The sequence below is a fragment of the Sparus aurata genome, chromosome 14 (genome assembly GCF_900880675.1).
Source record: "Sparus aurata chromosome 14, fSpaAur1.1, whole genome shotgun sequence".
NCBI classification, from domain to species: Eukaryota; Metazoa; Chordata; class Actinopteri; order Spariformes; family Sparidae; genus Sparus; species Sparus aurata.
Genome location: NC_044200.1, coordinates 17,059,411 through 17,202,597, shown reverse-complemented (window position 1 = coordinate 17,202,597; position 143,187 = coordinate 17,059,411). Strand labels below are relative to the sequence as shown.

The 143,187-nt window shown below is 42.8% G+C and overlaps 5 protein-coding genes and 1 long non-coding RNA gene across 22 annotated transcripts; 2 read left to right on the top strand and 4 right to left on the bottom strand.

The window, feature by feature from the left end:
• Nucleotides 1-41,949: 41,949 nt before the first annotated feature.
• On the bottom strand, nucleotides 41,950-49,051 carry fam3c (FAM3 metabolism regulating signaling molecule C). Of its 2 annotated transcripts, none has more exons than XM_030440702.1 (10): nucleotides 48,929-49,051; nucleotides 48,486-48,540; nucleotides 48,275-48,379; nucleotides 47,977-48,003; nucleotides 47,550-47,673; nucleotides 46,016-46,074; nucleotides 45,587-45,637; nucleotides 45,417-45,501; nucleotides 45,153-45,279; nucleotides 41,950-43,838 (listed from the first exon to the last, which is right to left on the bottom strand). In XM_030440702.1, exons 2-10 carry the CDS (start codon nucleotides 48,502-48,504, stop codon nucleotides 43,749-43,751), a joined length of 687 nt encoding a protein of 228 aa, XP_030296562.1. In that variant the 5' UTR covers nucleotides 48,505-48,540; nucleotides 48,929-49,051; the 3' UTR covers nucleotides 41,950-43,748. The 2 variants fall into 2 exon arrangements, with proteins under 2 accessions (XP_030296562.1, XP_030296563.1); XM_030440703.1 differs by lacking the exon at nucleotides 48,929-49,051 and adding an exon at nucleotides 48,683-48,819.
• Nucleotides 49,052-49,299: 248 nt separating this feature from the next.
• On the bottom strand, nucleotides 49,300-61,472 carry LOC115595197 (sortilin). Its single transcript, XM_030439361.1, has 21 exons — nucleotides 61,191-61,472; nucleotides 60,496-60,558; nucleotides 60,068-60,144; nucleotides 59,875-59,971; nucleotides 58,664-58,831; nucleotides 58,413-58,486; nucleotides 58,161-58,207; nucleotides 57,030-57,166; nucleotides 56,834-56,917; nucleotides 55,401-55,461; nucleotides 53,804-53,956; nucleotides 53,414-53,511; nucleotides 53,224-53,323; nucleotides 52,945-53,119; nucleotides 52,658-52,851; nucleotides 51,283-51,475; nucleotides 51,081-51,194; nucleotides 50,858-51,002; nucleotides 50,672-50,778; nucleotides 50,469-50,586; nucleotides 49,300-50,360 (listed from the first exon to the last, which is right to left on the bottom strand). The coding sequence occupies exons 1-21, from the start codon at nucleotides 61,437-61,439 to the stop codon at nucleotides 50,346-50,348; spliced, it is 2,469 nt and encodes an 822-aa protein (XP_030295221.1). The 5' UTR covers nucleotides 61,440-61,472; the 3' UTR covers nucleotides 49,300-50,345.
• Nucleotides 61,473-71,199: 9,727 nt separating this feature from the next.
• Nucleotides 71,200-85,119, bottom strand: LOC115595129 (uncharacterized). Of its 2 annotated transcripts, XR_003986648.1 has the most exons (4): nucleotides 84,981-85,119; nucleotides 78,623-78,675; nucleotides 72,746-72,950; nucleotides 71,200-71,855 (listed from the first exon to the last, which is right to left on the bottom strand). It is a non-coding gene; the product is annotated as an uncharacterized LOC115595129 (long non-coding RNA). The 2 variants fall into 2 exon arrangements; XR_003986647.1 differs by lacking the exons at nucleotides 78,623-78,675; nucleotides 84,981-85,119 and having other exon boundaries at nucleotides 72,746-73,026.
• impdh1b (IMP (inosine 5'-monophosphate) dehydrogenase 1b) lies at nucleotides 80,990-99,902 on the top strand. Of its 14 annotated transcripts, none has more exons than XM_030439244.1 (17): nucleotides 80,990-81,184; nucleotides 87,083-87,181; nucleotides 87,331-87,411; nucleotides 91,193-91,241; nucleotides 92,914-93,015; nucleotides 93,110-93,184; nucleotides 93,336-93,341; nucleotides 93,590-93,796; nucleotides 93,882-93,969; nucleotides 94,054-94,253; nucleotides 94,524-94,614; nucleotides 94,762-94,857; nucleotides 96,095-96,238; nucleotides 96,576-96,720; nucleotides 96,806-96,949; nucleotides 97,049-97,132; nucleotides 97,705-99,902. In XM_030439244.1, exons 1-17 carry the CDS (start codon nucleotides 81,012-81,014, stop codon nucleotides 97,724-97,726), a joined length of 1,806 nt encoding a protein of 601 aa, XP_030295104.1. In that variant the 5' UTR covers nucleotides 80,990-81,011; the 3' UTR covers nucleotides 97,727-99,902. The 14 variants fall into 14 exon arrangements, with proteins under 14 accessions (XP_030295104.1, XP_030295105.1, XP_030295106.1 ...); XM_030439245.1 differs by having other exon boundaries at nucleotides 80,991-81,184; nucleotides 87,334-87,411; XM_030439255.1 differs by lacking the exon at nucleotides 80,990-81,184 and adding an exon at nucleotides 84,799-84,956 and having other exon boundaries at nucleotides 87,334-87,411.
• A 52-nt stretch (nucleotides 99,903-99,954) lies between these two features.
• On the bottom strand, nucleotides 99,955-125,530 carry prrt4b (proline rich transmembrane protein 4b). Of its 2 annotated transcripts, XM_030439241.1 has the most exons (4): nucleotides 125,378-125,530; nucleotides 117,778-118,909; nucleotides 109,730-109,867; nucleotides 99,955-102,721 (listed from the first exon to the last, which is right to left on the bottom strand). In XM_030439241.1, exons 2-4 carry the CDS (start codon nucleotides 118,814-118,816, stop codon nucleotides 100,653-100,655), a joined length of 3,246 nt encoding a protein of 1,081 aa, XP_030295101.1. In that variant the 5' UTR covers nucleotides 118,817-118,909; nucleotides 125,378-125,530; the 3' UTR covers nucleotides 99,955-100,652. The 2 variants fall into 2 exon arrangements, with proteins under 2 accessions (XP_030295101.1, XP_030295102.1); XM_030439242.1 differs by lacking the exon at nucleotides 109,730-109,867.
• Nucleotides 125,531-135,293: 9,763 nt separating this feature from the next.
• On the top strand, nucleotides 135,294-139,429 carry LOC115595127 (uncharacterized). Its single transcript, XM_030439258.1, has 3 exons — nucleotides 135,294-135,453; nucleotides 137,386-138,032; nucleotides 138,738-139,429. The coding sequence occupies exons 1-3, from the start codon at nucleotides 135,428-135,430 to the stop codon at nucleotides 139,097-139,099; spliced, it is 1,035 nt and encodes a 344-aa protein (XP_030295118.1). The 5' UTR covers nucleotides 135,294-135,427; the 3' UTR covers nucleotides 139,100-139,429.
• Nucleotides 139,430-143,187: the final 3,758 nt, after the last annotated feature.

The following is a 143,187-nucleotide window of genomic DNA, read 5'->3' as shown; positions in this document are numbered from 1 at the left end:
TGTCGGATGATTAAAGCGGAGAAAAAAAGAGCGGCGGCTGATTGTAATTGGCCGAGGCAGCGGCATTCCACTGGCCTCGGCTCAAGAAGCTCTTTGATTGTGGGAAATCAAGTGTGTTTAAATATTTCCACTCAGGCAAACACTCACTCTCACTTTCACTGGAGAGATAGTATCCAATATGGCTGTGCTTTCCCACAAGGCGAGGTTAAACTGTAACCTGCATGAAGAATCCCTTGAGGCTTATAAAAGTAATGTCTTAAAATTGACAGCTAATCAACCGAGAGCAGAACTGCCTCCGACCACACAGGAAAGCAAAGGAAGAATTAGCGTTTGGCTGTAGGACACTGTATAATACATAAGAACACATTAAATAATCATTCTCATCAAATTCTCTGAGGTTGTGTTGGCAATGCAGCTGCATCTATTGGCACTCCTTAATGCATTATACAGGTCTGCAAATTTTATGGTAAGCAGGTGGTAAGTTATGTGAAATTAATAATATTCACCTCAAAATGTATTGAAAATTACCTGTTAGTTAGTTGGTTGAACAATTTTTGATTTTGTTTAATGTAAACCATCGAAACTTGCTCATTACCCACAAATACAACTTCATAATCGAGAATCCACTAACCGATTTCCAATTTCACCAGGGCAATGTGTACAAATTTGAGTTTGAAACATAAAAAAAATAAATGAAAGTAACAGACAATGCAAAGAAATAATAGTTTTGACATTATTCCACATGAATCTAATGTAGTCCATCAACTAGTTACACTCCGGCAGTCAATAAGCTTGCACACCTGTCAGTTTGTTTCCTCGCCAATCAACACCTTCCCATAACACTTGGAGAAATAGGTTATCAGGCCCGGGGCTAGCTGGTTAGCATGCTAACACAGATAACCCTTCAGCACAATACATGGATGTCAAAACTGTTGTTTCTTTTCATTCTCTTTATAATTATGGTTCAATTTTTTAATCTTTTAACATATAGCAGCTTTAAGCAATTAAAAAATAATTTAGTGTCACTAGAAGGAGCAGAAAAACACAACTAAGCATGAGTTTATGTTCACGGTATCATTTTACAGCACGTACGAGGTGCTACATAAGACAGACTCCTCAAATTGCAGAATGAAATTACAGGCGCAGTGCAGTCTGGGAGGGATACCTGCTCTTTTATGGATCATATAATAAAAGGAGCATGATGCTACCTGTGCACACACACAATGCGACACAACCCGTCATTAGAAGCAGCCGGTTCACCCGTCTGGCTGGCCCAGGAAACGTAACCATATATGGGGCAAAGGGCGAGAGAAGAAAACGACGGCATGTGTTTGCAGAAGATAAAGCTTATAGTTTCGTAGCGCTGCCGCTGCCTTCAGGGAACACGCTGCAATTGGTGCCCACCATCAAAGAGAGGGCTGTCAAGAAAAGAAAGGAAAAAAAAATCACATTAACAACGGAGCAAATGCATTTTTAATTCTTTGCAGATGTTTGAACGCTGAAGTGTGTCTGTTTCTAGCTGTGAGTTGAATATTGCATTTCCTCGAGTATAACTTCTCGAGCGTCGGATCACTTATGCCTCGATCCGTTGCTTTTTTTAACCCGCAAAGGTCGATGGCATCTATGACTCTCTGAGGCGTTCCTGTGATCAAGACGGAGGCTCGACATGCACACGGGGGGTCTGTCTGGCCCGAACATATTTCCATAGCGACAGGCCCTTCGAAGAGCGTCCCTGCGTCACCTTCAAGTGACTTCGTCTTCGCTTTTTTGTTCTTGTTAATTAAAATGGATTATCAGGTCCCCACCCATCCACCCCCCTGTAACATTTCTCCACATACATTCTCCTTCTCCAGTGTTTACGAAGGGTTGGTTTGAATTGGTTGAAACAATTGAAGCAGCGGTGAAAGAGACAGACAGACAATAAGAAGGCTAATTGATTACTAAAAGGGGGAGAGTCATCTGCATAATCCCCCGTAACCTTAAAGTACAAGTACAGGCTTTGTGGATACAGAGTACACCAAAACGGTCAACGCATCTCTTGTATGAAGTAGGCTTCAAGGAGTAGTTTGATACCACATAATAGCTACAGCCAGTTAGCTTAGCTTTGCGCTAGCCTGGCTGTCCTCGCGTTGTCTCACAATGATGACTTCAGAGACTCACTGTAGAAATAGACAACGTGACATCATGGTTTCAAACACAGCCGGCGTACAGTTTGGACATACATTTTTCAGCAGCAGCTAGCTTAGCATCAACCACAGAAGCCGTACAGTTCACATACACACACACTAGCTTTATACTAAAACAGCTAATTCTTGAAAATAGACCAAAAGTGAAAGGTAAGCTACTGTTAGCAAGCTAGCTGATAGTGGACATGTAAATTACACAACTTTGGAGCTAGCGACAGCAACAGCTCTCATTAGCAGTACATTCCTCGTCATTTGGTGAAGACTAGCTGCCTTGTCGCACCTCCAAACTACAGGTGAGACAGCAAACAGCCACAAAAAGGCCAAGTAATCGATGCAAGAGTAACTGAGGGTTTAATACTGAATTCAGTGTGTAGAAAGTACCCAAAACTCAAGAGGTAACTTGAGTAAAAGTAAAGATATCGTGCAAAAATATCATGCACATAAAGTTGGGCATCTAAATGTCTTTTAGCTTTTGAATAAAAGTCTTAAAGTTTTTGATATTATGCCTTAATGTACTCAATCAAAAGAACCCTAATTATATATATTCACATGTATACAGGGTCAGTTTACATTAATCAACATTCAAAGAAATGTAAATGCATCCAAGCTAAACACCTAGTTTTCCTCAGCAGGACATTTACCTGAGGATAATGGGCTTCCTAGAATAAATTTTAAAAATACATGCGCAATGATAAGATGGCGAGGTAGCGCACCATTACAAACTAAATGGAGCGCATCAAAACAGACCAAGTTCGACAGATGCGCGATACAAAGTCCAACTCGTTTTATCAGTTTAGCTCTCTCAGACGGACAGAATCATCAAACTGCTCCTCTTTCCGATGATCAGATTTAGTGTTTCTATCCGATTGCTGATGAAACAAGTTAATTTAAAAATGCGCTACTTTGCCTTTGATGCAGCATGCAAGAGACTAAAGCTATTGAAACAAACGCAGCGGAGTTAAAGTACAACATTTGCCTCCAAAGTGCTGGCAAGTGGAAGTATAAAGTATCAGAAAATGGGAATACGTGGTGGGACTCGTCTGATCGTGCACACTATGGAGCCGTATTTAGGATTACAAGAATCATGTCCACTGACTGAATGATCTTTCAATCATCCAATCACTTTCAATCATCTGCCCTTTTTTTCAAAATGTCCTTCAGAGCCCACTGTTGAACATGAAACATTAGCTAAGCTGTCTGAACCGCTGCGTGGGAGCTATCACAGAGATGTAGGCTGGGGGTCGACCTTCATGTATAATTTCAGCCGCTCTTGGAAGAAAAAAAAAAGGAGGGCAGTGACAATGATGGATAGCCCACGGAGAGGAGAAAAAGACGGACGGAGGGGGAGAAAGAGGGGGAAGGATTGAGGCAGGTATGAAAAAAAAAGCAAAAGCGAACATCAAGAGGAGGACCGAGGAGGAAAAAAGCCACAAAGGGGAATAGAAAGAAATTAGCTTGAAGCGCAGTAAGTAGAATGAAAGCGGCGGAGTCTCAATCTCCAGCTTCTTCTCTTTTCTTTTCTTTCTCTGGATGGGGATTACATGGGGAACAGTGCCAGGGAGACAGAGAGAGGTAGAGAGAGAATGGAGGCAGCGGAAGGAGAGAGAGGGGGCGCTGACCTACTTCGAATGGGAAATTCTAATTCGGCATCTGAATCAGCGATGAGGCTTTTTAATGGAAACAACCAATACTACAAGGCCCATTTGTCTTGTGTCACGTCGCCCTCCATTTATTTCAGTTCCCTCCGTCGTCCGAACCCTGAATTCTTAATCCATTTATAATTAGACGTCGGGCATTGCAAAGGACGGGGAGATTAATAAATGGAAAGGTGAGAAATGGTGGGCAGAGAAAACAAATATTGACCGTGAGGAACGTAAGCGGACATGTGGGAGCGCCTCTGGGATTGAGGAGGAGGACGGGGGGGTTTGTGCGTGTCTTTGTTGGATTTGATAGATATGACAAGGAGACGAATGGTCAGAGCGTTTTAATCCAACTGGTTTAGCACGAGTCGAAACACACAGACAGACACACACAAAGATGCGCACACAGATCGAAAATGTTTCGTGCAGTTTTTCCTACTTTGGTGTCAGAGTCGTCTTCTGAGCGGCATTTAAACCAAAAGCGGCACTAAAGAAACACACAAGCAGCCGCTCAGGTGTTCCTGTGTGGCTGCAAGTACCGACAAGAAGAGTCTCCGCCAGGTGTGTCAGGCTGGAACAAAGGAAGGTTGAAAAGGTCGGTGAGGCACGTCAGGTGACTGTGGAGGGAAGTCCTTGACAGTCTTCAGTCTTCTTTGGTCTTCAAGTTGTCCTTGCAAAGCTTTTGAGGTGTGTGTTGGGGTACCGTTGATGTTCTTTATAAAGTGTTTTTGCTTAGTATATGCATAGAAAAGTCCCAAGGTATTGTAGTGTCAGAGGCCCGCCTCACTGTATTAAAGTGATAGTGGGGGTATTTTAAAGTGGGGTTGTGTGAGTTGTTTATCCCGAGTCAGTAGATGACCGTCAGCTCTGCGCCTGTGTGGAGAAGCAGGGTGTAGCACTCAAAAAGGAAGCGGAGCATTGTTCTGCTAAACTGGGCCGGCAGCAGGAAGTGTTTTAGCCAACAAAACACAAATATATCCGTTTTGAACACTTTTGGCGCTTTACGTTGCCATCAGACAGCCGCGTAGTACAGGGCGAGGTAGGCGCAGCGCTGCTTCGTATGGTTGAGGGAAAGTAGTCCCACAAACCTTCTCTTGCATCGTTTGATCTACATTATTGATATCATTGATTATGTAGCATTTAAAGGTCCAGTTTTTAGGATAAGTGGGGGTTCTATTGGTAGAAATGTAATACTGTATTCATAACTGTGTTTAATTTGTGCATAATAACCCTGACACTAGGAATTATTGCCTATCTGTTAACTCAGAATGAGCCTTTTAAATCTACAGAGGGAGGAGGACCTCTTCCTTGGAGGCCGCCATGTTGCACCACCGTCATGTTCCTACAGTAGCCGAAAAGCGATAAAAAAATGCTAATCTGCCTTATTGCAGATAGTTGCTTGATTGATACCACACTCATATTTGTCTCGTAAACATACAGCTCCAGGCAGCTGCCGATTAGCTTAGCATAAAGACTTGAAATGGGTGGAAACAGCTAGCCTGAGTCTTTCCACGGGCACCCCTAGTGCCAATGCTAATGTTGTTGCTTGTTTTTCAGACTGTGAGTGCGTAGAGATGAAACAACCCAGATATATCATGTTAATTAGAGCATCTGGAGCCCCGCTGTGCCGACAATTGAAATGAATGAGGAGGCGGCGTGTCTTTGATGCTAATGTCAGTCTAAGCGCAGCCTGAGGGTACCATTTTCATGCCCCCATTAACAGGTAGGTCAGAGGTCGGGATCATCCCAGCACCATTCCTTCAAAGCAAAGGTTTTAAAGGTTTCCACACATTAAAGGAGACTATGATGATGTGATGTCCAGCCAATCAGAATGCAGCTCCGCGCTGGTGTTTACACACACCTCTAAACGATAAACCCCGAGGTGGTGTGGTGAGCAGGTCCGCGGAATCGAGGCCTTTGATGAGTATCTGCGAGTGCAGGTGGTCGAGTCCACTCTGGCAGAACATCTCATCTCATCAGCTCCCCCCGGGCACGGAGAAGTGGATGAGCCCGGGATTGATGGGAACAGAACAGGGCGTCCTCACCCTGGATGAGTCACCCATCGCTCTGAACACACACACAGACACACTCAGCACAGAGAATACAGCGGTAACACAATCTGTAAAAATCACAGGCTGGAAAATTCTCACTTGCGCACAAACACTCTCTTTATTCAGCTTGTGTCTTGTATTATGTAAGTGTAAGTCTTTCTGTCTAACAGAAGCCCGACATGTGATTCAATATTTCATGACTGCTTCTCTTCATTCTCCATTCACTTTAACCGCCGCAGCCTGTATTAAACATGGACTTGGACTCCGTGACGTCAGCGCGATAGATTTTAAATAGAGCTAGATAGTGAAGCCTATCAGGTCCAATGAGAATTGCTTCGCCTGGCAAACACATGCCAAAAATAGTTTTATCTGGCTTCTGGGTTTACTTTACGCGGTTGTGCAGAAAATAACTTACAAAAAAGAAGGAAAGGGTCATTGTGTCACCGAATCTCGCTTCGGGGCCGGACTGTGGTGCCAGCTGGATTGAAGTCAATGGGAGACCCAACATATCTACATCGCAGGACTTCTGGTGAAGAAATACCTCGCGAAAACAAAAGAACACACTTCAGAGAGCAGGTTAATCACAGAGTCTCCCAAATGATTGACAGGGCTAATCATGATAGTGATCAAATGAGGCAGGTCCGACTGATTTACGCTGACGAGGCTGCACTTAGACCCTGAAAACAACGCGAACAGAATTCCTTTTCCTACACGAACCTGAGGAAAGGAACAACGTCTTGTGTGTTCTTTCATTTTCTGGAGGCGTCTCTTCAACAAAGGTCAAACAAGGTAGATATGTCAGGTTGACGATGTTTCTCCGAGCGTCTCCCATTGACCTCGATACAACCCGCACCGCAGTCTGGCCTCAAAGTGATGACCCTCCCTTCGTTTTTTAGGTTCCTTGGTTATGCACAGTGGTCTTTAGCTTTGAAACTGCTTTTCTTGGCTCAAGCTAAGATGAACGAATATTAAAAATCTCCCTGGATCAAAAGATCCTAACAGAAGGAGTCATAATTGACCTTGTTTGCAGTTCTGTGAGTGGCCACTGGGCAACATTGTAGGCATCCGATAGTAGCCCGGCCTTCAGTACAGTCAGGCTTTGGCCATCTTGTCACTGAAAAAATGGGTGAATTTGGGAGCGTGGACAAGCTGGGGCAGCTTGTAGGGCCTGATTATGGGCAACTAGCTAAACAGCTAACGGCTATCTATGCCTGCCATCTTTCTAGCTTCAGACATTTATCTGCAGACCTCATTTTCCTCTGAGAACAGCTCGTTTATTCAGTTCAGGATTAAAAAACGAATCAATTAAACTTCTGAGTTTGACTTTCTTCTCCTAGACGACATAGGAAAGCATCAATGGCGTCTTCACCCTACGCCCAATAATAACGCAATGAAAATATTTTATGCCTCCAAGCAGCCGGAGAACCCCCCCCCACACACACACACACCCTTGTTTTCATTAGCGCTCCCAACCAATTAGCTCTAAAGGTCCATATGTTGCCGGGCTTCATATGGAACAAGAACATTTACAAGGCTGAAAATAAGCACAGCTGCACAGTCGCTCACCCCCGGTACGTCGCCAACCTCTTCCCAACACACAACCCGCCGGCTCATATTCATTAGCTCGCCCTAAGTGTGTGAGAGGCTTTTCCAAGCGGCTCTCTCTGCGCTCTAATGTAATTGTCTCATAGATTGTCTTTCCCCGTCTCTCGCAGGCTTATATGGAAACTTCGATGCCGGGCGCTTAAATCGCCCCGTTAGCGCGGCTGCTCGCGTTGTGTGATGGGAGGAAAAAAACGAACACAGGTGAAAATGAGCATTGACCAACACTCCCTCCCCCCTTTGAAAGAGGATCTCTCCGGATTAAAGATCCTCTCCTCTGCTGGAGGGGGGAGTAAAAAGCCTTAGAGGAAGAGGGGGGGATGATGTCATCCTCCCAATCGATGTTGCAGCGAGCCGACTTGATGTGATTTCGGCTAAATTTATTAGCATCATACGCCACAGGGAGCCTCAGGGGTGAAACCGAGTGGCTGCAGCGGGGGCCGAGTGGGGGATGGAGGGGGGAGGTTAGCATGACCGAATCCCTTCCCCATACACACACACACACACACACACACACACACACTACCTCTGACAGAGGACACGGCACGCCAGCCAAAAGCCAATACACTGATGGATTGTCGTACTGAGGAAATCACGTAAGCCAATCACTTATTGTAGCAGCGAAAAAGGTCATCGGAATAAAATGTAAAACACAGGAAAGTAAAGGATGCTCTGTCAATCAGCGGGGGGGGGGGGGGACTCAAAGGGTTAAGGGGGTCCATGTGTGTCTCACCGGTGCTGACCTCCAAAGTCTTATAAATAAGAGATAAACCTCAGCAGATACTTCAGAGTCAGGCAGGAGGTGGGGCAGCTTTCATCAGCCCGGGCACCAGAGGGAGGGATAGGATCCATGTGAGCTCATTGTTTGCCTCCCTCTCGCCTTTCTACCCCGTGCCAGAAAAAGGCTGAATGAATCGACGGCGTGTAAAGCTCTGCGAGCATATGGCCGCGTGTCGGCGTGAGACCCGGCACGTGTTGAAGTTTTGGGTTATCGTCATCGCTGTGCGTCGCAGGGAACAGCGTGTTTACGGTGTGGGCGTTCGATCTAGACCGCGTCGCTATTTATTCTTGGGTTGAACACATTTTCCCTCCCGTTGTGTTCCCTGTGCTTTCGACTTCAACTCACACAGCACCAGATCGTTGGTTTATGCGTATCGGTTGCTTCGAATTGTGCATTTCAGTAGTTTTTGTTTCCCCCTTGTGTCCTTGGATCACCATTCTAGATGACTCGTCTCTGCCCTGCTCACGCCCAACTCTCCCCCTCTGCATCATCGCTGGACTCCCCCGTCTCATCATCTCCAGTATCAGTTTTTATTTTTGGTTTTGTTTTTTTCTTTCATTTTTGTTGATGTTTTGCTTCAGTCCAGTTTACTTGTACTTAGTTTTCAGAGTGACCTTGCTCATTTCATTTCAGTTTTTGCTGTTTAAAGTATTTAGTTTTGGTTTTGTTTTAGTGGGAGTGTTTGTCACGGGCAAGATTTATTAAGAATAGGTCCAGTGTCACAATAGAAACCAGGGCTGTCACGATATCAGATATTCACTACACGATTATTGAGGCAAAACGTATTCACAATTCGTTATTAAATCTATAGAACATCTAAAAAAGTGCCATCAGTTGGATTTATCTTTAACCTCGGAAGAAACATTTACAAACATTTAAAAACAATTAAGCTGAAAAGAGTACTGAATAAACAAACTGTATTTCATACTAGTGTACTCTGTTTACATGTGGCGGACCCTGCCACCTTTCTAGCTCCAACCAGTGTTCCGGGGCCTTATTGTCCTCTGAGAACAGCTTGTTTACTCACTTATGGTAACAATAAATATTTCTTAGTTTGTGTTACTTAATATTTAGTATTGTAAATATTAGAACTCTGAGTTTGGATTTCTTCTCCAAAACTACATAGTGCCCCTTTAATGAGTAGTGAAAAGCAACCAGATGAACCGATATACAAAAGATCAACAAAAGGCCCAACATCCAAATATATATACTGTATATAGATATAGATATATGTTATTTGTGAGGGCCTTTGAGTGCACCAGTGTCTCCTCTTGCTTGTTGTTTTGACAGATTGGACCACAACATTGTTCTTCTGACTCTTGACCTTTTTTTTCAGAAACACGGAAGTAAAAGAACTGGGACGCTGAAAAACATCAACAAAACAGAATATGATCATTCGTCCCAGTTGTTCACAAGCAAGCACGCTGCCGCCACTGGAATCGGCCAAACAAAAGCCTACCTGATGAAGGTTTGACGACCAGAACGTTGTGTTCAATGTCGCCGTTGGTAGATGAAGACAGGACAGGACTCAGTTAATCACTGAGGAGTTCTTACAGTCAGAGAAGTGAAGCTGGACGTGTTTCTGTGTCAGCTGATTCCATCCTGTGACTTTGTAGAAAGATGTCATAAACTGCAACTGAAGCTGAAAAGACACCTGTGAGGGCGTCAATCATGAACTTTTTAAAAAGACGCCTAGAAACTTTCATTCCGGCTTCTTAATGGACGCCGTCTGAACGTCTTACGGATGTGTTGTGCTCAGTGGAAATGCTTTCACGAAAACACAACGTAAAGAGCTCGTAAATAAGCGGAGAAAAGTGCGCACGCGGCCGTTACGTTGAATATTTGATGGGCTGGCCTGAAAAAGAAAAAGAGGGAGAGAGAGAGAGAGAGAGAGAGAGTCAGTGGGAGGAATGTTATGATGATTAAATTGCCTCATAAAATGACCCCGCCACAAAAACTGGAAGGAAAAAGTATCCATTAAAAAGTGCGTGCAGGTGTCGTCAGTGTTTCGACTCACAACAGCCCGCACGTGCAGCTCATGTTAAACGTGCAACAGCGTACATGGGGGAGGATAGGAGAGGATAAAGCGAAACTAAAGGGGGGGATTTTTGATGATTAAGTCATGACGAGGGGGGTAAGGATGCCCAGAGATTACCGGGATCCCGCTGCCTCCCAGTGTGTCTCAGCCACAGGGACAGCAGGGGGTCCGGTTCAGGGAACGTGGGATTTACACCGACGGGAACAGAGAAGCGGCGGCCGCGACCTGCCTCGAAAGACCAGCCGAGGACTTTTCCCCTGCATGTTTTTACGCCCCGTGTACAAGTGTATCCCCTCTGCGTGCCGTTATTCCCCTGATGCAGAGGTCATCGAGGTTCTCCGCTTCACCTCGGCACACATGACCTTTCACGGCATCATGCAGAATGTGTCACACTTCATCAGGCCTAATTTCATGCGGGAGTGCAGTTTAGAAGCAAAAACGACCTTCACGGCGGGTAACAAGTTCCAGTCTCCTTGACCACGCACCACCTTCACGCGCATGGAGCAGCATACATAAACACACATACCTGATTTATGCTCGCCGTTGTGTGCACACAAGTGGCCACTATGCTACAGTCCATAAATTAGTTTAGAGCTACGAGCAACATCTTGATGGTAAAAGATTAGCTTTCGGTGTGTTATCACGGGGTAGTCGGGGGCAAACGGCCCCCCAGGCTTCACCCCGGGCTGCTCTCATTCGACTGTGTGCTTAAAGCATCACAGGACACACATGCTGGGAGCCGACGGCTGTGAAACGAAGTCACGTCAGGTTGTTCTGTGTTTGCGAAGGGGGTTGAACAACCTTTTCTGGGCCGGGCGTCACTGCAGTTCATTTTAAAGAGTTATATTTTACAGCAGCTTCTTGTAGATATTATCTTATTTTTACTCTATTTTATTGTTGTAATGAATTGCTAGATGTTTTAAACTCACTTTATCATAGTTGTAAACAGATACAGTCTCAGTTCATTCATGTATTTGTCAACAACCAACTTCTCATATGAGACATTAATGTATAAAAAGTTATGAATGCTTCAATATAACATTTTTTTAAATTATAATAATAGTTTTAGCCTTGTTGATGCTTTATAACATAATGTAAGGAGGCCTTTAGCATACATTAATGATTATTGACTGTTGAGACCAGTTATATTATAAATGATGAAACATAACTAAATAATAATACAGCTTACATTTCCTTACATTGACAAGATTAAAATAAGCATGTTAGCAACATAATCAACAGGTGGTAAACTTGTAGCAATGCTAACAATTGGCATGTTGGGGTTATAAAAATAAAAACTAACAACATTATGGGAAGAAATATGATACAGTATCTATGACAGGACCACTAGCTGCATGGCTAACTGAGCTAACTAGCTAACCACTGCCCCGATATATCTTCAGTATGAAATTAACAGGCGACCACTTGTTGCACTTCAACCATGCTTAAACTGAGCAAGCAACACTTCAGATCCTTTTATTTGCTTACCAACCTCTTTATTTACTGCAAAAATAAATGGTAATTAGATGTTATACATTCTTATTTCTGACTTCCACTCAAGGATATCAGATTAATTATACTCTAAAGCAGCGGGGGGTCACCAAACGCAGTGGTAAATCTGACTAGCCTTGATAACATGAAAGGGATATAAAAGGAAAATAATATAAAACAATACATTTGTACGTATTCTTGACTCTAAACATCCCTCAATTCATTCAGTTTGCGTAGGAAACATTTTTTTTGTCCCCACTATGTATATTATAGACGGACATAAATGTAATTGACTTTTAAGAAGTCACCAAGAAATGTTAGGAACATGTGCTCTACACTGTCAAATCTGACAAAGTGACTTAAAATAATCTAAGAAACCACTTAAAGTAGTTAGGTAAATTTGTTACAGCTTTTTAGCTCATGCAACTTAAATGTAACTTCCCTCAATATTTCTGAGATAGTCTGTTTCCTGACTTTTTAAAAGTAAAAGTCAACAACTTCATGGTCGAGTTTGAGGGAAAAACAATCTTGTTTCTCTTCCCTCTCATTTCAAAATGTATCCCTAAATGACACTTTCAGCAGGATCACTGGTAAACTAACTAAACACCAGATTTAACTCATATTATAACTCACATGGGGACAAAATGTCTGAAGATGAAGTATAATCAGTTCTGAGTTCGGTTCTCGTGCAGCGTTACTCAATACGACTAGTTCCTCCTCTGAGGTACCAGCAGCTGATTTACTCTGTTGACTCACTGTACCACTTGCTCTACCAGCCCATTAAGGGATCATATTCCTTTAAGGTTAATTCGCCATTGTCTGCTGCTATAAAGAGATAAGTACAGCTTGTAGTGTATCTTAATCCTGGGTGGTGACCAGCGTGGTCAATAACAGTGTAGTGTAGCCACAGGGCGGGACAATGAACACAGCCTTTCTTTTCAGTCTGCCAGGAGACATCAACAGGGCCGATTGTACTACGGGGATCGGTGACATCATTCATTCTCTCAGCAGGGTAACACACAACACGCACACACACGAACACACACGAACACACAACCCCCTCCTGGGCCGCCCTCTCCACAGGCCAGTGGCTCTAAAAGGAGCCTCTCACAAAGCGCGAGGTCAAAAAGTCCGGAGAGAAGGGGGGCGGGCGGAGAACTCCATTGACCTACACGGTAGACATAATCAACAATGGTCATTTTGATGAGACTCCACAACAACACACACACACACACACACACACACACTTTCCAGCAAACATACTACAACCACAACCTGCATCTGTCTCGGGAGTCATAATGGTCGGCCTGTCGTCAGCGAGCCACCGCCGACCCCGCAGAAACCGTCTGCCACGTCCCCCCCTCTCCAGTTCAATAGGGCCTCTTATATCCGCGGAGAGAGAAAACAGCCAGCGCCAAACAAGACTGGCACAGAGAGGGGGAACAGTGTGGGCACGTGGGAAAAGCATGGGCGATCCGCGGCTCGTCTCGTGATCCAGCACAATGCGTTTTATCAACGGGGGATGTTGGCAGACGGAAAACAAAACCGATAGATGAAAGTCTGGAGCGAGAGCCCGTAGACGCGCTTGTGGTGGTTCCATGTGATGTGATGCTGTTTTTTATACCAGAGAACAGCTCAGCTTTTACAGCCAGTGAGGACGAAAGCCAATAAAAACAACCAAGATGACATAAAGACTAGATTTGTCCTCGGGGTGGCCAAAGAGAAAAGGTCAATTTAGTTTTCTCCTCTGTACGGTGGACATTCTAGGATGTATAAAGGTGTTAGTATGCGTCAGCTGAGCTTGTATGATGGCCGAAAAGTTTCCAAAACCCGACCCAGTCATTAGAATTATGGTTACAAATGTACACTTCTGCAAACATGGATATGTTGAGACTGTTCTTAGGTTCATATCTGAATTTTATGACCTGCTTCTGGACGTTGGACTGCAAATGTTTTGGCTTTTAATACTTGCTTTGGTCGCCAAACACACGACGAAGATGTCATGACGTTCATATTTTGTTGAAACCCAGACTCGAGCTATGGTCACTGGCTTGGTGTCCTTCCTTCTTAACTTCACCACCATAAAATATGGTAATAAATATGTAGTGGATCACCACAGTCGTTATAATTCAGGACAGGTAGTTCTTAATTTCATGATCCAACTCTTTTGCACAACCAGCTGACCAAACAACATCCCTAAACTGTGCTGGTAGTGTTGGCAATGAGAGAAAAACCTCGTCATGACTAATTTTTCCGACACCGACAATGAATGTTTGCACCATATCTCATGGTGAATCCACCCAATGGAAGTGGCGGACCACAGACTGACTAATGGTGTCTTCCTCAGAGCTACAACACTAATGTGGCTACAAAGAGTTTTCCTCAGTTCCTTTCATAAAACCATTTAAACCACAAAAAACACGTGAGACAAATCGTTAAAGGTCACGCATAAGAAAACAGAGCGCCGAATGGACGAGATTCGGAAAAAACATCCACTTGCAATCCAGTGAATTGCCGCCTGTCTGGGATGCAAATCTCTGGGGCGTCGTGAGGATCCACGGTGGGGATCGCCCTGAGTGTGTGGGGCGGGGGGGGGAGATGGTATCTGCCGTATTTGCATGTCCAGTGGAACAAAACATCCCGGGGACGAGCGCACAGTTGATGGCATCACCTTGTCTCTGAATTATACAAAGGCGGGCTAATGGCGGCGGACGACATGCAAATATCAGTTTGTTATCTGTCAAACTGCTCGTCTGTGCGCCACAACAACAAGTTGTTTGCCCCATAATCCCCCACGCTGCTCGGGACCGGGTGTGTGCTTTAGAGCGGAGGGTAACCGCGACTGCATGGGTGTGTGCTGACTGGGTCGTGTATTCGTGTGTGTGTGTGTGTGTGGCTGATAAGCGTAAACAGCCCTCTCAGACTGTAGCATTTGCCCACGCTGATTACATCTCCTCTTGCCTTCTCCTTCCAAATCGGTCGTGCCCCTTCTTGCTGCGACACATAAACACCCAGATTAGACGCTGCTGCAGCCCCTTCACAGGCATGTGATATGTAAACACTTCAAAAAAACGCAGCAGCGGATCTGAACCGACCCAAACTCTCCCCCCCCCCCCCTTTTTTTTCTTCTTTTTTTCGGGCTGCGCTGTCAACAAACAGGCCGTTTTGCCCTTGCAAATTTGTAAAAAAAAAAAAAGACCTCGGGGGCGGTTAGATGGAAATCTCGGACAATGATGGAGTCATACTTTCCTGTGCTCCTGTATGCTAATGAGAGGCTTTATGTGGACGGGCTGTCAGGGGATTTATAATTACAGGGCTGTGGAGGAGGGCTAAGGAGCTGTAATGAGCCGTGCAGCCCGGTAGGTCCTCCGACTGGCGAGCTGGAGGCTGAATGCCTCCTGTGGATCCTGATCCAGTGCCGGCGTCTGTGCGCGCAGATATGTCAGCAAAATGTGCCGAGATATTTTTGGGGGATGCTTGTTTCAGTGTTATCGAGTCGGCTCACATTCCCCGGCCGCCTCGCAGGCACGAATACTGTCCTTGACTTGATCGATGTGATGGAGATTTTGAGCGCTTTCGACGTGACGGCGAAGTAAACGTCCCAAATCCTGAAAAGTACAAGCTGCTGGTGAACGCAACCACAAGATGAAGGTTTATCAGACGAGGGGGGAAGCTGAGTGTTTCACCCTGTCCTTAAAGGGGAAGTTCGCCCAAAATGTAAATTCAGTCAGTGTTTACTCACCCTGGTGCTGACGGGAAAGGCGGCTGAGGTTTTCGTCGTCCACAAAACATTTCTGCAGCTTCCCGGCTAAACATTGTTGCAGCGTTCTGCTACACTACTGAAGTCAATGGGGACTTGTTTTGAAGCGTAAAAAAAAAATCCCCCTAAAACATGCAGATTTGTTCTGTACAGCTCATCCTGCATATTTCAAGTCTGCGGAGGCCCTGAGATCCCAAATTGATTTGAAAAGACGTCATTTGACGCCCTTAAAGCCGAAATCTTCACTGGAGCTGCTGAGTCTGGAGCCAGGCTAAAGAGTTAGCATGCACCACACGTTAAAGAACAACCAGAAGAAAATATAAAATGGCTCCATGCAGCTCGTCCTGCACAATCCAAGCATCTGGAAGCCAGCAGAACCCAAAATTGATTTGAAAAGATGTTATCTACACCTGCAGTCGAGCTTCAGACGGGGTGCATGCTAACGCTTTAGCTCAGCTCCAGACTCGACTTCCGCCGGCTTTCCATCGGCATTATACATGCACACGACTTGGCTTGAATTTTTTTTTGCGTGAACTCATCCTGCAAGTAAAAGGCCTCGTGGAAAACTAATGTGATGTTGACGAAACCCGCTGACAGAGCTCCAAACGCAGCCCCCTCCGAGTTATAAATCAGTCGAACTTCTTAACTCGCTCTTGCAGCATGAGAAGCTGTAGCGCTGCCAGATTTTGATTCACAGGGTGCCAAACATAACTGCTCCCTGTTTTTTTCCTCCCATGTGATGAAATCATTGTTTATGAAGCTCAGAAAATATGGGTGAGTAAGTGTCTTCTGGCAGCCAGGCATCTGCAGAGTAGCAGCTGTTAGCCTGGAAGCCATGTTGCTGCTTCTCTCTTTGTGCTCACCTGACCTTTGAGCCCTTTAGAGCCGTAAAAGAAACAGCTCACCAGCAGCAGACACGCCGGCTTCGGCCATTTGGTCTGCCCCAAAACACATAAAAACCAGCGAGGCCACTTGTGTTGGTGATTTCCAAAGCCTTTATCTCGCTTTAGTGCTGTATTTTGACCTTAATGTGAGGACAGAGGAAAACAAGGCCGTTCTTTACTGCAGGTAATCATCTTAGCTGCTGAGGGAAAGCCAAGAGAGGGAAGTTATGTAGGTCTAGAAATCCCCCGAAAACTGACAGCTGGAGAAGCAGGCGACAAACTTTTGGCACTCGACATCCCGACTTTGACATCATACATGCAGGAACATGACGGTAAATGTTTGGTCGATGGTGAGAATCTTTTAAATTCTTCGCTCGCTTCTAATTTTAGACACGGTGTGAGGCTGCAAACACTCGTTGCTGTCCAGGTGATTAGTGAGAAAAGGTTTAAACGAGTCAGGAAGAGCGACACATCTTAATTTTTACGTTTTATTACGTCTCCAAAGCTCGCGAACACACAGAAAGGACAGGAAGTGGAAGTGGGACCGATCCGACTAGTACATAACACGCTCAAAGATCCCACCAGAAACAGTTTTTTTCTCTGTATCTCTTCATTGTTTCTTCTTATTTCTTCATGTTTGAGTTTGAGTGGTGAGTTGACATTTCTGCCCAGCCGAACCGCCGCAAAAATTCACTTTGCATTCTGTCTGAACACACAAAAAGAAGGACAGGAATCTTTGTCGGTCTGGCGTTTTCCCTCTGAAAAAACAAGGCAGCTCCAGGCGGCCGACATGGAAGCAGGAACACTGGAGCGTATTCAGAGCCGGGGACGCTCGCAGCGGCCTGTGATTTGGCCTTTTAACATCTGCTGCCGACTGGCCGACCTTTGCACCGCAGAGAGAGAGAGATCTGCAGAATGCTGAGTGTTGCTGTTTGTCTGCCAGAACTGAAAGAAAAAAAAATAAAAATCTTCCACGAGCTTACTGTCAGGAAGGAGGAAAAAAAAAACACATCTTAGCCGACGGCGATATTGTGTAATTTCGAGTATTGTTGATTTGAAAGTACCCGATTCTCCACATCCATTTCTGTCTTTACGCTTCCCTCTCTGCCTCTCAAAGTCCCCTCTTCGTTCTGGAAATGTATTTACGCCACAAACCGAAGCTGGATCACTGAAAAACAACAACAAGAAAAAATCCCTGCTCTTCCCTGAAAGAGGAAACTATAGCTTTTCGCCACCAGGCAGAGAAAGACTACGATCGCTCCGGAGATGAAAACAACTAGGCCGAGTCGTTTTTTTTCTCTTTCTGCTTACCAAAGGGGAAAAGCGTATATTTTTGATAAGTGTGCGACCGTCCCCTCGTTCTTCAGATAGACTCTGCGAGTGGCTCCTCGAGGGCCTCTTAGGGTGAGAAATGACAACACAGGAGCTTTACCTCACATGCACAGGGGTGGCTGATCGGTGAATAGGTCCCTCAGATGGTACTTTACTACTTCTATCACCCACACTATCAATCTGACCAGCAATTAAGGAGAGACGGGGTTAATGTACAGGGCGATGACAACAAGAGAAGAGGGTTCCCTTCCTTTTTCTGCCTTCTGACCCTTAAAAAGAGGAAGCGTATGTTTATGTACATGTTGCATATGTCAGTACGCTGTGAAATGTTCCATCAGAGGGATTTCCCCGTCACACGTGTTATTTTTCTCACATGGTTTCTGTCAAGTAAAGCGAAAAAGTCAAGGAAGGGGAGGATTTGTCCTCTTTCGTGTCGTGACCCACTCCTCTAAAGGTCATTTCCTCAAGAGAGTTAGAAATATGTGGCACTTAGGGAGAGACATTATTCATAATTATTAAGAGAGTTTGGCCTCTTTGCCTAAATTCAACCCAGTCACCAACATGTTGCGACTTTACATTTCTTTAGGTTAAATTTGATATTTTATCCTGTGACAATGCCGCGCTTTGGCTCTGGTCAAGTTTAGGCACAGAACCGCTTGGTTACGTTGATTAAAAATATCATATTTTGGCTTAAAATACCCGTTTTGGTGTCTACAGACAGCTGCAGATGTCCCGAAGTCTCAATAAAATGAGCTCCTGTCGAATTTATCAAACCTTTGTGAACACAAATTTTACTGGGAATGTCCCAAGACCTCCGTAAAAACACAAAGTAGGCAAACGTTGAGACACAGTCCTGAACTGTGGTCACTGGCTTGACAGCCTTCTTCTTCTCAAAGAAATAAATATAGTAGACGGTCAATATTGATACCGTGCTATTGTGAAAACGTGCTGCCACATTTTGATGTATTTATTGCTTTGTAATATTTGATTTTTATCAGTTTAATGGTTTACTGTGCAATAAATCAGAAAGATGAAATAAATCAGATTTTCATACTTAGTTTTTTCATAGTTTTTGTTGTTGTTCTCCGAGATCGATCCAAGATTTTCATGTTACAGTCGACCTCTTCACCCGTGTCAACATTAAGCCTCCGGACAATTTCCGAGTCCAGCCAGGAGAGGGGGTGTTTCCGTGAGTGTTTTGACCTTTACCTCTACACTCACAACACTACACACTGCATAATTATCACCAGATTGGACCTAAGATTCTGGTAGAAGTTGTCGATTACCACCGAAGAAGAAACGCAGGCCGTGTGCTGTCCTGTAATGTTAAAAAAAAACATCAATTTGAGCAACAGAACCAGGACGGAAAAATGTTACTCCTCTTCTTGACATTTGCATCCTCTGATTGTATCTCGTGTGGCTGATTGGGCTTAAAGGGGAACAGAGAGAGCACTCGAGCTTTTCTAGCACCTTTCTCCATGCCACAAATAATGACATGTTGAAACAGGAAATTGAACTGACACACACACTCACACACACACAAACCACATAAGCGCTCACACACTAAAATCACACTTGCACATGGAGAAATGAAAGCCGGCGGGGTCAACGTAACGTGATTTGAGATATTCAGATCAGACTCACGTGTGTCGTCAAAATTACATTTCGTGATCAATCTCCACTCATCGTCACTCCTTGCACTTGGCAATCAGCTCCATGATTGAACCCCCCCAACACCACCCACACCCCGCCAATCTCAATAATATCCTGATTTCATACAGACACACCGAAACACAATTTACACATCTTCACCTTGGTGCAAGGACGCTCTCCGGGAGAAAGGTTTTACATACATTAGAATACGGGACGCCTCTTGGCTTAACGTCTTTATTTACGAAAGCGGGCGGAAATGTGATCCTGCGAGAGCGCCGTGTCAGCTGGGTGCGTTGTCTATGATTGGGTGTGTTGCGTCTCTCTCTGCAAGACAATGCCTCGTGGATTAGATTTGCATTTGCCCCCTTAAGATATCATTCGCTGCCCCCCCCCCCAAAAGAAAATCATTTTTCAGGGGGATGGGAAACATCTTCCAAGAAAATGTGTGTGCATATAAAACACCACGTGGTTTCGTGTGCGGATGCTCTTTTTTTAATTATAAGAGGATTTTTCTTGTGAATAAGCAGTCAATTGAATTTCTCATGAGGTCCTGATGCCTAAACAAACCCATAAGAACCATTTTGTGTTATTATCTCCGCAACTACGAGGTCTACTTGAATAATCTAGGTGTCATAATAAAGGGAACGCTTGAAATATTTGTTCAGATGTGTCAGTGTAAGTATTCATCTCACTGGGTCCGAGAAAATTATGGCATAAATGAAAGATTTTAGGATGAATATCTGTGAGGAATGATGGACGCAGCTGCAGCTCCAAATCTCGAGCAAACCATCTGAACGTTACTTCTGCTACACGCTCCTCCCTTTCTGACCACATGACGCCCTGATGTCACTCACTCGTCGTCTGTTTTTCTTCCTCCCTCCTGGTGAGCCTGCTCGGGCTGATTGAGGCGTCGATAAAGAGGGGGAGGGGGGCGCAAGTCTGGACTCTTTCTCCGTTCCTGGCCTGAAAGCAGCAGCAGCAGTTCAGATTGGCCACATGTAGTTTTGGTTGTTGCTGTTCTTTTGCCTTTTCTGGTGGTTCAGTTTTGTGGGAATGTTTGGGTAGATGGAAGAGACTGGTGTCGGCGGCCCTGTAAGAGTCGGACCGAGGTGGCTTCCCTTCTTTTGTCGGCCCATCAGTTTGTAGTTAGTCAGGGAGATTTTGGGGGTTGCTTGAGTTTAACTTTTGATTGATCATCTTCTGTTCGTTTCAATAAAATCCTTCTGTTTTGGACCTGTTGACTTGTGTAATTATGTTGGACCTCTTTGGGCCACGAGTTTTCTTTCAGGGTCGCAACACCTCTGCCAAATTTTTGTGCTAACAAAGTGAATCAGAACAAAATGACAGAGGTTTTAGTACAGAGCACTCTGCGATTCTGGCATCACCTGTGCCACTTAAAATATCATGTATCAGACTATATTAGAACTATAAAATTCTGACAAAACTACACAGTGTACCTTTAAGCTAAAATATGTGATTTCTCTTTTATATTGGAAAAACTATATATATTTTCATCATGGAACAACATGTCAGCCAAATATCTTGATGCAGCTGGATCCAACATGAACATCTATAAAAGCCCTTTTGTGTTTCTGTGTTAACTCTGGGCGTATAAAAGTCAGTGCATTGAGCACGAGGCTCAGTGTTTTCCTCGAAGCCTCTTTTTCTTTCTTTTTTTTGGACCAGGCAAACGCCTGCCATCGAAGTAGTGTGACTCGTAGTCGGAGCACACAGTCATTTCGCAGCCAGTAGCAGTTGTTCTCTTTCTCGTCCCTGCCAAGGAAAACATCCAGGCCGCACTTAGCGTTGCTTCATAAAAACTAATGCCACGCTGCCTCGTCCAGAATCTAAATGTTACAGCTGTTAACTACACACAGACGCATCCAGAATTCTTACAATGCTTGCTTTCTTCATTCCTCGCCGTGTCCTCAGTGACACATGTGTTCCCGCTGTGAGTGAGAGTTGCAGATGATCAAAACGAAAAAAAAAACTTCTCTTGACGTTTGTTTGTTTGTTGGTTTGTCAGCAGGATTACACAAAAACTACTGAATGGATTTCCTTTAAACTTGGGTGGAGGATGGATCTCCACTCAGAATAAACCCTGTTAACTTTTGGTGTGGATCCAGGACATTTTTCCCACTTTCTTTAGCATTGGAAGGTGGAAGGGCGTTTTTCCACATTTACTGTACCTTTTTCATTGAACTCTGTTGGACCTGGCGGAGGTATGCACTCTCATGAGTGCCATTCTAGCTTTTTCCAGTGTAATTGAATGCAGAAGGACTTTGCCAACATTTCGTCAGTGAAAAAGGTGCACATATTTTGTAATATTCTAATGACTTTTTTCAAGGCTATAGATTCTGCCTTGATTTTTTTTTTTTGGCAGCTTCTTCAGCTGCACTTATCGTATTTAATAACGGAGCTGTTGTTACAGTGCGACTGGAATTCAAAAGAAGAAGCACAAACGGCGATAAAAATCAACATTGTACATTAAAATGTGTGAGGTGGAGGGAAAAAGGTAATTAACAACCCCGAGATTCACTCCATTAAAGAGGCAGTGACTGGTGCGTTAGAGACGGGTGGGAGGAGGAAGATGGATAACGGGGCGAGTGTCGGGAAAGGCAACGGAAGGAGAAGCAGACATCACCCATTACCTCATTACCATTACTCTTAGGGACTCTGGAGTTGATGAATGAATGGGTATGAGAGCAATTTCATTACGGGGAATGGGAGCTGGCTGCGAAGGGAGGAAGATAAAAAGCATTGTATCAACAGCAAGCAAAAAGCTATTATTTTTGTCAAGCCGTTTCTTCTTTTTCAATTTCTTCCCACACACCGGTTCGATAACACGGCGGGGTAAAAGTCACCATCTTGTCCTTCATACGGCTTAATCCTCATACGATGTGACTTATTAACCCCTTGCTGTCAGCGTGTTGCATATTTTATATCGTCTCTCACGTTCAATCCATGTGCGGCGAAGTGTGACCGCTCGCGTCTAGACTCGGATCAAACAGTGAGAATAAGCCACCTGGAGTTCCTGTGTTTTTTTTTCCACATCTCGCACAATACAAACATTCTCCAGTCGCTTTCCAGTCGACCGGGCATTTCCCCCCCAAGCAAATTAGATACATTGTTTGTTCAACCAACATAATCACTGGGGACCAACTCCACCTGTTATATAATGTGTGAACTGGAGCGGTTGCAGGTGAAAGGAGAAAAAAAAAAGAAGCTAATATGACGTGCGGAAACTTGGTGTATTTTAGGAAATAATTAACCGTAACCAGCATAATCTACTTTAGTGCGGCACAGCTGCGATGGCCCTCGCAACATGTACAAAAGCTATTAAGGTGAATTTATAAAGGGTTGGTTGTGAATGGCTGTGTCATGGTTTTGTTTTTATTTGTGGTTTCCTGTTATATTTTGTGGTTATATCCTCTTGCCGTCACTTTTTACTTCCTTCTCACCGGTGCTCTGTTTCCCTCGAGTGTTCCTGTGCTCCTCCCCTGGCCTGATTTTCCCAGCACACCTGTCTCACATTAGCGTTTTGTTAGCGCCTGCACCTTATCCCCTCATTAGTTTAGCTTGTATTTAAGCCTGCGTTTGTTCCCTCGCTCTTTGTTTTCGTGCTTGCGTCGGTCCTGCTTCTCCTGTGCTACTTTCCGGTCCTCGTGTGTTCCCTGTGTTCCTGCGCTCCTCCCCTCACGCCTGACGCACATCCGCCTTGTTGGCACTGCCCTGTTCCCAGTGTCTCTCTACCTGCACCTCGTCCCCCTCGTTGGATTAGCTTGTATTTAAACCTGCGTTGTTCCCTCATTCTTTGTTGGTTCGTCTGTTTGTAATCATCGCATCATCGCCTGTGCTCCTGTGCCTGTTCCCTGGTCCTCACGTGTTCCCTGTGTTCCTGGTTTTGTCCTATATCATCTGCCACTTCATTGTTCACACTTTTTGGATTTTGGAGCTCATTAAAGATGCCTTTTGTTTTCCACCTGGCTGCCTCTGTGTGTGTTCTGTAAATTGTGACGATACGAGGAGGTGTGTAATGTTTTGGAAAGTGTCACTGGGATAAAAAGATGATCAGCAATAGAGCTGGATTAGCGAGAGGCCGCCTGAGTCTCCAAGCAGACGCACTCTGACCGCAGCTGTGACAGCAGCAGGGTTTCAAATAATGTGGGTGTTGCCTGAGTGATAGACAGAGGATTTGTGTTTAAGGCTCTTGGATGAGCCTAAGTAGCCTGATAGTACAGCCGTATCTCTTTGGAAATGGAAACACGGGTCGGAAAGTGCTGATAAACAAACATGACCTTTTGTGGTCTTGCACACTAAAGGGCCATCAAGAGGACAAAATTAGAAACCACACTGAAGCGGGCGAAGCAGCTGCTCAGCCACGGTGATTTTTCCGTGCGTGCATCACCTGTTTATAGTGATTCTGGTCTTTACAGTGTCACCTTCTCTGGTATGTCAATTCAAATGAATTGCTGTAATTGGCTCTTCTAATATGTTCAGCATGCTATGACTCACTTGTGCCGCTGTTTAATGTTTCCAGGAAATCGGCAATAATGTGACGAGGGTTTCTTTACAGTACACGGCACAGATACAGATGTTGACCTTTGCTGAAACAAATATGAAATTATAATGACAGGAACAGGAAGTAGATGCAGTTTACAGGGAGAAAACAACTTATTGATCGTGGGGTAGCTTTCCACATGTATGCAGAAAAACATTGTTTTCCCAATACAACCACTTTTTTGGCAACCAAGTCTGCTAGAAATTACATTTATGGTGCTAATTTACAGCAGCAAATACATTTTATAGGAAACAAACTGCTGCCCAGGATATATTTTCTGTCTACATATTGAGGAAATGTTTTTCTATTAACATGCCTGGCAGTCAAAAGTGACTTTGAGTAGGAGATATAACGTGTACTTTGTGAATAATTTACCAAAACCGTCATCTTTCCTTGAAGCTAGGGTTGGTAATTTATTTAAGAAGCAATTTTGTTTTATTAGTAGGAAAACCTCTTAACATCCTGTTAGCAATCAATAAATCAAATGTGTCCTTTTTTGGTGGGCCTTTTAAAAGCCTATTCAATCATTTCATTCAACCGAAGACATCATTGTGCAGTCTTCCTCAAGGCTATACACTGCTAAATCTTTTAGCATTGTACTTGCACAAGAATGTAAGAGAAAGGGAAGCACATTTCTCAATGCTTTGGAACGCTATTTCTTGGAAGGGGGTGGAATATTTTTTATATTTATATTATTATTATATCCTTCTATACTTGTAATCTCAGTTTTAAAGGTGTTACTTGTTAATATATGACCAGAATTCGTAGCTCCAACAATATAGGGGTAACTGAGAACTGCTGCTATTTGCTAGCTATCCCTGTCTAGCTTGCCTTCGTTAGCTGTTTAGCTCAGTTAGCCATGGAGGCTGAGAGGTGTCAGCCTGGACCGCTCAGCTCAACCGGGCCCTGGGACACCAGCCTTGGACCAGGCACAACCTCAAAGACCGACGGAGGTCAGTTTGAAGGCAGTGGAAACAGTATGGAGGCGATTTACAACAGCAACATGCCGCCTCATAAATCATCACGTATATATTTATATACATATTTACAAACACAACTGTAGTGTATATATAGAGAGCCCTACACGTGGAGTTCAGCTTGGTATTTGTTCAAAATATCCCAGTAAAAGCAGATTTTGAATATAGTGCCTGACTTAGTTCTTATATGTCGTCCAGAAATGAGTGATGTAATCCCTTCTGTTAACCTTTTGGACTTTTTTGTTTTAATAGCTACAGTATCTAGATTCAGTTTGTACATGACTGCATGTAGTCATTAGAGCATATAAAAGCTGTCTGGGAGAACATTGTAAACGTGACCACGAAGTCTGCTTCATTCATTATGCAACAGTGTGTCTACAGTCCAGACAACCCTCTCCTCCACTTTCCCTGATTGAGCACTATCACTCTGCAAGCTGCTATGCCTTAGCTGAGTAATGCACAGCGCTTCAGGGCATCAGTGCACTTGACACTCCATTTACTATCTTGTTTTGCATTATCACTATTAGGTGGTTCAAATGATCTGAACATTCATTTTGACCAGCTTAGTCATAGAGGCTATAAAGAAACGCAGGGGGGAGATTCACGTCCCTTTGAGTAAAAGTACCAACATGACATTTTACAAATGTGCAAATAAAAGTACTGAATTGAAAATGTTGCTTCAGTAAACTTACATCAGTATCAAAAGAAAAAGTACTCAATGTAGAAAAATCAAACAGGGGGCAGTTTATGACAAGAGTGACTGCTAATAGCAACCGTTAGCTAATTAGCAGAATTAGCCATGTAGCTAGCAGTCCAGACAGTGACTTCGGAGAACCAGGGGAGTGTTGGTGCTTGCGCCGACTGAGGCTAGCTGGTTAGCATGCTAACTTGGGTATCTCTTCAACATAATATATAGTTTTAACATAAAAACTGTTACTCTTTCAAAATCTGTAGATAATTTAAGTTTTAATTTCAATATTTAAATACAATTCAAAAATACTGTGTCTTTAAACACTGGAAGTTTTATGTATTGTTAGTTTTATTTCACTATTCATCATCTTTTAAAGGTACTTCTTATGTTTTGTGTATAAAAAAATCGCAAACTGGTCAGTAACACTAGCTGTCAGATAAATGTAGTGGAGTAAAAGTATGAGGTGTCATGAACTGGAAACACTCGAGCAAAAGTACTTTGTAAATGCACTTTATTTCCCACCAGTGTATATGTGTATCATATGAGAGGATTATTGTTCTGACCAAATCAATTATTCTGACATGAATTATATATAGCATTTGGCATAACGAGCATCAGGATGATTACATGTTTACTCACAGAGCCATAACCATGCCAGCTGCTATTGAACAGAAAATCACAGTATATTTTTTCTGGCGAGCCGGCACCGCCCGCCTTCTCCCATAAATACGGCCACCTCATAAATTTCACTGCATCAATTTGCATCTTTCATGCCCTTCGCTTCACAACACATACTTAAGCACAGCATACCATGAAAACAAATTGAAGCAGAACTATAAATGGTGCTACTCTGAGCTGCTTGAATGTCATTCCAATGAGTTCATGTCATCTCACACCGATAGTGTTCGGAGCCAAGAAATGGATTTCTGTAGCAGGGCTGAACGTATCGCTGCAGGAATGTTTTTGGCCCCTTTCAGTTTATCTTAACCCAAACATTACATCAAATGAAAGAGCTTGAATTTTAAGCGTTGATGATCCCTGACTAATTTCACCACTGATTGATCTGCCAGTTATTTCCACGGTCAATCACATAATCAGAGTGAAACATTTTTTTTGAAAAAATGCTTCTATTGATTTCCCAGACGTCTTTAAATCGCTTCTTCTGTCCAACTTACAGTCCAAAACTCAAAGACTCTTCATTTATTATCATGAATGTCAAACAAAAGCAGAGAATCCTCCCATTTTGAGACGGTTGACCCACCAAATGTCTGTCATTTGTGCTTGAAAAATGACAGAATTGATTAACTGATAATTATAAATGGTCTTTCAATCAACTGATCAATTAGTCGTTGCAGCTATCGCCTCGCCTACTTTGCAGTGCCTGCCCAGAGATGAGTTTGTGTCTTTCCACATGCCCAACGGGAACAAAAACATAAAAAACAGCACAAAACACAATGATTACAATTTAAAATGTTCACAGTTATTAGTAAATGAAATTACCAAAATAGAAAATTAGGGAAAATAAGGATGTAGATACAGTTGAGTTAATTTCAATGTATGTTTTCTATAAGACACATTTCCACACTATTTTCTCGATTTTCCCTTTATTACAATGGACTCCAAACCTTTTTTCTGTGTTGGCATTCTTTGCACAAACTATAGAAAGTCTACGTTAAAAAAACATATTTTTGTCATCACGAGTGGCAGAATTACAGTGTCTCCCCGCCTCATAAAAAGGCCTTTGTATGTTAACTATCGTGACAGAAAATAAGATGAAAGCTTGAAAAACACGCAAGCATGCAGTATACGGCCATTGTTTGACTTTGAACCGGGTTTTCTGCACCAGCGGCCTTGCATGCAACCTCAGAGACATAATCATGTAGGATGTGAAAATACATGTGTGCAGGGGAGCCCCCAGACAAGGGTGGGGTCCTCCACCTCGGGGCCGGCCTGCCTTGTGGTTTGGCTGTAGGCAATGTGTTAGATGATGTCCATATGTGGAGGAAGAGGGACTCTGCCTGGGTATATAATCCATTTGCGAGTTCATAGAAACATTATCAGTATATTTTTAAATTTAATTTATAATCATTATTTATTACGTGCTCTATTATAGGTCACGTTGTTAGTTTGAACAACCACAGAAAATACAAACTATGACCAAAATGAGAAGTTAAACAAGAAACTGCTAAAACCTCCAGTAACATGCCTCTTGTTTTCTCTTACAGCGCAGAAAAAAAATACAATTAAAGTTATTTTACACTGATATTTCTGCTCAGTATAGTAAAATTCAGGTTTCTATTACGACCACGGGAAATGACTTTAGCTGCAGGCGTGTTAAACAGTCTGAATCTCACATTTTTCACATTCTGCTTTCTCTACATTTAACTTTATAGAGGCGGCCGTAATTCACAGGATATATGAGAATCAGAGCCGGGAGGGAGCGTGATTCATAATGACGATATCCTCTTATTGTGCCCAACCTCTGAGTGACAGGCAGGCTGTTTTTGTCCTCCTTCCTATATTACATCTGGGTGGAGGCGCGAGGATCCGATTTCCATAAAAGGTGTTAAAAGTAACAGCATGTGGCTATTTGAGAAGCTCCTCTTTGCGCCTCAAGCATTGAAAGATGCAGTGCGATAAATGTACATACCGCAGTGTAATATGGAATAATACATGTGCGCGCTATACATATATTTAATGTGGTGTTTCTTCCATGGCGGTTTCATTTGGTGGGGAAACAATTTTCTAGCAGACGACGTTAAACGACCTCCATAAAAGAGCTGTTTTGACTGGAGGGACCTCAGAGTCGGGAGCAGGCCGAGCAAACAAAGTCCTCTAATGGCAGCCATGTTGCTTTACCATTTGGGCGTGCGTACTTTGAGACCCTGCCAAGCCAACTGTATACGCTGTAGGTGACGGTATTTCACAGTTCCATCCCCCTCGTGCGCTTGTACAAACGCAGGACTGTCCTGCCGTGTGTTTTTGCTTCTATAAAAAGGATGCAGGTGTGTAGGTTTAACCTGCACCTACGCCTCACGGTATGCCCCAACACACACACACACATAGATCCTGTGACAGCTGCCTCACACTCCCAGGTGAATCCTGGTAAAAAATAACTCCAGGCAGCTCTCAACCCTGAGGGCCCTCAAGTGTCAACAGAGCCTCACGCCTCTGCGGCCTGCAGCTGTTTTGATTGAATGCGGGCAGGCGTTGGTGTCCGAGTGTACGCGCATGCAAAAAAAACACAGCACTTCTTCAAGCTTTGTTTTTCAAAAGTGTTATTTACATGACACGGCTCACGGGCTGGAAGTCAAATATGTTGTAGAATATGCAGCGTAATACGAAAAGAGGGCGAGCTGCACGACTGCTGTCGACTGCATTATATTTGTACATAACACCCACTGAAGCCCCAGGTGTCACAGCAACGTTAAAAAAAATTTGTTTGTATGTGTGTATAAGCCTTATGACAAACTGAAGTGGAGCACCTTCTCATGCTGTTACCATAGTTACTGTGACTGACTGGCTCCTCAGATTGAGACCTACGAAAAACACGATGCGTTAAAATCCCAGAGGACACAGTGAAGTCGCTACCGACAGGGTACGGACTCTATTTTTTCCCTGACACTATATTGTAAACAACGAGTCATTGATGAAATTAGCAAAAGAGCTAGTTAATTGTTAGCTGTTAGCAGCCATTGGGCTAAGAAAGCTAACAGAGCTAGTAGAGTTATCTGTGCAAACAAGAACCAGAGCTGATAGCACTAACTGGGATAAAGGCTAACACAACTAATAGTTTACAGCTAATAACAGCTAATAAAACTATAAAGCTAACTGATCTAAAAGCTAACAGAACTAGTTTTTAGGAGCTAGCAGAGCTCAAGGAGCTTGTAGAGTTACAAGCTAACAGAACTAATATGTAACAGCTAACAAAGCTAAAAGAGATAACAGAGCTAACAGTTAGCAGTGCTAAAAGAGCTAACTGAGCTAAAAGCTAACAGAATTAATTGTTAAGAGTGAACAGAGCTAACAGCTAATAGGGCTAACTGTGCTAAAAGTTAACAGACCTCAACAGCTAACAGAACTGATTCTGCTCACAGTTAACAAAGCTAATCAAGCTAACAGTCTATGGAGCTCATAGAGCCAATACGGCTTACGGCTACTAGTGCTAATAGAGTTAACTGTGCCAGCTGGGCTAAAAGCTAACAGGACTACTAATTTATAGCTAACAGAGCTCATAGAGCTAACAGCTAATGGGGCTAAACACACAGCAGGACTAACAGTTTTGTGTTAACAGGAAAATGAAGTGTTGCGTGACAACACAAGTTCACAAGCCTAAATAAATGTACAGAAGCAGCCTGAAGCGTGAAGTTTGGAAGTGAAAGTACTTTGAATGATGATACTTGACATCCACACAGTAAACATTATGTGTCTCTGTGCATGTACGCTCCAGCCGAAGCTTGACTAAACAGCCCTTTGTCTAAAAACAGTACTAGTCACTGCAGATGACTTCCCTGTGAATCACTTTTCTTATGTTTATGTTTCGTATTGAGGTCGCTGAACCTGCAGAGGGTGTTGCAAATCTCTCCCCTCAGGTGGCCAATGGGAGCCCAGAAATACCTGCTGATTGGAGGGCAGGGAGGGGCCGCGACGCCTGCTCTGGCAAAACATCTTGTTATTATGTGTGTGTGTGTGTGTGTGTGACAGAATGTGTGTCAGGAGGCGTGGTAGGGGAGCGGGGGTTGGTAGCTAACAGGATTGATAAGGTGATGGAGGAAAAACACACTCTGAAGGTGATTGGACACCTGGGGGGGCGTTGTCATCCCAAACTGGTTCCAAATGTTGTTGTGGCATGAGCTGTACGTGTGTGTGTGTGTGCGTGTGTGTGTGTGTGTTTGGGTTTCATTGTCTGCACGGTCGCCTGTGTGTGTGAGAGCCATGTGTGCTGCATTTCAGAACCGGCACATCCCCCCTCAGATCATTTTTCATAACATCTCTGATCTCTGGCCCTCACAGCAAACGGCCTCCCCATGTCACACGAGCCGCGTGGAAACACAACACCATTTTGGCCCAAAGCTTTCAAAATATGGCCCGCGGCCCGCTCGCCCACGCCTGGAGGGCCCGCACAAGAAATCGTTCATCATATTCCCTAATTCAATCAGCGGCAATTTCATTACTAGAGGCACAACAGAGACAGATAACGATGGCTCTCATTTTCTCTGCTCCGTCTTTTTTCAAAAACCATTCAAGTGTTTTTCAGTGGCGAATGTAATTGGCGGCAGCACATCTTGTGCAAAATGCTAATGGCAGCCAAGGACAAAACCCCCCTCTGTCTACATTGGCCGGGCACGGGCGAACGTTTTGTGCGCCATAGAATCAACTCATTTAGGCTCTATTTGCCTTTATTATGTGACCTCAATATCAAGCCTATCATTTTCTCAACCATTGTTCGAAACCCCCTCCTCACTGCTGTTCCTCTCGCTCTCCCCCTCCTCCGGTAATCTGCGTCAGTTTGCCGATAATTATAGCTTGCTGGAAGAGATGCGGCTGGCAGCGAGCGGGGCCTCTCGGGTAGGAAAAACAGCAGGAACAATGAGCAGACTTTAATTTTTCTTGCGTCCTTTGGGAGACAGGACTGTGTGGGTGACTTTGGGGTATGAACAACATCGCTGCTGCTCTTCTGCGCCCTTTACGTGTTAACTTGCGTGTTAAAAGTGAGCTGCGGGGGGTGGATGCTCGCTGCTGTCATGACTTTATCCCCCTTGTCCCTCAATCAAGCTTTAATATACTCAGATTCAATGGAGCTAATTGAACTGAGAGCTAGCAGAATGGATAGTTTACAGCTAACAGAGCTAATAGAGTCAACAGAGCTAACAGCTAAGAAAGTTAGGAGAGCTAATACCGCTAAAAGCTGGAATTGTTAATTAGGGCTATCAGAGCTAAAAGCAAACAGAGCTAATAGAACTAAATGCGCTAACTCAACTGATTGAGATAAAAGCTAACAGAATTGATCATTTACAGTGGACAGAGCAAATAGACAACAGAGCCAACAGCTAACAAAGTTAATAGAGCTAACTGAGCTAAAAGCCAACAGAACTTGTAGATTACAGCTAAAAAGGCTAACACAGCTAACAGCTAGCAGAACTAATAGAGTTCATAAGGTGAACTGAGCTTAAAGTGTACAGAATACTTACAATACTTTACAGCTAACGGCGCTGATAGCACTAACATGGCTAAAAGCTAACATAATTAATAGTTTGCAGCGAACGGAGCTAATACAGCCAACAGAGCTAACAGCTGACAAAGCTGACTTAGCTTACTGAGCTAAAAGCCAACATAGCTTGTAGATTACAGCTAACAAAGCTAACAGAACTAATAGAGCCAGCAGAATTGATACAGCTAATGAAGCTAACTGAGCTTAAAGTGTACAGACCTAATAGTTTTCAGCTAACAATGCTAAAAGCCAACAGAGCTTGTAAATTACAGCTAACAAAGCTAACAGAACTTATAGAGCTAACACAACTAATAGAGCTAATGAAGCTAACTGAGCTTATAGTGTACAGTTTGTAACTAATAGTTTTCAGCTAACAGAGCTAAGAGCTATCAGACCTAGCAGAGCTAACTGACCTAACTGAGCATACAGAATTATAACTTTAAAGCTCACAGAACTAATAGAGTTAAGAACTAATGGAGCTAAACACACAGCAGGACTGACAGTGTCTGGCGATAATTATAGCTCACTGGAGGAGATGTGGCTGCAAGCGGGGCCTCTCGGGTAGGAAAAAAACAGCAGGACAAGCAAGGAGACTTCCATTTTCCTTGTGTCCCTCAGGAGACGGGACTGTGTGGGCGCTCTTCTGTACCAGTTGTTGGGGTGCTAACTTCCTGCCAAAAAGTGAGCTGCAGGGTTGGATGCCTGCTGCTGTCCCAATTTTATCCCCCTTTCTCCCTCAATCATGGATTCATACTCTCAGACACATGAGTGCTGCGAGCGGAACAGCGGTATTGGTTTCCAGCACAACTTCAGTGTGTGTGTGTGTGTGTGTGTGCAAGTCTTAATACTGACTGAAAGTGTCCAGCACATACATGCATGTGTGCAGACAGTCTCTGAGGGTCTCGGTGGTCTGATCCTGTTACACTAATGGCTGCGGTCTTGCCCTCCTTTAATGGCATCCAGAGCTCACCAGGGACGGATGGATGACACGAGAAAGACACACACGGACACACACACACCCCCACACACACACTCGGCAAACTCGCATGTCGAGTGCATGCTCGCAGTGTTTACGTACGTGAATTGTATGAAAGAAACAAAGGAGCGCACATCTCCATTACTGGGGGACTGTTACTTAGAGGGGGCATTTAATCACAGAGATAACATGTCTTTCACCTAACAAGGCCTGACAGTTTAAAATCCCATACAGCCTTTTTCTTCCTCTTCATATCTCCCTCATATACGAAGACCACTTTATCAATTACGGACAGTTTGTGTGTGGATTTCTATGTGATATCTCCTTTGTGTACCGTCTACGCCTCGGTACAATTCCTGATTATAATATATTAGACTCGCCTTTTTATTTAGAAGTCCCCGATGCAGGAAATAAGAAATATATTTTCCATTTATTTAGTTCTAAAATTAAACTTTCTAGTGTTTTTTTAATTCATTACATCAGGCAGTGTCACTTACAGTGAGGTAAAAAGCTGACACAGGCTTATATTTGTTATTTTCATCGTTATATGTACTGAAATACGGTATATATAATTATTTAATTATGATGTATTATTGAATATATTCTAACATAATTTGGAAATTGACAAATATAGCAATTACTGACGTTAAATATATTTCAATTAATAGACTTTTAAACACATATCAGGATCAATAATTACATTTTGTAATATATTCCTGAAGAAAATGGAAAATATATTGGCATGTATTTTCAAATCAACTGTATGAGGATCGCTTCCATATGTTAAAATGTATATTTTGTATGTTAGATCAATTTTTTTAGTATATGTCAGTATATGCTTGTTCTGTTAGGGATGTGTTCTATGGTGGCCCCGAAGGTCGAAACACAACAACATCTCAGAAAAACACGACATTTCATAAAACACATGAACGAAATGTTGTGTTATCTGAATTGTTGTTGTGTTTTCTGAAGAAATAATGTTGTTTCATCTATGAGATCCACCTCGGGTCCTGAGCAGCAGATGCACATGATGTGGAGGATTGTGCTCCTCATATATAGGAGTGTTTGTTTCCAGAATGTTTGGCGCAGCATGTTTTCTTCTGCTGCAGGTTTTTTTTTTTTTTTTTTTTGCACGCTTCCCCCTATATTCCTATTTATATCCTTCCGACTCCCCGTGCCTTAGAGGAAGAGAAGTACATTGTTGTTGTTTATTTGCACAAGAGGAAAACTCTCGCATACAGCGCTCCTCTGTCTCTGAGGGAGCGGCTGTAAAGCCTCGAGGTTAAGGGGGATTATGGTTGAAAAATGTGCTGGCTGGTGTCCCAGTGAAGGCTGGGAAAGATGTCGGGTGTTGGGGGGGGGAGAAAGTGTAACGCTGTGCTGTCCTTTAGCAAACAATTTTAAGATCCACTTGAATACAGTACTTGCTGCTTGACTGGTTGATTGCAGATGTAACCATCCAGCTTTTTCTTCCTGAAGCATGAAGAAATAAACCTTCCCGAAGGTGCAGGTGAGCTCAAAAACAACTTTTATCTCAGGGATCGGCTGCCAAACCCTGTCCAAATAACTGCTGACCTCTGACCTGTGTCGTTGGTTACGAAGAGCTCCTCCCTTGGTGATAGAGATAAAAAACCATCGCCTTGTGTTCTGCTAATGTTGACACAGTTAACCGTTTTACCAGAGGACCCTGCAGAGAGGGGGAGAGGCTTAGACAGAAGAGAGGATAATAAAAGTGGGTGTTTGGTTCGTGGTTCTGTGCTCGGTTTTCTCGATATTCTGCAGGATACACACAAACGCACAAACAAAGAGTCGCTCCAGCCTCGTATCACGTCCACGTTCTCCGAGAGAGTCAAGTTTATCAGGTGTCAGCGAGCCAGAACCGCGTCGTTACAGGCCATTAAAAAAAAGCCAGGCTCGGCTTCCTCAGCAGGGGGCTCCCTCTTACCACCCTCAGATCCTGGCTCATAACATCGCAGCAGACTTCACAGGAACAACTCGGAGACGGAAAACAAGAGGAAAACAACAGAGTACGACACGATGTACCACCTAGAAATTACATTCACATATAACTGATTTGTTTTCCAAGTTTATGCTTCGTCGAGTCAAGTGATTGTTGCCTGAATTATGTTCAAAGGGAAGTGTTGAGCACTGCGTGTGATTGAGTTCAGACAAGAGAATAAATTGAGGTATAGCTGCTAGGGTTAGGGTTAAGCTAACTTCCTGTCCGCTTTGCAGTGAGCAATCCCCTCGATCGCCTCGCGAAGTCGCAGCGGTAATCCCCAGACATAGCAGCAAACAATCTTATGTTAATGTCACGATCAGATTGTTCATGTTACCACAGAGCAATCACCATTTCCCATCATGACATTGTTTTTTTGTGTAGATGGGGGGAAAGTGTCCAAAGAGCAGGGGTGCCCCTAGAAATGTTTCATAGCGGGGGGGCCACTGAAAATCTTGGGGTGGCCACCAAAACATGGCGCCAGAGAGGGGGAGGGAGTGTCGATGGAATGGTCCAAGGCCCAAAGCGACTGGCTGGCGAAGCGTTTCTTAATTTCATCTTAGGTTAGTTGTTAGTTGGACAGGAAACAACACAATAGTTTATGGGATAGGTAGTTCTTCAGTCATTAGATTATTATGTACACAGTCACTGTACCTGTCCTTAGTTTATCTTGTTTCATTTTGTTTATTGTACTGAAATTGCGCGTCAGAAAAAGTTTTATCTGATTCTGAGAACGCACAGCCCCATTTTTTTAAGCACTGCTAAAGAAACAAGATAGAAAAAAGAAAAAGCATTCAGTAGAAACCTCCACATCCGCATGTGCTATATTCATATTGTGGTCACAGCACTGTGCAGCCGAGGCACATAAATAGCATCCAGCTGTTTGGAGACATAATATTCACATATCTGACATGTGATTCTACACAATACAGCAAAGCCACTACAGTTATGATGCCACAAATGATCCTCTGAAGCAGAAGAGTTTGCAAAAGACACAGAAAAAAGTAACAATTACAGGGAATTCTCTGTTATTACACGCTCCACTGGTCCAGCTGAAAGTGTGTCAGAAAAAAAAGACGTGTGTTCGACCTGATCCACCTCAACTTTGTGACCCTGTGGTGGAGGAAGAAGAAAGTCAAGCTGACGGCAATGAATGAGAGCTTTGTTTTACAGACAAGACCAGAGGGGGCTGTGTGTGTGTGTGTGTGTGAGCCATGTCAGCCATTAGCGAGGGTGAAAAGGTCAGCGCTGTTTCACATGTCACAGTGTAAAAACTTGATTAAGATTTCAGATTTCACCGAAAAAAAAAAAAAAAACAAGAAGTCTCGGTGGGATCAAGTGAGGGAAAAACAACACGCCCAGTTGTCAGAACGTCCCACAAAGATATTGAACACTTAGGGGAGACTCGGCCATGCAAAAGAGTTTTCTGTCTTGGTTCTTTGTGCGGATCGACCCGTGCGAGTCTGGTCCGTCTGATTCTGCGCGTGTCCATTCAGAAATACACAGATTTTTGTGAGAAGCAATCCACGTGATCAGCTATCGATCCGGTTGAGTGTCCGGCGGCCTTGCGTGGTGTTTGTGTGTCTGTGCTGAGGTCAGCATTAAGTTCCCACAGACCCACAGAGTGTAAACACAGCTGTCTGGATCAGTGTGTGTGTGTGTGTGTGTGTGTGTGCTGGAGAGGCAATTATAGGATTGGAGCTTGGGCGGAAAGCAAGGGCAGTGAGGTCATAGCTGAGATTGAGGGGGAAGGGGATGCTGCACCCCTGCAGAGCTGCTTCGATGTCGTGACGCAGGCTGCCGGATCAATACCCGCTGTCTGTCTCCATTCTTGATTTGATCCTCTCTTTCGGTAATGCTTCACGGTAAAGTCTGTTACTATAAAAAGCTCAAAAGTTCATTGTTACTAGGTGACTTGCACAAGATTTAATAACCCTAATAAGACATTGTTTTCAGTTTGGAAAGCAGTTTTCTGTACAGTATTTATTTATCTTAATAAAGTTAGCCAAAATCAATAAATGTGTTTGTAATTATATTATAAACAATATAAAAACTCAAGGTTTTTATTAACATTCTCAATCATCTATATTCTGTTAACAAGTGCTTATAAATGTCTTATAATTAACAATAAGCCTGTTTATCATGCTATTATCACACATAATAAAGTTAATTAGCATTTTATAATGTCCAGTAAGGGTCTTAGGGTTATTCTTAATAACTTATATTAAAAGCACCTTTATAGAAAACGTTACTGCACTTAATCTAAATCATATTAGACTGTTTAGCATTACTGGTTAGCCTCTGTCGCTGCCCTGTTAGCTTAGCTACAGCCCTAGCCTAGACTACTAGCTTAACCTCTAGTCTCGCACCCTTGCTAACTGTGTCACGTTGGTTTGTGTCGGCTGTTAACATCATTAGCACTCTCTTAAGCCACAGGCATTATAGCAGGCTTGTTTGTGTTAGCATTAGCGTAGCCCCATCGGCTAGTTAGCCTGTGTGCCTCCTGTAGCCCCATCGATAGGGTAAACAACACGTGCTAATGGGCTAATAGAAGAACATTATTGTACCTGTGACAAGAAATTAGCATCACCAGACACTGTTTACCATCTACCATGAGGCCTATGTACATAATGGTGCGTTCAAGTGGCTTACGGATAATTGGAAAAACGAGTTCTGTTGCTGACTTTAACCTCATACATTGAAATATGGTGAATAACACCAAATATTTAGTTGATGTTTATAAACTTATAAGTAATTCATCTATTGTATATTATTTTAATATACTTGATAATACTGACAACATAGAGTGACAAAGATTACCTAAAAAGGCTATTTATTAGCATTTAACCCAATAACAAGTCAGGTAAAGCAATGTTTTACTGTTTTTAGGGCAACAAGCCTGGGACAAAATCACTCTTCAGAAAGCTATCATTAACGAGCATAAAATACAGCACATCTTATTTGTAGCATCCATGTTTCCACATAACAAATTAAAAGCTCGTGTACACACCGAGCTCGGGAAATGGGACCATATGAGGGGTGAAACCGACTTAAACTGAGCTTCAGGGGAGCCGAGGAACCTGAAAGAAACGGTTGTGGAGAAAAGGCTTGGGGGTTAAATGTGCTGAGCTGGGCGTAAACAAGAGGGCTGGGCTGTGTTTGGGGTTCAGTTTCAGATAAGGGACCGATTAGAGGAGTGGTCACAGCCTGCAGACAATACAGGAACTCACAAATAACTGTTTATGTCGGGGGAAAGAAGCTGCACTGTTCCAGGAACCTCATACAATGTATTATTATCAACACGGCCATCAGAGGCTACCTGTAGATGTCGACAACATGTCTTTACAGCGAGGAGTGTAGAAAATACAGAATTATGAGAGAGAAAGTATTTTTAGTTTTAGTCGAATTTTGCCACAGGCTGTTTGTGATCGCTGAGGCTGAATCCAGGACTGTTGTTCAGGATCGACGACCGCAGATTTCACAATGTTTCTTTCACAACTGTCAACTTTCACAACGACATAAATTTCACACTGGAAAAAAGTCTCTTTGGGGGACTCGACCAGAAGAGAAAAACATCCAACGTCAGCAGCCTGGAAAAACAACACAACTTACTCTAAGGGTTAGGGCGCTGAAGGAGAACTTCACTGTTTCAGTATCGAGCCTCGTTGAAGTCAGGGGGAATAAAAAAATCTGTATAAAATAAGATTAAATAAAAAAACTGGACACATTCTATATTCCTGGATCCCACAATACCCAAAATGCATCTCAAGAGCATCAGACTTCCTGTTATAAATGTGCCAACATCCGAGATAACCCCGCTGATAACCACCATGGCTGTTTACATGTCAACTGTAGAGCAGGTTGTCCCTCAAACACAAGGATTGACCGTTTGATACCAGTACTGAAGTGCTGTTGGGCAAGACGCCGCACCCCAGATTTCTCCTAATATTTGCATGTGGTGTGGGGAAAAAAAAAAGCCCCCCCCTCCCCCACCAACACGGAGGACAATTAAAAACTGTTAGGGAGCACTTTGCATAACAAGCTTGCTGATTTCCACGTGTAAAACGAGTGGATGTCACCTTTAAAGCCTGTGCAGCAACATGAGAAAGCTGCAGGAGCTCCTTCTCTCTCTCGGTGAGGGTGCTGCTCGGTGCTGCCGCCGCTGGCCAGAAGCTGCATTGCAAAAACACTCATGCAGAAGCACAGACTTCCGTCTCGGGGCCTCCGCTGGGCATTTTACGTCCACCGGCTGATGTTGCTGAGTTCGAAGTGTCGTGTGAATGCAGATCTTTGCGTGCAGAGACGAACAAAGTGTCTCTCTGAGTTGGCTTTGTGAGGATACGTGCGGAGACAGGAGAGTTAAAGGGATTGAGGGATTTTTGATCAGCTGACTCAGAGAAAAAGCGTAAGGGGGGGAGGTTTAGGAGAGGAGACGGAGGCAGGTGTTTGGACTGTGTTTTTCTGTCTGTGGTCAGCAGCGAGGGTAATAGCGCCCGCTTTTCACAGTCAGCCGTGACAGAATCGGTTCGCCGCGCTGTGTAATTAAGACCATGAGTGTGTTTCAGTCGCAGGAGCCGAGAAGAACGGGGAGAAAAAAAGCATTTCTTCATCATGAGATTCACGGTGAGCCGGAGGAGCGAAGCTGTTGTGGAGCTCAGTTCGGAGCAAACACAAGAAGCACTTAGAGTGGACTTGGTCACGGGGTTAAAAAGGTCAGGGGTCAGAGGTCACAGCGAGGCGACAGGGAATTGGAAAGTTGAGCTCCTCTGTGGTTCTTTGAGAGGCAGCCACCTTTGTTCGGTGGGCAGATTTATTTTTGGGAGGCAGGAAAAAAAGGAGAAAGAGAGACGAGGACAAAAAAACAAAAAAACCCGTCTCTTGTTTCGCGAGAGCACGTTGATCTCCCGTGTTTATACAGCTTCGCCCTCGGGCTCCCACGGGACGCCTCATCATTAGAAGTTTATGCGATGGGAGACATTCTATGTTCATGCATAATACATCATATAGCGTTGCCTTATATAAGGCGAGCTGGAGACGAGCTCCACTCCCACAGCTCATCCCTCAGAGCAGGGAGCGCTCAGAGGAGGGTTTCGGCCTACACGAACGCCGACAAACACGCCAATTGAAGGCATCACAGGCACATACCTCTCTGACTGCACGCACACAATCACATGTTGATGCGCAGCGCCCACGAGAATCTATAATGTGAGGCGCAGGAAACATATACAGTGGGAACAGCTGCCAAACAAACGCCGTCCGTTTATATAAAAGCACACGGGGGGGCTGAAATGTCAAAGGGATGTCGTGCATGGAGTTCAGAGGAGCTCAGAGGGAGAGCACCACGGTGTTTTCTCATTTACTGGGAATAAGGAAGGGCTCTGCGTTGAGGGAGAAACTCAAAAGGTCACCGGCGGCGGAGGGACAAACCTTGATGCGACACACAGGCTCGAGTGTTTGTGCTCAAGTGAGCAGACGTGCACAAACGATAGTGAAAGCGCAGGTCCGAGATGTCGGATTACAGCGCTGGGGGTAAATATAGACCGAGGCATCGAGATGTCAACATGTTTCAGTAGGAGGAAGAAAAAAAATCCCCCTTGCGAGACGGAGCACGTCTTGTAATTTTGCAGCAGAACACCAGTGATCCGCAGTCAGATGTCCAAACTGTGTATACACAAACAGCAGAAGCACATGTACAGGATGATGTGGACGACTGAAGCAGCCAGAATCAGCTATAAATACACAAGTGCATGACTCAATGAATGTTTATTTCCTCCATTATTTCTGTATTCTTTGTCCAGTGATGTTTTATTGTGCACATAAGGATGCTGCAAGGAAAAGTGTGACTGATAAATCCAGTTCCTCCCCGGACAAAGTAATAGACAGTGAAAAAATAGAGAAATTAAAGCTGCAATATGTAAGAATCGTCCAGCTTTGAAACCATAATGAAAACAAACAAGGGACATCTTATCAACAGAGTGACCGCTAACTGCTGCAAACCGTAGCTGGCTAGTTGGCTCAGTTAATCGTGTAGCTAGCAGTCTGGACTGGGAGTACCGGTGTTTACACAGCTAGCACCAGAACTCTGGACCAGAATGGACTCAGGCTAACCGGTTAGCATGCAACTTTAATGAGTTTGTGGAAATAAAAAGGTTGAGAAGTGCACAGAGAGAAGAATACAAGTGAAAAATATTTATATTAGAGCTGTCACGATATAAAATTTACCCGATTATCGTGGCCAAACAAATTCACGATAACTGTATCATCGCAGATGTCTATAGAAATTTGAAAAAATGCTAACAATCAAATCTATCTTCGGCTATCTTAGCTAGTAAATCAGCCTTAAAATGTCAGGAACAGTGTACAAAAACAATAATTACATTACCGTCTACTCAATTACTTGTGAAAAGACAATCATAGACAAAAGACGCTCATGGACGAGATGTTCAGACGAAATTATCACGTGTTATGATCATGATATCAATAAAAAAAGTTTGATAACTCAATTATTGTGAATATCATGACATCTCTAATGCAAATACACAATTACATTTAGAATCATTCCAAAGGTAAATGGATGCAGAAATATCTATAAATGTCACATCATGTAAATGAATGAATGCCTACATGTATCTCAATATCAACAGCTGTGTGTCTGTTTGATTATAGGCCTGTAGAAAAGCTGCATAACGCACCCTTGATTCATTTATTGAGGCATTTTCTTGCCTTATTTATTTACATATTTCCATTTTTGACAGTTTCGGTACTCAAACAGAACACAAAACAAACTCTCAGCCCGTGTCTTGGATCGTTTTCTCATATCTGCCGTATTAATTATGCAATAAGAAGATACCAAATTTTTATTTAAATCTGACCTAATTCACATCAGAAATAGGCCACACTCATGCTGCTTTCATACTCAAAAGATGATGTAAATACTGCTAATAAAAGCTCTAACAGAAGTGATCGCGATGTAGATGAACATGTGAACAGACGGAGACGGACCGCTGATGTTTATTCAATCTACTGTGTAACTGAGGAACGGCTGCCAACACAACACATACTGCACATACTGTACTGCAGCTCACAGGGTGAGTTAAATGAGACAATGGCGCCCCCTGCCTGTAAAACCCAAAGACAGTTTATTACAGTGCATTCAAATGAGGAAACATTGATCGTTGAGATTTTCTCTTAAAGCATATTAACACAAGCAGAGAGAGAATGAGATGGTGAGAGTAAGAAAGGAGAAGGCTGGTAGGAGGCACTTATTATGAAACGTTGCTTTAAATGTGCATGAGAACAGCCCATTCGTTAATTTTAGATCGGTGATCTGACGTGTAAAATGTTAAAAGTTTGGCGAAATATTGGTAAAAAATTATGTAGCACACAAGGAATATCTAATCGGATGTTTTATGGACTCATTTTTGAATTATTTGTTTTAACAGGAGACATTATTGCAAAACAACAAACTTTTTCTTGCTAAAATCTAAATCCTCAAAAGGCAGAGCGCTGGGTCTCTCACTTAAAAAGCAGACACAAGGACAGACTCAAATAAAGATGCAATAACACAAAAAAGTAGTAGTAGTAGTGTCAGTGTTGCACACACTTTAGCGAGATGGGGACTTGTTTTAAAACCTAAAAAAAAAGACCAAACACAAAAAACCCTCCACATAAAATGGCTCCCTACAGCTTTTCTGGTGCAATCCATGACTCCCGAAGCCCAGAGAGACTAAAATTGATTTGAAAATGTTATTTATAACCTTTATCAAAAGCTGAAATCAAGCATGCATGCACTCTGTCTGAAGTGGGTCAGCTTCACGTCAATGGACTTCTTAAATCAATTTGGGATCTTTGGGGCTTCTGAAATCTTGAATTACGCCTGGAGCCATTTTACGTATTACTTCAGTTCTCGGGTGAACTGCCACTTTAACCCAACCTGAAAGTAACATACTATAGTGTGTGTCAATAAGTCATTTCCTTTCCACCTGCTTAAAGTAAAGAAGTACAGCCATTAGCTTATTTGGTTGTGAAACAGAAAGATAACAAGTCATTATTAATAGCACCGTCGTTAATACTGAATGTTCTGTAGATCTGCAGCTGTTCACTGTTCAGAATGGACATGAAACTACGTACGACAAAACATATTTAATCCACACACTGATTCTCATTCAGTCTCATTTATTTTAAGAAATTATATTATCATCATCACAATGTTCATTAAATTAGGATCTTTGAGAGCCTCTAAAACACGTATTTACAAAAGAATTTCACAGTGAATCTGGTACGTTTTGGTTATCATATCATGGTAAGAATCGTCTTTATAACCCTGTTAATAATAATAACAACAATAATTATTTTTCTCAAAATAAACTCTGGAAGGAAACAAAAAAAAAGTTGTAAGAAAAAGTAGAAAAACACAACATGAGCAGGTTAATTAAGGAGATTAAGGCAGGGGGAACGGGTTCATGGCAATCAGCCTCACCCCCCCCCCCAAAAAAAAAAAAGATCTGGAGCTTTTGACGTTCACTTTCCAGCAACAGCAGTGCAACATGCGACGCTGTCACAGCTTCATCCTTCGCCGTTACAGGTGCAGAGTGTCATAGCGTGGCAGTAAGTCCCTTCTAATCAGTGCGCTCTACCTACTTATTCCAGTTGCGAGGCCAAAGCTACGTTAACGGTAACCGAACAGAGTGAGAAACACGACTCTGGTTTTCCCATCCTCCTTTCCCTGCGAACATCTTCTGGTTCTGGTGGGTGAATCGGAATAAAAAGGCTTAGAGGTGAGAGCTGACCTTTTCTCAGCGCAGAGAAGCGTGACCACTACAGAGTCTCATTAGGACAGGAATGTCGGGAGGACAAGCTGAAGGAAAAGGAAAAAAAAAAAAAAAAAGGGCAGACGGTGACGTCAAGAGCTCCGGTCACTCCTGTCTCTGAGGCACGCAGCCCTCCATCTCCAGCACTTCGGGCCATCCCTCGAACTTGTTGGTGTCTGCGCTGTTCTTTATGTGCTGGAGGAGAGAAAAAAAAAAAAAAAAAACACAAGTCAGGCTTTGTTTTTCTGATCCTGTTGGACAAGCCCGAGCTGAAAAGGACGGACAGTTTGCTTTTCACTGCTCCGACGAGTGACACAAAACAGGGTTGGGCTGATAAGAACATGCAGAGACCAGGAACCAACAAGAGCTGGTGAATCACACAGATTACACGAGGTTAGTCATCGCTTTACTGCCAGAAAGTCATATTTACAGCCTGGATGGCGTTGGCACCAAAGAATTCCAACATTGTCACCTCTAAACTTTTACTAGTGGAAGGAAAAGGGTGCGTACGCGTTCACTCATTCAGGAGCATGAAACATAAGAAGGCTTGGCAGCACATGGGGAGAGGGCGGGTTGCTTTTTTAAGAGAGAATCCAGACCATCTCAGCCCCTTTGTCAAGAGTTAGTCTGAACGCATCAAACAGGTTTGATGCCAGTGAAGCTGAACCACACTGGATTTCAGTTACTCTGAGAGCTCTGCAGGACATTTGATCTGGAGCTCTGACGTGCTGGGGATTTGTTGCTCGTACAAACCTGATGTGATGTGGATTTCTGGGCGATGCAGCCATATTTCTATCATCATCGTGATGTGCGACCAGAGATTTGAGAAACCGACCTCCGCAACAACCCGAATTTCTGTCTTTTGTTGTTTATTTTTTCCTATTTGAGTTGACAGCAGACCGCTGCCGGGGCATAAAACCTCTAACAACAAATCCAGACGTGAGCAAACCGACTATCAAAACAATTTAACTAGAAAATTGAATTAAATCGTGACACTGAAATCAAGTCAAATCACAACATGGACGTGGACGTGACACCCCTACACAAGACTACATACATGTTATCTTAAATGTTGGATATAGCAAGTGTCGTCTTGTCCATTCCCTTTCAAATGCTGTAATTATTAAGAGCTGGGTAAGAGGGAAAAACTTGAATTCAGATGATGTATTAAGTCTGGAAAGCAGAAGCAAAAAAAATCCTTTTCTTGACATTTTGGTAGTTTATTTTGTTTACTGACAAGACTGCGAACTGCCACTTGCACACATCTATCTCCTGTCAGACTATCACCTCTTAATGTACAAATTATTTTACATATATCAGACATATTAGACGTCTTCGACATGACATCACAACTGTTGTTTCTTCAGGTTTTGTTGATACTTCCAACATATTCTCCTTTTAAATTTAAAAATGTAGAGTTGTATAAAAACAAGGATACTGTATGATTCAGCGGAGCGTGTAATTCTTTGTTTCAATATGTAAACGTGGGGATTTTTGGGGTGATGTTACCTGCTCAAACGGACTCTTGGTCTTGATGCCTTTCCCTCCTACGAAGATCCAGTTATCCCTGAAGCCCAAATTACTGATAACCGAGCTGCCCAGATCAGCTACGAGCTTCCTGGCTTCATCGTTGAGCCTGCAGAACAAAAGAGGACAGATATTATTACCCGGGCCAATACTGGAGATAACTGAAGCAATTTACATTAATCGTGTCGATCTAAATTATAGCAGCAAAGCGAGGCGGACGGTTGTGTTGTTGGAGAAAGTCCTTACTTCGTTGAGGGATCGTCGTATGAGGCCATCATCACCACCGTCCCGTCCTCAATTTCCTTCAGGAATTTAATAAAGGGAGCCACATCTACGCAAAGTTATACAAGATTAAAACGAGGTATGTGTGTTTTTAAGCGTGCAAAAAGGAAAAAAAGGTTGTGAAAAACACTCACCTCCTGCCCACATATCAAAGAAGTCTGTCTTGATAAGTTCCCCTGATTTCCCTGCCAAGGGGAAAAGAACCTAGTTAGACACTTTTAAATCCAATTTTCTCGACATGATTTATAGTTTCTATTAGCATTTATTAATAAGTAACCGCATACACGACTTTTATGACACACAATTGCACAATCCTGGCAGTGGTAGAGCTTTTGTATCTGATATAACCTGACATGATTAACAGGCTGAAGAGCAAAATGTAAATCTATAACCAGAACCAAAACCCTGTGCAGTGCCAGAGGCTTGTCACTGCTTTTTAAATGGCTCTATTCATCGTTGCCCTTCTAGTGGAACAGTGCTGGGAGGATTATATTACTGTCAGCAGTGGCCTGTTTATTGAGCACATTGCCTGTAGAGTACGGAACATTGGCTCATAACGTTACCATTAACCAGGGCGATGTTGATTCCTCTCCCCACGTTGTTCTTTACACTGCTCATCAGTCTGAAACATGGAAAAGGAGGACGGTAAGATCACAAATAACACAAGACACTTCCTGATGATGTAGCCTCAGATAACAACACTTTAATTTAAGCTTTTATCACAACTATATAGATGTTTCATACATGATAAATGTGGCTGTAAGATGTAAGTATTAACAACTACATTTCTTTCTGTGGGTTCCTTTTATGAGAAGGAAGTGTAATAATACAAGATATGTCTTCACAGGTGAAGACAATGAGCACATTAACATGCCCTTGTGTACTTATTAAATGTTTACATAATTTAAAAAAAATGTTGAACAGGAGTGTAAACCGCATGTTTGACATGACAGCAGTTCCTGGACTTTGTGTGCTTTTGCTGTCATCTTTCCCACGTTTGTCAAACATCATGACCGCACGGACCAGTTTCAGCACCGTCGACATGACATCTGCTCACAATTCATCACCCAAGGCTGCAAATAATGACTATTGTTATCACCTCCAGCAGGGAGGTTACTATATGTTTTTGCCTGTTGCAGTTAACTATTGGTTCAATCCAGAGAAACAGATCCAGGAATTGTTTCCTTTCTTTAACGCTGGGAGAGAGGACGTTTTAAAGCATTTTCCTTAATTTCTCCGGATGTAATGCACAGATGTTGATTAAAAAAAAAAGGTCAAGCATATTTAGGTGGCTGGTATATATGAGTGAGAACAACCTGTGGCAAATCCAAATACATTTAAATATGTTTTAATTTGATATTGGATTCGGCTTGTTTGTAAAAAAGGGGACTGCTGAGCCTTGGTGAGGGTATACGCTCTACTGAGCACCACTCTAGTTATCCACTATATTATTACGTATTTTTTTTGTCAGTGTTGTCGTTGTTGTTGGTGGTCCTGGTGTTTTGCTCTCTTTAAAAAAAAAAAGTCTTGCTGTCTCTGACAAATCAGATATACATTTTCGAATGATCTAAAAATAAGAACAGTAGTCCATCATTCAAGTTGACAAGCTGGAGGCAGTTAATGTTTCACATATTCGCTTGATAAATAACTTCAGTTATTTAAAAAGATGTTTAATCTTCTGCTTAAATCACTTTCAGCACTATAATCAGTACAACGCATTTTAAACCAAAGGCAACTCCTGATCAGCTGTTAACTACGGAGTCGTTACTTTAACAACAAGCAACACAGGAAAGCCGCAGCATTTTGTTATGTTACTCTACACCTAACTCAACATATTCAAGTTTAATTAGACCCCAGCTGACAAAGGCAACTAATGACTTCCAACGCTCCCGATGACTCAGTGAACACAACATGTTTACAGCCGAGTGGCGCTCAGTAGAACGTCCACCAAGGCCAAACAGTCCCCTTTTGTACTCACTCATACATATCAGCTACGCACACAACATCCGCCTGATCACTTTCAGCAGGATCCATGCATTATTCCCTGTGACATCAACTAAAATATGTGTGGGGGAAACGCCCTTTCACTTCACTTACAGTTTGTCCTCCAGGCAGATTTTCGGCCCGACCACACTGGCCGCTCCACTCGCCATCTTGAAGGCAAAGTGTCCGGGCGGACACGGCTTGGAAAGCCCGCACTTGTACCTGACCGGCTTTGTTGCTGTGAACACAAAATCTCAAATTTAAAAACACCAATGAAAGGGTGGGAATATACAGTAACAAGAGGTCCAATCACAAACAGGTCGAGACACACAACAAAAGGCAACTCTAGATTATTGATTATCAGCCCTGGTTGATTATGGGGGCTGAGATTCATGTGCCATTATCTAGCTGTATACTGCAGGATTTAACCATAATTATAAGCACTCTTGTCGACGGGTATGGACAGATTTCCTCTGGCATGCATCAGTCTTTAATAAAGCAAATCCATTAGAGGAAATTGTTAGAATAGAAGCATACTTACGGGCTTCATTCACAGGCACCGATCTGGCTGAAAAGCAAAAGAAATACATGCATCTTTGAGAACACTTTCATCTGAAATGGACACATAAAAAGGGCAGCTCCGTGGGAAAATCCAGCACGAAACCCTCATAACATAGAACAACAATGAACCATATTTGGTTTCTGAGCCTCCAGGCGACACTGCCACAAAACAACCCCTCACAATGAATGGATTAAAAAGACCTCAGGTTTCCTTTACAACAAGACAAATCTTAAATGGCCGCTTGGTTTCGTTTTTTGAGAAAACACTTGGTACTCACACATCACACTGCCCAGTTTAAAATCCGTGTTGATCTCCAGCAGCTGGAAAGCCAGAAAGACAGCCAGGAGGAACGCAAAGATGAGCGCTGCCAACTTCAAAATACCTGAAGAGAGAAGAGAGGTAGATGAAGCTGTCAGGCGCCATTTATCATATTGTAAACAGCACATTCGCACAATAATTGCTCGGTATCTTAAGGAACATGTGCTTACCGCCGGCCCGAAGCATCATTGCGAGCCTCCAGCCCCTTCTCTCCAAGCTAACACCCTGTCAGGACAAAACAAAACAAACAAATGCTAGCAGCCAGCTCAGGTTGACTTTCGGTGACGACGCGTTAGCTTGCTAATAACGGTTTACATGGCGCTAAAAGCTAACACCACAGAAAGTTAGTCAAGTGTTTTAACCTCACTTTAGCTTTCGCTGAATTAGCTGTCACAGGGAATTCAACTGTTATAATGCATTTATTCTCAGTTAAGTGCCGGTATTACTGCCTGGAGGCGACGTTTTGGCAAGCTAACTGGCGTCAAGTGTGAAAACTGACGTTGACTCGTACACCGTTACTTCCTCTTCTCTGCCTATCTTTGCTCCGGGAATTCAGTGATAGAAATAACGGGGAAGAAGTTGAAGAAGGATGTAAAGACCTTGTTTAACTTACCCGTTCAGTCGCTATGATAACCACCTGCACCGGCTGTGGCCGACGGTGTCCCGGACTGGAGAGATCTGTGGGATGACAGCTGAAATAGACTGTTAAACGGGGGAGGTGGGCAGGAGGTGAGATGCTCCACTCTGTCGGAGAAATCGAAGACGAACGAGTGGGGGGAATTATTATTTCTTCTTTCAATAAATATTTATTTTCAGCCGAGGTTGTCCGCCATTAAAAGATAAAATCCCCATGTTCTCAGTTGAAATCAACAAGAATATATTCAACATTTGCAAAAACATTAATAAATACAATGACAGTAACACAAAGATGATGAAAACAACACTTCCTTGACAGCAATATCTCATTCATTAAACAGGAGGGGAAAGGGGTGATTTCAGCTTTTATTTAATTAGTTTTGTAGTTTGTATCACTAATACAACAAAAAATCACAGTTCACAGTGTAAAATGTTGCAATGTAGGCTCTCAAAATTATAAATACATGACCACATATTATACAAATTAACATGTTTCAAAAGCAGATTCACAGAAAACAGTTATTATAAACAACAATTTCATTATTATTATTATTATCAATACAACATACATTTTAACTCTGTGTCATCACTGTGTCATCCAAAATAATCCCATGAAATGCTTCTGAAATGTAAAATTTTCTTACACTCTTACACTCTAAAAATGACAATGAAGGAAAAGGTTATTACTAATATTTGGTTCTTAAAACAATGATCTCTACATGTTTAAGCCCATTTAATTTCTTTTTTTAACCTGAGACTCAAGTGCCATGTCATATTCAACCATATAACACAGTTCTGATACGACCATTGTGGTGGTGGTAGTAGTAGTAGTGGTGGTGATTTTTTTTTTCAGGAGTAATACATCTTCTCAATAACATATCTTCGTTACACTCGCACCGACTTCCTCATTTTTCTTCTTCTCTGTTTAAATCGAGGCAGATTAGACACGTGACAGCACCGCCAGCGCCCTCTGGTGGACAGATGCTATAAAACGTTTATTGTGCATTTAACTTAACCCGAACACACACAGTACAAAGAACACGTGAGAATAAAATGCTGTATTTTGTTTTTTGTTGTTTTTAAAAATGCACATTTTCTGAATTTGTCTCGTTTGTTTTTCACATTGGACAGAGAGTAAAAAAAAGTGCTGCAACACAGAGTAAAACTAAAATAACAATAATTCAAAAAAAATAAAAAAAAAATACTGTACACATAAAAGCAAAGCAAAGCAATGAAATGACAGTCAGCTCAATAAATTAATACATTTTCATGCTTGTCGTTCAGATCCTCGTGAGTGCTCCGGTCCAAACATCAGAGATAAGTCCAACAAAGTCTTTTTTCAGGGCTGCTTCCGACCATGAATCTTTATTACATCCATTAAAATGTGTCATGTGTCATTCAATAAGATCCTGCAGAAAAAAAAAAGAAGAAAACGTGTCAGCGAGCGTGCAGAAATCACAGTTTTCATGGGCTCAAAACAAGATAAATATAGTGAAATAGTTGAGAATGTGTCTCACGTCATCTGAGTCCTGCTGGCAGGCCGTGCCGTTGCTGCTGGTGGCGCTTTCGAGATCGGGTGTGACGCCATTCTCATCATCCTGGATCCGGAGGTTGGAGAAGCGGTACACTGGTGTCCTGCAGAGGGCGACGTTACACCACAGAGATCAGCTGCACGTGTGTGTGAGAGATGTGTGCAGGTGTGCATGTGTGTCCGGCTCACCTGTTCCTGTACACCACCCTCCTGACGGCAAAGATGGCGGAAATGACGGCTATCAGGACGACGACGCCTGCCCCCGCGCACACCAGGATCAGCACCAGCCTCTCGCGCTGGGAAACACACAGAGCCGCCGTTATAAAGCCAAAATCTAAACGCAAACGATTAAAGGGGCGCGACAAATCTGCTCACCGGTGTGTCGAAGTCTGTGATCGGAGACAAGGACCTGGCAGATGGAGCGGGGCTGGTGTTCACGCCGCAGGGCCTGATGACGGTCTGCACCGCCAGCTGAGGGCTGAACCCCCCCTCACACCTGTCGCTGGCGACCTTCCGGTACCTGCAGATGCAGTCAGAAGTGTGTGAGCGTCTAAAAGAGGTGTGTTTTCATTATTAAAGAAGGAGCGACTGTTATTACCCCGCTGTGAGCAGCTCGTCCTCCTCTCCCTCCAGACAGGGCTCCAGGGTTTTGTTGGCGCTCGGTTCCCTCACACACTCCGAGGTGTTCACGTGAGGATAGTAACCGTAGTCGCTGTTGGAGAGGAAAAAAGGTCAGGGCTTTTCACCGACACGCTCCCACACAAGCTCAACCTACAATAAAAACAAACTGAGCGACGTACCATAAGTAGTCGTCTCTGGTGCACAGGCAGGGGCTTTGCTTCTTGCTCACCACGAAGCTCTTCCCATTCCTGCACACGGATTGTTTCTTCAGCCTCCGGTACGTCTCTTTGAGGCCCAGGACGCAGCCGTTTCTCTCCGAGCCTCCTCCGTCTGTGGAGTGAGCCAGCCACTGTTCATAGTCCTGCTCGTCACCTGAGGAAGGAGATGATGCCGACACAGGATGCAGCCGTCAGTGACACTCATTTCGAAAATGGCAGATAAAATGAAACCAAAAGTTTTAGTCCACTGAGAAACATCATCAAATGGGTTTAATGGACATTTTTCATAGAGAGATGCAACCAAAATCCATTTCCATTTACTTCCAGGTGTAGTCAAGGCTGCCGCCAATCGGATAGTTGAGGCAAATGTGCCGTCACATCACAACAAACATTAGTACTGCAAACACAAAACATCAACCGTCATTTTACATCCAAACCGAGCAGAAAGAATATTAAAAGTCCCAGAAGCACTGGGTTTAAATGTTAGATGTTTCTCTGTATCAGGGCTGCCCAAAGTGGGGGCTGAAGTCGAGCCGCCATTTGGTGCCGAAACCAGATGTTTTCAAGCAAAATGCATAAAAATGGATCTGTTTGTTGTAAGGTAAAAGTATATATTTAAAGAATCACTTGTTATTTGTCACGTTCCATTATCAGAGGGGTATTTTTTATCAGTCAACTAAGGGAATTTGGGACTTTAGTTCCGTTTTTCATTCTCACAATATGATACAACGGGTGTTTGCTTCATTCTCGTGGCCCTCAATTAGGCTTCAAGGAAAAAAGTCTGGGCTCTGTGTAATTAAATACGGCAAAATGAAATGATATAACCTGTTTTTAACCTCCTCTAACCAACCGACTGTTAAATCCTGACATCACTTTTTCAAGCCGAGTCCCCCTTTCAGACGTGGCTGTATGGGATTGTCCAAAAGTCGTATTTAAAAAAGACAGATCTAATTATTCCTAAAATCCACGACATGATTTTTTTATCCAAGGGAATGTTCTGCTTTAATCCACATTTGCTGGCATTAAGCCTTAAAGAAACAACATGTTTACTGCGGTCGAAAAAAAAGTTTATTTTGTATTAACGGGGCGTCCAGCAGCAGTCTAGCAAAGAAAAGCGCCGGATGCTGTCTACGTGAGCTGGTTTGTAACATGTCATTGAAATTAGAAAAGAGGAACATGGTGCCAAAGAATAATTATAGGTGGTTAACAGCAATGGAAAGTCCCGGTTAACGCTTGTTCAAGTTTCTGCAAGGCGTAACTGCCGTAGGGTTACAACCTATCGCACCAGGTGGCAACATGTCACATTAAGGCGTAGTTTCATATCGTCTCGACTCACACTCTCTTGTAATGAGGCTCTGGAAGTCGATAGTGACAGCCACCCACATGGGCTGGCCGTCTTCTTCGGGCCGGAAGCCCCACACGCTGACGTTCATGGCCTTGGTCCCCGGCTCGGACGCCAGGCCCGCGAAGAAGAAGGGCTGCTCGGTGAAGTTGTACGACTTCCAGCACCGGCCCTCGTCTGTGGAGAACCTGGGGACAGGAAGTTTGCAGCAGGAGCGTGAAGGAAGTTGGTGCAAAGGAGAGAAAAAATACAAAGTATATACAAAGATATCCACTCAGTACTTGATGGTCTTGACTTGTCCCTCACGCTGGGCTTCCACGGCCACGATCAGACCCCCAGAGTCCAGTATGCTGTAGTGGTGAGGGCCCCTCAGTGTCCCCCTCCAGTTATAACCCCCGTCTGAGGAGACAAACACGTCTGGGTGCTGCGACGACGACAGGGAGTCACCCACAGTACCTGGAGGTCATCAAAACACATCTTCAAGTTAATGTTACATTCGATTTAAGACTGTTTAAAGTTGCAAAATCTTGAAAATAAATATGGGTGCACTGATTAATCACCGTGAGCGATAACCAGTCCCACAGCCGTCGGTTCAGACAGAGCCAGCATGGGGACGATGCGGTTGTTGCGACTGTGCTCTCCGTGAATATGAAGGTTGCACTGATGACAAAACGCGCACGGACATAATGTTTTAGTGACGAGCTCGTAGATTATGAAGTATGAAATGTGCCGACCGGGATTTGAACACACCCTCTGGAACTGCTTGCCGCAGTCCACGTTCTCAGGCTTGCTGAGTTGCCTCCACGTCCCCCCTCTGTTGAAGGAAATGACGGATCGTATGCGTCCATCTGCAGCCAAACACGACATTTATTCATCAGCATTTTAGCAAAATAAGAGTAGCTGCAGTAGTAGAAGTATTCAGTAATAAATGTACTGTAAAGCCAATCAGAGGCAGAGCAGGGCAGGTCATAACGAGCAAGATAGTGTGATCTAAAATAACGCTGCTACAGCTTTAGCAACTGTATTTCTGCTTTCCTGACTGGAGTGTAAATATTCTACAACAAATATATAACAATATATATTTATATTACGCATGTGAGATAGTGACACACATAAAGAAGTAAAGGTTGGGAAGCCTACCGTCGTCCAGCTTGTTAGTGAGGTAGACTCCTCTCAGGGAGGTTATGTTGGTGAAGTCGCTCTTCCTGTGCCCGTCAAACAGGTGGCGCTCCAGCGATTTGGAGAACAGGATGCCGCGGTCGTCTGACGTGTACATGGTCCCGAAGAAGGTGTCTGCCGTGACACGGAACGAAAATAAGAGAGTTAGCCGGTAGCTTACTTTGTTATTTAGCGGAAGTACAACGATGGAAATGGATTAAAGGATGTTGTAGCATCCAGTCACCAGATATTAACAGTGATATCTCAGTCTATTTCATGTTAGAAGCAGACCACATTACTTCCTGTATCAAAGAGGATGTAGCTACTCAAGTTTTCTTCCTTTTATTCTACAAAACAGCTCCGGAATGTGATTTGGCTTTTTTTGGTCTTGACATTCCTTTTATCAGCTGCCATATGATACAATCTAAAAACTTTTGTTTGACTTTAAGCAGATTTCTAAACAAATCAAACAGGCTGGAAGGCTCTCATCGATTGATTCTTGTGACTGTTACTGATGTTCACATCTGCAGCTGACAATTATTTATTTTTTCTTTTAATCTGTCGAATATTTTCTCAGTTAACTCATAAGTCTTATCTAGAAAATGATGGAAAATGTTGATCGAAGTTTCCCAGAGCTCACAGCGATGCCCTCAAATGTCTTGTTTGTCAGAGATATTCACTTTACTGTCACAGAGGAGTGAAGAAAAAACTGTTGTTTTTTTTAATATATTGAAGAAGCTAGAAACCGGGAATTTTGACTTTTGTTATCGATGACTCAATTTCGCCATCCCGGCTAGTCTTCGTAGCTCTCCTGACGTCAAACACAACATGTGCCGTCGGCTTCAAAGGGCCTCGGCACCTGGGAACAGCTGACGCAAACCTTTAAACATCAGCATCACCACAACAACAGGTCACCATCAATCATAACTCAACGGTGCTGAAGCTCGCACACGTGTCAGCTAAAGCCACGAAGGACGAGCCACAGCTGAGGGAGGTGGTGGACACCTTTTCCAGTGTGTGTATATGTGTGTGTGTGTGCTTGTGTTACACCCTGATCCCAAGATATGTTTGTCAGCTTTTAGCAGTGTAAACTAAATCTCCCTCCCTCCAGCAAACAAAAGATAAAGCCCCCTTGGCCCCCATACCTCCCTCTGTTTATCTCATCAGTACAAAAGTCCCATCGGCTCACCCCATACGGCACCAACCGGAGCACTTGACAGTGAAGCAGACGTACAATAATCAAGCGAAACAGAAATAAGTGTGAATGAGAGTGAGAGAAGAGGAGGGGGAGGGAGGAAGAAAAGGAACAAAGCCTGGACAGCTGAACTCGAATGCACAAACACACACCCACTCCGATGGAATGATTTGTCAGCAATGCCAAGAACTTGTGAAACCAGTCCGGCCTTCTTCGCCGTTGAGCTTTTTTTTCTTTTTTTTTTTCCATTACAACAAAAGCGGCTGAGGGAGCTATAAATTCTCTCATGCTGTCCTCGCAACATTCGCCCAATATGTGTGTGTCAAGAACGTTTTTTTTTCTGCTTCAGGTGTGTGAATACTTTTTTTTTTTCTTGTCCGTTACCTCCTGGGTTGTCCACGTGCATGAAGAGCATGTCTTCATCTCCATCCAGGATGGAGTAGAACTGTAAACACACACACACACACACACACACACACACACAGAAATGATGAGAGACGACATGCGGGTGGGAAATCTGCAAATATAAAAACAGCTTTGTGATGACTAATTTGATCTAAGCGTTGTCTAATCGCCGTGAGAGAGAGTGTGTGTTTGTGCTGTCAGCAAGATGTAGTGGGTGGGTGTGTGTGTCTGTGTTTGTGGGTGTTAAGGCGGACCAGATGTGTGTTTGGTCGGTGGTGCAAAAAATAGGAAATGTTGCCATTGTTTGCTTTTCTTGAGAAAACTGACTGAAGCACGTGTGAAAACTGACGGACTCCACAGGAGAGTTGTAAAACTTTCCTGTCCCCGGGTCAAACGGTGACAGAATTGTGTAACAAAGGATGTAATTATTGTATAATTTCCTGCGGCAGCGCAGGGATTACTACCAGCGCCAAAACCCTGATGGCAGACAGAGAAACCTCACAAAGGAGATGATCATACAAACGTCTCCTGTAGTAGGGCAGGGCGTAGCTCACCAGTGAAAACAAAAGGGAGAGAGTGCTTACATAACGAGTGGTAATTAATCAGAACATGTGGCTTAAAGAAAAGAAATGTCTGAAGATGGCAGGAATTTAGATAGAAATCTATGTGCTATGTGAACTATGTGATCAAAGACGGATAGGGAAAGAAGAAGTAGAAAACCAACAACGCAATGTCAGCTTTTGGTGCTTTGCAATATTTGAAACTACGTGATTTTAACAAATATTGTGGTAAACAGATTAAAGGGAAGTTTGAACTGGTTATGAAACAGTCTCAATGTAAAACAGATGCCTCTGCAGTACCTGCATAAGCAAACAAGAGCATCAGCAGGAAGACTGGCTATCTATATAGTTATTATTAACGACACGGAGCTCAGATGTGTCCTTATCGACTCTGTAAGGACACTCCCACACAGGGTTTAAAAGCCTGCAACTCCCGTCCAGTTGACTAGTAATCTTTGGAAGAACTCATTGCATTTCCGCCACAGGGATCAGGGTGTAGATTAAGCTCCGGGGCCTTCATCTTGACCCAACGAAAGTTCCCGCTCCTCGGGTAGAATTTTACAAAAGCAGTGTATCCTCAGCTTACAGGGCCAAAAGTTTCTGATTGGCCGAGTTATTTCAGCCACCATTTTTAAGAAATCTGCAGCTGCAAACCAGTTTGTTTTTTTCGCCCAATCTCATAGGTGTTTGGACTGTGATGGAAATGCAGACAACAACGAGCTGAAGTGACCTAACAGAACCTTGGAAAGTCATTTCTAAGGCTAATGGGTCTACGTACTTTGGGCAAAATGCGTGTTATGGGAACTCCACCATCGAAATAAGACCAAGACAGTATCTGATTGTGCTTCTCACCTGCTCAGTGGAGGCAGAAGGCAGCAGCGCCTGACTGAAGGTGTCTCCTTGGTCCGACGAGAAGTACATGACACGAGGGGATCTCTGGGAGCAACACGGGAGCATCGCTGTGTCAACACTCAGTGATCTTCAATGTGATTCGACTGCTCGCGAGTACGTTGTGTTATCTAGATACTCGTCTGGAGCTACATCTTACCGGATCTTCCATCACAGAGAAGAAGAGAAAGGCTCCGATGTAGCCGAAGCTGAAGATGTCCTCGTGGATGGTGGTGAACGTCTTCCCCAGATCCTTTGTCCTCTTCAGCACTAAGTCACCTCGCTCCTCGGCGTCAACTGTGGAGACAAGAATGAGTCATCACACAAGTTAATAATGCTGGTACAGTGCTGCGATAAGATCCGGCTGCTGATTTCAAAGAAAACTTTGAGATCACTTTCCATCAACACGTTCAAAGGCTGGGAAGGGGGAGTTTTGGGAAGTACCTCAGGAGGGGAAGTGTTCCTTCCCCTCCTGAGTGTTTCCTCATCTGGACTGAGGGTCTATTGCGGTAAATTTGGGATTTTTATGGCTGAACTAATACAATTATTTAAAGCTGATTCTTGAATTAGAAGGCCTGAAAGATGCACTATCTAACTTTTTTGGTCATATATTCGATTTTTTTGTTCTCACCTCACAATGAGTCAAAATACATTATTATTTTGCTCCAGTGTTTATGAAGAAAAAATGTAAATATATGACTTTAAGGTGCATCTAAAACTCATGTTAGCTCCTCAACAATTGAAAAGCGAGAGGTTGAATCTGTGAACATGTTCAGATGGCGGAACGAAGCCTATTCACTAATGTTAAAAAACATATCACTTTATTCTATTTTTCCACAAAATCTTTCAAATCAAGCACTTTTCTAGATTTTTTTTTTTTGTCTAAAATTCACAAATTGTCAAGGGTCTCAAGGATGGAAGCAGAGGGGATCCTGGGTGTCCAAAAATGAGCTGCAACAACCTTTAATCATTAATTCCATGTGTGATAAATACAAATATAGCTACTATATTAACTACCAATGATTCCCCACAAAATATCATGGCATTACTAATGTACTTTTTAAATTGTTTTCATGCTGCCTTACTGCAGAAAGGATGTCAGTGTTCTGGACAATAAAGATTATATTAAAGGTCATATTCAACTTTTTTCCAACAAAACAATATTACTTATAAACATTATTACAGTCTGTCTGGTTTCCGAGGGTTGTGTTTAAATCAGATCAAATCACTGGCCACGGCTTTTTTTTTTACACTCTTTGGTATAATAAGTGTATTTCCCTCAGAGTCTTACCTGTGTCTACTCGACTGTAGCTGAAGAACAGATTGATGCCGGCCCCCCTGATGGAGAGAGAAGAAGTACAGGAAACATGCCACAACCACAAAACATTGTCACAACTTTGAAAGCAAAATTGAAAGCAAATGAAACTAAATTGGGACATATTCAAGTAAAACTTAACTATTGTATATGTGGTTCATTTAACATGTGCTTCCATTTAGCCACACCGGGATTTGGTGTGCGGTTTTGTTTTCTGTTTATCCTCACCATGAGAAAGAATGCACTCCATCATGAACTTTTGTCCACTTGGCGCCAAAGTCCAGAGAGAGCCACAGACCGCCCTGCAAGTCAGGAGGGAACAGAGGTGTGTTTACCTTTACTTTAAGGTGTGTGCTTGATGTGTGCTAATGCTACACCGAGGGGAGTTTCAGTGGGAGAGCCTTGCGAATCAAAATAAAAGAAGGAAGAGAGAGATAATTTAAAGGGCCGAAAGAATGGCGGTCAGCTGCGTGACTCACATCGATGCTGAGGGCCACGAGGTAGTCGGGGTTGAGGAAGTGGTATGTGATTGGCTGAGCCAGGTGGAAGGGCAGCTGGATGAACCTGAAGGTGGCGCCGGCATCCGTGGACGTGAAGATGATCCCGCCTGGGTTGTCCACCACCGGTACGTCCGCTGTCAATATCACCTGTCAATTAAAGGCGCAGTGTGTAAGTACTGGCCACATATCGCATGAGTGATCGCTAACTACTGCTAACTGTTAGCAAGCCAGCTCAGTTAGCCATGCAGTTAGCGGTTTGGAATGGGAGCTTGAAACACTTGGGGAGCGTTGGTGTTTTTCCACCACTGGCAAAGGAGCATTGGGCCGGCATGGGCTGGGGCTAGCTGGTTAGCATGCTAACTTCGATTGATATCTATGAAACAGAATAAATAGATGTCATAACATACAAACAATTGTGTTGAAAAAGAATGAAAAAGTAAAACATAATACTGTGAAGCTACCAAGCAGACTCATTTATAAAAAATCAGTTAATCATTACCTGCTCTTATAGTGTAGCTTCAAATAAATTGAAACAAAACATAGACTCATAAGTTACTTATCAATTAATCATTAGTTACTCTTTTTGTGCCCCTCAAGTAAAGTCAAACATAATACTGACTTGTTACTAAGTAGACTCATTAACTACTAATTACTGAATCATTAGTTAACCTTTTTGTTTGTATGTCTTCACATTCTGATGATAATTTTAGTTGATGTTTGAATTTTCTCAACTAAGAATTTTACATATTGCACCTTTAAAGTCAAATAAAAGCAGAGCGGTGATGGAGAGATGGCACGGACCCTGACAGGTAAATAAACAGTTAAGTTAAAAAGAAGAAAATATTTTAAGAAATACAAAAAAAATGTTGTAAACAATCTGTAAAATATCTTTCTACATTGCTGTCATCCTCAAATAGGTGACAATTTTTCATAATTTCACAAGCATGCAGAAAAAATGAGGGGAAAAAATATTCGCAATTTCATGATGGTGTCAAAATGTCAACGCATTTCTGTTTTTTTAACACATCAGCCACAACGCTGTGAAGACAAGGGCAAAAACGGTGGTTTGCAGCTGATGCGAGATGTCTTCACACTTTACTGAGGCAACATCACACAATCCTCCCCGTGTAGCAACAACATGCAACACAGTTCCCAAAACTGAAACTCTAACTGGCCGGCTGTCGACTCACAGAGCTCCCCGGTCCAACACTGACTCCAAACTCCTCCTTTATGAAGGTGTTGTTGATCCGCTGGGAGATGTCATGGAAGGATTTTCCGTAATCCGTACTGATGACAGAAATAAAGACAGATAGAAAGTGCAGATTTTAAGTGCATGTTGGGCGTGTTGCCCATGTTACGCTGCATTCTCAGATTATAACTCACCTTCGATAAAGCCGTGAGGAGCCTCCCTCAAGGAAAGTATCTATGGGAGCGCTAAATGTTGAGAGCACAAGGACGACCTAGGAAACGTTGTGAAACATTTGACATGATGAAAGACATTTGAATCTGGCTTACTCAATTTTAAGGGTCTGTATTTATCACCCCAGAGATTTAGAAAGTTAAAAACACGATATTCTATGAAATGAAAAGTAAAACTGTCCAGCTTCTTAAACATGACGATGTCTTGCTTTTTCTTTGCTTTCATTTGTGCTGATAAATGAAGAGTCCTCTTGGTTTTGGAGCATTTTTCACATCTTTTTGACATTTTCTAACCGATAAATCGTGAAAATGGTCAGCAGATAAATTTAAAATCATATATTTCAGACAAAAAAAAAACAGTTGCGATACTGTAAAAATGCTGAGATACTCACTCCTGTACCATCGCCCACCCACGTGAGGATCACATAGGAGCCGTCGTCACCGTTGAACCCTGTCTAGTGGAAAGAGAGAAGAGATACTCAATAATATGACAGAATCACTTCTCAAAGTTAAACAACTAAACTAATTAAAGGTGCACTACGCAGTTTTAGGGAATAAACTTTAATCAAGGGAGAAAGAGCTTCACTGACTGATGTTTTACGCATAAACAAACTTGCTTTGTTGTCTGAACTGAATTATCTGAATAGACAAACGGACCTTAAAGGACAATTTCATCCTGATTTACTTTGTTCATATGTGGCGGACCCTGCCACCTCTTTCAAAAACAGCTTCTTTATTCAGTTATGGAATAAATAAATATGTCTGATTGTTTATTATTACCTTGTTGATATTGTGAATATTATAATTTGAATTTGAATTCAAATTTGAGTTTGAATTTCTCCCTCTCCGAAACTAAACTGATTATACAACAACAATTTCTGCTTCCTGAAATGATCAAGTAACACTGTTTTCCAGATGGTAATACACTTCAGAAAAATGCTTGAAATCATTTTCTCACTTGTTTGGTGTGACTTTAAACAAACATCCTGCAAACAATGCAACAAAGCCAATAAAGCAGGAAACACATGACATGAAGGAGTTCACAGATTGATTCAACATGCGCCACAACAACTCAAACACACCTCACCTCATGCGTGTTGTCATCCAGGACCTCGTGCTCGGCGGGGGTGAGGGGGGTCCGGCAGGAGGTGAAGGGGGGACCGTGAGAGGGCCTGAAGGCGCCGCTGGTGTCCCTCCTGGGGCGTGTGCGCGCCTGGCCCTGGCTCCCATCCCGCTGAGTGCGGTGGAAAGTCACCGTCCTCCCCCCGCCGCTCCTGCCTTCAGCACCCAGGAGAAGGACGCACACCCCACCCAGGACCACGAGTCTCCAGAACATATCCGATGCGTAAAAATGATTGGGGTACTTCACTTAAATAAGTACCAGTGACCGAAATGCCTGCCAAAACTGACTCTCTTATTAGTGTTGCGCTGTGCAGCCAAGTGGGGGTGGGACGTGCTTTGGACGGGTCATTAACATAAAAAGTGCTGCGTGAGGAGGGAGGAGGGGGAGGAGGGGGGTGCGTCCTCCGCCAGCAGGTGCTCTCTGCCCGCATCCAGGTGACCTGAGCCGCTGGGAGGGCTCAGCACTCCCAGTGTGTCTGATGGAGACGCACCTTGTGGCCAGCTGCGACCAGTGCAAGGACTCAGTTAATTTGTGATGCATTCGATGTCGTCAGGAAATGTTTGAATTGTGAAAGACGGAGGAAAAAAAGAGTGCAAAATGGGAAGTTGTGGTGTTCTGAGAATTGGAGGGAGGCGTGAATGCAGCACGACAGAATGGATGTCCACCTTGTTTTAATCTGTTTTTTTTTTTATTTATTTATTTTTTTTTAATTTAAATTCATCACCAATGACAAACATACAATAGTGAACATGGGGTACATATATTCGACTCAATTAGAGGATCCAAAGGCTTTGTGGAGAAGATATAGTGGATAAATAAAAATTCACAAAGAGGATCTTAAGGCTCTGTAGAGAGCTACAGTCCGGATGGCCTTTCTGTTCGTTAGTCCTGATAGTGCATCAAAGTATATCCTCATTTCATTTTTAAATTGGTGTATATTGGGTTTTCTTTCAGTCCATTTGCATTTATGTACATAAAATCGTCCAAGTGATATAAAAAGGTTTAACAAAAATACATGACTTTGGTCCATAACTTTTTCTCCAAAGTGAAAAATAACATCCCTTTTTTGCAGGCTGATCTTAATTCCACATAGCAATTCAAACATATTTTCAACATCAATCCAGAAGAACTTTACATAGATACAATCAAAAAATAAATGTACAATCGTTTCTGTCTCAGCTTTACAGAATACACAGGAATCAGAGAGATCAGGTCTGTATTTTTTGAGAAAATGGTTCGTTGGGTAAATTAGGTGTATCATTTTATAATGAACATCTTTCACCTTATTGTTGATCAAATATTTTTTATAGTAAGTCCATACCAATTTCCAATTAATTCCATCCAAAAGACCATTCCAATAACTTTTGGCATGAGAATTAATAGAGCATTGCAACATATGTCTAAACAATTTATTATTGCATTTTTTATCTTTAATATTGATGCCATTCAGCAGGATATCAGTCTTCCAAATTGGTTGTTCAGTAAACACAATGCTGCCTTGTAATAGTCTTAAGAAGCATGTTGGTATCGCATCAAACACTATACAATATTCTCGTGCCGGTATTGGAATACCAAAGGTCTTTAAAAATTCTGCGTATGAAAGTAATTGACCATTCTCATTGAGCAATTGTGATATGAACAGAATCTTGTTTTTTACCCAGTTATCAAAAAAGATTGATTTGTTTTTATATCTGATGTTTTTATTGTTCCAAATTAAGTGTTTGTGGGGAGAGAAATTATGTTTGTATATAAGAAGCCAATATAAAAGCGCCTGCCTGTGAAAATTAGATAGCCGAATCGGGAGTTTATTTATGTCAAAGTCACATTTGAGAAGAAATTCTATACCACCTATTTTTTCAAAAATAAGATTGGGAAATAAGTACCATAATTTATCTTTATTTTGGATGTAATGTTTAATCCAGTTTACCTTAAAGACTATGTTAGATGAATGAAAGTCCAGCATATTTAATCCTCCTTGACAGTCTGAATTACATAACACACTCCTCTTTAGGTAGTGAGACTTGTTTCTCCATAGAAAGTTGAATAAGGTAGAATCTATTTGTTTTTCAATTGATTTGGGTACATCTAATACTTTCGCTGGATAAACAAGACGTGATAAACCTTCAGTTTTGGACAAAAGTACCCGACCTTTGAGTGATAAATCCCTCATGAGCCACATGTTAAATTTATTTTTAATTTTTGGAATAAGGGCTTGGAAGTTTGATTCTATTCTGTTTGTTTGATTTTTACAAATATTTATTCCTAAATATGTTACTTCCTCTTTAACAGGAATACCTTCAATTTCTTCTGATTGAATATTGCCATCTTTAAGAGGAAAAAGAGTGCACTTTTTAATGTTTAGACTTAGACCTGTCACTTTAGAGAACAGATTAAGACAATTTATGATTTTCTTAATCTGCATTTCGTTCTTTAAAAAGATAGCAGTATCATCAGCCAGCTGGCAACATTTAATTTCTTTACCTAAAATTTGAATACCTTGAAAGGAATCATTATATATATGTAGGGCCATTGTTTGCATGACCAAAAGAAACAAGAAAGGGGCTGCTGGATCTCCTTGTTTTATACCCCGAGAGATGTTGAACCTGTGAGTGGTCCCCCATGGAAGTTTAACTGAGCTGTTGCACTCACTATATAAAGTTTGTATTGCCCTTTTAAAGTACTGACCAAACCCAAAAAAATCTAACACCTCCGATAAGAACTCATGCTTTACAGTGTCAAAAGCTTTATATATGTCTATGAATAATATATAACTGTTGTCTGCGATGTATTCATTGTAGTCAATCAAATCTAAGATCAGACGAATATTGTTGCTTATGTGTCTGCCTTGCATAAATCCAGACTGACCATCGTCTATAAGTGTGTCTAAACAAAATTTTAATCTTTCTGCAAAGATGTGAGACAATAATTTTGCGTCATTGTTAATTAAAGTTATTGGTCGCCAATTCTCAATCTGTAGTCGATCTTTATTGGGCTTAGGTATCAAGGTGATTAGGCCTTGGCACATTGTTGCAGGAAGCTTACCGATTTCTATGGCCTCCTTAAAAACACATAATAAAAATTCAGAAATGTGGTCTTGGAATGCCTTATAAAACTCGCTGGTAAGTCCATCGTTCCCTGGGGATTTATTACCTTTTAAGCATCTAATATTATTTTCAATTTCTCTTAGGGATAAATCTTGATCACAAAATTTTTTCTGCGTTTGGTCAATGCATCGTGCCTTGTTATATATAGAAGAAAAAAAATGAGATGGGCTATAAATGTCATTTGGTTCAGAATATAAGTTTTTATAAAACTCTTCCACAGCTTTAGAAATTTTTTGAGGGTTTTCAGAGATCTGCTGATCAACTTTGAGTTTATACATGTTATTCACAGAAGCATTTATTTTTTCTAGATTATGAAAATATTTGGTATTTTTTTCACCGTGTTCCATCCATTTCCGTCTGGAACGGATAAATGCACCACGTGCCATATTTTGATATATATTGTCCAAATCAGATTGTAGCTCAGCTAACCTGTTGATTTCAATCTGAGAGAGTGTGTTATTTTCATAAATAGAAATTATATCCTTTAAAATAGTCTCTTGTTTAGTTCTTTTTTCCTTAGCCAATTCCTTTCCCCTTTTAATTGCCATGTTACGAATCAAAAATTTTGTATATTCCCAGTGTTTGCCATATATTTTCTCTTCTTGAGCTTTCTTCCAATTATCATGTATGAATTCTATGACTTTTTCTTTGAAAGATTTATCACACAAAAGTGTATTGTTTAATTTCCAGTAGTCAGAATTACCTTTAACTGGAAGGTTCCTTATATACAATGTCAACGAAACAATTTTGTGATCCGTGAGTATTGAAGGTTCTATTTTGGTTTCCTTTACTTTATCTATTAAATCATTTGAGATAAGCCAAAAGTCAATCCTGGATCTCTTTGATAAGTCTTTGTTATTCCAAGTGAACTGGATTTGAGATGGGTTCCTTAATCTCCATATATCACAACAGTTTAATTGTAAACATAGGTTATTAAATTCTCCACATGGGCTCCTCAAAGGTCTTTGTGGGTGACAGTCAATTATGGGATCATTGATGCAATTCCAGTCACCTCCAAATATCAATTTAGCATTCATGAAGGAGTTGAATAAGACAGTGATTTCTTCTTCAAATTCTTCAAAGAGGATTGTGTTTCTATGACTGCTGTTGTACCCATATATATTTCCCAGAATGAAAATTTCATTCATAAATTCAATAACTAAAATTAACCATCTTCCAGAGTTATGAGCAATGTTTTTGAGGATTTTTCCTTGAAAGGATCCTTTCAATATAGCTACACCAGCAGAATTACTATTGCCATAAGCCATCCAAATATTATCACCCCACTGATTTTTCCAAAAATTTAAGTCTGCAGCTAATGCATGTGTTTCTTGTAGAAAATAAAAATCTGCTTTCAAGCTTTTACAAAACAAAAAAAACAGCCTTCCTCTTAGTCTGTTCTCGAATACCCCTCACATTAAATGAACAAAATGACAAAGACATATGAATCAAAAAAACACTAGGTTATCTAGATAGTTTCCAAGTTTTACAAAAACAAAACAATATGGAAATGACCCTTTTCACCCCCAAATATTAGTAAGCTGAACAATCAAGTATGGGCTAAATTAAACTGTGTATCTTTAACCATAACATTGCTAATATCTTCGAAATCTCTGGTTTAAGAGTAATACTATACTTTCAATGAACATATATAATAACAAATGAACGGTAGTGAGTAACCTGTAAGGCAAGGTATTATCATTTTAACTTTTTCTTTGTTTTAGATGTTAAACATGTATTACTGTTTCACACTCTAATTTCTATGCCATCAATGATGGCTTTGGCCCCTACAAAGAATGCTTTTTTCCCCTGCTTACGTGCCTCTTCGATTTGTGGCCACAGCTTGTTGCGTATTTCTTTGTCTTTTGTAGTTAGATCTTCTCCGAATTTCAATTTCTTAGCCTTGAGAAAGCCAGAGTCCTTTGCAGCTTTCCACAACATTTCTTTCGTCGATCTGCATGTGAATCTTGTTATCACCGGTCGAGTCTTGCCGCTCTCTTTTCTTCCAATCCTATGGCTCACATCAATGTGGAAGCGTAGGTCTCCTCCTGCGTCCGGGATGACTGCTCTGCAGACGTCTACCATGCGCTGTTTAACGTCCTCACCTTCCTGCTCCGGCAGACCGTACAGCCTCAGGTTCCATCTCCTGTGATAGCGCTCCATGTCGTTTATCTTGTCTTCCGCGGCCGTTATTCTTTTCTGATGAACGTCGCTGGCTTGCTTGACCGTTGCAACAACCATTTTCACGTCTTGGACTTCTTTATAGAGGAACTCTGACGTCTCCTTCAGGGCCTCAATGGTGTCAGTGTTTTTCTTTATCAGTAATGCAAGACTGTCGGCGTTTTCTTTTATCTTTTCCGCCACCAACCTCACAATGTTGTCTTGTAGTTCGGAGAGTGTCGGTTCAATTTTGCCTTTCTTTGTAACTGGGGTACTTGGCGCCGAATCCGGGCGCGGGCCGCCGCCCACCTCCATCTCGGAGCTGCCGGCATAAGAGTGCATGTCTCCCGTCTTCACAACTTCCATGTCGTTTTCAGTTGAATCTTCAATGAATGAAAGCGACTTGCATGCCTTGTTACCTTGATTTCTGTGTCTTTTCTCCACCATTGTTATCAAGCTGTCCACTACCGTGTAAAAGTCCACTTCTTCCTATATGAGTTGAAATTTCAAATTGACGGTAGAGTTCAAAAAAGCGTCGAAGTCACTCCACGGTTGCTTATTCTACCAAAGGGCGACAAAAATAACAGGCGACAACTGTTCTGAGTGAGCAAAGTCCACTTTTAGGGTGAAAAAAACCATTTCCATCTGTTAGTGAAAAAGTTCTCCCTGCGCCTCGGCCGCCATCTTGCGCGCCTTTTTCATTATTTTCTAAACAGCTTTCTTGTTTTAATCTGTAGTGGGCACGACTGAACACAAGAGGACGTCATGCATTCACCCATACTGCTTTCAGCTTTTACGGTAAGTAATGAGTGAGGAATGAATCAGGAACTGCTTGGTAATTAATTAATCTTTGATGAGCATAATCTAAATACAAGTAAACCAATATACTGACCATCTTGTTATAAATGAGCTGTTTTTGTTTATGAACCAGGCACTGAGCCGCAGAAACCCATAACGACTCATTAATTACTAATCACCTAATCATTACTTACTCTTTTTGTGGCTCTCCAAGTAACTTTAAACATATTTCGTTGGTACTTACCATGTAGATTCACTAATTACTTATTACTTAATCATCAGTGACTCTTTTTGCGTACGTTCAGCTTAAGTGAAGCAATACTTAGTTGTTACCAATTAATTAAAGAGTAATTACCTAACCATAAGTTACTCTTCTTGTGTACCTTTGCGTAAAGTGAAACATATTACTGAGTAGTTACATATAGACTTGTTAATTAAGTATTATTGAATCATTAGTTGCTATTTTGTGCCCTCTCACGCAACGTTAATACATGAAATTATTGTCTAATAGTTCAGTAATTAGTAATTAATGAGTCTCCCTAGTAACTGCTATGTATTATGTTTCACTTAACCTTGTGGGGCACAACAAATCTAATGGTTAAATAATTAGTTATTAATGACTTATTACTAGTTTATGGTCAATAGTTAATCAGGAACAAATCATAAAGAAAGTCTCCAGTTTGCTGCTTCGCAAATATTGATGAACCAATAAGTAGCTGAGTCATTAATAAAGCATCTTCAGGTCTGTTCACCATCTAGTTATACAGTCCTTTAATCACAGTTATCCAATGATTAATCATTAATGATTTTTAATTGTCAAGTAGTCCCAGGATCATTCCTCATTAATTCCTCAGTAACTCCTCGCATTTTTGCATACCTTACCGTAAAGTGTTACAATAATAGGTTTCAAATCAAAGCCTGCCAGTAAAAGGAACAAGAGAGCTACATGTTTGTAGACTTGTGAGAACAGAGCAGACACACTAGTGTATCAGTGGAAGCACAGCTGTTTTCCCCCGGGGTTGATCTTGACATCCAGCCATTAGTTTCACCCTGCTACCTTGGAAAATTATTCAACATCAAGTCGAGTGTGTGTCCACTGAGAGTCCAGATATGGGGTCAGAATACAACTCTGAGTGTTGAAAGAGATGATAAATGATTAAAAAGAAATTCGGACGAAGAGGATGATTCAGCAAGAAATTATTACTTCACATTCATGGTTTCAACCCCAGAAACTAGAAGGAGTTTTTTTTTTTTTGTCCTTTATACATTTCAAATCTTATCCAGATGTTAAATTTCCAAAACAATGCACGAGAACCAATTAGAGACACAAGCATGTCATTATAGCTTTTTTTATTTTGTCGGGTACATGCTAGTTAGAGGAAGGGAAACTGCACATGAGAAGAAGCGCTACTTTGTGAGAGCTGGAGCATTACGTCAAAAACCGAGAAGGACCTCGCTATGACTCGCCTCAGATGACTTGTGTGTTATGTGGGTGTGTGTACGTGCAAATCTCACCGCCGTGACCACAAAGCAATTTGGGTACATTTCCTCTTCAGCCTCGGTGCAGAGGGACGGCTGCTGTGGATTAATAACATCACCAGAAATAATCGCTAACTGCTGTAAACTGTAGCAGCCGTTAGCTCGGTTAGCCATGCAGCTAGCAGTCCTGTTAGCTGAGTCTGCCTCGACTGGGAGCTCGAAGCATCGGGGGGAGTGTTGCTGTTTTCACTGCTAGCACAAAATCTATGGACCACTGGTAGGAGGAGGTTTTCAGGACTGAGATAGCAGGGAATCAGGAGACGAACAAGAAATAGGTCAGGCATTAGTCAGCACCTCAAGCAGGGTCATTCCCAAGTTGAGTCAAACGTAACAAGACAAACCACCATTGATTTGTCAGACTGTAAGCAAAACAGACACTGCCTTGATTCACTGTCTTGAGGTGCAAGGCGGCAAAACAAGACAGCAGCGGAGGGCCGACGCTAGCTGGTTAGCATGTTAACTCCAGCAGGTATCGACGCGATACACAGACGTCTTTAACGTAACGTCAAAGCTGTTATTAGTTAACTTTGGGATTTAAATTGCATCTTTAAGGGCATTAAACTCCACAGCAGGCCTGCAGACCTGAAGCCCTGACTGACCTCAATTTGTAACATATGGCTTTCCAGAAACAGACGTATGAAACAACGCTATAGCGGTCATATGTTACTGATTTGGACGGCGCTGAGAAACACTGCCTTCCTGCCAACAGGGCCTCTGGATGGGAAAACGCTATGAGAGCAAACCTGGAGACTCAAATTCAACAAGTGACTCACAAAGAACAAATACAGCTTGAGAATTCAGCGGCGTAAGGCATGGATGAGCAGAAGTTTGCTGCGTTAGCCCGAGGGCTGTAATAACCAAAAACAAACTCTGATGGACTTGGCAGCTGCTGCTCCGGGTCACGCAAGGCCCAGGTGTGTCCCACGTCACCGACTAACACCGCCCCCGAGAGAAAAACTGAGCGAAAGTAGGTCAAACCAGGTATACGGACCACCCGGAAGGCACGAACAAACGGCGGATGTTGTCATTTTGTGGAGATTAACACGTTGCTATATACACACACACACCGAGCAAATATGAAGCAACATAAGCAGTCGTCTGAGTCATGTTTCTGGCCCTGTGATGATAAAGAAAAAAAGGGGAAATCACAAATCACTCAGCAGATTCAAAGCGAACGCTTCAAAGGAGAAATTGGCACAAACACAAGTAAGGAAGCAGATAAGGTTCTGTTTCGTTTCAGTGTACATTCAGGCAGCCGCTAGCTAAACATTTACAGTCTTGAATGAGCCTTTTACAGGAAATGAACGATTTCTGGATCGAGTGTTAGCGCAGGTGGGGTCAGTCTCAGTAGTGACTCACAGATCAGCTTAAAGATGCTGTTGGCACATAAAGTCAAATCCTCTACAGTATCTGATGACAGCACACGCAGTTCAGACCTCTTTTATCTTCACCACATCATGGGAATTACGGTAAATCAGAGTCCGATGAGAGCAGTGAGTCTGAGCTGCACTGTAACCGAGCCAAAGAAAACACACAATTATATAAGAGACTGGATGTCATTTGAGGAGGGAGGGATCCATCATGGCCTCAGGTTTCTTCAGTTTTCTCTCTAATACGTTGAAGTTTTCTTGACTACCGTGGAGCTCTCGGGCTCTGTCGGGACTCGTTGGCTCATGTGGGTTTGTGATTCTCACTGAGACGCCACAGTGATATCTGTCAATCAACACAAGTAAAACCGGAGTAGAGGTACTTCTCCACAGATGCTGGTCTTTACAGAGTTCGTACCTATCTTAAGTGTTTTCCTCTTTTAAAGGTAAATCAAGCGGAACCATTATTTCGCCAACACGGCAGGTTGACGCACTCCGTGATTTATCTGGTTCTTCCCCACCTCAGGAAACTTCTTTTGCAACTATGCAAAACTCTTTTTTTTTTTATCCTTTAAGCTCTTTAATCGCTGCTCGAGTTGTTTCAGTTTGCCTCGGTACATTTACACATTTGATACGCGCCAGTATCGAAGCCCGTTTGTGCCAGTTTAAGAAAAGATTTGATGAGAACTTTATTCTCTGAATAACTTAATTCTCATGATAAGTCATAAATATAAGATAAAAAGGAGATTAATATGGATCTAAGAAAATTATGATATATATAAGAGTCAGTTGTACATAAATTATACATTTGACTTTTTAAAATCTCATAATTTAGACTTTTATCTCATCACCATCACTTTCTATCCCACTTTTTTCTGTATAGGTTTGACTTCATCTCATAATTATGACCTTTACTTCTCATAAATGTAACAATTTTGACTTTATAATCTCAAATTTCCTTCATAATAGACCTTTAATTTCATAATTATGACAGTATGACCACACTTTCTCATGAAGCTAGTTTTATTCACTGGCTTCCATCAGTAAACAGGCAACTTCTTTGTTCGTATTAAGAGACCTCAGTAAACTAATAACACATGATTCAGTTTATTACAAAAAATAAAAACAAACAATAAAAAACACACATAGTGACCTGACGAAAACCCAAAACATTTCCTAAAGTCTAGTGCAGAAAACAGTTCAACAGTGCAGTCAGAGTCGCAGTGTCTGACATCACACAGTGGAGCGAACAGCGACGCGCCGATGGATTCTCCACAATTCAACAAACCACCGGCGTTGATCTGTTTGTCAGTGCAATTATTTAAGTCTCATGGTCCGTTCTTCCATTGCTACAGTATCCAGCGTGCCCACAGCACCCAGCACGTCCATCCAGCTGCCAAATTGTGACACAAGATGTCTGCCCTTATGAGCCGATGTGTTTAGTCACCAGCGATCCCCTCCGGTGACTCGCAGAGGGATCCTGCCTCTGTGTCTTTGTCTGGTGGACCGGCTCCGCGGTGTAGTGACGGTTCTGGTGGTACATCAGACCGCCAACAGAGTCTGCTAATCCGAAGAGGACTGCGAGGACGCTCAGCGCCGTTCCAATGAAATACACCTTCAGGACTGCTGCCACCATGGCGCCTGTGGTCAGGGACAGCTGGCTGCAAGACAAAAATAAGAAACTGTTAAACAGACTATTCATATTTGTACTAATAGTGGTTGGAGCTAAGTCAACTAACCTATTCCTGTATAATCAACTGATTGTTAGAGTCATTCCTCAAGCAAAAATCTCCAACATTTCCTTGTTGCATCTTCTTAAATGTAAGGATTTGCTTTTCTTTATCATCTTTTTTTTTCCTTTTTTTACAGCAAATTAAGACTTTTTGGGTTTTCGGCCTGTTGACCGGAAATACGGAGCAATCAGAGGAAGTCGCTTTGGATTCTAGGAAACTGTGAATCATGAGACTAATCGTTGCAGCCCGCGTACGTATGCATATACATCCTGGGAAATATCTTTTGGGGACAATTTAAAACATTTACACCACATGTAGGTGTTAGATGCGTTACTGCAGAGCAAAATGCATTTCAGTTTGTAGAGGATGTCCCAGAAATGACTTGTGTAAGGAGAAAACTAGTCTCCAAGGCAGCCATCAATGTTTGTCTCATCAACAGGAAGAGGGGAGCTCATGTTGCATTCAGTGGCTGTTGGAGATATCGATTTTTTAATCATTAGTCACCAAAAATTGACTTTCTTCTAACTGAAACATGTTGGAATTAATCCCACTCTTGCGGACACAACACTCAGGAAAAGCCACAGTTATAACAGGAGCTGCTGTCATCTTGTTATCAAACTTCTGCAATTTACTGCGCGGATTAAAATCGACTACAAACTGATGAAGCTCGCATGCAGGCACGTAAAGAAACGAACATGAAGGCAGCAGTAGCAGCCACATGGCTTTGGATACAAAAAAAGAGTCTTGAGTCTTGTCTTGTCTTTCTTCCACCAGACATTAAAACAACAGCTCCCTGTCTCCTTTGTACAATAACTCACCAACTCGGCCGAAGTGCGATGTCGGTCCGCGTCTTTCTCTCGTCGTGGAGGATGAAGTCGCTCCCAACAACAAAACCTCACACAAATCCGCAGATATTCGTCGGTGAGTGGTTAGTTTTCCTCGTCTTGTGAGCTTAGAAAGTGGTCATCTCACTGGAGCTGACGCCAGGCTGCCTGTCTGTCTGCCTCCGTGCTGCTGTGTGAGCTGAGTATGAAACAGAGCTCATTATTATAGAGCTGTGACATCATCATCAGCAGCTTCCTGAATCTGCCGTGTGTGGCCTGAGGAGAGTTCAGGGATTTCCCATGGCTTCATGCCTGTTTTATATTTAAAAATTTACATATTGTATATCATGTTGTACCTCATTGTTTTTGTTTTTATGTGTCTTCATAGGAATTAACTGTCTGTCTGTCTCTTTTTACTGTATTATTGTCATAGTGAAGGTGAAGAAACCTTGGAAAAGGTTAAATCCAACTAATTCCCTCTTTAAAATGTCGTAATTATTTGCATTGTCACGAGACACTACTAGGAATGTAACTTGGTTTAGCACTCTGTGCTCTCCGAGTTTGAGAGGTTTTATTGGTAGAATTCGGCCACTAAACACTAACACAAACCAGCAGATTTTGAAGTTGCTAACACTAGCTAGTAATGGTTACTGTTTCTAACGCTAGCTAAATTATATGTTTTAGAAATGTTTAATTGTTTTAATATACGTCAGAAATTAACACTCAGGTTGTGTTCTTAGTTTAAGAGGTGTTATTTATAGCATTTGGCCACTAAACGCTAACACAAGCTAGCAAATGTTGAAGTTGCTAACACTAGCTAGTAATGGTTACTGTTTCTAACGCTAGCTAAATTATATGTTTTAGAAATGTTTAATTGTTTTAATATACGTCAGAAATTAACACTCAGGTTGTGTTCTTAGTTAAGAGGTGTTATTTATGTCAGAAATGTCAGAAATATGTACTCAGTTTGTGCTCTTTGAGTTTAAGAGGTTTTAATAGTAGCATTCGGCCATTAAACGCTAATGCAAGCTAGCAAATGTTCAAGTTGCTAACACTACCTTGTAATGGTTAACGTTTCTAACGCTAACTATCTAGCTACAGTAGGTTACTAACAGTAGCTACATTGTCTATTGTATGTTGTATTGTATGTTAAGGTTGCTAACACTAGCTAATGTTTGTGCGGTACAGTATATTGAGCACATGTTATCATCTTGGTCTAGCTGTCTTAGCATATAAACATTAGCTAATTCCCACTATAAAGTACATGTTGAATGTGAATGTTATTTGATTTGGGTGTGTTAGCATGTGAGCATTAGCTAATTAGCCCCTAACACATAGTAGGCTACCACTGACACAAATGGTGATTAAATTTGCTTTGCAAGTGTTGAATCATAAACCACATTTTTGGTGACGTGAACCCTTTGAACTAATTATAACACTGGGTGGAAAGTTTTGTGTGTCTACAGGTCCTGAATAGAGATAAAAAAAAAGATTTAATCTTGCAACTGTTCTAGACTTTCCAAACTTTCATGGACTGAATGACTCAAATTATTATCATCAAATGAGTAATTTCCCAGTTGGCTGCGATGCTCAAAGAATGTATAAACAATTCTACAGCTGTTTCTTAGACAATGTAAGGTTAAGTGACGTTCTGATTGCAGATTTTGGATACTGGCTTTCAGAGCCTGGCACTCTTCCTTGTGTGCTTGATAACGCATCAGAAAATCTGCTGTGGGTAATGTAGGAGCCAGGAATTGTCCAAGGAGGAAGCATGCATGGAGTAAAAAAAGATATCTCGGGCTACATTTTGATATTTCCTCTGTTAAAGTGTCCGTCTTGAGTTTGACAGTGTCATAAGAGTGCAACAGATGTTAACAGGAGTCCTCCTCTGGGAACACTGACCTTTGGAATGACTAATATGGGAGACAAGTCAGTGTTTGGGAGGTGTTGTGATACTGTGATAATCATAGAGCTCCTATAGTTTGATCTTAGTGTTTTTGAGGACTAGGCTTTAATAAAAGATTGTGTCCAACAGGAGAATAAGAGGGTTTAGAGTGAGATTAAATACATGTTCCCACTTACTTATTTTGGATCTGGCAGTATGACAGTGAGGTGTTAGATGAGGTCAAATTGATGGTTGAGCAATAAGTTTGACGTACATTATGTTCTTTCAGTGAGTCTCAGTGACTCAGTGAGTTGGCTTGAAGAACTTAAATCTGTATTCATTTTTTGCTTCTTCTTTTTAATCATTCATATCTACCTCACTGGACTTGCTCAGACCTGTTTCCTGTCCCCCCACGTTGTACAAACTTGTCAAAAGATCTTTGGTCTCTTGCCAGAGAAACGTAATATATTCAGATTCATCACATGCCAGAGCGGAGATTCCAGACTTTCACTGTGGAAAATTACCCACCGAGTAAAATGAGCCGAGCAAAATAGCTGCGCTGTTCTTTTTAAAATGCCAGTGATGATTTCAGTTTCCCCTGAACCTTGGCATAGATCTTGAGGAATTTCCAATACAAAAAAGCCACTAGTAGAGTTCGCCAGAAGGATAATTGCCCAGATGTAGGACTAACTCTTACTCAGCACCGAACATTGGATGGATTCTGGCTTAAAAAAAACAGGGCCATGGTCTCAAACTTTCAAGACAAAATTCCTGTAAAACATGAGTCAAAAAAGTTAAACACAGTTGGAAAGGATGTTCCAGACATGTTTCTCTGTCTGGTGATCGTTACTTAATGATGGAATCTTATTGTCTCTTGAAGTTTCGTAAGAAGATTAGAAAGTCTGGGACTTGAAGTTGACACTCTGCACTTTTCTGCCAGATTCTTCAACTCCCACGGCCTAAACTGACAGGCAGCCAACAGTCTAGATTACTCATCTGCACACGCAGGCAGTAAATCCTTTTGTTTTTGCTTTCACTGCCCAGGGATTTAAAAGCCAACTGATTCTTGAGAAGAAACAATGGTGTACTCCTCTTCTCTGTATTTAATTATAGACTATTCTTAATCTACTGAGTAAACAGTGAAAGGCTGGGCAAACAATGAGAGAAAGCACGAGACCGTGAGTAAAAGGAAACACCGTAGTAGATACAGAATCCACCTCTGGCTGTTGTCATGCGATCATTCAGTGTGAAGAAATTAGCACACTATGAATTATAGGACTGTCTCAGAATGACTGAAGTAGAAGGGGACTTTTTTAGAACATAAAAAACAAAAAAGAAACCCCCCAAAAATGGCCCAGAAATCATAATCCGAGTCTCCAGATGTCCCGAGATCACCCCAAAAAGATTTGAGAAGACATTATTTACACTAATTTCAGACGGGGTTTCCTTTTAGCTGAGTAGCTTCAGTGAAGATGACGTCTCACCTCCTTGGTTCAAAGACGGCCGTTCCAGTTTGACGTAGGTGGATTCCTTTACTCCTCTTTTCGAACCATCTGTCTTCTCTGGCCAAGATGTTTAGAAGACAGAGAAGACAGATGGGTTTTAGAGAGGAAGGAAGGAATCCATCTATGTCAAACTGGAACAACCGTCTTTGAACCGAGAAGTGGCCTGAGGCGTTACGTATCACCCACCCACAATGCAGAACTGAGTTCTCTCCCCAGACAGCTTAACAAGCATTCACGTCTTGGCTCACTTAGTACTGGAAACCCACATGAAGGCCGGCTTGACCAATGATGCCCTAATGAGTCTGTAAGGACACTCCCACACAGAGTTTAAAAGCCTGTCGACTCGCCTCCAGTTAGTTAGAACTGAAGGAGCCTCTTGGACGAGGTGAAACGTCTTCAAACTGAAATAAGAAAGAAACTGAAACAAGTCTGGTTGCAGTACGATACAGCACTTTTACCACAGATTTACCACAACCTGGTTTAAGGAGAACCTTCATCAACAATGTAAATAACGCCTCATCAATTCTATGTGATTGGATCTCTGGACTCCAGGAGACTTGGATGGCACCTGACAAGCTTTAGGTTTTGTTTTGTTGTGTCTTTTTCGTTGGCGTTTACGTTTTAAATGCTGCGAAGCTCCAGAAATGTTTTGTGGAATACAAAGCTTCGTCTGACTTTGCACCGGTGAATGCTGCAGAAAATGAATGAACGTTCATTTTTGGTGAATTTAACCTTGAATATAGCCGTTTTACTTTTACAGGTGCTGTTCAAGAAGTGGAAACAGATTCTGATTTCCTATTTGCAACAACAGAACAGAACATATGTGAGGAACAGTAAGAATAAAGGACCTTATTAAATCCCTTATTCAGGATATTATAATGACGACTGTGTGCAATTAAACAGTTCATCCACTAGATGTCAGTGTGTGACAGTTAAGATCTCAGAACACAGACTCACATGGCTTCAGGCTTTTAGAGAGGAGCGTTACGGATATTATATCACATTTGTGATATAAGTACGATAATGATACAAGAAAAGAGGCTTTTTCTCAGCAGGAAGAGAAGCTCAGGTGTTATCGGTAACAATAACAGTGCTTCTGTTCTATTCATGTGTCCCAGTAAGATGAGACAGTGAACCAACGTGCCCGATACATGGACCCTGAAACTGAAGCCGCTAAATTGAATCATCTTTATTTTTTATTGTTGCATGAAGAAGACATATTGTATTATTACCTCTAACCAAGGAGGTTTTGTTTCCACACGTGTCTGTTGGTTTGCCGGCAGGATTACGCAAAATCTACTGAACGGATTTCCACGAAACTTGGATGGAGGTTTGGTCTCGGCCCAGAACTGACCCCATTAACTTTTGGCACAGATCCAGATTAAGGGGCGGATCCAGGAAAAATTGCAAGACAGGGCGACATTTTTATTGGGGTATACTGAGAGCCATTCTAGTGTTTGGGCTCACTTTTCAAATCATTTTTGTCTTTTATACTTTATGGATTTTGACATGCCGCATCAGTACATTTGCAGGTTTTTTTAAACAACATTAATAATAGCTGCATTCCATTTATGTGTGTCAGTTTGAAAGTCCAGGTCTTGTGCGAGCGTGAACGCTGTTAAAATATAACAACTCCGCGACCACAGGCCGCTCAGCTGACCCGAAGCCATGTGAGTGGAACATTTTGAGTTCCTGCATGTGCTTGTCCTCCTTTTTGAAAAGTTAAGATGACCTCCGAGATAAAGGTCGAAGACAAGCCGCACCGCAACCACAGTCGCAGCAACTCCCCTCTCACTTTCCCTTTAATTTGACCTTTTCACTCAAGTTAACGCTCAGCTACAGGCACACGTTTTATTATATTTGAGCATTGTTTAGCAAAGATAACTCTGAGTTAATAACAAACTGTCCGGTTGGTGTCCACTTGAAGTGAATTTACTTGGTGTTAATGGTTACTGAATGTTTGTCGCTCAGTTAGGTCGATCTTGTCGTTGTTGAGTTCAGCTGAAGTCACTCTGCTCCAGCGCTGCACTTCACTATTTTGAGTTTAGTTCTGTTTTGTTGATCTTTTTTTGATTTATATTCCTGTTTGCCTTCCTCTTTCTCTGTTTTCCACTGAATAAAAGTAACAATATCTTCTTGAAATCTGATCTGACGCGTGTTTTTTATCAACTCCAGAAAATTTCAATGCTGAACATACATCTATATATTTTACAGGCATACTCCAGCATACTGAACATGTATGAGCTGTGTTTTTAAGTCATCCCTGCTGAAAGCATGGAAAAACTGACCAAACTTCATCAAACTTAGACAAAGATTGAACTTATTGGATCCGACCAAAGCTCTCCAAACAAGTCCCAACACTTACGTCGCACCAAACAAACATCTGTGTTTGTCTGTGGCTTTGATTGGTGCGGGCATGAGCTTTAAACTCTCAGGTCTTTCAAAATCCCCAGTTTTTTTAACTAAGGCTGCAATACAAACCAGGCAAATGGACAACTGCTTCAGGGGGCCCCAGATGTCCAGGTTCACAGCCTCTGCAAAGGTAAATTAAAGCAGAAATATATATTTATGTCAGGTATCATAAAATAAACAATGCCTACATTGTTTTCCAATATTATTTTTAGTGCATTTAAGGGCACATTTATTTATTTATTGAGACATTTTATATTTCTTTCTTTATTTCTGATTTTGGCAGGTTTAGTTCTCCGTATGATGAAGGTTATCCCATGTTGTTGTATACTGTAAAGTCCTCTGAGAAGAAGATGTGAATTCAACCATAGATCAAGACAGGCCAGGTAAATTATTCACTCTTTCCTCTTAGAAAATAATGAACAAAGAACATGTGTATTTCTGAAATGAGAGGACGCTCGTTATTCTTTTATAGAAAAAGAATGCAGCGAACTTCGTCAAACTGCGTGAACACTGTGGGTCTTACACGACTTCCTAAAGAACATCGTATCTCTCCTTCAGATTTATCTCGTCCCCTCCGCTGCAGTCCTGATGTAACGGATTGCCAAAGTGCTTTATCAAACTTGTGTGACGTGAAATTAATTACAACTCTTCAGTAGATTCACATCATCTGACGGATGATATCTTCAGCTGCCAGTCATTCACTCACACACACACACGCGCGCGCACACATGCTCTTTTGGAAATGGTTACCCTTGTGTTAAATCTCATGACTTCCATTTGTTCCGGCCAGTCAATGAGTATCCACGCTGTGCACATGACGTTCATTATGTAATTGAATGAGCGGAGGGAGCGTCGCGCGAGTCTGAGGACATGCGCATGTTGAAATTAAGAGTGGGGCCACGGATGAGGCGGTTTTAAAGGTGTATTCAGATTGTTTCCTCGGCTGTAATAAAGGAAACCCTCCTGATCCTCATTGTGTGGGTGAGGGGTTTCCAGCACCATGTGTTGATGATGAGGTGTAAGTGGGGAACTTACTGGAGCCTCGGAGGACATCGGGCTAAGAGGATTTTCCATCTTAACGTCTCGCCAACTGTCACAAACAGTCAGACACCTGGAGGTGATCCCCTTGAGAGGAGTGGAGGCCCACATGTGTGTATGTGTGGAGGGGGAATCCTTTTTCCACCCACACGAAAACAAAATTCGACGCGTCAAATAGTGTGCGCACTTCCACGAAAAAAGGCGCGAGTTTACACCCTGATGTCAAAAAGAACAGAGGTGGCGCTGCGGCAAAACACGCTCGCACACCACTGTTTTGAAATCGTATTTCGTTTGGAGCACTTATGTAACACCCCTGACACTTCAGCGCGAGCTTCAGTGAGCTGTGCCAAGGTACACTGGGTCTAACCACGACCTCTGACTTTTTTTTAGGAAGCGATGCAGCTACACCGGAGCTGATTTTCATGCAGACTCATTGTGTTTGGCTCCGGCTTTTTGCTGAAAACGGACATTTTTTCTGCTCGGGCCTGCACAAGCAAACAATGCAAAATCACGCCTGTTTGTCCAAGTGTGAGGAGCTAAATTTACCACTCGTGTCCAGAACTGAACCCCAAACGTTTGCTGTATGTGTTTTAATAGAAACCCACTGAGACGAATACATTTATTTATTTTTTTTTTAAACGTGGCGCAGTGGCGGTGTTGCTGCTCTCTTTGCGCAGCTCGTCTCTTGTCCTGTTCATACTAATTCTGAAATCCTCTTTGTGAAAGCGCTGTGGTGCCACTGATAGAAAAAGCGGGATTAACCCCTACATGGAGAGGGAGCAAGACAGAGAGAGCACTCAGCAGGACGGCACCACTCCACTCCATTCAACTTGCAGAGAAGCGCTCGGGGCGATGGCTGCTTTATCCCACATATAAGTACAGTACGGGGCTCATCCACCCTGTCCATTACCGCCTGCCTGTTCATGACACGAAAATCTCCTCCAACCTCCAACGTTTTCAGAGACATCAGCACCGACAGCCTCTCCACAACGACGCTCTACTGCTGGCATCATTTCCAGGGCGACACCCTCTCAGTGGGAGAATCTCCTAGGTGACGCCCTCAGCTGACACGCCTCGAGGTGCCTGGTGCCTTTTTGTAGGCAGGTGTATCCTGTGCAGGCGCAGACGGAGGAGGCTGAAGGGGAGGAGAGCAGAGTTTTGCACTTGTTTTGCAAACTCTGACTCCTTCACTTTAACCGAGCTCTGGTGATGAAGTTCAAACATATCCAGGGCTTTCAGAAACCTTCTGTTTGGACCCAAATGTGACCTTCAGCTGCTGGATGTTTTTCCACTGACTCTGGAGTTTTTTGCTTAAAAAAAAAAAAAGCTGCATAACAAGGCGAAGAAAAGGAAGTGGGAGGCCGACCTCGGCTGGGCGATGGAGGGGTATGGTTATGAGCACTTTGGCGCAGATGAAGCGATGGACAGTCTGCAGGTGGATTATCCGGGAGTGCTGGGAGACACTCAGCCCCCGCGTACCAGCGTTTCACCTCAGGAAGGTAAACAGTACGTACGGCAAACCTCACACGGACATGAAACTGCAGCCCAGAGATACAACGCCACGCGCATCCTGGCCGGTCTGGGCCCAGAGAGGTGAGTTATGGGGGCTGTACACGGAGAATGAGCCACATTTTGGTATAACTCCAGCAGTAATTAGGTTGAGATTTGTTCTATTATCTTGACTAATGGTTATTGTAGCTCTTCTTACAAGCAAGTGGGTCTGCAAAGAAATAAAAACTTTCTGCAGAATGTACACTTTGAGGGCCAGTTTTTCATTTAAAAAGACATATGTTCAGGTGTAGAAGCGAGAATATAGAAGAATGCCCCGATTATTTCAACGCTAGTTCCCTGTTTCCAATGTGACATAAAGGAGTAATGCGATGTCAGTCATCCAGCTTTCACTGGCCCCACATGTAAATTAACTTCATGCCATCGGGTCAGTTTACACGTCCACACACACACACACCAGCATTTAGATCAGTTTGCAAATGCCCTTGAGGTTAAATCCCTTCCCATTCCGACGCCGCGTTTTGAGTTGTTTGAACGGGCCCCCTCCAGATAAACACTTTCGGCTTATGAGCAGATGCTAAAACAACAACAACAAGTCAAAGAAAAGAACGGCTTAAGTTGGCAGGCGCTATTTTAAACGCGGCCCTTCTGCCCCGACGATTCTTCGGCGCGGCGTCGAGGGCAGGAGCGGGCGGCATGCTGCGGGGAGGATAAACAAGGCTGTCATAAAGGAACCACTGACCCATATCTGCGATGACCTACATTTAATTTGACACTTGCACAGAGTGGTAAAACAGATCCCCCCCCTCCCACCGAGTCACCTTGGCAGACACATCTAGGAACCTAAGACTGATATAGAACGGGAGATGAATGTGAGGCGTGTTGTGTTACAGGGGAGACCACGTGTTTGTTAATGTATTCTGAACTGTAGTGTAGTCTCTGCATGGAATTAATCAATATACAGCTTATGATACAGTGGGACCGGAAGTGCCAGCCTCATGAATCTGTAGACGATAGGCTTCAGCTTAAATAAACATGATGCTCTTACGTCACGCATGACTTCCTGCCAAAGTTAAATCCCAACTCCGAATCGTAATCCCCATCTTCTGACAGACGGATACACGGTTTGTTTGTATTGTGCCCTTCAATACAAATCCAACAGATTATGCAAGATTATTTTTTTGAGTGACTTTATTGCATGTTAATCAAATGAAAACAGCCTTTGATGTGGTTAAAGTCCCAAAGTATGTCACTCCTCTTCTGGCACCACGCACGCCTGAGCCTGTCAGTCTGATCGCCTGCAGCGGTTAAGCCATAAAAAGAGGCGATGAAAGATCTCGACGGCTGCATTTTTACCTCGTCATGTTTTTTTCCATCACGACAACTGCTGGTGCCGCCGGGCAGCTCGGTGACAAGAGCGGCGTGCTGACAATGTGTCAAGGAGTGTGTTCGGCGATGCTGGAAAAAGACCAGTCTGCTCAGAGTGTATCCGTACGTTGAGCAATTTTTTTGGGTAATGCTGCCTGGCAAGTACAACTGAATCGCTCGGATTTCAGAGGGACTAGTGAAGCTTCAAAAGTTAACCCATGTCACTCTCGTCCGTGACCCAATGTTCTCTTTGTAAAGCCTAAAATAGAACTGCTTCAGTTGAGCAGACAACCTGAGAGGAGCAACTGTTCTTATTGTTGTATCCTCTTTGTACTGAACTTTGCACATAGAAGAGGTAAAAGGCAGTGAATTTGATCCTTAAAGGGAACTCCACTAGATGTACACATTAAAATGTGTTTACAGATCTTGCAGTTGTGAAAAAAAAGTAGTAACAGGCCTTTTTTTTGGCTCCAGAGGAAGCTGCATGTAATCTGATAAATCAATGATTTCAGGTAGATGCTAAGATGCATTTTGGGTAATGTAGGCGCCACTGGTTGAGCATATCCCTCCTATAATCTAATTAAACAAAAAGGATGTAAAAGAAACAGCAAAACCAGAGATATCACAGGTTTTACACCTGGCGCCTACATTACCCAGAATGCCACTCAGCCACAGAGTGACATCATTGCAGGCAATTTGTGAGATTACATTCTGCTTTGTCTGGAGCCACAAAAGGCTGTATATTCCCTTTTTCCCCAATATATGCAGTAGTTCTCCCCAAGACTTGAAAACTCACTTTAATGTTTAAAAATTGGTGGAGTTACCCTTTAACGTGAAGACAAGGACTGACGTGCTGGACCTCTCCGCCCTCATTAAAAACCTTGTGTAAATAAAAATGTGGTTGGTGTTGTACTTCTGGTCACCTCATCCAGTCCGAATGATTCTCTTGTGACTGCTCAGGCAGCGCTGCATAAGTTCAGCGTGACGTTTCTCTAAATAAGGGCGTGAAGGTTTCGATTTTGGATTGCCAACCAGTTCACCTAATAGGCACGTGACAATAGGTCTGACGGAGCGGCTTCGTCACATGATTTCCCAACTGCGAAATGTTAGAAGTAATGCCTCACACTGTCAAGAGTCAGAGTTGAGTCCTGCTCATCCACATAACTCAGCCGAGCAGCTATGATCAACAAACAACACCATATATTAAAATAAATACTAATTAATTGTACTAAATAACTATAGTTTGTCATGAGTACAATAACACAAAAATACCCTAACCGTGTTATTGACTGTAACGTTTACCGAAGTAATATTTAAACACGATACACCAAAAGTCATACTTTTACTCAAGTATGAGTTAACTTGCATATTAGATGAATTAACTGGCATTCCAAAATGAAAGCACTTTCACGCCCTGATTTAGAGAAACGGCACACTGAATTTACGCAGCGCTGTCTTGAGTTTTGGTCACAAGCATGAGATGTATTGAAAGAACAGCACCAGCCACATTTTTTATTCACATGAGCTGTTGAAACCAGGGCGGAGAGGACCAAGCGTGTCAGGCTGACTTCAGGAAAAGTCTCCTGTGGCAGCCTCTCACACGTCAGTCATTCAAGTTAAAGGGTAACTCCACCCATTTTTACACATTAAAGAGAGTTTACAGGTCTTGGGGAGTACTTACTGCATATGTGAGAAAAAAGGAGAGTATAAAGACTTGTGGCTCCAGACAAAGCAGAATGTAATCTCATAAATTGCCTCCAATAATGTCACTCTGTGGCAAAGTGGCATTGTGGGTAATGTAGGCGCCAGGTTCTGGAAGACAAGGTATAAAAAAAAAAAACGGAGATATCTCTGATTCTGCTGTATCATTTATAACCATTTGTTTTTTAAAATAGTATGTTTGGTTGTCCTTTAAGGTCGATTTATTTATTTGGTTTGCGATATCATTACTTTTACTCAAGTATGTCTACTTTAAGCAACACTGCTCAAAACCGTACCCAAGTGCATTTACTCAATTATTGTGCTTTTTACGAGGTAGTTGTACTTTTTCTTGTTCTTTACATTACATTTTGGAGGAAGCATTTTTTTTTGTTGTTGTTGTACTTATCTGCCAAAGCTAAACTATTTTGTTGGGAGAGGATTTTTTTTAAAAAGTACAGTAGGGAACCATCTAAACTTTTACACAATCTTCGCAGCTCGTGTCACGCTACGACCCATTAGCAATGTCATGGCTCAGATGAACTGGTCTGCCAGCATTTCTGACGTGGAAGCCCTCCTGTTGCACACTCATTAACCCCTCTTGCTCCAGAATCCAGCAGCGGAGGGCTGAACACGCCTCTGTGAGATCAGGAGGAGGAGGAGGAGGGGGGGATGTGACGCTGCTGCTGGTACATAACACCAGCACGCACTGTCTGCTGCGACAGGCAATCACTTTCTCATTCACTTTTACATCCCGGGGAGCCACCAACGACGACCTTTGTACATCGAGGTAGAGGGAATTACAGTGTCTTACCTTCGCTTTCTTCTTTTTAGCCGCGACTTTGTGTGTTAGCTCTCACAGCTGGAAAGTTGCTTCCCTTACGGCCAACGTGGGCATCAGCCTCCATAAGGTAGCTAGCTTAACGTTACTCGGGCGTTGGGGGAGGTTTACGCTAAATGAGAGGCTGTGGGATTTAAAAACAAGAAGAAGAAAAAGAAAAACAACTATTAATGCTCGGGGAAGCTTCCTTTTTAAAGCCTCTGAGCGTTTTCACCAGGTCGAGCTATAAATAAGCAGGGTGCTAATGCTAAATGCTAACGGTTGCACCCACATGTCTGCAGAAGAAGAACGTAGTCTGAACACAAGCTAGTGTCTGGTCTGCCAAAAGTTCAGCTGCTCGGAGGCACATTAGTGGATTATTAACGCATCTGCACACGTCTGATACATTTTTTATGATGGTCTTAATGGGGAAGAGATTACCTACTTGTTTATGCTGTTGTAAATTTTAATGAGGCAACATCGGAAGCTTATAGCTGTGACGGTTCAAATGAGGTAAAACCTCCGAAATCAGGTAACGTCTGCGCCTGTGGGAACATTTTTTTGTGTCAGATGTTAATGGTTTACACAAGTTCCCAGTTAACTTGGCTGTTTTTAATTATGACTTTTTTTTTTTTTTTTTTTTTACATCACTAGATGCTTGTCAGGTCGGGTACCAAATATCTGGCAGCTGCTCGTTACAACAATTCCCCTCCCTGCTAACGGTTTTGCTAGCATAACATCTCTTCTCGCACCAACAGTGCTCCGGGTTGTTAAATCACGCTAATTGCTTCGGTGACTATGTAAGCTGATATTCCGGTATTGTTTCATGTGGGTTAATGGCACGCTGTGTTCATTTAACTCGGGTTAACATGTGGTACAATGCCTCTCCTTCGTGTTCCTGAACATGTGAGATACAGTCTTATCAACCTGCCTGCACACGCATGGAGTTGGCATGGAGCTCGGGGAACGCCTGCAATCCGACGCCAAACTCGCTTCATGAATCTGCTAAATTAGTGTTGCATCTGTCCTCGAAAGGGCGTTTTACGAGATATAGAAAAATTTAACAACATGCAGCATCTAAATGCAGCCGGTCTTTAATTCGGCGTGTATTAAACGCCCCCAAAAGACGATGACTATTAATAAACGTCAACTCATGTAGGGGCGTACGTAGTTCTGAGGTGAGGGGATGCTAACACAGCGACTAGCATGGCTAATGATGCAACACGGATGACTCGCGGCGAGGATGCTGCGTTGTCGTTTAACGATATAAACCACAAAGACAGGTATGAAGTAAATTCTTGTGAAACACGACGGTTGCAGTGACAGCAGCTGATGTTTGCTAGCTGCTGATCATGTAATGTAGGTCACCAGGCCAGTAAGTAGACATTGACGCTCACGTAGTGTGGAGACATTTTGAGGATGCTCTGTTCTTTTAAGGGGTAAGGTTTTAATTAATCTGTGTTTTTAAAAGTGCTAATATACGTGGATTTCGTAAAATGTATTTATAAAAGGCGTGTGGCAGTAGGTGTAGCGGTTCAGTTGGATGTTAGTGGGTCACCCGGCCATGTTTTGGCTCAGACGCGCGGTCGCGTGGGGACGACTGCGATGTTGTCAGTTGTCATCTTCGGTCGATTTTTGTCCTGTAAATAATAATTTTAATAATATTTTAGCTGGAGAGGCAGGCAATACGCTTTTTGAGCGCAAATTCGAAGGATTCCTACCGTGACGCATGTGTTGTGTTGAACTTTACGTGTCATTTTATGTTAACTGACTGTGTTTAACCTCCCGTGGTGTCGCTACAGTAGGCGTGCAATTTAATATTAATTTGTTAGAAGTTTATTTCTGGATCATTAATCGCTTGTTTGTGGAAGCGGATGAAGCGATTGCATCTTGCACCTGCCGCGCAGGCGCACTGGCCCCCCCCCGCTGTCTGGGAAATGTTGATGTTGCTATGGTTATCTGTCTCCCTATGAGAAGGTCACCAGAGCTCTGCCTGCAAAGAGGATGTGCAGTGTTGTTGCAGAGCATCATGAACATCTGTGTCTTGAGTCCTGAGCTGCACAGCTGATTGAAGTTGCCTCTCATTATTTTTGCAGCATGGCAGATTACCTAATCAGCGGTGGCACAGGCTACGTCCCAGAAGACGGACTCTCAGCCCAGCAGCTCTTCTCAATCGGAGACGGCCTCACGTACAAGTAAGTCTCGCATCCTAAATGTTAAATCTGAGTAAAGTGATAAATTATATCAAAGTAAGGTCTCCTTATTTTAACACCTCACCTAGCGCGCAGTGGTGGGTGAAGTGTGCGCAGCAGTGCTTTGTAATGGCCAACACATTTTGAATCAGCAGATCTGACCAACAGTGCGTTGTCTCCGATGGTCATACGGCTGAAGAGCTATGCTCTAAAGGAGATGGGTTGACTTACAAGTGAGTAGAACAGTCCTCTTCAAACTGTTTTGAAACTGTGCTGTCAAAAATCCTCTTGTTAATTCAACTTGTGAATTTGTAAGAGGGAAGCAAATGACTGTCCTTCCACGCAAACTACTTAAGATGCTAAAAATCATCAATCTGGCGTGATTTCAAAGTCCATGAATGCAGTAGATAAATGAAGGGCTTGTTGGTATGCTCAACCTGATCTTGGTCATGGGGATCAAATTTGCTTCCTGGTGACGTAACTGCTTTTGTTGACTTCAACTAACCCATCAAAGAGCCCGATCTGTCCTGTGAGTGCATCGTGCTTTACAGAGCAGCTCGTGCCCTTTCTTTTTCAAATACTTTGCTGTCATAAAACTACTAATTACACCCTAATTTCCTGCCTTTTTTTTCACCGAACCTCACTCTGCTCTTGTGACAAACGAGAAATGCTTTGTATTAGAACTCATTGTGCTTTTTTCTTCTTTCTGAAATGTTTTTCTGTACGTATACATATAATCACTCTTTATTTTCTTAATCATGAATAACAAGAAGCAAAGCATTGTGCAGCTCAGTTGTAGAGGTTGTTGGACCTGTAGAGGCTCTTCTAAAACATCTCCTAATTAAATCCATCTCAGTGCTTTTCCCTCTTTGCCTCAGATCCTAACAACCACTACAATCAATGCTTGAACCTTCCCTCTCAGCATTCTCAGAAGGACCATTAGTCGATACGTTATTCTTTTAAATATATACGGTAGATGATTGTCCGTATTACTGCGTCATCATCTGAGCACCAAAGCTACATTAATATTAGAGATCTTTGCTCTAATCACGCAACTCCTCCTTTAGGAAGCTAATTAAATAGAAAACGTCTTGGTGCGTGATTATGTCCGCGTGTGATTGAATAACCTCTCCACACCGTAATGAAGCGCGACACGACCAAAGGGCAGTTTGGCACATGATCGCCTGATTTGACATCATGTGGAAAGCAGGAGGATTTTGGGCAGGATGAGCGAGTCTGCATCGCTCGTCTTCGCAAGCCGTTTGTCCTCATACTCAACTCCTAATACCCAAGTGTGACGAATACAGTTACCACTGGTAGGTTTGCTACATTTCTTTGAAGCACATGTAATATTTCTGTCCGCTTGAAACAAATCTTTAAGCCTCCAATGACTTTATCAACACTTATCCTTCCAGTGACCTTGACAGCAGGATATTGATCATTTGTCTCTAGTTTCTTTGTTTTATTAGTGGGAAACAGAAAGTAATCCGCCCACAGAAATTGAGATGCAAACACAGGAAGACAGAAACGGCTTTGAAAGAGACACAGCTTCCTGTGACCTTCTACCAGGTGTAGAAATCATGTCTTCAATGAAGCAACTCTTGAACATCATGTTTCTTTCAGTGCTCGCTAAAATGGCCCTGAAAGTGAAGGTGCACCGGTGTTTTCTGCCTGGGAAAAAAGACGGAGATGGGCGAATCATAAGGTTTATTAGTAGCTCTGTATTTTTTAGACATAAAATACTGTTACACAAACATCCCTGTAATCAAATCCAAAAGTGCCTCTTAGGCAGCATTCTAAGAGATCACAGACGGTCATTTGACGATCATAAAATCTGTCTTACATTTTAAAGCTAAAGTGTGAGTTGCCTGGAAAAACCAAAACCTCTCCTATAAGATCATAATGCAGTGTGAACCACAGCAGTAAAAGCATTCCTGAAGCCAACCATAGTGTAATAATAGTCTACTGTCGGTGTCTTTTCCACACAAACCAATCCATGTGCGTCAGACGTACGGATGTTACTCAGAGATCCACTCCGACATTTCCAAATGGCGTGTTTCTCTGTTGGATGTTTAGGTGTGGGCATACTACGATAGATTCTCCTGCGTACGCCCAGGGCATCTGTACAAGCAGGAAAGCACCAGTCTTGGCCTTTGGTTGTACTCTGAAACACTCCCACTTAACGTCATGCATTTGTCTACATTTAACATTCAAATGACACCACAATGAGGCATCACAAGACCAAGTGTTTTCTTTAGAGGCAAACACAATGAGGCGTGTCTGTAGCGCTGACCCAGAGTCAGTAGGTGCAGCGTGTGTGTGTGTGCTGCAGCTGAGGTTTGTGGGCTGCCGTTAAATGCAAGCAGATGCCTGCCGGGCTTCCTGCTTGTCTCCGCGCTGACGTTTGGTTTCTGGGTGGCGAAGTGAGGAGACAAACATGCAGGGTCTCCTCCCTTCAAGTGTCCCAACCAGTCCGACTATTTCAGACCTTCCTTTCTCTACAACCACACTGAGATTTGAGATCTTTTTCTCTCACCTCTCACTCCCATTTACGCTCTTATGTCCACCTGTACTGCTCACCTGTTTCACAATACTCTCCCTCTGTTCCCCGTCCCCGCCACTTTCCCACCGTCCACATGGCTCACAAAGCCTTCCCTTATTCCCCTGCCTGTTTTCACACCCATCTGCCAAAAAACACCCTCAAAATGCATACAGACTCTTGGTTTGTAAAACCAAACACACCATTCCTGTGTTTAGCTCTCGCTCCCCAACTTCATCTCCTTCTACCGCTCATTGTGTTTACACAGGCCAAGAGCTGAAAGAGGTCAGCTGTAGCTTTTTTAACGAGTACAGGGCGCACTCAGTGTCTGTCCTCAGCCACTATGCTACTTAGTGATATTCTGGGACCCATGAAGAGACATAAGAGTATCCAACAATAGGTTGCAGGCTCTGAACTGTGCGGCATGTCCTAGTTGACTTTTTTTTTTTTTTAAAGGGACAGTGCACCCCAAAATTAGAAATGCATATTTATACTCATCGTATCCATTTAGTACAAGTGTGAGCTGCACAGTTTTGGAGATATCGGTCGTAGAGATGTTACTCAAGATAATCCACAGACCTCGTTGCGAGCAGTTTCATGTAGGAACTATTTTTATTTTCTACTGAACTACACCTGCCAACTGTATCATTAAAAACAAATTAAGATATTGGACACCAGTTCCTGAATGATACCAACTTTGTGTAATGTCATATTTGTACCGAACAGATTTCATAAACAGTTGGTGAGCGCCGTGTCAGGGTGTAACTTTTTTTTTCCTGCGGGCCTCGAGACAGAAATTTTGGTAGCGAATGATGAGACTATCGAGGCAATGTTGTCGGTGCCATAAAAGTATCAAAGCTATCACAAGCCCAAACCTCCTTCATTCCTTCTGCACGGTGGTTTGGTAGAAAGAAAATGGTTCCTACATGAAACTGCTTACGGCAAGTTCTGTGTCATGATTTCTGGTCATTGCTGTTTTCAGATGCATTTTATTTTTTTATTTTGCTTGCATCACAAGCTGACCGGCCGTCTAGTTCCATTATATGGGAGAGAAGGTCGACATCTCTACGGCTACAGATAACTCAAATGATGTATTTTTATTTTTGTGGTGAACTGTCCCTTAATGGAGAGAAATGAGCACAAAGATCAGACAAGATTGATTTAATGTCTAGCAAATATTTAATCCAATGTTCATTGTAGTTCTTTAATATTGGTATGATCTTGTTATCCTTTTTTAAACGCAGTCTTGTCCAATAGTACTCGCATTTGATTGCTTTCAAATTCACCTTGTTGACTGTGAGCTACTCAGAATGTAGGAAAACATTCTCACTCCTCTTTTGCTTGGAGATATTTGGCGGTGTTATTAAAAATATTTATTCCTGTTTTTAAGCATGTCGGGCTCTGTGTGCTTTTAACCTTCAGTGTCTCTAAGTTGCATTAGCGCCTCACTTTCCATTTTCATTTCTGTCTTTCAGTGACTTCCTGATTTTACCTGGCTTCATCGACTTCACCTCAGACGAAGTGGTGAGTATGCGTGTGCAAACGGACACTATGAGAGTACCAAAGGGCATGGAAGGTCTTGTTGGTGCTCGAGGAGATTGTTGCACTTCACCGTGACATCTTAGAAAAGACATTCCTGGTTGTTTTCGAAGGAGAGGTTTGTTCGGCACCCCTCTCGTGCTGATAAACGTACGACGTGGCAGTGTTAGCACACAGGCTGTTCTTGGCAGAGCCACTTCCTAAGCCATCAGCCTTATTACAGTGAAACAAACTCTTTATGCCAGACTTCTTTTTATAACCACAGCTTTCTACAAAAGCAGTCTTGTTTTCGCCCCTTTGGAACTGTCTGCATCATTTCTTCTCTTTCGCGTCTGCCCTGCTATTTTTGCCCGATGTGGTCACCCACTGGCTGCTGCCTCACCCTTGTGTTTACATTTGTGTCTGGTCGGCTGCTCATCCAGCTCTCTCAGCAGATGACAGGGAGAGTTAATCTCGGGGCTTTTAGATGAAATCCCTCTCTTCTGCTTCGTCCATCTCAGAAGGTTTTAATCTAATTGATATCTCTAATCTCTCGCCATTGCTTTCAGAGTCAGAGAGCTGTCGTCGCTTTGCGAGATGCTTGGCGGACTCGTCCTGTTGTCATGGGTCGAGTCTTGGTCTCGGCCCAAGCTTGTTCAGCTGGATAGAAAATCCAGTCAAGCTTGAATAACACGAATGCGACCACATTTTGCCTCCATCACAACTTTTTAAATGGAGTACTTGTCAGTGAGTCAGTAGACCGGACTGTAATGTGTAATATCTCTGGGGCACATGTGGAAGGTGCGAGAAACACGAAGAGGGGCCACATGTGCGTCGAGCGGTTGTGGGAAATTCTTCGAGCTTGTGATGCTCCCGACATTCTCTCCTAACCCTCAGTTGAATTTCGCAGGTTGCGCTGCACTAAATGGAGAAGTGTTGTTAGTAGATTTTTCTCACACCTTCCCAGGGAGCCCCTGAGAAAAGCCTCCGTAGTTTATGTCTGTCGCTGATAAGGAGCAAAAGCTCTGACACTGTGGAGCTCATTTGCTGGTTTTCCCATGTGCTGGAATGTCGTTATTTTCACACAGACAGGTGAAGATAACAAAATCTGGCGCTGCTGTTGTGGATAGATGTGAAACTCGAATGTGGCTGTTTGGAGATACAGTATTGAGGCTCATTTCCATTTTCAGTGTCTGGTTTCCTTCTGAGAGGAAGGATCGTGTTCTTGATGGACCATGCATAGCACAGGCTTATTCTTTATGACACGATAAAGCTTGTAGGGGCACTATGTACTTTCGGAGAAGAAATTCAAACTCAGAATTTCAAACTCATAATTTCAGTATGAGGTTATAATACAAACTGAATAAATATGCTGCTGTCAGAGGGAAAATAGAGAATTCTCTTCTGATTTAAAACATCATCCCCAAAACTACGTAATGCACCTTTTTTTTAAATTGAGTAAATATTTACTCAAAACAAAATGTCTGCTTAGATTGGCCTCGTTAACCTCTGTCCTTCGAGGTTAAGTGCTGTTGAAACATGAAGACACTTCTGTGCAGTGCATTGTGCATCTGCCAAGTGTAGTCTGCCCCCTGGTGGCTGCTTTGCAAAATAACAGAAACAAACTCCTCTTTAGTGAAGATGTTAAAAAATGCATTGCCCTCTTTCTGTCTCCCAGGACCTGACATCGGCGCTGACCAGGAAGATCACATTGAAGACCCCTCTCATCTCCTCCCCCATGGACACGGTCACAGAGTCGGCCATGGCGATCGCTATGGCGGTAAGCAGCGACTTATAAATCTATCTAATATTTCAGCAGTTTTGACATTTCTTGCTTTGGACCAAAGTTAACATGTTGCTTTTGGATTTGGCAGCTAATGGGAGGCATCGGCATCATTCACCACAACTGCACACCAGAATTCCAGGCCAACGAGGTCCGCAAGGTCAAGGTAAACGGAGATTAGCCCTCAAAATCTTTTTTTGTGATTAATTGTTTTATGTTAAATTGTCTGAAAGAGTACAACAATAGTACAAACCTCAACCTTACCTAATTCTCACATCATTACCTTTAATCTTTCTTGTTGTCTTGTCTCTGTATAGGCTATGGTAATTGTCTTCTGTGTGTGTATGTGTTTTTTATTTGTTATTTTTGTGTGTATGTGTTTTTTATTTGTTTTTTTTTTGTGTGTGTGTTTTTGTTTCTAACTGTTTTATGGTTGTGTTTGCGTATTAACCTACAATTATTGTTTGGTTTTGACGCTGCTTTTGCTGCTTTGCAAGCACAAAGAAGGAAAAATAAGCTATTAATAATCATCATGATAGTCATGGTTGGCTTGGTTTCTCTCGCTTTCCAGAGGTTTGAGCAGGGCTTTATCACGGACCCAGTTGTGATGAGTCCGCGCCACACGGTCGGGGATGTGGCTGAGGCCAAAGTGAGACACGGCTTCTCTGGCATTCCTGTCACGGAGACGGGCAAAATGGGCAGCAAGCTGGTGGGCATCGTCACCTCCAGAGATATCGACTTCCTGTCTGAGAAGGACCACGATAAACTTCTGGAGGAGGTGTGTGTTTATGATTTCAAGAAACTGCATATCAAGGAGTTTAAAAATGTTTTCGTAGGTTGAAATTATGCTGTTTATTTTCAAGGCCATGACAAAGAGGGAGGACTTGGTAGTGGCTCCAGCTGGTGTTACGCTGAAAGAAGCCAATGATATTCTGCAGCGCAGTAAAAAAGGTGAGTAAAAGTTCATGTTTGACAAACTTGATATCAGCGTCTCTTATTGGATTTAATAACCTCACTTCCCCTCTCTATTTCAAGGCAAGCTTCCAATTGTAAATAATAACGACGAGCTGGTGGCCATTATCGCCAGGACAGATCTGAAGAAGAACAGGGACTACCCGCTGGCCTCCAAAGACTCACGCAAACAGCTTTTGTGTGGCGCCGCCATCGGCACCAGGGAGGACGACAAGTACAGACTGGACCTTTTGGTGCAGGCTGGAGTCGACGTTGTTGTACTGGTGGGTCTTTTTGTTTAAGTATGTGTTGCCAGTGGTGCCAGTTTGAATGTGCGTGAAGGCTTGTTTGTGCAGAGGCTGCTTTAAAGTATCTGAAACTGTCTGTAATCAGTTCCACTGACAAACAGGAAGTGTGGGGGCGTGTTGTGACCAACAGAAGGGCAATTATTATGGTGGAAATTCCATGACCTAATTTAGTATGACTTACTGGGAACTTTGTGCTATCATAAAATGAAGATTATATAAATTTTAAATCTGTTTTTGTAATTTCAGGACTCTTCACAAGGCAACTCTGTGTATCAGATCAACATGATAAATTATATTAAACAGAAATATCCGGAGCTGCAAGTGGCAGGAGGAAATGGTGAGTGTGAATGTGAAACGTCTGCTGGTGGTGCTGTTGTTGCTGTAATAAATATTGACAGTGTATATAAAGGACTTACAATTTAAACACAATGGAGTAGTTTGCACACATTTGCTAACCATTTTTTACATCTTTTTTCCCTCACAGTGGTTACAGCAGCCCAGGCTAAGAATCTGATCGACGCTGGTGTCGACGCTCTGAGAGTCGGCATGGGCTGCGGCTCCATTTGCATCACGCAGGAAGGTAATCATCCTTGTTTTTCAGTGCCACCTTCTCAATATAGTTGCAGCATATATAGTCTTTCTCAATATTGGAGTACCAGAGAAACAGAAATGGTATTTCTTTGGAAATAAAACGGTTAATGTCTGTTAATACGTTGTTACAAAACATTGTGAGAGCGGAACTGCTGGCGTAGAATTTAAATGTAGGCAAAACAGTAAATTGGGGCAAGTTCTACAGTAGCTGCACCTGTTCCTAAACTGGCAACGAGCTACAGTGTGAAGAGAAAAGGCTATCAGTTGCCAACGGTAACAAATACCCTGAGACCGCTCGTCGTTGTCATGGTGATCTGCCAAGGCCCCATTATGGGTTGCCATGGGGACTGGCCTCTCGTGCTCAAGACTGGTTCACCAACGAGAGCAGAAGAAACGTGTTGTAGGAGAAGGACATGAACGTGATGCTGTTTGGAACATCTCTGTTAGCAGTGAAATGAATGTTGATTTTTAATTGGTGCAAATGCAGGAAGCATACAAATGTGTGTGCTATGCAGTTTAGCTTCCAGCTTACACTGTTTTTCCAACTAGTCATACACTTTTACATTTATACGTTAAGCCTGAAACCATATACTGTTGTACATCTTTGATTGGTTGACATTAATACAACTTTTCAATCCAGTTTATACTGATTAGTCTTTCCCAGTGGTCTTCATACTCCTTAGGCTGTGTCTATTGACAAATACAAGCAAGCAATGCGGTTTAACACCCAGCATTTAGTGAAGCAATACAGTTCAGCTCCCACATGTTATTCATAACCCTTCAGCTGCTTCATTATACAAAGTTCAGCCAGCTATGCAATTTAGCTCCCAATTAAGACTCAATCAACATGCATCTTTCATCTTTTCCACACTTTTTCTTCTTTAATACGTTTATACAAACAGATTATAAACAGCACTGTTGCAGTGAGACTGTACATCAATAAAGTAGAGCATTATTTCCACACTTTTCCAACTATTCATGTGCCTTCTAACAAACCTTAAATAATTCCACATCCATACGTAATCACTAATATTGTATCCTTAAAGCCAGCTATGCAGTTTAGTGTCCAGCACTCACACAGCATTTCTTCCAAAACTGCTTTCTCTAGTCCTAAAGCAGTTTTCTTGGTCCCAATGGTCTGATCTAACCTTTTTTTTTTTATTTGTATTTTTATTACTGGATTAGTTTCCATGGCAGTCATGTTTGATATGTTTTCTACCTTCTAGTCATGGCATGTGGGCGGCCCCAGGGGACCTCTGTGTACAAGGTAGCGGAGTACGCCAGGCGTTTTGGTGTGCCAGTCATCGCTGACGGTGGGATTCAGACTGTGGGCCACGTGGTGAAGGCCTTGTCTCTTGGAGCGTCGACTGGTGAGCCTTCAAACGTTATAACTAGTGTTGTACAAGTTACTGGAAAAAAGAGGCATTAGTTACAGGACAGTTAAAAGTTATTTGGGCTGAGTGGCTTGAATGACTCCAGATGTGTCCGGTCTCTATCAGCCACCTCTGTGCAGGCGTATTGCACGTTCAGGTGCTTTGAAAGGTTTTCACTAAAATCATCTTGTCTTTCTGTTTGACATAGGAGAAGTAGTAAAAATATCTCAACGTGAATAAACTTGTCGGCCGTCATGTCCGAACAGATTCACTTCCAAATTCACTTAATCCAGTCTTCATAACAATAAAGTTGTCCTCCTGTCTCCCAATCCAGTTATGATGGGCTCCTTGCTAGCAGCCACTACCGAGGCTCCAGGAGAGTATTTCTTCTCGGACGGCGTGCGGCTGAAAAAGTACCGCGGTATGGGCTCACTGGACGCTATGGAGAAGAGCACCAGCAGCCAGAAACGCTATTTTAGGTATGTGGGAGGCTGAGAGTTGTGGAAAAACTATTACTTATGCCATTAATCTGACAGAGGAAGATTAATTGATTTGTTTCCACAGTGAGGGCGACAAGGTGAAGGTAGCCCAGGGTGTGTCGGGCTCGGTCCAGGACAAAGGCTCCATCCACAAGTTCATACCTTACCTGATAGCTGGTATCCAGCATGGCTGCCAGGACATCGGGGCAAAGAGCCTGTCTGTCCTCCGGTGAGTTGTGTGTGTGTGTGTGTGTGTGTGATTGACTGACTGGTCATAACACAGATTTTAATGTGTGTTTATATTTGACAATGTGTCTATCCCTCTCAGATCTATGATGTACTCTGGGGAGCTTAAGTTTGAAAAGAGGACCATGTCTGCACAGGTGGAGGGAGGAGTTCATGGACTCCACTCGTAAGTACAAAAACAAACCTGTATCTTTTGTGCATGGTGTCTTTGCTTCAGCGTTTAGACTTCACTATGTTCTCTGTAGGGAATCATGCACATAAAATATGATTCAAAGGTATGGTTATCATTTAAAATGGAAGGTAGACAGATTTTTAGAAGCAGAAACATGTTTGTTTTTCCAGCGAGAGAAGGTTATTTAATCTGCCATGCCCCGAAGCAGGCATGGCAGATTCAACTGCGTTTTCTTTGTTGCCTCTCACAGATGATTTCATCATTACGTTGCTAAGAAACAGCTCAGCTCCAATTATTACTGTACTTCCTAGTAGTTCCTGACATTAGCAGACACTGCAATAGAAGACAAACCTGCTCAAAAGTGACAAGAAAGAAGGGATAGTGCAGCGAAGAGTATAAGCATTTTTAATCCCCATTAGCTTGACTTGCAGTACGATCCTTTTCTAGATTAATCAAAAAGGACAAATGTGGGTTTTTGGGTTTTTTTTTTTTGCGAGTGTTTCTGGCAGCCATAATCATTTATTTTGATGCAAGTGCTGATTTCTCTCCCATTTCTGTCTCCGCAGTTACGAGAAGCGGCTGTACTGAACGCCGGGATAAGAGTGCGGACCAGCCGTGCACGTGACAAACCCAATTCAACAGTGACCAAATGTTAAAAATCGCCACTTCTGCTCAAACACGCACCGCCCACTACACCCTCTCTTCCCACCCCCTGCATCGTACCCACCGTTACACACTCTCCGATCCAAGCCAGCTGCTTCGGGGAGGAAAGGGGCAACGCAGCAGAGTGAGAACCCTTCGAACTGACACCTGAACACATGGGATATTTTGCACTCAAGAAGCGGCGTATCAGGGTTTTCGGAAACGACATGCACACCTGTATCTCGAGTATGCAGGCGATCCAATTACTGCGTGTGTGTGTTGATGGTTATGAGAGAATGAGCTGCGTGAGTGTTGAGTGTGTGAAAATAGTTTAACAGTGTGTGTCGGGACAGACAAAGTGAAGGTGCACTGTGTTGATGTGTCCTGTTAATATTAAGTCTAAAAAAAACAGCCATGGTGCAGATCCCCATCAGCATCTTTTTTTGGGGGGGGGGGGGGAAATCCACGCTTACCAGCACTCTCCTCGTCGGAAGCCTCTCACACCCAGTTCTCAAACACACTAGAGCAGAACGCAAGACGCAACACTTGTCTCTCTTTGTGCAGTGTGTCGGTATATCGTGGCAATCTTACTTACTGTTTGCATTTTTTTATTTTTTTTTTATTCATCACAAGTTAAAGCTACTTGACGAACAGTAGCTGCTTATATTTCAGCGCATAATTGTTTACTTCCTGTGTTACGGATCCTGAGGTACGAGATCCTGGCCACGGCGATTATTATGTAGTCGATTTCGCATCCTCGCAATCAGTAGACTGAACCCCGCAGTCGTTACCACTGTGGACATTTATCTCCCCTTCAAAGACTTCCTGAGCCAAATAATCAGCGTCCCGTCTCGGTGCATAATCATATGTCGAGCATGGAGGGGACCAAAAACTGAAGAGTCAGGTAGAAAAGTCAAATCAATTTAAAAGGAAAAGTTCGTAGTGAGAATACGTTTTCTCCGCCCGTCATTTGAATACTTTTAGATAAAAAAACACTTTATATTAAACCTGTATAGTCTCGAGGGCGTCAAATTGAGCATGAAGCGTTTTTTGATATGCATGTTTGTTTTTTCACTAAGCCAAACACGGCTATATTTATATTCTGCTTTATTGTAATTGCATACGTACTGCCAAGTGTATTTACACTTCCTTTGACACTTCTCTTCTTTTGTAACCTCAAAAAACCAAATTGGCGCAACAAGATGCTTGTTACCTTGTTGCTTGTTCATTCCTGGGTTCCCACAATGTGGCATAAGTTCTCTATGACAGGTTCATTTTTCCTTCTGTTTTTTTTTTTTTGTTTCTTTTTTTATTTTACCAGAGATATGCCTTGAAACGAGGATGGATATAAAGGCTGCACAGCTCAGTGAAAACGCATAATGCTTACACACCTTCTCGCCTCCTTTTTCTTACTTTGAAGCAGTGTCGCTGTGTCTGTTATCATTCAGCTTGTGTAGGGCTAGGCTTTTCTAACACTTTCATACTGGATGTCCGTCTTTGCCAGATGTAATTTTTTTGTTTTTTTTCTTTTAGTTTTTTTTAAATAAAGTCCCAGATCGTTCAAGGTTGAGTTACTTTCTCTTAACGTGCTGATGTACTTTACCCTGCACAGGGTTCACTTGACTAACAAAAGCCTTGCAATTGGACAAAATTGCAAGATGTTTGTGAAAAATTATATGGAGAAACATATACCTATATTGAGTTGGAAGTGATGGCTGCTTGTTATTGTTTCACATCTAAAGAGAAGCTTCAGGTCTATTAAATGTCTAATTTGTCAAGTACTGAGTCTTGTTAGTCCATCTAAAAAGCACCAATATAGTGTTAAGTGAGTTACTAGGTTTACAGTTGTTGTTTTTAGTGTTGCATTTTTTTTTTAATGATGTTTTCACCTTCAATCAATTGCAATATGTTGCCAGAACACACTGATAACTTCTGCAACCAGCAACCAAAACAATAAGCTTTTTAGATGGATTGAAACGACTCGGCAATCAATAAATCCATGTGGATTTTTTGAGGAATATCACTTCTGAATATGTTTACAGTAAAACACTCAACAGAGTATGTTGCTTTTGCTGTTCAGTATGGTAAAGAAAAATACAAAAATAAAAACCTTAAAACTGTATGTGGACTTCTGTCTTATATATCATTGTGCACCATAAAGAAATGAAGCCAAGTGTTATAAAACAAACTTTATTAAACAATGTGTTGAGCACAGTTATGCTTGAACATAAATAAATTAGTAAGCCGGTCATAGAAGATGCTCTCAGTGTAAGTAGAAGCACAATCCGTTGGTGATAAACGTAGGAGGATAAAGGTAACATAGTGTGCGTTTGACCAGTAGAGGGCACTGCCGCACTGTAACTGCAAGTTTAAGATGTGAGGCATATTGATATGGAGAGTTTATAGCTTGACAAACAATTCTAGCCCGTGTTTGCTCAACATTAGATTTAACGACAATGATATTCTGAGTTGAAAGGGTGAGAATGACTTCAGTAGTATTTAATAAGTGCTTAGTTCAGTCACAGTACTATCTATTGGAATGTTGGAATGCAATAAAAACATTTTGTACAAATAAATTCCTGTTATTTTTCCACTCAGTAAAATGTTACTATTCTTTCGACTATATCAAACTTCATCAGCCTTTATCAAACATGTAAAAGTTACAAATTACCTTTTGGCTTTTGACATTCTTGGCACTTAGACCCTCAAAGACATTCAAGAAAAGCTCATCAATCCTCCAAAAACTTGATTTTGGCAGCTATCGTGTACACAAAAACAAATCTTGCCTTACCAAATAATCTGTACGTGCCACACAAAGCAGACATCCTCCTTAATACGTCCTCCATGAACCCTCGTTTGACCTGTCTGTCCTTTATAAATCAATAGTCTCGCTGCAGATGCTCAAAGCATCGATTTGTCTGCAAACACTGATGAACTCCTCCTGCACGGATCGGTCCGCCTCAGACGACATGTCCAGGTCCAGGCTCTCCTGCGAGGCTGCGCCCAGTGTTTGATAGAGCCGCTGTGGGTCAGCATGGCCAGAGGACGGCAGGTTGCCCATCCCGCCTTGCTGGAGAAGCTGGCGGGCTTGTCTCTCTGGGCTCGGGCAGAGGACCAGCGAGGAGCCTCCAAGAGAGGCTCGGTAGAGGGAACAGGAGGAAGAGCTTCCCCTCCAACGCTCAGGAGACGAACAGCTCGAGGACGAGGACAGGGAGGGAGATGGCGGAGCACCTTCAACAGTGTCTCGTTGATTTTGGGTATAAGGGGGCTGGGGTTTAGAGTCCATCTCCACGCAGGAAGAGGTCCGATAAAGGCCAGGGTCAGCTGAGAGAGGATCACAGAGGCCGTTGCTGGGGAGTGCGCAGTGGTTGTTTATGGATAGATCACTGCAGCGAATCGGCCTTGAAGGACTGAAGAGGCTCATGGGAAAGAGGGCCTCACTGAAGAGTGCCTCGTCTATGCTGCGGCGCAGGTTGATGGGCGAAGGCGGCCGCAGGTCTGTGGTGGAGTCGCTTGTAAATGAGGATCCACCCGAGGGCTCTTCGCCTCCTCCATCCCCTGGCTTCTCTGAACCATGCAAGTCCAAATCCAAGTCGAGGTCCCGGTATGCCAAGGCCCTGTTGCTGTGGTAGAGAAGGTCCAGACCGTTCAGACTGCTTCCAAGCCTCTCATCCATTAGAGTGTAAAGAGGAAGGCTCTCTGATTCTCCAAGCCCAACGGTATCGACGATGGCAAGCTTCTCATGCTGGCTCAGGGACCACTGGTAGCTCCCAGGCAGGATGGGAGACTTGGAGGCCAAGAGCTCAGTCCAGCAGCTCCCTGCAGCTGGGAGGTGGTCAGAACAGTAGACCGGTTGTGCGACCACCAAGGCTAAAGTGAGACAAACGCCGAGCTCGCACAGTCTGCAGCTGAACTGAAAACCCCACCAGGGCCAAGGGTGGAAGACCTCCTCTCCACCAGCAACACCCATAGCATTGAGAATTGCATACAACTGCAGTCCTGCACATGCTAAGGAAAACAATGCTGAAAGACAAACGGTCACAGCTGCACGGTCCCAGTCGCGGCTCTCTGCGAAGGGGCAGCGGTTGTAGCGCTCAGCAGGCGTTGGAGACGTGTTGTTCAGGTGATAGATGTGCTTGGAATCCGCCCGCACGTAGATGTAGAATACAAAATAGGCAGTAGAGAGAAATGTGGCCAGTGCTACAAAGGCTCCACGGGAGATGAGTGAAAGAAAGAGGCAAAGGGGAGGCTTTTGCTGGTAAAACTTCAGTAACGTCACCGGTCCGAATGCAGCGGCAAAGTGCAGGAAAACCAGGCAGGCCAGGAAACAGGGTCTTTGGAAGGCTGAGTAGGAGAGCTGCATCCTTGAGCGCATGGAGAGGAGGAGGAAAACCAGACCGAACGCTGCAGTCAAGCAGGGAAACGGAGCTTCGTAGAGCATCAGCGAGGCCTCTGTGGAGGGTAAACGGTCCTGGTGGCCGTAGGCATCGTACAGGAGCGAGAAAGATCTGGTACAACCGGCAGCTAGCAGGAACAGACTGACCAGAGCAAAGTAGCCACATCCGGATGGGCATCGTAGCGGCAAGCAGAGCAGATTGAGCGCTGATGCTATCGTTAGCATCGCAAAAGCGCAACCAGCCCCGTAAACGTGCACCTCCCAGGCCAGGCCCCAAGCTGCCATGGCACTGTTCCAGTCGGTGTACAGCGGCACCAACATGAGCGGAGCCGGGATCAGGAAGGGGTTGACTGACTGGTTCATGGCAGTGGTGTTTTGCGTGGGCTTAATGTCTGAGCGGGTCGTGGATTCCCACGTGTCAGAGAGGTTGCAGATCCCGGAGCGCTCTTTATTGCAATCTGGAAGGAAGGTGACGTTGCTGTCTGTCAGGCTGGACATCCAGTCTTCCGTGTCCAGGGGAATGTGGGGAGTTTCTGGGGGAATACCTGAAAAGACAGAAGAAATTCAATGGTTATTATGTTTTTTTTTGTTTTCTTGCTTTCCTTCAATGTTTCTTGTGCAATGTGCCTCGTCAGTAGTCCCGCCTTTAATTCTGTGACTTTGTGACATCACATTACGTCACCATGTCGCACATTTGCATTATCCATGCCTGGCGGCTAGTTTGGCACGTTAGAATTGATTTAGCACAGCTGTTCTGTTGATGTTAGAGGTGCTGGCTCAGGCGTGTGTGAGCTGACCAATCAGAGAAGACTGGGTATTCTGAGGGGTATTCCTGTCTCAGCCTTAAAGAGACAGGAGCTAAAACGGAGCATTTCAGACAGAGGTGGAGGAGAGTACACTGGACACTATGAGAAAACTAATCTCAAATAAAATTATGTACCTGAAAATGAGCATTACATGTCTCCTTTAATATCTCAATGCGTAATTGAAATGGAGGACCACAACAAGAGAATCAACAGCTGTAAACTTTGAATTTTATATCACTAATCGTGTGCTCGTGAGAAAAATACGGAAGCATTTAATCAGCGTATCAAAGTATCTGAGCCAGCGAACAAACTGGCTCATGTCCAACGCGGTGAGAGCATGCTATCCTCTCAATGCGCTAATCCTGTTTAAAAGCTTGTAAGAAGTCAACTTCAAACTGAGCAGGGCGAAAAAAAAAAAAAGAGAAGAGGCAGTGGCGTGTGTGTGTGTGTGTGTTCGAAATCGGCCCACTCAGAACCACAGAGCAAGTTTCTCCCTCATTACGTAAGCCATCTGGAGTTTTCTGTGCAAGCACGTTTAATTATAATTGCGTTCGACAGCGTTTAGACGCTGCGCAGGAAATGGCTTCGCTTTGGAAATTTAAATACTAACCATGTAGAAAAAAAAAACGTGTTTGTGCTAAAGTGACGGAAGGCGCCTGCAGGGCTCGTTTATGCAGTTCAGTCTGCTGGAGGGGAGGCTCGACTGGGACGTTGCACGAGTCGCGTCACACGGCAACAAGCTCCGTAGATTGCCGGGAGACTTTCTGATTTTTTATTTTCGTTCTTTTCCATAAAACACAACCACCGCATCGCATATGCTATCTTTCCACCACAGAGACGAACACATTGAGACCCTCCACAAGCGTCTGGCTGTGTTAATAAAGGCAGCAGCCTCTAATTGCGCCGCTGTCATCTGCACACACACGGGCTCATCAGTCATTTCTCTGCTGCGAGCCTATCAGAGACGATCACTCCTCCATAAAGAGCCAGGTGCTTTGGCGCGCCGCAGAGACATGGATAAATGACCGAGGACGGCGCAGTAAATCACGCAGCGGGCGGGTTCAGCGAAGTGTGCGCTCATAAATACGTTTTGCAGTAATTTCCTGTGTTGGATCAGAGACGCGGCGGAAAGGCACTGACGTAAATCTGTGAGAAGAAAAAAACGGCGGGGTTTAAATGTGTGCAGAGACGTCTGGGGAGTACATTACATCGGGTGGCGGTGTCACATGCCAGTTTAAGAACCTAAACGTGCAGGCATCATCGCCGCAAAGACCCTTAAATCTTCCGTATAGATTGACGATGCCTAATTCATCTCCTAAATAAAACTACGAGTGGAATTCATGTGGTTGCAGCGTTTTTGTTTTAAGTGTTTCTCATCCGCCTTTTTGATGTACTTTTATGGGTTTGTGTCCGTGCGTTTCCCATCCCACCCTGTCCTGGTCCCCTAATTTCGCTCCTTTTGTTTATGATTTCCCTCCAACACCCGCCTTTAAAGAGGGGAAACTCCCATAGGTGGGTTTTTGTTATTTTTAGACTGGGACACTCTTCTGTTCTTGTTGACTGCCTGTTCTCCTCCCATACTTTACATCTTCTGCTTCTGCTGCTCTCGGCTGTTTTTTTTTTTGCATCGCATAGATTCGACGCATGGCAGCTGCTGCTTCAATCACATTGTGTTCAACTGGAAATCTGCAGCTTTGGCTCTGTGGAGGAGAGTGAAGTGGTGCTCAACGCGGCCTTGATGGTGCCGAGGTGCAAACGGCCCTGAAGCCCCTTTCACCTGGATTAATGTTAATGTTGCTTCTTGTACAATTTGTGCTCGTATCGGTTGCATTTTGCATGTGTTTATGGCGTTGACACTTTTCTGTACTCAAAGCGAACAAAGCCCTGCTCTTTTCCCTGCCTCGGATCATCTGGAGTGGCGGAGGATTTAGCTTACTGTACGCTCCGGCGCTACCCTGCTGTCTCGCCTGTCGACAAAGTAAGTCTTCACCATTTTTTTTTTCCCCTCGTTCATCTCCTGACCCCGGACCTGAATCATCGTCGCAGGTTGTGATGAAAACGTCAAGCGCGAGGAAATATTACCCGACTGCCAGCTGCTGCCTCTTCCACTGTTGCGCGACGACGCAGCACCTTTTTTTTTCCAGATGCCCTGAGTCATCTTTTGAAGCGTCACAGTATTTTCCGGAGGAGCTTTGATTTTGCACTGACGTTCAGTTTTTTTTTTTTAATTCATCCTTTGTGAACCTTTAATAACAAAAGTGAAATGCTGTTGAGACGGCTCCCTCGTTGCACCCTTCTCATAACGAGCCCTCGGCGTGGCACTGGACTGTGTTGTTGAGAGCAATAAATGGCGTCACGTCGGCATCGGTCAGTAACATTCAGAGCCTCCACGCGCTGACACAATGCTGCTGTTCCGCCAGGAAAGTACAAGCGGTACAGCCATTAAACATCCTGTTCCATAATGACTTTGTATTTGCCAGAGGGGAATGACAGAGCTATAAACACAGTGTCCTGAGGGGTTTTAAAGGGACAGTTTAAGGCCAAAATAAAAAATGCAGATTTGGAGATATTGGCCGTTGAGCAATGTCTCTTTCCAGAAACCCTGATCATGTTAGGCTGCTTGAGACGAGCCACTGGCCTTGTTGTGTGCAGCACGGATGAGAAACTTAGCCGGCCTCTTATCCATGATTAACTGCACACTGCATGGAAAGAAAATATATCTCCAAAACTCTGCAACTCACACCAAAACAGTCTAGACTGATAGCTATAGTGACACGTAAGAGGAAAAATATGTATTTCCAATTTATTTCCGCCTAATAAAATCTGACAAATGTCGGAAAATCAAGTAAAAGTATCAAATATTGGACTTCCTGTCTGTCCAAGCAAGCAACTTGAACTTGTGATGGACATGTTTTGCACTCTTTGTGACATTTAATGGACTAATACTAATTTAAACTGAATAAGTTAAGATGATGACAAGAATCTACAGCCACGCTAGCGCTTGTTAGCTTATTTTCAAAAGCGCAGTTGTGGTTTATGGGACTAGGATTCAAAGTCGGGGATCAAAATTGACACGATTAATAATTAATCCTCAGGGGATGATGAATGAATGTTTGTGCAGAATTTCATGACGAACCATCCAATAGTTTAGACTTTCTTTTTTATTGAAACCCACAAACGTCACCTCAAGGTGCACTGGTGGAAAAGTCAGGGAGCCACCAGGTAATTCGGATTCATCATCTGGGAACCACGAGTGTTAAATACGTATGTTTCATGGTAATCCATCCAGTCGCGCCTGACTGGCCGACTGACCGACATTGCCGATAGCACAGCCAACAGTCGGCATATTGATCAATGGTAGCAGTAATCATTACTTGTAGCAACAGAGTGAGAAATGTGAAATGTGAAATGTGAGATTTGACGCCATATGAGTCACAGGGAGCTGTGTTTAATACTCCAGAAAAGTCCTGACGTTTGCAGCTTCAAGTGATGGTATTAAATATGACTGCACTGGCAGTGTCTTCCTGTCAGAGCAGACAGCGGCTGTGTGGGAAAAACTGTGACCGGAGTGTAGAAACAAACACACAGCTGCAGGCGGTGTGAATGTGGAGGCTGCTGATAAAGTAGGTGGGGTTCAGCGCGGTGTTATGCCAATGACTTCTCGGTCCATTTGTTTACTTTCCAGGGCGATGGGGAGGGTTTGGATGCCACCGACTCAGAAAAAAAAACGTGACGCGTATTGAATCAGCACCAGGTTTTGTTGCCCCCCCCCTGCTCGTGTCAATAGCTGCCGCTCCGGAGAGTACCGCTGTCACCTACTCAGAAAAAAAAACGTGACGCGTATTGAATCAGCACCAGGTTTTGTTGCCCCCCCCCCCTGCTCGTGTCAATAGCTGTCACATCTGAGCCGCCGGGCCTGGACAGGGTTTTTGGTATGTGGTGGCTGCGGTACAGGGACGGATCAGAACGTTACGTTCCGCTGCGTGCTGCTCGGTCATCTGACACATTCCTGTGGGAACAGTTCTCTCACGGTGGGGACAGTGCACACATCTACAGTGGACGGACACAGCGGGAAGGCAAAGCGCCTGGAAACCAACTGAGAGGTCGTTTTAACTGCTGAAATTTGATTCTCATTTTAGTTCCACTGTCTGCTCAGCATCAAACTGCACAGACTAGTTGGTGCACATAATAGATCCCATTCACAACAAATAGGGGGCAGTGTATCAGCAGAGGAACGCTAATTGCTGCTAATTGTAGCTGCCGTTAGCTCAGCTAGCTGTCTGAACTGTGAGTTTTGGGACCGGGGCAGGCTGGGGTAAGCTTGTTAGCATGCTAACTTCAGTAAACACGTCTTCAACATAATACATACACTAGACAACCTCATAATCGTTTTTTCCTGACATGTTGTGGATAATTTTCCGCTTTATTTTTATGTTTAAAACTGGAACTTTTCATTTTTTATCGTGATATTCCATTTTGCGCCAAAGTAGTGGGCAGACCAACCTGGAGACGACAGACGTTACCCTCCCCAGGCTACGATAGCACGGCTAAAAACCACACATCAAGCCCTCTCTCGATCAATGAAGCTATATTCTGCATTAAACCCTTATTTCAGAAATACCCGGCAGCTATTAAACGCAGATTACTGTATATATATGATTTGAAATTCAGCATAAATCAGAAGAATTCAAGATCCCGGAGCTGCCTTGAGATGATTCGGTTAATTATTAACACAAAGGGGAGGCGCACGGTCTGGAAAGATGAATGGACACTAATCGCCCGAGAAACCAGCAAAACCATATTACCGGACATGCGTCACAGATCATTTCTAGTGAGGAGTAGTTTCATTTCGTCCTCGGTGGAAACACTATTATTGCACAGGGGGGCTGTATTTATGTCTTCATTTCTCTCTGGGTTTTTGCCATTAAAACCTTCAGAGGTCTCACCTGAGGCACCTCAATCTGAGTTCATAAAGGTGAAGGATGTTTGATGTTACGCGGGCGAAGACAACGGGAAAAAAAAAAAAACAGAACACACAGAATTCTTTAATTGGCTTTGTGTTGATTCTGCATCGCGGCGCTGAGAGCTCCGTGTAGTTCTCATCTGATTGCCTTCATTTTCAATTTGGCTCACTTCAGAGAAAAGCAATTTAGATGCAGCTCGCAGAGAAGTCAGAGCGTTGCATACTGACGAAGGGCAGGCCGTGTGTGTTGGGGACAAAAAAAACATGCGAGGCTGCTTCTTAGATGGACGCAGTTCACGCGGCAGGTCAATTGAAACAGATAGGAGAGCCTGTATGATAACTGTAAATCAGTTTGTTTGCAGCGGATACTCTCATCAACTGATCTTTGAGGACATTCAGACGGCAGGCAGGCTGATGTATAATAACGTCATTGTCTCGGTCACTAATTTGTGACGCACCAGGCTGGTGAGTCCCGTAGAGTCCCATCGGCAGCGAATGGCACATTTGACAAGTCTATTTTTAAAAATCACTTGACAACATCTGCTATTCTGGGCGAGGTAATGTGGGTTACATCTGCTCCTGTGAACTGGGCTGAAAGTGAATCTGAAACATACTTCACCCGGAGTCAAGTCCGCGATGAGGGACTAAAATAAAGTGAAGAACGGACTATATTTAAGGATTTCTGGTGATAATACAGCAGCTTTACTGTTCAATTATGACATTTTTGTTCTTACAGTCACTCTGCTGTACCGACATATCTGTGTCAGATCCTCATACAGCCGGTTCTTCTGTGCCATGGAGCTCCATTGTTGTATGAACGTGTTTATTGGGCAACAATTGTGTATTAATCCACCGCTCAAAATAGTCCCCAAGAAAAGTACTGTTTACTTCTTTTCGAGAGATGTTTGCCAAAAACTACAGTGCCCAGCTGTTTTGGGGAAATTACTGAGGCATTTGTAAGAATGAAGTGATATCTGTCAGCCCTTTTTTAAAGACTTGCAACATCAATTAGAGCCAGTTGGGAAAGTTAGAAGTAAGAGGTACCCGAGTGTGTTAATTGTCAATAGCCGAGCTTCTAATCCTAATGAAGTGCAAATTTTTAACCTTGTTTCCAGCAATAATGAAATGGGAGTCGATCCACTACCATCAGTTAGTTGATTACTTGGTTTAGATATGCAGCTGGTGGTGCAGAAATTGAAAATGTGCATAGAAACAGGTGGATAAAAGCGCACATATTAACCAAAACTGTTGAAACATCCGAGCCCATTCTCTCCAGTATTTGCACCTACATTATTCTTGTATGTTTAATCGATAAGAAGAGCAATTTGTCACCCCGCCTTAAAGAATAGATTCCCAAACCGAACATTGGCTAAGTCTGACGTGTGCGGGAAATCTTCATTTGAACCCTGCTGTCGTTGAACACTCGGTCGATACTTTTCTGTGTTTTCAGCTTTTTTTAAAAGGCATCGGATCGATCGGTATTTACCTCGGAGACAGTACGGGGGAATATTCGGCGATTGTTCCCAGTCTTTTCTTTTCTCAGGAGTTCTCTGCAGAGTCGCAGCTTGAACGAGCAGCTTTCTCCTCCCATTGGAAGCAATTAAAGGCTTCAGGCGAGGGATGAGGGGTAATTGTTTTTCCCCCAGTCCTCTGACAGATTTACTGATATTGAAGCAGCTACAGGATGTTTAATGGAAGCGGCAGCGTGCTGTCCCTCCTGACGGTGCCAAGTTCGAAGTTAGTCACAGCGTTTGTTCAGCGTCTGAGGGAATTTGTTTCCTCACCTGTGCTCCGTGGCTGGGATGGCGTCAGCGGCTTAGCGGACGGCGCGGAGGTGTCTGCCAAACCGGCGTCCCCGTCTGCTGAAGGAGCTGCGCCTTCCTCGGCCTCCTCATCCTCCTTATCCTCTTTGCCTGGCCGCCCTGGGAAGACACATGCAGTTTAACCTATGAGACGATCAGGGAACACAACAGTGCGGTCTGAGGAGGAAGAGATAAGCAATAAAAAAAAAAAAAAAAGGGAGGTTTAACCCTTTTTCTGTTCTCCGGTCAGATCATGTCTGAGACCTCGCGCTGCAGGAAATGGAAGGGACTGTATTTCTTAACCCAGTTCTGTCAAACGGATCGGCCTCTCATCCATTTAGTTAGTGGCCAGTCATCCATGGCGCGGTCGTCTGGCCCCTCTGTAGTCTAATTGCATTGACATCCTGATGTGCGTGCGTGTGCGTGGGCGTGTACATCCTGGTCCATCCAAGATCCAGACCCCCGTCGTTTCAGTCGCAGAGCTCAGAGAGGGAAAAACAGGGAAAGAAACGGAGCCACGTCGCTCTGTTTTCCCTTCAAATACGTCGCCGAAGATTTGTGTGTTTAACAGCACGAGATCTGGGACGACAGTCAGGGAAATCTGTTGCTGATGAAGCCAGGAATAACAGGTACAGTGTTAGTTTATAGCCTCGGAAATAATCATTAATAAAGGATTTCTAGACGCATAAGGACCAGTGGGGGGGAATAATGAGCTACCAGGCAATGCGAGCTGCTACCAGGCCGCAGAACGTAATCTAGGCCACGCTCATAGCGCTCCGAGTTAATTATGAGTTTTAAAAGTCTCCCAAGCAATTGCAAAATCTGCCTTATTGCAAGCGCCGGCCTCCACACAGCTGGAGATCTTGTCTGAGCCAAAGGAGACGGAGAGCGATGAGCAACAGAGATAAATGCTGTAAAACTCCAGTGCCTGGAGCCGAGGCTCGAGGCCTTCAAGGCGAGTACACGTGTTTGTCAGACAGATCCAGGGTGTCTAAAGTCCTCGGTTGGTTGTTTCTCTAAATCAGCGTTATGCAAACAATTGTACGATTTTTTTCATTTGTGCAGCTCATATTTTTGTTTTTTTTGGTGTTCTAAAGAAATTTTTGTGGTTCTCGAGGTTTTAAAGGCACCCTGCAGACGTTTTTACGACTGAGTCCCAGAAAAACAGACATTTTATATATTATTGGTAAAACACATTATTCATATTTGGTTTTACAGTCAGGTTACGACGTCAGATTAACACAAGTGCTTAAAAAATCGATCTGAACACAGTGTTTTATGTGTGTTAAGTTGGTCCGACAATTCTGTTTTTTTACGGCACGGTCGACAGTTTCACGCCATTCTGCTGTTGATCAATAGATGGAAGATGGAATGGGGCCGGACGTCAAGCTGATAAACTCGGACATAATAAATGCAACATTTAAAGTACAATTCAGTCAGCTTGCAAGTGTTTTATGAGGGAGGCAATGAATTCATTACATAATAAATTAGTAACATATCTGATTTGCACTGAAGGTTTTTAACAGATCTCGACCGATTCCTGATTGTTGGGTTTCGAATCTAATTCCGCTTTTAGGGGGTCAAAAGTTCAAATATAGATAAATTGACTGATATTACACACAAAGGCCCATTGTTCTTTCTTTGTTTTGCAGTGAACCATCAAATGTAGATATCAAACACAAACAGAGGCAGGATGTCTTGTCTTGAATACGCTGAGTGCAAACTGTAAACTTCACTGTGGATTTAATAATTATAAATAACCCACGAATCTCTCTCTGTGTTCATGTCGGTCCATATCTGACACCACACACACCCACGCTGACACATCTGTAATAACAACCAGCGTATCTGTTTGTCTTCTGTTTTTTACCTTTTAACAGCTTAGACTCTCAAATAGCGCGAGTCAAAGGTATCTTTGTTCTGACAGCAGCCGACTCGAACAGCAAAAATGTTTTGAAGCTCTCCTTCCTTGAAAAGCCTTCGCTGTCACGGCCGTTTCGTTTTTACAGTCGAGCTGCTGTTTTGTGTTGTCGAGTGAAAAAATAAAATGACTGGAAGGGAGACGCAGCAACAGCAGCAGCATCTCAGATCTGCGCTGATTACATTATAGCATCTAACGAGATCTGCTCTGCAAACGGGATATGAGGACAGCAGAACATGTTTGCTCGCTCGCTCGCTCACTCACTCACAAGCAAGCAGAATTACTGATGACCAGCTATGTACAAAGTCTCTGCTGACAGAGCGAAAATAAAAGCAAAGAAGGGATGAGAGGGAGAGGGAGTGGATCTGCATTTCACTTATTGAGCAGCTCGACGGTACACAAGTGCTGAATTATCATTTTCGCTGCCTCGTTAGTACATTGTTTTGGCCTTCGTGTCCTCAAAGTAGGACAATCGCGGCTACGGCAAACGATTGTTTTCATTGTCGATGAATCTATGATCTGTTGTTTCGGTCTGCAACCAACCTGTGAGCCAGCCAGGTGAGCCTCACATTTAAGAAGCTAGAATGGGAGGGTTAAGGTTGAGGTTTAATGCACAGATTTGGCCTAAATTGAATCCAAACTTACTGAGGCAGCTCCTCGTTATATCTCCAGCTTCCACAGATTATAAGCGAAGGATGATGTTGCACTCCGTTACACTCTGCTTTATCTACGCGAGCCCCCGAGAGAGTTTGCGAAAGAATACATGCGTGGGCTTGTAACAAACACTCTGAGCGATAAGAAGGAAAGAAAAGAGGAATGCGTCGGACGGCCGTGCAGAAGGGAGTCGGATGCTCGTAATTAGATAAATGGGATGCTACGAGTGAGAAGCCTCAGCTTGACTTTTTTTATTAATGTACTTGCACTGAATTGCATCACGTTGTTACGGCTCATTTTTGAGACGGTAACTAAGGGAGTCGAGTTAACTCCATTACGGCGTGAGTTCTTACTTTAATATCGCTCTTGAATAAAGATGGGAAATAATCCAGATTGCTTTATAACTGAATATTTGCCTCAGTCGGCACTCATGAACTGGTATGGTAGGTAAAGTTCTCTCTGGGTCCTCTTCCAATGGACAAAATATGATAAAGTGTCTTCTAAGGTGTCCTTCTAATGGACAAAATTAGATAAAGTGTCTTCTAGGGTGCCATTCCCAAAGACAAATTACAGTAAAGTGTCCTCTCAGGTGCCCTCCTAGTGGACAAACCATGAAAAAGTGTCCTGTAAGGGGCCATACCCTAAGACAAAATATGATAAAGTGTATTTTAGGGTGCCCTTCCAGTGGAGAATGTGATAACATGTCCTCTAAGTTGCCCTTCTAGTGGACAAAATATGAAAAAGTGTCCTTTAAGGTGCCATACCCGAAGGCAAATTATGATAAAGTGTCTTCTAAGGTGGCCTTCCAGTGGACAAAACATGAAAAAGTGTCCTCTACGGTGCTCTTCTAATGGACAAAATTAGATAAAGTGTCCTCTAAGGTGCCATTCCAGTGGACAAAATATAATAAAATATCTTCTAGGGTGCCGTTCCCAAAGGCAAATTACTCTCAGGTGCCCTTCTAGTGGACAAACCATGAAAAAGTGTCCTTTGGGGTGGAGAATGTGATAACACGTCCTCTAAGGTGCCCTTCTAGTGGACAAAATATGATATCACTATAAACATGTCATCACTTCCTCTGCTCTGGTGCCCCCCTGCATACAGCTGGTGCCCTTCTCATTTCTGCACCCCGGCCCCTCACACATCCTGAGCCCACCCCTGCCAGTCTGGGTAATTTCAGCCTGAGAGCTGCGGGTCAAATCCTAAAAACAAACAGTCCTGATCCCTCCAGTGTCTTAAAACTCATGGACTCTCTCTGGTAAAAGAAGTCATTATGAGAAAGATTAACATTATATTAAAGTCAGCGCAGCGTTAAAGCCCCTTTATCCATGTCAATTCTATACCAGCACATCAGATATTCACGTCACATGCTCTGCTTTTAAAACCCAATTTCCATAACGTCAGAGGCTGCACTTTAACTTGTTTGGCATGGCGCTCACGTCACAGAGAGAATGCATCCTCACAGGTGTTAATGGAGTGTGTTAAGGGTCCGGTGTGGCCGTTACATTAATGAAAAGGTGGGAGAAGGGGTGAGAAGAAGGAGGAGGGAAGCTCTCAGGAAGAAAATCTACATCAGCCTTGACCCTCTCCTTTCATAACTGCCTTCGATTTTAGATGTTGTCCTCGACACAGATGCAGACCAATGCTGTTTTTGTTCTTCTTACCTGACGGCCTCCTCAAGGGCACTGCCACCTGGCAAACACTCTCTCGATCAATAACACCCCCCCCCCCCCTTTGGTCTGTGTGGTCGTGAGCCACACCTCCAGCAGAGAGACGGCGCCGCTTTAAAAATTCAGTTCCGGCACACAGACAGAATATTCACATAGGGATAATGTATGATAATGCAGGGCCGCCGTGCTTTCATTTTCATATTAGTCCCCCCCCCCCCGTCCCCTGTGTCCTTTGGCAAGGTGTAATCGCTTAAAAAGAAAGGCACCTCATTCTTATGGTTGTCATTTTCCTCCACGGATGACCAGAAGCTTTCCCCTCATCTTTCCCGTCAAGACGTCTTTCCAACCTTCACAGCAGCCGTGGCCGTGACAAGAGGAGTGACGGGGATTTGTGTTTGTACAGAGATTGCAAGAAAAAAGGAGGGAGGGAGGGAGGAGACTAAATGGCAAGAAGCCATGTTCAGCATCCGTGAACGGCGACTGGCGAGCGGACGGTCCCACAGGAGAGGGGCTGGTTTCGCTGAGTGTGCGCTTGGAATACTGATACGTGGCCACAGCAGCAGCAGCAGCAGCAGAAACCCTCCCCACCCGGGCCGTCGTTTCTGCATGCACGACCGAAAAAACCCAGTGCAGACACAACACGGGGCGCCGCAGACAAAACACAACAACGTGACTTTCAGCACAAGCAGTGTGGACGATCCTAAACGGACGCTTTCACTTTCACCTTTGTCATCCAGCTGCTGTTAAAGTTCTGTCTGACGCTGAGCTCGGTCTCAGTCCATTTGCAACCTCGGACACAGCAGTTGACAGAACAATCTCAATCTCAAGCTCCATTTAGTAGCTGTGCTTAAGCTTTTTTCTTGTATCATGCTTGAAAAAGAAACTCCTTCGCCAACATTGTCTCCCATGATTGAAAAAGCTCCAAAACAGCTACTTAATGGACCGTAACATTTCATTTTGTTAAGTTGCTTAAAAACAGAAAGTTGCGACAATTTGAGTTGTGCTCTTGAACCAAAGGCTAACATTTAAATCTATATATATCTTTCTACTCCCTATTAGGAGACATTTGAGAGATACATACTTTATTACACACTTTTATTGATCGCCAAGAAAAATGTTAACTGGAAGGATGTAAGACCACCAGCTGTATCTCAGTGGGTACAGGATCTACATAATGGAACGCACGACTGTAAGCCTAACACAGAAAATTTACATGTTTGGCATCAGCACCGTACTAAACTCCACACACAGATTTCATATATCTGCACTTAAAATTCAGAATGTGTTGGAGGGAGAGAAGATTTTGATATTGGAAGCGTTCTGGTCAAAGTGGGTGTTGGTTGCGTGAAGGTCAACAGTCTGATATTCTATTGACAATTAAGCTTTTTATTATTATATTATATTTTTTGGATGGATCTGCATCAATATGAAGATAGATTAGGTCTGTCTCCCTGTTACGTGTTAACCCGTTATGTTTTCCTAACGTGTCTAGTCGAGTCTTGAGTTGCATCTTTTTGTTTGCAGATTTTTGAGATTCCAAAGCATTCCAAAGTATTTGTTGACGATTTGGGAATGAGACTCAAACATCAACTTTCTTACAAACCTGAATGAAAGGCATGGAAGAGGAAGACTTAACCCCCGATACCTGTAATTTGTTATACTAGTATCCACTGGCGAGATCGGAAACATTGATCGTTGCTGCTAGAGGCTAAATTGTTGCCAGACGATAGTCGATAGTTTCCGATTGATCCAGTCGAGACTTTGCTTTGATTTCTGGCGCCAGATACATCAGGCTTTGTCGAAAGCGTGATAATAATAGTTGGGATTAGGTGCTTTATTATTGTTTTGTCGAATGGTTTGTGTCAAATTGTGTCGACCAACATTAATTTCAATTCAAAATGTTTTATTTTTTTAATTTATGCTTTTATATGCAGACATTCGGTGGGATGGCAGATTTAAAAAAGAGAAACTAGCCAATACACACTAGCAGAATATATCCACGTCCTACACAAGCAGACACTGCTGTGTGTATACATCCACAACAACAATCAGGGTTTTATCAAACGGACGCCGTCCCTCCCTGGCTGGGAATAATCGACTCATCATCTTCAGGCTCAGCCTTTGACCTGACATGATGAATGTCTCCGTACCTGCAGGAGGATGTTCCTCTGAACACTCATTAGGAATACAGACACCAGACTGCCACTGGTGTTGGGGGATGGGCCGTGGATAAGGAGGTATGGCCTCAGTGTTGTATCAAAGCCTCCATGAAACCTAACAGCGACCAGTAGCTCTGTGGAGAGCACCACCCCCATCGAGCTGAATTCAATCACATACTGTTTTATTCCATTCATGGAGGTAATGGCTTATGAAATGTTGGCGTGGAATTGCTGCTTGAAAACTCATCAAAGAGTGTTTAAGGGATTAGTTAAGATTTCTTGAAAGTGATTGTGAAACGCAAATTAACTTAGGGTTTGGATGCGGCCAGTCAACAACAAAGCATCACTCAAAAAGGCTTTTAACCCATCCAAGAGATTGAGCAACAGATTCTGCGGCTTTGCTCTCCGTTCAGACGTCTCTGTGTCGTGGTCTGTGGACAGCGAGCGCTGGAAACACAATTAAGATGTTGAATTCATGTTGTTGGAATTTGTTTGTCCGCACGATCAGTAGCCTGAGCTAATGTCTGTCTATTAAAGGAACGGATTCAGTAATTAACTCCTCATCCTTATGGCGGTCACGTGAAGTTTCGTAGTCCGCAAAACAGTTCTGGAGTGTAAAATAACGTGCAGCATTCTCCGAAACAACTGAAGTCAATGGGGACTAGTTTTATAAAACCTAAAAAAAAACAGAAAAACATTAAAAAAACAACAACAAAAAAAATTGGTCAGTCCAAGTCTCAGGAAGCCACTAGATCCCAAATGCTAATGCTTTTAGCTAACCAGCAACAGTGAAGATTTCAGCTTAAAAATAAATTACCTCTTTCAAAATCTTTTTTTTTTCCAATTTATCTTTTTTTGTGTAGTTTTTTTCCCAGTTGTTGATTTATTACTTTTTTGTTTAAAAGAAACAAACAAAAAACAATAAAACAACTGAAAAACACAATACAATAAAACAATGTTATGGCTCAGGGAGGACTTTAAACCCTGAAATCTTCACTGTAGCTATAGCGCTAAAAACGCTAGCATGCATGAGCTCGACCTTGTGTTGAGGGTGTAAACGACATCTTTCCTTATCAATTTGGAAACTCTGGAGGTTCTGGAGACTTGGACTACACCAGACGAGCAGTAAGGAACAATTTTTATGTTTCTTTCAGTAGTTTTTTAACTTTTTAAGAGAAGTCTCTGTCTTCCTCAGCTGCTGCAAACCTCCATGCTTTTCAGATTACAGAACTTTTCATCAGTGACTGACTGACTGAAAATGACTGAATTTACTATACTCCCTTAAAACCACCACAGAGTAAACCCACATTATGTAAAACAAAACGTAAAAGTAAACCTTTATGATACTCTCTCTCGCTCAGACATTCCAGCACATAAATATCAGCGCAGTCGTGTAAATGTTGATTCCAGACTCACTTTATGATTGTTGACCGGGTTTCAACAATATCTTGATTTATGCTAATGCCCAACCTTTGACTACTTACCATGTCAGAAACGCCATTGATCAAACAAACTGTCTGCAGCCTCGTGACAGCCATCTATTGAACCCTTAAGACCTGCCAGCACGTGATTGATCACACCTATTCAGTCAATCCAGCCATTATTGATTCCTTTAACTTTGCTTACCTCCTGCTATTGGGAAGTTAACCCTTTGGCTCTCAGTTGTGCTTATTATGGATTCTAGTTGGCGATCGATCCCCATGGCAGTGGTGATTACCCCCGGCTGTTCCTCCACGGGCCCCGACCTGGCCTCAGAGAAGCCTAGGTCGGCCTCACTCTGAGCGGGTTGAGTTTCTGTCACGGTGGCCTCTCCGGCATGGAGGGTAACACTAACAGACGAGTCATGTGGTGTAATGTCAGACGTGGTTTCTGAGGACCTCGGAGGGGGTCTGCTGGTCAGTGCGGTCTCCACCAGTCCTGGGATTGTTGTTGTGGTTTGGGTTGCTGCCCATGTCAAGGCAGTGGGAACTGTAGTTTCTGGCGCTATCGTCGACGGGATCTTTTCTGTGAAATCTTCTCCATCAGTGTGTTCCTCTGGGAGGTGTTGTGTAGTGGCACCCATGCTGGGCCCAGCTGCTGGTGTGGTGCCCCATGGTGGGTGGGTATGTGTCGCATTTTGTTCAGGGGTGCCTGTGCTTGTGGGACTGTTGGTGAACAGAGTGTTTCTGATAGAAGTGCTTGTGGGAGAGTAGGAGTCTGAAACAAGAGTGTCATTGTGGCTCTGCGCTGTGCCGCCGTGTGGAGAATCTGATGTCCCCGTGGGAAGTGATTCTGTTCCTATCTTCGTCACGCTGGTGAGGAGCCCCTGAGCCAAAGTGGTGGGTGGCTCAGAGGCATCAGAAATGCTCCCGTCGCCTGAACCCGAGTTGTCTTGCAATTGATCGATTGGCTCCGTCAGCCCTGTGGCTGTATTGGTCAGCGCAGCAGCCTCGTCGTTTCCATCTGAGCTTCCGTAGAAGGGGATACGGAATCGTATAGAAGGAATAGAAGGAAGCGAAGGAAGCGAAGGAAGCTTTGGCCACCAGGAAGAGCTTTGTTTTTTTTCCGGTGGGTTTTCGCTCGATTCCGTCGGTCCCCACAGGGCCTCTTCGTCAGCCACAGCCTGCTTGTTAAGTAGCACAACACACCAGAAGCAGAAGGCCAAGGTCCGGAAGAGGCGAAGCATGCTGTCGACAGTGGCGCACGGATCGGTCACATGTTGTTCTCCATCCTCCTGCTCCCCGAGGCGGGTCTGGCTGGCTCTCTCCGGCAGAACAGCCTGAAAGACAAGAAACACACCGAGTGACACACTTTTCATCCACTCGCCAGGACAGCTAAATTTAAAGTTGACGGGAAACTTAATAGAATTCGCATCTGTTCGTCTTTTCTTTCTCGGCGGACATTTTTGGATGGCTGCATTTCCGTTTTCCCAGAGTGTGACCCGCTTTTCAGACTGTAAAAAGCAAATCAAGTATAGAAGCTATGGAACCACAGATCACGACAAGAACTTAAATATTATGGGCACCCGACAATTAGTGGTGTCTCGTTAGATGTGGTGGTCAGTATTTATGTCCCACGTGCGTGCTGTGTCGCAGCGGTTGGACGGCTGCACAGACCGACCAATTAAGAGCCAGAACTTCCATCCATATGTACTCTATTCAGCGAGGAATGGTCAAGACTTAATGTGTGTGTGAGTGAGTGGGGTTGGGGAGGAACAATGTAAGAATAGAGGGACCCCTTTTTCTTTTGTGGGGTGGTTCAAAGTCACTAGCCTGTTGCCTCAGTGAAAAGTCTGGAGCACCAAAGGAATTTCCCCTGCGAGAACAACAACCTGTATGCTTTAGCTGTACTTAACTCCCCACTAAACTCCCCCCCCTCACATTTTTGCCCTCGCTCTCTTTCAATCTCAGATGTATTTGTTCTTTAAAGCGAAGAGATCTGTACGTGTGGGAGTAAAAAGGAAGACATCAGTATTCACAGGAATCACAAGTTCCCTCCAGCTTTCTCTGTCATCCTCTTGTCCTCTTTATGAGTGTTAGTTCACACTTTATTTGTCGTCAGCCTTGCACTCTCCTCTCCGACAAGTTGATTTACGACTCCCCCCTCTTATTTTCCCTCTAATCCACGCCAGTTCCCTCCGCTTCCTCCAGTTCTTGCCACAAGATCAATCAGCCACTAGCATGAGAGTCTCTGGCTTGATCTCGCCGATCAGGAGAGCACAGACTTTCCCCGCCGTCTCCCCCTCCGTTCCCGCCTGGAGGGATGAAACCGACGTGCATGCACAGTCATATGCCCGAGATATGAGGACCGACTACGAGGTGGGGGGTGTCCAAATGCAGAGCTTCCCACACAACCCCCCCGGATTTAGCATTTAGAGCGAACCGCATGAAAAATCAGTCTGCAATGAGGTGAGGTTGTTTTTAGACGCTCGCACCGGCCCGCACCCACGCACGGTCACATTTCATGCGCGCAGAGATGCGATTGTAGATGAATTTGGATCTGACTCTGCGTGTTTGCGCTTGTTTGCCCACATGTACTGTTACCGAGTACTCACACCCACGCTTGCACACTTTGTTGGCTACTTTAAGACATTAAGAATCGAGTAAATTATGAAAGAGAAAGGGCTTGAGGAACCGAGTGTATTTTAATTAGTTGTAAAGCTCGGGGCAACATACCCTCAGTCCCTGATTGCCTTTTTGTTGATTTGATGCATAACTGATGAATAATTTAGACACTGTCAGGAATATGTATAATTCATTCTGGCTAACATTCTCACATTTCAAGCGGATATCCCTTTCACTAAGTCTTACCTATGTGGTTAAAGAAAACTCTCACTTCTCAGCATATCTCCTGCTTGTTTTTAAGTTAGCGGTCTTGGTATCGCTCCATCAGAAGGATCTTTATCAACAGTGTCTCTGCACGACTTATATCAGCAACACAGGAGCAGTTTTCGGCGGGACTGAGTGTTCTTTCCAATCACTCAGAAGTAGACTTTTCCGCTTTCTCTCTCTCTCTGTTTGATTTGACTCAAGTACAGAAGCAGATGGTATTTTGTTGATGCTGACTCATCTTGTCACAGCGCACAGGCGAAGGTCTTTTCTCAAAGATGTTTTTCAGTATCGGGTCGTCCACCTCCAGGAAAAAGTAGCTGAAGTTATTTATGCACTGCAACTCTGATTTGATCATAACATTACAATTCACTGCCCATTTCTAAAGCCCCAATAAAGGTTTTATGTAGTTGATCGGTCATGAAAGTGTAGACATACACTTTTGAAGGTACTGCTTATCCTAGACCATACTTTATCTCCCAATCTGCTAAAGGTCCAGTGTGTAGGATTTAGAATTAAAACATTAAAGGTGCAAAATGTAAGAATGTTACTATAATTATCATGCTAGTTAGCATGTTAACCAGCTAGCTCTGGGCCTGAAAACCTCTTTCTCCCAGAGGTCAAAAAGGTCCTGTGCCAGCGCTGCAAACACCAACTCTCCGGCTAGCTACATGGCTAACTGAGCTAACAAGCTAATAGTAGCTACAGTCAGAAACAGAATACATTTAGCAGCAGTTAGCCACTCCGGTGATATGCTGTTCAACAGGTGGTTGATTCTTACATATTGCACTTTAAAAGTTCTGGGCCTAAGAAAACAACAAAGCACCAAGCAAAATGACATTAAAACGCTCCACGGAGCTCTGTGGGTTATGTGACCAACTGATAAAATAAAAATATCTAGAGTGGTAAACAAAACAAGGCCTGTGGTGTCTTTTAAAGCTGCTGTAGGCGTCATTTTAGCTAACTTCCTGTCTGTTATGCAGTTAGCACTCCCTTCCCTGCTCTCTATGTCACCATACGCATACACTTTAGGCGTTGAATGCATTTCCTGTCCCGTAAAACAATTAAAAGATTTTTGGAATCCCACTGGACCCACTCAATCATTAGTCATAGTTTAAACAAACTAGCAATCAAGCTAACAAATTGATCACCTAATGTACGAGCCGCTAAATATTCAAAGTACGCCACAGCTTGAGCTCGGCTGCGATTCTAGCTCGGGCTTTTAAACTTTTTCTTGTCACCCGCATCAAACACACGCCTGTTAGTGTGAAGGCATTGTCTGGTTTGACAGGCAGCAGAGCGAGTGGAAAGGAACCGTAAAAAGTGTCTGTGGGGAATTTACAAGTCCCCCTCTATTATTTTCGCTGGCGTTTTGTCTCGCCGCTCCCGACGAAGACACTGTAGCGTGCTCAGCGGAGCAGAGACGGAGGAAGAGGAGGAGGAAAGAAGGGCAAGAGAGCAGAAGACAAGGGCAACGGAGGAGACGGAGACAAAGAGACCGTATTGACATTCAGTCGTGGCATTCGCAGTCGAGGAGAGTAAACTCTGCGGCAGTCTCCCTAATGCTCATCTCAGTTTGTTGCCAGAGCCTCTTTTATTAACTCTGCAAACACACTCCTGTCTTCCAATTTAGCCCCCCCCCCCCACTCCTCACTCCTCCCAGGACCATCAGCCATCTTGCTCTCAATCAGCCGTCAACCTGCTCCACCACATTTTCTCCACGGAAATTACCCCCGTCGTAAATTAATCTGCCGGCGGTTTTACGGCGTTACAAGCCCGCCTGAGATAACAGGGCCACGTTGGTGAAGCTAACGAGAGGGAGAAAGATGAAGAGGAAGAAAACAGCTATAAAAAAAAGGAGACTGGATTAGAGGTGTGTGTCGCTGCTGAGTGATTGAAATGGAGACGGCTCTACCAACACCAATGGAGACGGATCGACTGCGGTCAACGTCATTACTATTTAACAAACCTGCTATAAGAACGGCGAGGCCCGGGGATCAATGACACAGGACAGGATAATGGAGTAATTTACCTCCCCTGCAAATGGCTACTGTTGTGGGTGCCGGCGGTTTCTCTCTGAATGTGCCGTGTGGGTGTGCATATTTACAAGCGCTAGTTTCCACTCTAGTATTATTCCCATGGATATATGAAGGTGCAGTTTGTGTATACATGCGCGCCCGCCCACGTGCTGCTGGGTCCTGTGTTTTCCATCGAGGCTCTTTAACGCCAGGGGGCTCGATCTCCCATCTAAGGTGTCAACTTATGGCTTTTTCCGGTTGTCCTCTCTTGACTTTGGTGCCTCGCGCGGATGTCAATACTGCACAGATTCAATCTGACCGGCTGCTTTAAGCCAGCAGGGGATTTATCCTGCATAAAGCAGCACATTTGAAGGGCTTTATGAGGCGTTAGAGAGCTTAGCGTAGCGAGCAAATGTCCGTCCATCCATCTATCGATCTCTGAAGTTGTCATCGTGGTCGTGGACACGAAAGAGGGATGGAGGTAAAAAGCCAGGAAAAAGTGACAATTTCAGGTGATTGATGTGTTAATTTCAAAGATTTTAGTCAATGCACGTTCAAGGATTCACTTTACGGCTGGTTTATCTCAACATTATAGCGAGGTGACCATAATTATATCAATAAAGATTGATTAGGTATATGTTCCATGTCCATATTGTACTTAACAATGAATCACTCAGGTTATTGGTGTGCTAGAGTATCATGTTTCATCGTAGGACAGACACATGTTGTCGTTCATGTCAGTGCATAATCATTTTAAAGACGAAAGATGGGTTATGTTGTTGTTATGTTGTTGTTTTAAAGCAACAGGTCAGCATTTTGGAAAACTGCTGAGAGCCAGATGAGAATTTTTAACAGCTACAAGCAGTTAGCTAAAATCAGCATAAAGACGGGAAACAGGTGGAAACATCTTGTGAAGTCTTCAGAAAGTTACTGCCTCGAACCAGGAGTAGCTAGTCAGTAGCATAAGTCTCCTCAAAACCAAACCTGAGCTCACGTTTGTAAGTTGGTTGATTTTTGAGTCCCGACTCGACGCTCTCAGATGCCGTGGGACCCGACCTACAATCCCATAGCGCCGTATTGACGAGTTGGGAATGAGCTTTCATAACAACAGAAGCTTTGAACAAAGACAATATAACGAGTTGATTTTTAAGACGGACCACCTGTTTACATTCTTTATGCTAATCTAAAATAATCTGCATCTGTCTGTAGTCTTTACAGGAAGGTTATGAGAGTGGCGCCGATCTCGTCGACTACCTCTAACCTGCAGATTCCGACGGACATCTGATCGAGGCAGAACAGTGTTGGAAACCTTAACAATTAACTTAAAACGCACAAAAAGAGGAAATAGTTTAACTACATAGCCTCTGACAGAAGCACAATTATTGAAGAAAAGTGGTGAAATAAAGACAATCTGAGCAAGTCAACAATATCAGGCAGGCTTCTGGAAAACGCTGGGGTGTAAAGCCACGAGAAATACCGACCAAAACAAGGCTTGAGCCATAAATCCTCCCCTTTTAGATGCCAGTTTAAAACAAACACACAGATTTCTAATGGATTTTGAACAATGTACCCATCTGTGTTTACATTGGTTGTCTATAAACCTCTATAACCCCATTTGGAAACACTAAGGAGGGAAAGTTGTCCGTTGCCACCTTAAGATACCTGTTTAATTCCTCATTTGGCATCATTTTCATTCTCTGTCCTCCCGTTACGAACGTACACTACTGCAGGTTGCGAGGTACAGACCGCAGATAGAAATGGTTCAACCAGCTGTGGTCAATAGTCCCCTGGACATTATTGACCGTAACGAGAACTGCTCTCGCGTCCGCAAATAGCCAAACCTGTGAGCAGCATCGCGGGGCACGACTCCAACAGGTTTACATACCGCGTGTCCTGCGAGGCTCTACAACCAGACGGCTTCCCGAGTCATGCTATTTACAAACGAGATTAATGCCGTGCTCTTCTAATCTGCGGGGTTTCCTATGGACATCTTACAAATCCAGTCTCAGAACATTGGCAGCGACACTTAGGAAAAAAAAAAAAAAAGAAACTCTCCTGGACTTTTTTATTTGTACAGGAAAAACTTGATTTCACTCAAATGTAATTTTTCCATTTTCTGGGATTAGTTTGCTCCTCTGAACATCTTCCACGCCTCTCATACTCCTTTAAATCCTCCCGTGCTTGAAAATGACATTAATTGTGTCGGGGCTAATGCTTATGTTAGCCTAAGAGCTGATGAATGCAGTGAACCTGCCGGCTATAAAAGGGCGCTCTCGAACACAGGCGTTCCACCGACTGCCTCTGCCATGGTGACAGCTGAAGCCAAAGACGTCTCGCTAATCCCCGGGATTTGAGCACCTTTTTGGACTCCGCCGTTCCGCTTGTAGGAGTGTGTGCTGCGCTCACATGCAAATGGGCATTCACACACACACACACACACACACACACACACACACAGCCATGCCTGCTACAGCATCTGCTAGCACCAAAACACACACACACGCACACACACATTCATGCACATGTATTCTGTACATCCTTGTGTCAAAATAGATTGAAAAAACATGGATGGATGTGATTGGACAATCCGAGCTAGATTCTCATGAAAATACAGATGTTAACATCTTTATACATCAGGTGTGCCCAGATGACAGACACATACACACACACATTTCTTGTTTTTCTCATATTTTAAACCATTCAATGTGATCTCTTTAATCCTAAACGCTGCCACCATGTATTAAAGGAAATACAGTATGTTTGTGTGTCAGCGTGTTGGAGTCGCACTGGAGTCAGACCCACACATCCCCTATCACTAGATGCAAAAACAGCTGATTAACACACACACACACACACACATACAGACAGAGAGAGAGAGATGAAATCATGTCAGCTGCTTACCTTCAGATGTATAGAATAAGATGGAGAATCCACAGCCAGCGGTGTGTGTATGTGTGTGTGTGTTTGTCAGTGTGTGTGAGTGTGTGTGTGTGCTGCGGGAGAGACCGTCTTTCTGAGCCTGTGTAGGTTCGTCTGTGTGGAATTGAGTTCCAGTCTCTCTCCCTCCCTCCCTCCCTCCCTCCCTCCCACTCTCTCTCTCTCTCTCTCTCTCTCTCTCTCTCTCTCTCTCTCTCTCTCTCTCTCTCTCTCTCTCTCTCTCCCTCCCTCTCTCTCTCTCCCTCCCTCCCTCTCTATCTCTCTCGCTCACTGCATCAGTAGACCACAGTGTGGCTCCCACCAACACCACAATGCCCGTGGTCACACCTCACCGAGCAAATTGTTCATCAGCGGAGATCACCCATGCCGCAGACACGGGGGAAACAGAGTTGAACATGAGACCACAGATCGCTTATGCAAACACACATGACGAACGTTACATGCGCAGCCTCCACACACCTCCATGTGCACACGAACATGAGCCGTAAGCTGGGGAAAATTTGAAATCAGCGGTTTACAGGCGCTATATTTAGACCTCATACAGCTAGAGTGTTGCCTTTTCCACTATGAATGACTTTTCTTCATTTCATGTCAAACTTAAATGGTTTATTCAAATTAAGTACAACTTGTGTCTCTCGTTTTTGTAGTTTTAGCCATCACTCTTTTTGCTTATGATAACAACTGAGCAATGAAAGGAATGTGCCATTATTAAATTGTTTTCTGATCTGACATCAATATAATCAAGGCACAAAGAAGTCTAATTCTATTGAAGCATATGAGAAAATGACCATACTTCCCACTGGATTTATTACCTCTGTAAACAGTTTCCTAATGAGTTAATGGTCTCAATCTCTACTTTCAAGTCTTCCTCAATACAGCGTGATATTAATTTAGTAAATTATGATCCCATGGTTCCCACCCACTCATCCTTATATGGCCACTGCATAAAAAACAACTTGCTTGCCGGGAAAGATTATGTTTTGGGTTCAAATAAGTGCTGGATTAAGGTTCAGTACTGATCGCGAGCAGAGTTTGTAGAGAATAAAAATGGCAGTTTGTTGATTGCCAGCAGTAAGCAGGAAGTGAACAGAAGTCTGTGACATACATTTTGTTGAACCATCCGACCACCCCAGCCACCACCAGCCAGATCACAACTTCTATTGGTGGTACAATTAAACTGTTGCAAGTAGGGCAGGTCAAAATTTAACCAGGTCGCTGGTATGTAAACCCTGACGATTAGAAACACAGATCTGGGAAACACATTTACTATCATTTTGTCCTCCAAATGAGTAACCTGAGGGTTTGGTATAGAATTGGATTTTCTTATCATTTGTATTTATTTCCATGTTGGACGCGAAAGTGTCCATTTCCAGTTGAGACGATCCAACATTCAACCCTGCTGCTAAGTTTGGGTGGCTGTCCAATACTGACACCAGCGTAAAAGCCAGACATATATTCAATGGCAACTACTGTACAGCTAGGATGGGATAAACCAAATCATGCTACTGGCAAATATACTGGTTGCGGTATGGTTAAGGTTAGGGAAAGATCATGGTTAGGGTGAATACAAAGTTCTTTGCAGGTCTGTGACTGAAGGTGACCTCATCTTATATATCAGACACAATACTTCCTGTGTTGGCACTTGATGTAGGCGCTGGACATTATCTTGATGTCTAGAATAGTCCAATGTGGACGTAGCTCTTTGGGATACTTGGCTGCCAAAATTACAAAAATAAACTCCTGTAAAACATCTGTTTTGTTCATTTCCATCCCACCCTTCCCCAGGATTGAGCAACTCACGTCATGTCCAACCTCCTACAAAGTTTACACGAGGTTGAATAGAATCACCTTTCACACAGTTTGACTTATCTTTGTTGACATCTAAGGTGTCCAGTCAATGAAGCCTGCTACTGTTGTGGAACAGCTTTGGCACAAAATTCCTTGGATCTCTCCCTCAATGATCCCCAGGAATTTTCCCAAATATAGAAACAATCAACCGACTCCCATGCCAAGGAAACGTAATTTCCTGAGCGGTGGCTGAGCAGTCCTGCCCGTGATGAAGCACCCTCCCCAGCTTGGCTCAGTCCCGCCGGCGCAGGCGAGATCGCATTAATAACATATTTGACCTTGACTCTCACTGCTATTCTTACCACCTTTACTTTTACTCTAGTGAGATAAAAGAATAGTTTCCTCGGTACGGGATAGCTGCTTCCTCTACTCTAAATTCAGTGTATTGTCCTGTTTTTATGTGGAATAAATTGGATTTAGATTGGCTGCATTGTCTGAAGATGTATATCCTCCCCACGAAATGCATACGCTATTATTCTGACCTTCAAAAGTAATGAGGACACCCATATGCTAAGAGTAAAGGAACTGACACAGAATGGATTTCCCATACTAAACTGACAGAGAGAAGGAACAAACCCAGTCTTTTTGGTGTTTTATTATAAGGATTCTGATGTTTTTTGGCATAAGCAGCACATTTTCAGAGGCAGGAGATATTGCACACGCTTTTTTTCTTCCATAAAAGAAATCATTTTTGTAATAACTGTAGACAAAAGTGCTTCTTTTCCAGCCTGAAGGCTTTGCTCAACAACAGTGAGGGGATATGAAAGGTGAAATTAACTCCCATTCTGATCTCAGGACAGATTTAAATTTCCCCGTCTTAGGAACTTATGAATTTTGGGACGGGTTGAGCTGAGCTTTAAACTGCGCCCGAGGACAGCTCCAACAAGAGACGAGCGTTCTAATTAAGGATCTTAAGTTGAGTCTCAGCTCAGTTGTTATTTATTCATGTCCTCCTAATGTTGCTGGTTTTTTAATTACTTTGATTTCTCATTTTGTCGTTGTAGTAACACAAATACGACATAATTGAGGGTAGACGGCTCAACTGAAAACAATGGGGAAAATGTTTTAAATACATAATATAGTCGAGTCCTTGTGACATGTGCATGCAGTTGTTCACGAATGCATCAGATATTTCCTCAAATATAACTTTGCTTTGAATCAAACAAATAAAAAAGTGTCAGTAATAAAATATGTATCAGTAGGGTGAACAAACACCACCCTCTCCATCAACAACAACTCGACAATCCGGTGACATGAATTTCAGAATATATCAGGACCGACCACGTCCTCTTCCTGCCTCAATGACTTGCCTCATCTGAGCCGGCATGGTCCCCACAAGTTGAAGCAAAACCCAAAACAGCTTGTCTCCCTCTTAGACCTGACTGTAGCCCAAAGAGATTCCCTCTGTCTCAAAGTTACCCCACAAATGCCCATCGAGGCCGAAGACAGGCAACTATGGAGAAATGTCCGCAACAGCCTGGACTCTCTGGAACCATCTGGTCCCTGATCAGCTCCTGCAAAGCTCCTTAGAAATCTCCAGTCCAGCAATGATTCGACTGTACCGTACTTTATATTGCTGCAAGAAGAACTACCCAAAAACCAAAGATGACCATGGAAACCCAAAAGCCATCGACTCCATCTTCGACATCCATTGGGTCAAACCAACACCAAGAAAGCCGAGCACCCATGCCACCAGAAGAGGCTCTGTAGAACACAGCCAAATCATGCTGGGTTATCATGGGTCCAACACAAATCAGGGGAGCCCACATTGACCACACACCACCATCGAAGCAAAAGAGGGAAACACAAGACACCAAGACACTCCGAAAAACCAAGCCTCTACCATCTTCTCCAAAATTAATATCACTAATACCGTCTATCTATTGAATATTGAAAGCCAGAAACGTAATCACCAAAAACCCCAGACATCTTTTGCTTCCAGCCTCACGGACGCAAAGATTTCTTACTTTTCTTGGGTTTTAATCACCTTGAATCACTTTGGCTTCTGGGAAGTTGTAATGGAAGCTTTTTCACCGTTCTCTGACATTTTATCAACTGATAAAGATAATGACTGTGAGTTGCAGCTCTAATGTCTCCTCTTTTCCCCCCTGCTGTGAAGTGATTTAGCTTCTACTCCTCCAGCTAATCAAAGAAGCTCCAGTATCCTGCTGTACTACTTTAAAAAAAAAAAAACACTCTTCCGCTTCCAATTCAAGATAACCTCCGTGGACTGTGTCATGCACTTTTACACATATTCCTGTGTTATCAGTGTGACTAATGGCAGTGGACTTTGGTGTGTTAAAGGGACTTAATACTTTCTCAGGCTTCTGGCTGGCATCTTGAGGACACTGTGAAACAGATTGGAGTCCCCCCAGAGAGTACTAAGGATTCAGTGTGTGTGTGAGTGTTTGTGCGAGTGTGTGTGTTCATACTGATTCCTCTCCTTGTACAGTTCGCTGGCTCTGGCACACGGAAAGTGCCAGACAATGGCAGATTGTAAAGGTCAAAGAAAGTTTCTTTGTCTGGGAAAAAAAACAATGGACTCCAACTATAGTTTATTGGCTTTGCCATCTACATGAACCCTGTCCAGAGTCCTTTTAATAGTGACAGTCAGGTCAAGACTCTAAATCGGTCAGAAAAACACAACTAGCCTTCATACAGCTGGATTTTTTTTTACTTCTGTGCGTGTGTGTGTGTACTTGTTAATGACGTTTCATGGCTGTGATTCAATGGTTTCAAAATAGACCGAGGCGTGTCATTAATGGAGATCCTAATATATGGAACAGCGGCAGTCATGAAGTATATACGTCGGTAAAGACAAGCTGACTTGGGGAGGAATCCGAAACATGCATGGTTTTAACAAGCGACACAAAGTCCTTGTGTGTGTTCCGAGTTTCGTGCAACAGTAAAGTGCTGTGTTTGTGTTCTGGTGTGTTTCTATGAATGTGCGCTCGCACAGCTCTCCCTGCAGATTTGATATGGCTGATTAGGGCTGTTAGATGAGGATCAGGGATGACCTTGGTGGACAAATCATCTGCGTTTACTTTGCGAGAGAAAAATCCTCTGGGATAAATAATGCGCCTTCATCACTTTGATATCACCATACTCAAAAATACTGAGGTGTGCGCCTTTAATGAAGCTACGAAATGCTCAGTTTAAAGATGCATTTAGTCCACTACAACTGCTACGTCACCTGCAGTTTACCTTGCATGCCCTAATATCAGAAACAAGTGTTTCAATGACAGCTGGAGGTTTCCAATTGGATTTTGGCTGCGGACGTCGCAGGTGGGGGTCCAGTGAGATCCGAGCATGTCATCTGTAATCAATGACCGTATGTTTAATACATCAGCTTCGTGCACCTACTGGGGTTTTCAACGTGGTCTCCATACCAATAAGGACGATTAATGGGATAAAAAAGAAAAAGAAAAGGTCCTCCCACAGACTAGACGACAGGTGTCACACTTAAGCTACGACGGCCTCTAAGCATGTTATGAATGCAAATCACATCCCTCACACGGAGAAGGGTGAAGGACGGAGGAGATGGAAGGAAGTGAGAGATTAGGGGGGAGGGATAAATAAATGGTTAATGGACATGCATAATGCTGCGTTCACCTAAATGTTGCTACTTGTCTTTGGTCTAAGTGATATTTTAGCTGCTGTTATAAATATTTTGTAGCTTAAAACCCACAAATGATTGTATGCTTACAGAGCATTTTAGCATCTTTAAGCTAATTGTTTTGGTTCTACATCAACACCAACATTGTTTCCAGTAGAGTTTTAACTGAAAAAGCTCTGTCCAACTGTACATTACCCGCTCGGCATCAAACGTCAGACACAATCGGCGACAAAAGCTGAGTAATTCCCAGGGGAGTTGGTGGAGACCAAACCGGAGTTAAAAAATAGGAACGCTAATGATTCACAATGTGCAGTTAATAGCAAATCGGGGATTTTAAACAAAACTCAAGTGATAGAGACACTGTTCACCCTGTTGAAAGACAATGTGTCAACATTGAAGCTGTTATTTCAAGGGAAAAAGTTATGTAATATTGCTTTAATTAACAGAAAAATACAGCTGAACACCTGCTGAATTCAAGTGGCGACTGCTGAGACATAGCAGTGCAACACGGTCGACTCATTCTACATTAATGAAAACACAACAATTCTTATTTTCAAGTGATTAAACATTGTTATGAATGCTATTTGGCATCTCTTCTGATAGCTCCTACAACACTGTTCCTTCGAGAAGAGATAAAAACAACTTCTTGCATAAATCAGAACTTCAGACTGCTCTTCTTTACAATTCGCTGCGCCTTCCAAGCTTGATTAACCATAAAAACTGCAAGTTTCTGCATGTTTCCTGTTGTTCGTTCTAAATTATTATCTCCCTCTGAATGCTTTTTTAAAAAAAAAGCGATTTAAATTGTTTTTTTGTGATCGTTTAGCTTCAGGTAGGATTGCTGCATCCTGCTCCAACTAGCTCAAGTAAATGAAAAATACATCCTCCAGTCTTTAAATGCTTCGGACATGTTTATAATGATCTCATCCTATGCGTGAAGAGTTAGCCAGGCACATGACGCGAGGAGACATGACAGAGTAGAAAAAGGGGAAAGACTGGGAGAAAAATCAGGAAGCTGCAACGGAATTTCCACACCCTGATGTGGGTGGACCCGTCCTGCCCAGAGAACAGAGAGGGCACATTCTCCCCTCTCTCCCCTCCTCCCCTTCTTTTTTTCTTCTCTGCCCCTCTCGGCCCTCCCAGCTCTCTCTTTTTTGCTCGGACAATAGGGGCCACGGTGAAACAATGCAAAGAGGAAAGGCCAGGGGTTTGTGCAGCGGCAATGGGGGGGGTGGTCTGAGGTGCTGAGAGGGGAAAGCTGGTGAGAGGGCCTTGGAGTTTTTAAAGAGAGTGATGGAGGCGTTCTTTTCCTGGGTGGGAGAGGTTTGATGAGGGGGATGTATAGAAAATCAGCAGTGATGAAGGAGGTCGGGGAGGGGGGTTGTTTTGAGAGGTTGACATACGATGGGGACAGAGAGGGGCAGCTAGTGTTGAGGGTAGCGCAGACGCATGGCCGAGGGGCTGAGGGTTATGTTTTTGTGGGACTCAAACATTTTTCCGCCTGACTGAGCCTGAAAGTGATCATGCTGAGCGGGCACAGAAAGTCTCAGGCTTTTTCTGTTGCACACACACACACACACACACACACACACACACACACACACACACACACACACACACTCACGTTTGCACACAAGATAAACTTGTCGGCCAAAACACGTAAACTAAAGCTGGACCGCTATAAGTTTTTTAGTTAAAAACTGATCAAATGTGAAATGTGAAAAGGGTCTGCAGTTCCTAAATGTGATTTAGCATCTTTCAGCTCATTGTTTTGACAAACTTAGCAACTAGCTGCTGAACACAGTGGAGCAATGAGCAGTTTAAAAGACAGATATTTGCTTCAGGGACTAAAACAGAGCTAAAAGAACAGTGAAGATTGGACTACAGTCATTAAAAACATGACTGCAGGCAATCAGGGTGGCCATGGCCCCTCCTCCCCGGCCCCTGTTAGGAGCACCTTTGGCTGGATGTTGAATGATGAACTGTTCGGTATCCTCATGTTAGCATCTCACCTTTTACATCAGTGCTTCTTGCGACATTCAACACAACTTTAAAATGTATAATATGTATCCATACTGACAAATCTTGTACACCAATCCTGTGTAATACATTTAACATTTGACCTTTTTTTATGACTTGCTGTGGTGTTTTGTAGTGTTGTATCATCAGGTGTTTTTGTTTTACTGACTAACTGCTATTTAGGGTTGAGAGTTGTCCTTCCTTGTACAGCAGACAGCAGATCAAAAACCTGGATAAGGAATTTCTATTCCACAGTTTCCCAGTTTTCTATCTCCAAACCAGGTTACAACAGGCTTTTTCATAACATGCACTCCTTTAATTCTAACAAGCCCAAAAATATATTCTGATGTTGTACTAGGCACTCTTACTGAAGGTCAAACATGAAACAGAAGTACTGGAAAATACAGGGCTGTGTTAGTGTGTGTGTGTGTGTGTGTGTGTGTGTGTGTGTAGGGGGAAGGTGCAAGTGAAGTGACAGCGGAAAATGCATCGAGGGACAGAGCAGAAAAAAGAAAAAGAGAAAGTGGGAGAGCATGTGATGACCTAAAACTGCCTGTGCTGCCCGTGTGTGAAAGAATGGAAAGACCCGATCACGACTGTCACTGCCACTGTCATGACAACCACGGCGAGCCACACTGAGACAAACTGACACTGATGTTTGGTGGTTTTTAAAGCCACAGCGAAAAATGTGCACGCTTACTGCGACTAACATAAATCAGATTTACGGTCATAACAGTGTTCAACCACTGAAGCACCACTTCAGAGTTTAAAACCTACATACATTTATTTTAAATCCAACTGATGATCTTAAAGTTAGTAATAATGACAAATAAATCTAGCAGGGACACATCTTAAGTCTGCATAGCTTGAGGGGGAAAAAAGGTAATTATACTGCAAAACAAGTGCATGAATGTACGATATGAGGCCTGAGTCACTTCAGGAGGCATCACATGTAATCAAAGCAAGTAAATCATAAGTGCTCCACATACTGAAGAGCATAACTTCTCTATGTCGACTGGGCCTGTGTTAGTCTCTGGCTCCATCTCGTGGCACTGAAATGCCTTGCAGTTATTTGATTAGTAGGTCATATCAAACAGCCTACGTGACCTTCTAATGTTTCCCCATTTAGATGACGTGGCAGCTCAATGCAATTTCACTGTGTTCTTGTGACCGCAATGGCCTGTTCTGGCCAGGAGGTCCTTTTGGTCTTTAAATAGCCGATCCAGGGATCAACTCTCCTTGAGCTGCGATATTATCCTCCTCTTTATTGCCATGTGACGAGTCAAGTCATAAATGGTATGTTTAATGAACTGCTTTTCCATTCCTATTTTGGTAACACTTTATAACCATCACAAATAAAATGGTGAATTTACAGTTAATTAGTTTATTATTATATTAGCTGCTTACCATATTCAGATTGGTGGTACAAAATTTAATAAATTCTACCGAGCAGAATATCTATTTACAGTAATCGAAATCAGCTCCCCACTTACCACCTGGACCATCAATAAATATAACCCAGTAACATTATATACACTTTTCTGAAATGCGGTAGAAAAATTACATGATTAAGATTGCGCTAAAATTGTTCTTCCCGGCCACTACCCCCAGGTAATGGTGGAATAACTGGAATAACTGTGGAGACTGTACACTGTTAAATATAAGAGGCCCTGCTGTTGGAGGAGGCAACCAAGGCGAAGAGGGAGAGCGATAAAAAAAGAGTTAAAACAATAGTGAACAGAAGGGCATTCACCCAATGGAGAGCACCGGTGTTGAGTCAAAGTCTGTTCCCTTGCTGATATGTGTTCCCTCCTACCTAGGGCTTGAGCAATCGAAAACATCATTCTTTCTAATGTTCAGTAACCAACAGGACATGCTACTTATTAATACAAGCAGGTGTGTTACTCTTCACTTTCACAGCACTGAAAAAGGACATTTCTCAGTCAAATTGATTTTGGCTTGGATGCTAGCCAGGATGCTAGCGGTAGCCATGTTGTTGGTACTATCAGCAGTCATAGCTCAGCACAGGGAAAATGCTGTTTATGCTTGAAGTAAATTTCAAAGTACTACTTTTACTTGTAACAGAGTATTAGTATAGTATAGTCACTGTGGTGGTTACCTTACTGAAGGCAAAAGATATGAGTAGGCTAACGTTATGCTACCACTGGTTGATTCATTGTCATTGAGGCCTGATTTTCGTGCTATTTTACAGAATTCATTTAATTATATGATTTTTGTTTTAATTTTTTTAGTTTTATTATCTAAAGAGGAAAAAAAAACGATTTCCATGTTCTCAATTATTATTTAATTTTTTATTTTTTATATTTTCTATGACTTTTTCGTGTCCTGGCCCGACCTCCTTACCAGCTGGCGGCGGTGATGCGCCATTTTGTTTGCCAACCGCCAAAACCCACATTAAGAAGTAGACGAAGAAGAAGAAGAAGAAGAAGAAGAAGAAGTCATCACTCAGAGCAGCGGGTGCCGTGGCAGAGAGGACCGGGGCGCCCTCACACATTTCTTTTCCTCTAAAAATGGGAAACCTGCCGGCCTCCATAAGGTAACAACACTCATGACATGTCGCTGTGATAATATCGCTTGTGCTTGTGTGAGAGCCGTTGAGCAGAAGCCGCGTATAGATTAACAAAATGGGGGGGTTGAAGATGCATCCGCATTTTGACAAGCGGGACCGTGGACTCCCAAATTGTTTCAGACCGTTGGGAGCAAAGTGCAGCGACGAAAGGTGCTTCACAGCCCAGCTTCATTTATCAGAGCTTTTCTTTTCTTTTTTAGCGAAGATGCCATTGATAAACATGACGATTTTGTCAACGCCTTCACCCCTCTCAGATTTTAATTGAGAGGCATTTGTCGCGCATGACAGGTACAATCAGCGTCACTGTTGTATAGAAGACATGTTCAGTGGTCAAGAACAAAGACATTAAACATGTACAATTCGTTCCCACAGAGTTAATATAGGACACAAGATGAAATATAAAGTAATGTCAAATATAAAACTTTACATTGTAGAGATGGTCAAAGGAAGCGGTGTGTTTACTGAATCATAAAAACAATCACAACACTACAGTTTATCATTGTTATGCCTGTGTAACATTACAATGATACTACACATTATATATTGATGTGCTAGAAATCTATCTATATATCTATATATCTATATCTATATAGATATATATCTAAAATTGCATCAGTGTGATTAAAAATATAAACGATAATAGGCTATAAAATGAACTTACTAGAAGTTATCCCAAGCATAATTTTCTGCTTTATGAATAAATAAATAGGGGTTTTTCGGCAAGTAATGACATATCATGTCATATCATCTTTATGGGATTACGTTTTTGTCTTGTAATTGCACTGTCAAACTGAAAGTGTTTACCAAATTACCTTGAATATTGCAACAGTGATTTAAAATGTACCCGTAAGTTATACTTGATTAAAAGTAAAGTTACGGAGCTAAAAGAAGTCATCCATATGAAAGTATAAGTAAAGTAAAGTGAATAACTCATATATTTACATATATGTATATATTGTATATACCCTGGGTTTATTGATTATTAGCTGGGCTGATTATTGATTCCCATATTCAACATTTTTAGGATTCTTTTAAAAATCTGTTTGACAATGAAAAGTAGTAGTCACCAGTTATCGCTTAAAAGTAGTGACGAATGAAGTACAATATTTGCCTCCAAGATGTGGTGAAGTGGAAGTATAAGAAGCTTAAAATGCAAATGCTCTTGTAAAGTACCACATAATTGTACATAGAGTGAATGTACTGTGTGACGGAAGCGAACATGTGTTGTGCATAACAATCACAGGTCTGTTTGGAGGTTAACATTTAGACGGGACATGAAGTGAGAGTGAAACAGAAACAAAGGTGCCTCTGAGGGACGGCGCTCGCTCATTCTCATTTGCAACAGATCAGTACAGATAGTGAAGCGAGAGGAAGTATAGAGATAGAGAAAAACAAAAATATATCCTCTGAATAAAAAGAGATGTTATTCCGCAGGGTTTGCATAATGAACTGGCCTTTGTTTCGTGTGCCATGTTCTGAGCATTAATACAATTTAAACCTGACATAAAGAAGGTGACCAAAGCAGCTTTCCTTCATTGAAGAAATATTGCAAAAAGATAAAGCTGTTCCTAATCCAACAAGATGCTAAAAAAAACGTGCGTTTACTCAAAGTAGATTAGAAACTATAATGCTCCTTTCATCGTTCTTCCAATATGCTGCCCAGAATTAGAACAGTTGAGTAAGACGGCTATAACCAGCTGAAAATACTGCGCTGCTTACAGAGGCACATTCCAGCATGTCATTCATAATAGTTAGGTATGTAAGTTATTGAGATAAAACAATAACTTATTATATCAATGGCCCAGAATAGAACCATTCACTTTCGGACCAAGAACGTGACTGCTTGTGGTAATGACTCATTTTTTTTTAAAACTGACACTGGTTTGGGTTTTCTTCCAGCCTCTTCAAGACTGCCGCCACGTCAGAACAAGTCAGTGATGGGCGGTTCATCGCCAAGAGGATCAGCAGTCGCATAACCTACTATTATACTCCAGTCTCAGCAGCAGAGGACAAAACATCATGTGCTGCCAAAGAATCTCCGGAATCCACCGATCTTCGCCACATCCGTCCCCCATTATCCTCATCTCTGCCCCTCGGTGATGATTCCTCTTCCTCTCCTTTTCTCTCAGATTCGCCTTCGCACACAGCTGCCTCCCCCCAACACCAATCACATTCTGTCTCCGCTGCCCGTCCCCTTCTTGTTTTCTTCTCTTGGCTCGGTGCACAGCCAGGGGCAGTTGCCAAGTACAGGGACCTTTACCTGGACCGCGGCATGGATGTCCTTTGGGTCCGGAGCAACGTAATGCACTTTCTGTGGCCTCGATGGGGGCTTAACTACGGCTTGGAGGTTTTAAAGGTTTTAGAGGAGCCTCGGTTCTCAGGGAGGGCGGTGCTGGTGCACGCCTCCTCCATCGGTGGCTACTCCTTCACCCAGATACTCAGCCACATCGCTCAGCGACGGAAACAACATGCAGGACTGGCACAGAGGGTGATAGGGCAAATCTATGACAGCTTGGTGGCTGGCAGTCTGGAGCACATGGCGATAGGTGAGAGCGAGCGATCCAGCTCAGGTTACTTTTGTGTTTGATCTTTAAATAATTCATCCGCCCGCTGACCCACTACTCCAGTTTGTCAGGACTCAGGAGAAGAATTTGTGGCAGCTCGTATTTAACTTACCTTAGGAGAGTATCTGTAGTTTACACATTTATTATTTCACTTTTATTAAAGGATTTAAGTGTTAAGTGTAACACAAGTGAAAAATGTGCACAACAAGCACAAGCAACAGAAAACAGTCCAATACCAAAACCCAATAAAAAAGCGGCAGATCCTCACACTCGATCATTTTTTTTGTTTGTTATCTTGATAAATTATGCTAATAATTATTCTCTGACAAAATGAATGAATTGATCTGCTGTAGGGCTGCAGCTAACAGGTTTCAACATTTTTCTTGATTACAAAATCATTGCATTTTTTAGTTTTCCATAGTTGTAAAATAACCCATTGATGGCTACAGTGCAAACAGGAACTGCTAATTCAGCATACTTTTAATGGCACCAAGCTTAATGAGGAGCCCACAGCATTACTCACTAAATCCATGCATCCTTTTACTTCCTGTTAACATCCTCAGAGCTGTAGTTCCAAAACTTACAGTATGAAAGTCTTTCAAATAGAGGAAAGACAAATACACACATAAGGTGTAATTGTACTCTTAATTATAAAATATAAATCGTCTGTCTGTTGTCGTTCTTCAGGCCTCGGCAAGACCCTGCTTCCTCGTTTTGAGCACTTCATCAAAAACACTGCCATGGTTTACTTCTGGCTCTTCAAAACCCAGACAGCAGACCTCTATGACGCCGGCATCCAGCTGTTCAACAACAGCCCGATCACTGCGCCGGCCCTGTTCTTCTCCAGCGACAACGACGTCATGTGCGACCAGGCTGTCATTGACAAGATAACTGACCGCTGGAGGAGGAGGGGCATGACTGTGGAGTGCAAGAAGTGGAAGGAGTCGACACACGCAGCACACATGCGATGCCACCCGGAGGACTACCTCTGTACCCTGGAGAATTACTTGAACTCACTGCCTGCTTGCTCCCTCAGAGCAAAAATGTAAACTGTTGAGGTCTGAATTTTGATTTTAAACTGTAAAGAGTCTTCATGATTTAAAAAAAGAATGCACCTTGATAGTTTTATTTTGCTACTTTGGCATTATTAACAGGGTAACTCGACAAAGACTTCACCCCTAACCCTCTTTTAAGGACTCTCTATTGTTTAACTTTGTTGGAATTATATGCATAATTTAAAAAAACAAACAAAAAAAATGTTATATTTATGTTACGTGCTGCTTGTTTTGCACGGAAGCTGTTCCTGAACTGTTGTTGCACTCGATCCAGAGATCTGGAAACTGCACGTCATGTGTAATAAAACTGTTTGTTGCTCTTTTGTTTTGTTTTTGCTGTATTTATTTGTCTGAAAAGCACTAACAGATATAGATTGTTTACAACAGATCTACACGCGATACAAGTAAGGTTTATTTTCATGATTAAAAGGGCACTATGTAGTTTTTCTACCCCCAATTTACGTAGTCCACTTTTAATCATGTACTCTCTAAGGCGATGTCTTCAAATTGCTTCTTTTGTCCGACTAACCAACCCAGACCCTAAAGGCAATTCCCATTTCTGACATTTCAGCTGGAAAAATGGTCACGATGATCAAATGATTGTCAAAATGAGATGCATTTCATTTTCTTTCCATAGACCATCGTCGCAGCTCTACTCAGGAGGGTGAACCGGTCAGGCAGTAAACCATTTTGATCAGGCATTATGTAGGGCAGCTAGAGGCAAGGAGGGACTGGAAATTAAGGGTAAGTAAACAGCTTGTTGCACTGATATGCGACCTGATCCTGTGTTGTGGTTAGACACAAAAAGTGGTGCCGACAGTACTCTGTAGATACGAGAACTGGGACATAGGAACACAGGGCTGATGGGAGCTTGGAAAACTCGGTATAAAAGGGCAGAGCAGAGGAAAGTGCATAATCCTAAACCAATGTTAAATAGTGATGTAGGGGAAACAGGTTTCTGGAGAACTTCATTATGAGCCATAGCGCAGAAAAATAGCTCAATGTCTCGGTGCAAAATGTCGACATCTGCTGGTCAAACGGTGGTATTGCATCTGTATGGATGGTTAATGTCTGACACCAGGATCAAAACATCAGAACACAAGCAGTTTTCTGACGTACGTGAATTATTTGTTTCTATAAAGTCGGGGTCATAATAGCCAACAGTGGAAAGAGTGCTGAAAATTTGAGTATAATTACATTAATAAAATGTTACTCAATTACAAGTAAAACTACTGTTATTAAGATAGATAATTGAGTGAAAGTACAACTTAATCTTTTTCAAACACTACACTGAAACACAGAGAATTGGGTGGTGTGTCTGCTTCTCCAAATTTTCCGTCTGAGTTACTCCCAACTCCTGATCAGTTCTGCTCAGATGTAAATTAAAATTGTGTTCAGTACTTAATTATGATTACAAAAGTAACAATGTAGATTACATACAGACTTGGGGAGTAATGGAATACATGACGCGGGATTACAGTTGTAAAACAAAGAATGATATACTCGTCGGTAACATACTGAAAGTCACCTTACAGATGTTTGTCCATCCATCCATTGTCTGTAACCGCTTTCTCCCTTTTATGGGGCCGCAGGTTTTTTTTTTGCTGTAGCCAATCCCAGCTGTCTCTGGGCGAGGGCCGAGTAAACCCTGGACAAGTCGCCAGCTCATCGCAGGCAGATGTTTGGGATTGAAGTAATCCAAAAGTAGTTACATTACTCTCATATTGGGAGACTTGGGTTACATTACTGAATACATTTTTTAACTAGTAACTAGTAACACCGAAATACATTTTTAAAGTAACCCTACCAACCCTGATTACACGATGTAATGCTTACTTAAGTACGGAAAAAACTACAGACATAAAAAATACTTAAAGTGGCACCCAAAAATGACCTAAGTAGTTGCAATTAGTTTGCTCCACCCCTGATAATAATATATAATTTATAAACAGAGTTTGTAAAAATATAGTGTCAACATACAGCAGTGACCAATGATGTCAACTACATGAGAGTGTATACGTCCATGTACTGTGTGTTTCATATATATACACACAGTATATAACTATACTCATAAGTCCATAAGAATGCTCACATTTTACCGTGTATTTGTAACTGTCTGGAAATCCAAAGTTAAAACTGTAAGTTACAACATAAATTCTGAAAATATTACAGCTGCATGGGAGAGATGCCTGATAGAGGAGAGGATAGAGAACTTGGATCAGTCTCATTTTTTTTTTATCCCGGAATGAACAAGGTGCAGATAACTGAGGAGGACATCTGCTTTAAGAAAAGGAAAAAGATATAGTGATAAGTGAAAGAACTGATCTCCAACCATAACATGATATAAAGCCAGCTGAGATGTTTCTTCTAACTCCCCCCAAAGTAAATAAAAGAGAAATCTGAGTCCTTTCTGACCTCGGTACACAGTACAACTAACATCACTGCCGCTTTTAAGCTATTTCTAACTCTAATGAAGACATTTTTATAACTTTTGACTTCAACCGAGAATAAAACATGAATGCGCAACACGTTATTAACATGCATTCACTTTTGCAAAGTAATATAATATGCTCACAGGCCACATGCTCCATAAATGTTCTCCCAGATGTCATGGATGCCCTGTCAACATTTTTGAGACGTTGCCGTTTCTATGGATAAATTATATTCCATCATCTTTCCAAGCCCGTGTATCGTTTCCTGCTAGTGTTTCTGAGCTTCTGTATAATATATAGTTTAGCATAAATATCCTTGTTTAGCTCTCTATCCAAATTTTGTTTAATTTTGTACTTTACAGTTTAACCAGTTTACACTCACATTAGAGAAAGTAAAAATGAATGTATTCATACATGAGAAATGTTCAAAAATCATAAACTTTATTTGCGTTGCACTTTTCAAAACATGGTTACAAAGTGCTTTACGGGTACAAACACAGCTGATATAAAAACTAGAAACACATAAAAATGGTACAAAAAGGACACAGATAACTGTGATGTATATTTATTTCTAACACTCTACGACAACTAATGTAAGAGTTATGTTATGGTTGAATCAGATTCCCCGCGGTCCTGATGTGAACTGGGATTTCTCAGGATCTAGGTCACGGGTAATCAGGAGCTATTGGGTCCACCTGTGATGTTTTCCCTCAGCTGATCTGCAGTCAGTCAGCTGGGAGACTATATAAGGGGGCTGCAGTTCCCCTGCTCAGGTTGGTTGTGTGTTTTCAGGGAGCGGACGCTGTCAGTTGGCTCTTTTTCTGTTTGGGGTGAAAATCTTGGGTTGAGTGTTTGAGATTTCTTTCTTTTTGCCAGTTTCTATACATTTTGTTTAACCCCCTGATTTTTTGTTCGTCCATCTAACGTCGTGGTTTTATTCCCACCGCCATCTTTTAGACACCAGGGGACCAGTTTGCTTTGAGCCTTTCTGTGATTTGTGCAGTGCTTTGTTAGTTTCAAGAGCAAGAGCAATTTTTAGATTAGCCCTCGAGTAAAACACTCACCAGTTAACCCAATCATTTTTTATTTTTCCAATCTTTAAACAACATTTTCCTCAGAGGTTTATGAAGTTTTGATTGTACTGTGTGTATTGTGAGTTTTGAGTGTCTAAAAAAGACAATCCTGATCTGTCATTAGTGATTGATTATTTTATTTAATGCCATAAGAAGCACCTTGTTACTTTTCCACCTCAGCCAGTTTAATTTAAATTGTCAAAATTGTTAAATCGAAAAGCAAAATAAATTGCCTCAACAAGTTTTACAATCTGTGCAGCATACACAACCCTGTGTTTAGTATGGATGAGGAAAAACACAAATTTTCATGTATAGGAAAACAACTGGGAAAACTTTTACTTTGAATTGAGTTGCTGATATTTGCTCAATTTGATCATTAAATGTAGAAACAAGTTTAAAAGTCATGAGTAACATGAGCAAGTTTGTTTTAATTTCTCCCTGAAACACAGATAAGAACACAAAAAAGCAATTAACCCTTTTATTTGGTATATGTAATATATGTATATAATCTAATATATGCTTCTTTTCCCCCAGATTCTGTATAAACTATATATCATGTGAGTAACATGAGAGATGC

What these genes read in the sequence shown, in the direction of transcription:
- prrt4b (XM_030439241.1), bottom strand. Translation starts at nt 118,816, where the DNA reads ATGCTTCGCCTCTTCCGGACCTTGGCCTTCTGCTTCTGGTGTGTTGTG. An exon ending in TAACTTCCCAATAGCAGGAG is followed by an intron (nt 109,868 to 117,777) that starts GTAAGCAAAGTT and finishes GTGTCTTCCCAG; the next exon opens with GGCGGCCAGGCAAAGAGGAT. An exon ending in ATCCCAGCCACGGAGCACAG is followed by an intron (nt 102,722 to 109,729) that starts GTGAGGAAACAA and finishes CTGTCTTTTCAG; the next exon opens with GTATTCCCCCAGAAACTCCC.
- impdh1b (XM_030439244.1), top strand. Translation starts at nt 81,012, where the DNA reads ATGGACAGTCTGCAGGTGGATTATCCGGGAGTGCTGGGAGACACTCAG. An exon ending in GCCGGTCTGGGCCCAGAGAG is followed by an intron (nt 81,185 to 87,082) that starts GTGAGTTATGGG and finishes TTATTTTTGCAG; the next exon opens with CATGGCAGATTACCTAATCA. An exon ending in TCTGCAGCGCAGTAAAAAAG is followed by an intron (nt 93,970 to 94,053) that starts GTGAGTAAAAGT and finishes CTCTATTTCAAG; the next exon opens with GCAAGCTTCCAATTGTAAAT.
- fam3c (XM_030440702.1), bottom strand. An exon ending in ATCTGCCTGGAGGACAAACT is followed by an intron (nt 46,075 to 47,549) that starts GTAAGTGAAGTG and finishes TCCATGTTTCAG; the next exon opens with ACTGATGAGCAGTGTAAAGA. An exon ending in CAACATCGCCCTGGTTAATG is followed by an intron (nt 45,638 to 46,015) that starts GTAACGTTATGA and finishes TCCCCTTGGCAG; the next exon opens with GGAAATCAGGGGAACTTATC.
- LOC115595127 (XM_030439258.1), top strand. Translation starts at nt 135,428, where the DNA reads ATGGGAAACCTGCCGGCCTCCATAAG. An exon ending in AACCTGCCGGCCTCCATAAG is followed by an intron (nt 135,454 to 137,385) that starts GTAACAACACTC and finishes GTTTTCTTCCAG; the next exon opens with CCTCTTCAAGACTGCCGCCA. An exon ending in TCTGGAGCACATGGCGATAG is followed by an intron (nt 138,033 to 138,737) that starts GTGAGAGCGAGC and finishes GTCGTTCTTCAG; the next exon opens with GCCTCGGCAAGACCCTGCTT.
- LOC115595197 (XM_030439361.1), bottom strand. Translation starts at nt 61,439, where the DNA reads ATGTTCTGGAGACTCGTGGTCCTGGGTGGGGTGTGCGTCCTTCTCCTG. An exon ending in TCCTCACGGCTTTATCGAAG is followed by an intron (nt 59,972 to 60,067) that starts GTGAGTTATAAT and finishes TTCTGTCATCAG; the next exon opens with TACGGATTACGGAAAATCCT. An exon ending in GCACGTGGACAACCCAGGAG is followed by an intron (nt 53,957 to 55,400) that starts GTAACGGACAAG and finishes GTGTCACGGCAG; the next exon opens with ACACCTTCTTCGGGACCATG.